Below are 144,179 nucleotides of genomic sequence, written 5' to 3'. Positions count from 1 at the left end.
TGGGGCCAACTCTCCCAAGTGCTAGGCCTGATCTTTCCTTGCAGCAGTTGGTGAGCAGAGGCAGTCTTCCAAGGCTGTGGAAGGTTGGAGCCAGCTCTCCTGTGCCCACACCATTGGGGCCAGGTATCACAGGAGGGGATTGGAAATACAGCTCTCCTGCTGAGCCAGGCCACTGGGGTCAGCTCTCCAATAACCCTCGTGATAACACAATCCATGGACATCTACACAGAAAGCCGCTACAGTCGGGCCACAGACCCAGACAAGGCCCTCTGGAGGCAGCATAGGCATGGATATCACATGGCCCCAGGTAGAAGCCTAGGATACTCATATCAGCCTATCCCTCACCACTCTACATCTTCAGCTCTACTTCTTTCCATAGTACAGAAACCACCCCCCTTCTTCTTTACCATTTTTCCACCACATACCTGTTCATTGAAGTGAGGCCATGGCTGTCTTCCTGCCTGCCAAGGCTGCAGGGCACTGGGTAGGCCTCCCTGGTTCAGTTTTTTGAGATAAAGTCTTCAATTGCCCAGAATGTCCTTGAAATTGTTATATTTGAGGTGGGCCATGCATTCCTGATCTTCATGTCTCTACTTCCCCAGTGCTGGGGATTACAAGTGTGCACTACCATTCTTGGAATTTTTTTCAGTAGTTTTTAAGAATTAAAGAAATGAATCCTTTGTAAGATGTTCCCCACTATTTTACAAATAGTACCAGGTAAAATGACATTTAATTCCTTCCATCTTCCATCAGTATCAATGATAAATAAATCAAGATTGAAAAAAAGGAAATATCAGTTCAATTTCTGATACTCTACAAATACAGCCTGCAAATCAAGAGTGTAGCATGAATCTTAAATAGTCTTATTAATAAAATCAAACCTGAGGCCAGTTATTGGGGTGAATGCTGGAAGATCAGAAAAGCAGAGCAAGACACAGCTACCTCAACTCATCAGTTCCTCCTCTGATTCTGTTTTCTCAGACGGGAAGCCTCTGTGTTCTCATCTGAATGGGTCTCAGCTGAATTGCTGCTCAAAACCCTAAAAGCTTAACCAGGCTTCCTGGTTTTTATGCCTTATATACCTTTCTGCTTTCTGCCATCACTTCGTGGGATTAGAGGCATGAGTCACCATGCCTGGCTGTTTCCAGTGTGGCTTTAAACTCAGAGATCTGGATGGATCTTTGCCTCCCAAGTGATAGGATTAAAGGTGTGTGTGCCACCATTTTCTGGCCTCTATATCTAGTGGCTGTTCTGTTCTCTGACCCCAGATAAGTTTATTAGGGTGCACAATAATATTTTGGGGAATACAATACCACCACACAATAGTTTATTATACACAGCTTGCAATTCCGGTACTTCAGCTGGTTCTTTCACTGTAGACTTTTCTGCCTTTCTGTTGTTAAGCAATACATTTTAGTTGTTTATAAATTACTCACTCTATGTATTTCATTATAGCAGTAGTAATAAACCAAGCAGTGTTTTCCAGGATTATAACATTTATGAACATGTAATACTACAAATTTATAACAATGTACATGAGAAAAAGACACTGAGAATATAATTAAAAATATGAAGATATAGGTAAATGCAAGTACATGAGGAAAAGACACCAAGAATATGGTTAAAAATATGAGGATATAGGTAAATGCAATTAAGCCTCCTTATCAAAGTTGAAAGTTTTCAATAATTTTCATAATGTAAAGATAATGAATAAGAATGATCAAGTAGAATAACTTCACACATCATTAATGAGGACATTATCAAATAACTCCAGAACAATCTAGCTATGTTATTTCCATATGTACCTATGCTTACTTAAACATCAATTTTCTATGTATACAATTTATATTCCATGGCACAAGATTTGAAAGATAGGGAAGAGTACACAAAGAATATACATTTCTAGTTTGCTTTCACTTTGTGAACTCAGTCAGAGGTCTCCTGTCTTGCAGACACAGCCTTTTGCCAATAAAAGATGTATTCCACTTTGTTTCTTTCTTTGAGCTCTTATAGTGAGACTCAGCAAATTTTTCTGTGAGGATCTGATAGTAAATATTTTATTCACTATTTCAGAAGCCCTACATACCATATAGATAAATGAGTGTAGTTGTGTTCCAATAAAGCCTTATTTACTAGAACAGGTGATACTCCAGATTTAGCCCACAGGCTATAGTTTAATATCTTGTTTGGAGAATATTTTTTCCTATCAATATTAATATCAAAATGCACTTTATCCCTTTAAAATAGTGTTATTTGTTCCGTTCCTGTACTCATAAGCTATTTATGTTTTCCCCCAGCACACAGTGCTGCAGATGAAGCAGAACACAGGAGAAACATTATCCTGGATATTTCAATCAAGCTTCAGCTTCCACCAGAGACCTGCTGCAGAAACACCAGTCACGAGATCTCTGGACTCTATGGGGGCTATTCAAATGATTGGAATACAGGGCTTTGTTTTGGAAATGAATCTGCAGTCACATTTCCTCCCCGAATGGTTCAAGTTCCATCTGTGTGTCTGGTTCCTACACACTGAAGAAAACGCCTCCAGGCACCAAACTGCTTCCACATGACATCTCTGGTGGCCCTAAATATACTGATACCTTCCTCTCTCCCCCTTTTTTCCCACTTTGCTTTGTTGATCAGGGTAAGACTATTATGAATAACACCTATAAGTTTCTCTTTCAAACAGAATCCTACAAACCTATGGAATCAAAATCTCTGAAAAGGTTACCCAGCATCTCAGGATTTCTATTTCTGTGAGGAGACATTGTGACCACAGCAACTCATATAAAGGAAAACATTCAATTGGGGCTGGACTACAGTTCAGAGGTTTAGTCTATTATCATCAGGGCAGGTGATATGCAGGCAGATTTGGTGCTGGCGAAGGAGCTGAGAGTTCTACATGTTGATCGCCAGACAACAGAAAGTGAACTGTATTCCATCCTGGGTGTAGTTTGAACAAAGGAGACCTCAAAGCCTGCCCTCACAGTGACACACTTCCTCCAACAAAGCCATACCTCCCAATAGGACCACTCTTTATGGGGGCCATTCTCTTTTTCAAAGCACCACAGCAAGTCAATTGTACTTTAATAACATCTCCAGGATATTTTTTATGCACACAAAAATTTTAGAAACACTGTTTCTATTTGTTCTGTGTGATTTCAAAACTCTCACAAACTCTCTGGAACCCAGCAGAATAAAGTTTCATTTGCAGTGAATCATGATCCCTGTAGGTTAGAGGCTTCTTGAGCTACTTCCTGATTCATGCATGCATCTACATTCATTTGATCCCTGAGACATTGATATTTGATCCCCATGAAAAGACAGTGAGTGGTGGAGCAAGGATTTAAGGTTAATCTTAAATAAAACATGCTTTGGTTTTGCCTACATGCCATGGTCAAGAACTGAGCCACATAGGTGTTAATCCAATTGCCAGGGCACCTGCAAAGCAGAGAGGAACTCCAGGGTTGCATGAGCATCAACATGAAGTTTCTGCCACCCATTGACTAGCTTTCACTTGAATCATTTTATGACTTGAGGTTGCAGCAAATGTGTCATCTCTTCCTGCAAGTCTGATGCTGACATTCTTGCTCTTTGCTCCCCCCAGGAATGTTTAAAGTTTAATTCCAACTAAAATAATTGGCATTTTATTTTGAAAAGTAGCCTTAACAAATTGCTTTTCTGCTGCATTTAACAATATTAACCTCTAGAATTTCCATGCTTACATTATGAAGCTGGAATGTATACCCTAATTTAAATTAGAATTCTTTGAGAATTTGTTCACATTGTGATGGCATTGTTTATTACAAATTTAAACTCTATTTTTAGTGTAATTTACCGAGGGACTTCCCTGTCTCTGTTTTTCATAAGGGCTTCATTTATTTATTAAGATATTTATTGTCCCTAAGATTGTGTCTTTTTTTTCCCCTAGAGTATTTTAGAGGGTATTGTGATTAAGAATATGTTCCCATTTGTTTTTGTCATAATTCATCTTTTGAGGTTCTTGAGTTCCTGGCAGCTTTAGAAGGCCTTCCATACACTAACATCCCGAAAACATCCTGTGCTGTACAGCAGCAATAATTGAAGAAGAAGAAAAAGTATGTGATTCCAGAACTTCTTCTGGTGGATACTGGCTAGCAAATAAACCCAAGCAGAGAAGAACATTCTTTAAAATGAGTCATAATGGCTAGTTTTACAATGGGCTAAAAGACAAAAGTGATGGCATTGACATGGGAGCTCTTCAATAAGCCACCTTGCAATTTGTGGGAGTTGGCCGCAGGAACACTTGTGAGAAATAGGCTCCTTTAGTTCTGTCATTCTGGGCAAAGGATGGTTATTTGATTCAATCTTATAGCTAGAATGACTCACTGCTGTTTCTGCTGAACCTGTGCCTCGAAAATAGGGTACATTAAGGAGAACCTTGGTTGTCAGAAAAACCCACCTATTAGTCACCCTCACTTGTGTGCCTTATGTTTTATATACTGTATTGAATTCACAGTGAGATGAAACCTGTACTAAGTCACTCACAGTCTCTTTCCTACTGCCACTGTGGCCTGAGATCCCACATTGAAGACGTGTAATCCTGAAGACATGTAATTCTACATCCTCTCTGGTGGCACATTTTCCTGCTGTATCTATAGGTGGAAAAATATGTCATGGCAAATCATTTGTCCTGTTCTGTCTCTGTTCTATTGACCAGAATCTCATTTCAGTTTGTTTCTCCAAAATAGACTGGTAAGGGAATCAATCATCCCTAATCCTTCCTTGTGTGTGCACAAGCTCTTCCTGACCAGGATCACTGTGGACCTATGGCCCTCCCAACCCTGAGGAGATGGAAGTGGACTGTGAAATTTGATTGCAATATATATATATATATATATATATATATATATATATATATATATATATATATATATATTTAAGTAATAAACTAATTTCTAGGATTGTCCTCCAGAGTTTTCTTTTCAATTAAAGATATCAGCCAGAACTAGTGGCTGAGGTATATAATTCCAGCTACTCCAGAGGCTAAGATTAGAAGAATAAAAGTTCAAGGCCAGCCTGTGCTACAGAGCAAGTTCAAAGCTAACCTGGGCAACTGAGTGAGACCACCCATTGAAATTCGAAAAACGAAAAAGAAGGCTTGTATATATTTCAGTGTAGAGTACTTGCCTAACAGGTACAAGGTCCTAGGTTCAATCCCCAGTATCACAAAATAGATTTTAAATATCAGTAGCATTAAAGGATGTTTAGCACTGAAACAAGGAATTGAACTGTATTTAATCGCAGCAGTGCAACTAAATCTTTAATTGTAAGATGATAGAAGTTATGTACCTACCTGTTAATTACTCCATGAGAGACAATGTATCATCTCCTCTCTTTCAATCTGTAGAGGAAGTAATTAATGTAAATTAACATTTACAGTGCTTCTTTATTAATAAAGCATCATCCAAATGGCTTATATGACTACTGAAGGATCCATCTTGAACATCACATTTTAGAGCACAGGATCTGCTCACCTCCCTCAGGGCTGCCTGGAGTGAACTTATTAACAGTTTCCATACCTCATCCCAGGCAAAGACTGAGTCTCAGATTGTCTGATTGCAGAATGGCTGCCTTTTCCCTGTAGGGCAATGACTAGGAAAAACGAATGTTTCCATGACAGGTGAAGGTGTTGGGACTCTCATAGAACAGGACGTATGAATTATGAAATCAGTGGAGGTGTGGGCACCAGGTGCCTGCTTTCTCCAAATTTAATATATTCTTCTCTCACAGTGGTGTTATTGTCTAAGAACTAAATGCTCCCAGGACATCTGAGAGACAGTTGGTCTCCTGTTGTCTTAGAGGGGGTGAGCAATGAAATAATTACTTGTGGGGGTGTGGTTGAATATAATTTGCAAGCTCAGTTTGCATTAGAAATTGAGAAGAGCAAGGGAATTAGATGTACAGAGGGGCTGCATTAAAAACAAAACAAAACAAACACCAGAAACTGAAAATACACATTTAAGCCAGATGTGCTACACATTGCCTACTGTACATCATAGCTGAATGTAGCAAACCTGAAACATGCTCAGAACACTTGCATTTGCCAATGATTAGGCAAAAAAACAAAATAAAACCAAAAAAACCCTATTAAACTAATGTAAAACCTGTTTCATAATACAGTGCTAATATCACATGTAGTTTACTGAAATATTTGTATCCAGAAAACCACTGACACCATAGTGTACTATAGATAATGGGTTTAGAAGACAGCCTGAACTCCTGGAAGCCTCAGCTTGCTGGTGCTGTTTACTGCCAAGAAGAGTGTCTTACTTTTCTTATTGTCTCTGGGGAGTGAGGTGGGGAGGGGCAACTTCACATGGAAAGGATGCTTTCTGCTGAATGTGTATTACTCTGAAAGTATCATAAGAATCTGCTTATATTTCTGTAGTTAGAGTTTTCCTGCCTGGCCCAGTCAGGACAAATCTCTCTTACCCGCCAGTCCCACAGTCGCTTAGACTCAACCAAGAAAGCATACAGAAACTTACATTGTTTAGAAACTGTATGGCTGTGGCAGGCTTCTTGTTATCGACTTCTTCTATCTTAAATTAACCCATTTCTGTTAGTCTATACTTTGTCACATGGCTTGTGGCTTACCAGTGTCTTTACATGTTCCTTTTTATGACCGCGGCTGGCGGTGTCTCTCTCCAGCCTTCTACTTTCCAGAATTTTTTTCTCTCTTGTCCCGCCTATACTTCCTGCCTGGCCACTGGCCAATCAGAACTTTATTTACACAGAGCGATATCCACAGCACTTCCCCTTTTCTTTTTTCTTTTTTTTTTACATAGTAAAATTACACATATCAAAACAATTATCAAGCAAGAATTACAGTTATAATATTAAAGAAGATATCCTATCTATCATATTTATGAGTCTAAGGTTTTATATCTAACTTATCTTTTATTATAATTGAGGAAATTATAACAATCTAGCCTTCAACCACATCAAAGGCCTCAGAAGGATATAATATTATATTACCTGAGAACCGGGAGAAGGATGTGAGCATTTTTTGGGAGTCTTGCAGGGTAGACAGAGACAGCTGGCAGCCTGGACAGTCACCTAATGTTCCTTTGTAAAGTTGGGGCATCTGTCTTCAGCCCACAGGGCTAGAGTCTCTCGGTCACTTCTCTCAGTGTCCTATAGAATGTCTGTCAGTTTCCTCTGCGAAGCAGGAACCTGAAGGACCATTTTGTCAATCAAAGTGTAATGGTCACCTTCCTATGGGTCCTGCATCTCCAGTCGATCAAGCAGTCCAGGCAAGAACAGTTTCTTGCCCAAATGGCTATTTTTGCCAAGGTGAAGGTAAGATATGAAGTGTCTTTAATGCCCATCCTCCTCTCTGAAGTAAATTGGTGCTGCCAGGAGCAGACATGTCTCACTGTCCAGAAAGTTTAAATTTTAAAAATATTTTAAATGCCATATTCTGTAGGTATTTGAAGTATTTGAAGATTACCTATCTATCTGAAATATCTCTATGTATACCTAGAAGACTTAACTACCATGGCTATGAGTATGATTATCACAGATGACTAATTATCAATCTATTTTTAATTATCTATTACAATTTAAAATGAGCTATATAAACATAATACCCTAAACAAGAGTAGAAATATACACACAGTATAACAATATTAACTTAAAGTTTGTATTGATAGACCAAAATCCATACCAATGTAAAACATTTTAAACAAGTTGTTGCTCTTTAGAAGTAAGTTCCCTAATCTACCCTTTCATCCTATTACATCTATATCATATCCCCTTTTCTTCTTTAGAAAGAAAACTCATTTATAATCAACCTGTTTTAAATAAAAATATTGTTTTTTTTTTTTTTTTTTTTTTTTTTTTGTCCCACACTAGAGGGCTCTTCTGATTTGGGACACAAGAATCTCTCAACCTTTTCTTTTAAAAATGTGTTTGGGTTTAGAGAAGGAGTGAGCCAATTCCATCTCCAAAGCCAGCTGGGAATTTGGGCATAGTTTTTCTTATTACTTTCTGCTGGAGGGGGGTGCTGTATCTTATGGGGACATAAAGAAAATTTTAGGATTATGGAATAGTCCATGAGGGTAAACCTCTGAGCCAATCAGAACTTTATTTACACAGAGCGATATCCACAGCATATTTCCTAGGAAAAAGGTTGAGGCAAGCAATCACTTGAAGTGGATAAACTTCTTTCCTACAATGATCTATATTTTGTATTTTTCTTTTGGTCTTTTGAGATATGATTTTTCTATGCAACAGCTCTGGTTGTCCTGGAATTTACTCTGTAGACCAGGCTGGCCTTGAACTCACAGAGATCTGCCTGCCTCTGCCTCCCGAGTGCTGGGATCACAGGCATGAGCCACCACAGCCTGGCTTGTTTTGTATTTTTCAGCTAGTTTTCAATATTTTCTATTCTAAAGTTTAATCAGTTAGAGAAGGGAGGGTGGAAAGAAGAGAAGAAGAGGCACACATACAATATTCTTTTCCTTGAGAGCCCAGGCGGGGGATTTAATCCCCCATCTCTAGGTTCCGTGGAAACTGTCCCCAGGGTGGCATGGCTTTGGAGTTCTAAGGAGCAGTGAACACGTGCCTTAGGCACTAGCTTCTTGGTTTGCTGTCTCACGCAGATTATCTCACTTTCTTGGCTTAGCCACGCATTTGGAAACATTTATTGGGACAGCTCCTGTATTTTGGCTTTTTTACTGGAGGAATTTTCTGAATATCTAGCCAGCACCATACTAGAAGTAGAGTGAATAATTTGTTCACTTTCAATAATTGTATTCAAATATACATAAGAATAAGTGCGCTAATTGTAAATTCTTCTCTGCAGATCTCAGACTGACCACTGCTGTGAGCAGCACTGGACCCCGAGAAAGAGCCTGTTAGGTACCACAAAAGCCTCAACATTCCTCAGTACAAAAAAGCCAGGGAAAGCCACACTATGGGGACTGCCAATGAGAAATCAACATTTCCGGTGGGTCTGTCCTTTACAGGACGAAATAAGTGAGTTCCCTCTGTGTGTCTGGCTCTTCACACAATGGGTTAGGTTTGTGACTTCCTTACATGTTAGGTTTTCCATTTTGTTCCTTCTCATTTCTGGGTAGAATTGCTCTCCTCCCTCCCCCACCACTCCCCCTTCCTCATGCCACCCCCGCCCCCCTTCGGTGGACATTTGTTTGGTTCTATTTTGCAGACTTCACAAGAAGTCACATCTGAGTATTCTTGGACATGTACAGATTTAAGTGTACAGATCTGTGAGTATAATGCCTTTGCCTTCTTGGAGGAAGTATCACTGAAGGTGGGCTTTGAGGTTTCAAAAACCCAAGCCAGGCCCAATGTTGCTCTTTCTGCCTATGGATCAGTTCCTGTTCCAATGCCTTTCTGTATGCTGCCATGCTCCCCCTATGATGATAACAGACTGGATCTCTGAAATTGTAAGCTAGCCCCCAATTAAATGCTTTCTCAGAGCAGCCTTGGTCACATGTCTCTTCACAACAAGACACACCTTGTACATGGGTAACTTGATATTTGGGGAAACAAATAATAGGCAAAGTAGGTGAGTTTTCTCCATTTTTAGCTTATAATGGTAAGATACTTTAAAGAAATAAAGATTGTGATACAGAATTCCGTGGCAGAGTAAGTTCTTGAAACAAAATTAATTAGCAGCTTTCTGCACATGCTTTGTTGCTTAGCTCCTCAAATACCTAATATGCTGCAAATGCGCAAAGTGGAACAAAAAGAAGTAATACTTCATCTACTAGACTGGCTTATCTGAATATGAATATTGCTTTCCTTAGTAAAGTCTTGTAACTTCTCACTCTCTAGCTTTAAGTTGCATCAGTAACATTTTAAAGGTCCCATGGCATGTTGGATTGCTGTCATATGTTGCCTTACAATTCTATATAGAAAGTAAAATAACTCCTCAACATAGCATATATTAATTTTATCTTTATGTATGTGCATGTGTATGTGTATGTGTGTGTGTGTGTGTGTGTGTGTGTGTGTGTGTGTCTTTGTGGTGTGCCTTTGTGTGTTCATTTATAGGGTAGAGATCAGCATAGGTGTCTTCCTCAGTTGCTTTCCTCTCTCTTTCTTTCTCTCCCTTGTAATTAGACTTTTCCTGCCTGGCTCACAGTCATGACAAATCTCTCCTACCTGCCAGTTCCATAGCCGCTCAGACCCAACCAAGTAAACACACAGAAACTTATATTGCTTACAAACTGTATGGCCATGGCAGACTTCTTGCTATCTAGTTTTTATATCTTAAATTAACCCATTTTTATTAATCTATACTTTGTCATGTGGCTCGTGGCTTACCAGTACCTCTCATCTTTCTTGTCATGGCGGCGGCTGGCTGGTGGTGTCTCCCTGCCACAGCTTTCACTTCCCAGAATTCTCCTCCTTGTCCCGCCTACCCTATCCTTCCTGCCTGGCTACTGGCCAATCAGCACTTTATTTTAACCAATCAGAGCAACACATTTGACATACAGAACATCCCACAGCACCCCCTATCTCCCTCCATCCCTCCTTCTCTTCCTTCCTTCCTTCCTTCCTTCCTTCCTTCCTTCCTTCCTTCCTCCCTCTCTTCCTTCCTTCCTTCCTTCCTCCCTCTCTTCCTTTCTTTCTTTCTTTCTTTCTTTCTTTCTTTCTTTCTTTCTTTCTTTCTTTCTTTATCTTTAGTTGAACCTGGTGCTCATGACTTATCTAGATTGGCTGGCCAGTGAGCTCCTGGGATCTGCCTCTCTCTCCCACCTGGTCTGCCGACATGGGTTACTAGTGAGGGACATCACACCTGGACTTTCACAGGAGTGCTGGGGATATAAATGCAGGGCCTTGTGTTTGTGTAGCAGACACTCCACCTGCTGAGTCATTTCCCAAGCTCTGTATTCACTTTCTTAACATATCTGTGAAAGAAAAATAAGTCTTCCTGTATATGTTATTTAGTTCCTCTGAACAGTACCATATAGAAAGATGAAAGGGGATTGGAGTTCGTGAGACAAAGAGTTGGAGGGGAGGTCAATCAAAAGGTTCTAAGAAACCTACTACCCTATAAACTAATTAAAATATATTAAAAAAAAACTTTGTATGAAAGTACCCTACTAAGGTGCATGATATCAATCCTAGAAGCCATAAGTAATTAAAAAGAAATCCCAGTGCCAGACAGGGGTAGGATGTATGTATGTGGGAGAGACAGTTCCCTGGGGGTTGTTAATCAAGAAGGCCCCAGATATTGCTATTTTTCTTGGTTGCTCATCTGAGCTGGATGATAAGACCCTACTGCTGAAGACAACACATACCTTGGTTGAAGGACATACAAAAACCAGGGTGGAGCCTGACTGAGAAGTTCTGTCCTTGCTATCTAGCATACACAGTGCTAGGTAGGGTGTTGGGAGAGAAAAGACATCAATACTGTCACCCAGCCCTAATGAGTGACAACACTAACCTGCCAGACAAGAGGCACTTGCTCGCTTTATTATAACATGACTGTCATGGGGATTTAAAACCTTCTCCACAGGATAGAATTCATGTTCAGTACTGTAAACCCAGTCAAAAACCAACTGATCGAGAGGTCATAGGCCCTAGAGGGAAACTTATGATTGTCTTTCCAAACTGGCATGGCATCAACCTATCTTCTACATATTTATGCTTATATCCGTAGACATGTGCTGCTCTCAGCATTGATCCGTCCAGTTTCTCTTAACATAGACCAACACTGGACACTGGTGCTCATTGCTGCTCCAGTTGTGAATAAATTGAGTGCTCAGCCTCATACAGGACATTTACATCATGTGAAAATAGGAGGAACAGATTTTATGTGGTCTTGTAATGAAGAAGTCAGATGTGGCCTCTTTCTTGTGTGAAGTTTGTTAAAAGTGGAAGTTTGACCAATTTACGACTAAGCCTCCTAAATACTCGAACCTCTTCTAATTCTGTCTCATTTTAAAACAATTAAGTTTCATCTTGGAATCTGGAAATTTTTTGTTTTTAATTATTTAAATGGTATTTTTTTTTTTTTTACAGATTACATAAGCACAAGATAGAAGAATTTTAATCCAAATGGAGATCACAGAAACTCATACAGAGATAAGGAAGCAAATGTAAATTAGTCAAGTATTAGTTCCTGGAATCCTAAAGCTTGGTTTTTATCTACCTGTAGTCCAGTCTCTTGCCATGCACAGCAATCCCACAGCTCATAAATGCACAGTTTACTCAAGAGACACTGGAATTTGCGTAAAGAGTTATGTTTCCTCTAACAGTCTTACTGGTGGGCCAAGTGCCTAAGTGCAAAGGAATTAATGCAGGGACCAGTGAGCAGGAGCTTTTTTTTTTTTTTCCTAGATCTTGCTATGTGCATTTCTACACCCCAGCAGAGAGTTAAGTAGGTGCAAAACAAATCCTACAATATAATGTGACATTTTACAGAAAAATGTGCATTCTGTCCATGGATTTAGATTCCCACATGCATAGAAAAGGAAAATGGAAGGAAAGAAAAAGGGAAGGAATGAAGGAAGAAAGGGAGGGAGGGGGAGAAAGGAAGGGAGGAAGGAAAGAAAGGGTAGTGGAAGGAAGAGGAGATGAAGGGAGAGAGAGTAAGGTCACACGTTTCTAATCTGACACAACTCACAATTTCATAGGATTGAATTTGCTCCTCTGGTATGATGTTGGTATTATTTACAGTGAAGTAGTGAGTGGATGGTAAGTCTCTGTTATCAAACCAGCTCAAGACCACTCATCAGCTCATAGCAAAGGATAAAAACTACTACTTACGGCATCTGTTGGAGGGAGAGTCAGTATAGTTTGTGCACGCTGCCTTTTGAAGCTGCCTGTATCCCAGGGGATGGTACTGCAGCCTTGTGCATGCAGCCAGCACTCAGAGAAGTCAGTGCATTTAACAAGAGCAACCACACCAAGCAAAAGAGCATGCGAAGTTAGGAGAGGAAAGTTGCATTAGTCTGTAGGGAAGAATTGAAAAGGCAGTAGATTTGATCAAATATATATGTAGAGAGTGTGTATGTATGAAATTAAACAATAAAGAGTCTAAGAAAAAATATTCAATTTTTAATTTTTTTTGAAAATATTCAATTTTTAAAAAAGGACTCTGCAAGCTTTTCTTCACTTTGTCAATAAAACATTTATAGGGAAAAACAAGCCACCACAACAAAAACCACTTTCCAAATTATAAACTCATTGATATATTCTGGTTCCAGTTAATGAGAAAAATAAACAGAAGAAATCAAAGTAAGTATACATATTCCATAGATTAGACTTAAGAACTTTAGATGGTATTCGTAAAGCAGTACTTGGAGGATTCTGAAAGTCAAGCAGATTGAGCAAACTGAGTACAGATGAAAATTCCAAGAAAGCCCGCTGTTCTTCGGGCTTACTCTTATCTTTTATGTCTCCTGCTTAGACATCCCTATGCTGTGGAGACAGAGGACTCTTGGGTCAGAGGATCTGGAAGGAGATGCCCAGCCCAGCCTTCTGTTTCTTGACTGCACCCTAAGGACATTTTAGACATGCAAGTTCAGCCCTCTGACAGGCAAAATCGATGGTGAACTATGAGTAGGAGAGGTGATGGAGGGTGTGTACCTTCCTCATGCTTTTTTCTCCTGCCAAACAGGTTCCAATGAAATTGAGATACCCATCTCTTAGGGGGTTAGAATACACTTTACAGTATTTGCAGAAATCTCAGTAGCACTGTCAAGGGCCAAATAAATGCTTATATCCTTTGATGTAATGATTAACTTATAGGCTTTTTCCCAATGAAAAATGAGAAAAACAAAAATAAATTTATTGGAATTTTACTGTATCGTTAAAATAATTTAATTGTATGATCAAGTGGTTTGTGTTGAAAACAAATATGTCAACTTAAATTGTGTCAAAAATTCATGAAATATTTATGAAAATTAGAGAAGAGGCTAAAATCCATATAAAATTGTACCACATATGAAAAAATTGCTTTCAAATTGTATTTAAAATATTAATAAAGTGATTGAGCAATGAAAGTGCTTTTCAGATTTTTTTGTGTTTTATATTTTACAGCATGAGTGACTGGTATTTTTTAAAAGTTTATCATGGCTTCTCTTTTATTTAGAGTATAATATTTGGGTTAAAAGCAACTTTTAATGAAGAATATTGATATACATTGGCAAAAGCATTATAAATATCTTTAACCCTTAAAACAAAATAATGAATCAATATGCAGTCATGCTGATCTCTTTGGCATAAAAATCAAAATTCCTGATGTTTTCCATGGCTAAGATTTGGGAATATTTTCCAAGTAAACAGATAAAGCAAGTCTGTTTTCTGCTCCTGAAATACTAACTCTCTTTTCTTGTTCTTTTTTAATTTAGGTGAGCAGCTTCTTTGATATAAAGCAGGATGGTAAAGTTGTCGGGGTAGACATCAGCAAATCGTCTGCATACCTAAACTCTCCGGACTATGATTTTCTTAATTTCACAGAGCCGTGCACTCAAGTCTTCTGGATGAGGGTGGCACAGGAAGTGAGTGACAAGAAGGTGCCTTGCCCGTTCCAGTCAAGTTCCCCAGTATGACGGGAGAATGAGCTGGGATGTTAAGGATACACACAACACCCTGAAGTTCAATTAATTTCATCAAGCACTGCTTGCCTGCTCAGTGCCAGGCATTGACCAAGTCCTTGAATTCAGGGAGTGGATAAAACGTGTGGTTATTTAGAAGTGGTGACTACAATAGAGAAAATATTCGACGTGTTGAAAGCTCTGACAAAGGAGCAAATTAATTGATAAGGAAACATCCGTTACCAGGGAGGCATCTCTTACAAGGATTTGGGGAAGGTCAAAGGCAGCAACAACATGGTGCCCTTGGGTTATCCCTGAAGCACTAGGAGAGGAAGGGTCAGATGAAGACGTTGGAATCATGACAAACCTCCGGTTATTTGGGAGAGACGCCATTGCCATTTCATTGGTTATGGAAATCACTCAGAGTAGAGACAAGAAAGATCTTCATGGCATTCCTGCAAAACGATGTGCATTTAAAGAACTAATCTCTTCCTCAGGCTCTAATGGCTGCAGAACTCTTAATAAGTCTGAATCCTGTTTGGGACATCACAGTTTAATTTAGCGTCTTCCCCTGCCCAGTCCTGCTGAATGTACCCCAGAATAAGCCACGAAGACCATCTGAGGAGCCTCTTGTACTCTAATATCAGAATTTTAGCATCTCATGTTTCAAAGAACAACTTGGTAATTTAGATGTACAGAGTTTATTCACTAAATGAGAGAAGTAAGACAGCGTCCAATTTTCTAGTTTGAAGCAGTAGTCAAAGGTGGTTGCCATTAATTTAGGTACAACACTGTGTTTAGTGTTCAAAGACATCAAATTGCAAATTTTAGGTCTGAGACTTAATCAATGTAACTAATCATAATTAAATGAAAAGTGGAAACTGTATGATCATCACCCTAAGTTCAGAAAAAACTGGTTAAATCTGAGATCCATGTTTGGGTCTTTGCATAATATGGATCTTCTTTATGCTACAGGCAAAAGTCTCTTAAAAAAAATCCCAACCAGCATTATGTTTAATGGGGTAAGGCTGATTGCTTATTGTTTAAGATCAGAAACAAATTGATATCCACTCTTGTCATTTCTATTTCATATTATATCAGAAGGTCTAGATTACGGATTAAGGCAAGAAAATAAGTGAATTTCAGTTGCTCAAATTGATAAGAAAGGAGTAAAATGATCTTTGTTTGCAACATCATGATGATCTATATAGGAAATACCATGGATTTAAAAAACAACGGAATGTGTTAAGCTATGATGCAAGAAGGGTGGTCACTATTCAAACTTAACTGCATTTGTGAATGCTAGCAATAAATGAGAAGAGGCAGCATGAATGGTATACACAGCACTCAGTAAGACACATTTATGGGAACCCTATACATTGGAAATCATATAATCATGCCAAGAGTAAATGAGCATCCCTAAATAGGGACACATGGTGTTCACAGGTGTGGTAACTCAAACAATTATAGGGATGTCATCTGCCACCTAAGAGACTTACTAATTTAAAGTGATCCAGTCAATATCCAAGTAGACAGTTTTGGAAATTGTTAAGCTTATTCTAAATATGCATGAGAAATTTAAAGACAATGCCAAAAGAAAAAAAATGAGAAAAACAGTGTCTGCTTTTAAAAAATTTCTAAAGCTATCTAATTTTAAGGTTTATTATAAAGTAATCAAGAAAATATAGCTTCAATATGAAACAGACAAGTCGATGAGGCAGAATTGAGAGGCAAATATATTTCCACACATACAGACAGTGGGATTTTGCAAGATGTGCAAAAGCAACCCAATGGAGAAATGGCAGCTTTTCTACCAAATTATGCTGAGCAATGGGAACTTCATATACAAAATCATTAAAGTAGACATATTATTTCCCCATAGATACAAATTTAAGTGAAAATGATCCACAGGAGACAACTACAATGTGCATTTAAAGAACTAATCTCTTCCTCAGCCTCTAATGGCTGCAGAACTCTTAATAAGTCTGAATCCTGTTTGGGACATCACAGTTTAATTTAGCATCTTCCCCTCCCCAATCCTACTGAATTTGCCCCAGAATAAGCCACGAGAGACCATCAAAGGAGCCTCTTGCCCTCTAATATCAGAATTTTAGCATCCATTGTCTCAAAGAAAAAAAATCTAAAATAGCAAATAATTGGAAAAAGGCCGTATTTGACAAACCCAGAAAGACAGAAGGTTGGGTGACTCTGCTGATATGCACAGATACCATATTATTCTGGCAACTCAAACAAGATTAGAGCTACACAACTTTACAAAAAGCAAATAGCTACTGATGGCTTTCTAAACCATCTAAGAATCATCTCCCAGGTACTCACTATTCTCTTTTAAGACAGTTAAAGTTCATCCCAATAGTCTAAAAATGGTTTCTTTGAGGTCCAATTAAAGCACTGTTAGGCTCAGAGAGCTTTGAACATGCCTCTCTGCTACACCTGAGTTTGTAGAGACAGTTGAAGCGTTTGTGGCCTGGATGGCATTTCCTCTCTACACAAGTGTGCTTGGCCCATCAGAATCTCTGCCATCTGCCCAATAATGTATTCATAAATGTATGAAATAAAATTATAAAAAATTGCCATTTCTTCTACACAGCCTGAAGAAGTCCATTGAGTTGTATAGACTTGGGATCTGGTTAATTTTGGGTATGATGTTTTTATTTATTTGCAAGATATTTTAATAGTAAAGTTAATAAAATTTTTAAAAAAGACAGCAGGAGGAGCAGAAAGCAGTTGCTCAATAAGGGGGATTGTGGCAGTGTCTGTTGACACCACTTGAAATTCGTTTGTTGTGGCTTCGTGTGCTCAGAAGTACTGTTGCTGCTCCTTAGACACCATAGCCACCCCAGTCTCCAAATCATAGAATATAACCTGTCGCCTAATGCCTTCCAGAAACGACATAATCCATGGTTAGGAACCACTGGATAGTGGGGCAGTGTAGAATTAGTATTTATTCTATAGAGCCATAAAGTCATAATTTGACCTTTGAAATAATATATTCCCATTACATTGATACAGTATTAACTGAATATAAAACAAGAAAGTTGAAGCAGATAATTGTGAGTATCCCCTCAAGTCTAAAATGACACAAAGACCACTGTGAGCTATATTTTAGTGGCAGTGTGCTTGGCCAGTATGCAGGAGCTATCTTGTTGCAGGGAAAATAAAGATGCAGACCAAGCCTGAGGACCTAAGTTTGGTCCCCAAGTCTTACATGATTGAAAGAGAGAACCAGTTCCTGCAAGTTTTCTTCTGACCCCAAACTGGCATACCATGGCACATCCATGCCTGCACAGGGAACATTAATAAATAAATAAGTAAATAATATAAATACAAGTTCCATTTCTCAAGGGATGTTGGCTAGCATCATTTCTTGTTGCTGTAAGCCTTTATCCATAGCTCATTCTTTGCTGCCTGGTTTGTATGGATACTGCACAGGATGCTGGGGACACAGATGCATGTAAAACCTTATCACCCATTCAAATGGTTTGCCAGACTTTCTGGGCCCATGACATAAGTGACAGTAGAGACATTTTGGAGCCAGAAGAAAATGTTCTCAATTCCTAAATTTCCCCCAACATCCTGTATTTATCCATAAGCAATGTCTGGCACTTTATACCTGCCAATGTCACTTCCAGATGTCTGTGTTCTAAAATTCTTTCCAAGTTCTATAACTATGAAAATGTATCATGATAAATGTTTGGGTTGTACTCAAAGTAAATGCTATTGGAATTCAAAGGAAGAAACAGAAACAGCCGTGAAGAACAACAGTAAGTGCCCACACAAGTGAGCTGAGCCTCTGAGTGTGGGGGAACAAGGCTGTGAACTGTCAGCTAAAGCCATTCTCTTACCAGGTAGGGGAAACCACAACCTTCCAACCTGGACCCAGTGTTGGTCCCTGATGAGGTGAAACCAACTTTTATCCTGTCACCATGACAACTAGTCTGTCTCCAATCATTCCTGCTACTTGTTTGGTCTGAAAATAATCATCACTCTGGAATTGAATAATAAGCTTCTGGAAGTAAATTCCTCTTTTCGTTGAGTTGCTCGAGATTGTTGACTTTTAACATGTGCTAAGAATTGTATAAATAGAAATTACTTAGGGTGAATAATACTTCATATTCTCTTTAAATTTAGTTTTAAATGTGGCCTTTAGTGACATTTCCATTAAATCACAGCTTCTTGATACACTTTTTTAAAATCTACATTTCTAGTATAATTATTTGCTACTTGGAAGAAAAAAACTCTTTATCCAAAATAAGTTTGTTGAGGTTAATGCTGTTATTATTTATGGACACAGGTGGAACCAAAGGCACCCTCAGCTGGCGTGAAGTAGATTTCTATTTTTTCAAACCGGAGAACAGACTGGGGCTTGCTAGTGGAAGTGCTTTGGTAAATATCATCAATTCTGATGACAGATTATTTTCAATAATCCTGGGCAATTTTGTTACACTGCCATTGTGTTTAGGTGATAGCAAATTAAAATGATTAAATGTCTTTATCTCTTTCCTGCAGCTGTTTTAGCAATCCCATAAAGCGAGTTTATACCGTCAGCTGTGCCTGTCCAGAAATACATAAACACAGGTAGTATAGTCACTTAAGTGCTCCAGTAGCCAGCCGCTGTACAGGCAATCTAATAGTCCATTCCTAAAGAAAATGTTTTCATGTCTGTTTTTCAATTATTTGGGAAATAGATACATTCATTGTGTTGCATGGTGTCAGGGTCAGCTCACCGTATACATTATGGTAAATTACTATAATAGGAGTGCTTGGCATGTCTCATTAGACTGAAAAGGCAAAACAGATTGGATGGAAATAAGGATTCATTCTTCCTTTCTCCAGCATCCATGCCCTGACTACCACCAGGGGATCTTATTAACCTTTCTTCCATTGTAAATGTTTCCAGGGAGTAGAACTGAATTGAACAAGCTGTGAACTCAAACAAGCTTTCTCTCATTCTGCTGGAGACAAATTTCTCTCCTACGCCATTTAAAGGGAATATTTAATTATAAATTTGGACTTAGTTTTGTTTTAAATATACTTACACATGTAGTCTTTTTTCCATTTAGTTATTAACTTTTTTTTTTTCTATTCAGCAATCAGATATCTTGCCCTTGCAAGACCTTTGGTACCAAACTTTGTAATTTTCTTCCACCAGTTTTTCCTGCATTCTTAAAATAAGCATCATGCTTGGCAATAAACAACCAGGAAACAAGCTCATAGGTCTTCTGAAGGTCTACCCTTGCTTAATTACATTGTAGGCTCAGCTTTCTTCCTCTGACATATACCCAGTGTTCAGTGTTTATTCTTCTCTGTGCTAGTTTGTTGGAATTAGCTCTAGTGTTTCTTTCTTTTCCAGTGCATTTACTACACATTCTGATTTTATCATTTATCTCATTTCTTAACATTTGTCTTAATCTATTTTCTGTTACTGTCTCAGAAGAGCTGAGACTGAGTGATGTATAAACAATACACGTTCTTTTTGTCTTACAGTTCTGAAGGATGGGAAATTCAGATTTAATAGCAGTATCTAATGCCATGTCTTGGTGTGGAGGTTAGCAGGGGAGTGTGACTAGCTCATGCAAGAGAGAGATGAAGTCATGGGTGCCTTTGTTATAACAGCCCTCTCTCATAAAAGAACAAGTTACTTTCCATATGAACTAACCAAATCTCCAGCAGGACCCTATGACCTCAGAAAGGTCCAACCTCTTGACATCTTTATATTAGCATTCAAATTTCAGCATGAGTTTGGTCAGGGACAATCCACATCCAGGTCTTGACATCAAACTCTAGCTATCCAAACTACACCAGGTAATGTTTTGTTGTTGTTGTTGTTTGAAACTACGATGTTTCCCATCTGATTGCATGATTTGGATTCAGCTAATTTGGATCTGGCCTTGCTTCCAGCAAACACATTCCTATATCCAGAGGAAAACTCATTAGAATCTGCTGGGTACTCCAACCAGTTCTGTTTGGTGTTTGCAATCATTCAGCTCTGCTTCCTGAAGGAATTGCTCCCAGAGCAGGACACACAACAGATTGTTATTGGGATCTACTGGAACAGCCTTCCTTCTAGCCATTTTACGTAACTATTTCCAAATGACTTTAGATTTGCCATGTAGATCTATGATGCTGAGAGGTGTGAGACGTCCTTCTACACCGTGTCCATTATGATCCAGGACATAGAAGAGCAGAATAGCTGAGACCAAACAGAGTCAAATTTCACCTACAAGTCTTCAGGTAAGTTCATTAATTTGTGTACTTATGAGAGTTTTAAAAACAGATAGATGATCTAGTTAAAGCACTTGCCAAACAGCTGTATATTGAGTTTTAAATATATATTAACAAAAGAAAAACAGAAATGTCAACTTGGTTTAACTATTGATGTGAATTGTGGCTTGGGAAAAACTGTGATATTAGTTTCCTGTGAGGCCTCTATTAACACTTAACCCTGGAGAAAATCTGGATTTAGACTAATCTATGTATGGGAATGAAAGAGAGGGAGGGTAACATGTACTCCTCAGTTCTCACAATTCACAGCAACATGATCGTTAGTGTTTCTTTGCAGATATTGAAAATGTCCTCTTCTACTTTGGTACTTGCAAATAAAAATGAATAAAGCAATACTTTAAAATATTGGAAAATGAATGAGTAAGGTTCCAAAAATCATCATTATGCAAAAACAAATCCTGTGTTCTGTTTTTAATATCAGATGTCTTTTACTGTAGTGAATATAATGCCTTTTATTGTTTAAAGAAAACAAAATATTATTATAGTAATCTTATATCTACTCAATTGCTTTGAAACAGCATTAAAAATAAATGAGACAAAGAATATTGACAATCATTTAAAAGATGAACTATCTTTGGATACTGTTGAAGAAAAGCTATTGCCTTTTGTGTAAAGACATTTCCAATAGATGGGTATATCTACTTCCTATGGGTTTGTAGAGCCAAAATACTATGATCTTGGTTGATATTAATGTTATTTATAAATATGTTGTATGTTCTTATCATTTGGAAATTTGTGGAAAATGAAATTTTTATGTGTATAATTTGGAGTAGGTATCATTGATCTGATTTATCCTGTTTGATTATATTCAGTTAACTCACCTGCAGGATTCCAAAGATGATGAAGTAAATTATGCAGTCCTTACTGTAAAGAGACCTATGGATTGCATCGTTAGGGTCTGGAACCAGAGCAATTATTACCAACTGGACTGAAGTTACATATCCAGACTTCAGTATGGGACTAGGGAGATCTCACAGTGGGTAAAGCCATGAGAACTGGGGTTTAGGTACCTAGAATTTACTTAAATGATGGGTAAGTGTGCTGTAATCTTAACATTTCCAAGTGTGGTGTGGTACTATTCCTGTGGAGACTTAAACAAATATCTCCTTACTCCAAATAGGTAACTGATGCCAGACCAAAGTAAGGGTACAACCAATTCCAACTTGGTGATTCAGTGAGTTTCACTGGGGTTACTACAAAAGTATGGGCAAGAAGTTACTTGTAGTAGCCAAAATGTCTCAGTGGCCAATACATCACTCGAAGCCCATCCCAGCATGGGTGACAGACAGCTCAGGCCAGCTGGAAACCTGGAATTCTATGCATTTCCTTCAGGCAGCTCAACAGGCTGGGGAGTGCTTTTTTGTGGATGTTCAGTTGATCTGAGATCTTCAGGTAAGTCTAGCTAGTTGCTACCTCTTCCAGGCAGCTCAGTTGGTTTGTCTCTCTCAGCAGTCCTTACTACTTGCATATGCTTAGAGAGGGAAGGGCCTACTGATTCTGATCAGTTTCAGGGACTTCTTGAAGCTTTTGACTTGTTTACTTTTTGAACTTAATGAGTTTACTAGCAGGGCAGAATGTTTTAAATCCCTTTAGACTAGCTTCCCTCCAACATAGAATGTTTTATTATGAAGGAAATTGTTACAACCAGGAGGCAGATATAGGGGCCCCTAGACCAAACTGGTTAGTTAGCTAGACTGAATTGTTCAATACTGAGTTTGAGTGAGAGATTCTACTTGTGAATATATATGGTGGAGAGTGATAAAGAATACAGCTGATGTCAATCTTTGGCCTCCATGCACACATATGCAATTGCACACACAAATGCATACATGATTTTATGTTGCACATATCACATACTAAAAGAGAAACCTCAGCTTGAGTTTCTACTAGCCATCAGTAATGATATACTTGGCAAATGACATTTTAAATTTTTCTAACTTTTTATTTATATATGCATTGGGAAAAGGCAAATGCTCTTATAAGGATGTTATCAAATAAAGTAATGTTATTTATAAAAAAAAAAGTGTTTGGTTAAATAAATTACCTACAGTATTTTAATATCTAAGCATGGTCTAAGTACATTCTGAATATATTAGCAGCAGCACAGAAAGTCCCCTTCTGTACTGTTTGGTTGCCATCTGTTTTTTCTTTTCTAATTATTACTGTGCTTATGGTGTTATGTTATACCTTGTGATGTGAAGTTACCAAGAATAATCCTACATACGAGAAGGAGGATATCACGTAGATAGCATGCCTAATAAAATGCCCCAAGAATGTGGCAAGGTAAACCCTGATTTTCAAAATACAACTTGTTCCAGATGGAAACTGTATTTCCAAGAGACAGTGAATTTCAAGATAGCCCCACACCAGCCATGAACTGTGGTAGGAATTCTAGGACAAAATAAAGACTGAGGGATCCAAGAATTCTGACAAAAGTGACATTTTCATTGGTAGTGGAAGCTTGAAGCTCCAGCTCCCATCACAACTCTTCCTTCCACTGTCTCTGAGGAAGTGATGGATTCAGCATGAGGACCCTCTGACAAGGCTACTAGAACATGGAAAGAAAGCTGTTTTTAATTCTCTCAGTGGACCTGCTTTTGCCTACTTGTCTGTTTACTCATCCATCAGCTCATTCATTCCATTTCTATTAACTACCAAGAATGTTGATGGATTTAAGAAATACCAAAATATATAAGAAAAAAAACTTAGATGTTATTCCCCAAATTTATAGATTGAAGGAGAAAGATACTGAAAATTGTTTTTATACTTGATAAGTGAAATGAAAAGGCGAATGGAGGGTGATGTGGATGCATGCAGAAGGGGATATATAAGCCAACAAAGGAAGGAGAGAAGTAAATGGAAAGTATATCACCAAATAAAATATTTATAGAAGTTGGGTTGAGTGGATTGAAATAGAGATGACTCGAGTATTAAGATAATATTCTAAGACTAGAGTAAAACTGAAATGTATAATCCAACAAGCAAAACTCACAATACAACTGAAAATGTTGTCAGAAAAGCAATGGGGTTAAAGGTTTTGTTGAAAAGATTTGAATCCTATGACTGCTGATGGAGAGCTACAAAAAGATTTTAAAGGTGTTCTTAAAAATGGAGCACACAACTTAAAAGGTTCTGTTAATTAAGAGTCAGTTCATAGACTAGAGATGGATGGAAATAAGAGAAACTATAGCTTAGTTAGAAGCCACTGATGCATCTGAAAATGATGCTGCTAGATGAGGGTGGGGTCCTCTAGTTTATTGCTCACAGATCCTAGAATGTGATCACCTGGGAACAATGACTTATTTAGTCAACTGTTTTTGTTCACAGTCATACTGTGGCAACCTCTGTGTCAAAGGTGATGGAGTGAAATACTATGTTCATTCGGTGAGAACAAATTTACTCAAATCCTCAATAACAGGTGAACAACCCTGCTATGATTAGGTTATACTATCATTTAGAATAGCATTACTATTATTTTTCATAGTTCCAAGTTTTTATATGCAATGGTGCCTAGCTATTTTTTCCAGTTTATAACTTAACCTATATTTCCAATGAGCAAATTGATACAAGGCATTAAAGAAGGTGATTAAGTTTACTGAGGCTTGTCTCAGTGAATAAAATATGAATTGGTCTGAATCACTTCTGAGTTTATAAATTTAAGGAACTGCCAAAACCAACCAAAAAATCTGATAAAAAACTCACTCACACCAGGTACAGAGAGAGAGAGAGAGAGAGAGAGAGAGAGAGAGAGAGAGAGAGAGAGAAAGGGGGCTAGAAAACAAGATTGAACAGAAAGGAAATGAAGCACTTCCTTTTGGATTAAATTGTCATGTTTTATGTTCTCGAAATAAAGACAGTAAATATTTAGCAGGGAGAGCTATTGTTTATTATGTGATTTCAAGTAACAAGAGACCTCAAAATCAAGCTTTTAACACTTGACAATGAAAACTAGAGATAATATCATAACTGGGTAAAATCAGACCCATCTAGTTGGGATGCAATTAAATAACATTGAATGCATGGTTGGGAGTTCTGTATTCAACATATTTCTGCTCATTACTGAATCTGTAGAGGTAGGTATATTTTCTTGTGTGCTTGTCAATTCATTAAAAAATCATAAATGTCTATCTCACAGATTGGTATGAGTATTAACAAACAGTAAGTGCCAACATCTATCCAGCTTCACTGAAAAGAAAGGGCTCTATTGGGAGGTTAATATGAAAATCATGAGGCATGCTGAGTCAGGTGTTGTAGGCAAATGATGTCATGCACCTAACATCATGAGCGAAAGGAAGAATAAATACCTGCATTCAATCTGTAGTAAAGAGTGATGTACTACTCTATGGTCACTTTTGCATGGATGAGATGTATATTAAAGCAGTTAAATACATACAATACACCAAGAAGGACTCAGATATTTCTGGATTAAAAGAAGGAATGAAGATACAGCATACCTACCAAGATAGCAGATCCTTCTTTCCATGGGCTTCATTTGTGGAAAAGAGAGAAACCTCCTCTATGGAGGATCCTCTTTATTAGAACACAGGACTTCAATAGGGAGGCGAATATTATCCCAGATAATGTTATATAGTTTTAATGTCAAAGAATTTCATAAAGGAGAAAAGGAAAAAATAACGAAAAATCCTCATATTCAACTGAAATTTCTTCTCTGAGATCAGTGAGATTTGCAGTAGAACACTTCAGATCAGTGACAGTGGAGAGAAAAATGGGAGGTTCCTCAGCATGGGCAACTAAGGTCTCATAAATTATTAAAAATGGTGTATCCTCTTCCGACTCTTTTCTATAACTGTCTGTAAGTTACTGATTCCATAATATTCTTCTTAATTCATCAGAAGCAACATGATTATTAATTGCAATAAACTCCATTTTGGTGCCGGGCCAGTGCTAAGAACTATGACCTAATATATGTTTTCATTGAACAATACAGCAGTCACTTAAACAGATTGTCTCATTTTAGAATGTTTATCCTGAATAGTCCACTGAGCAAATAACATCATAGTCACTAACATACTTGGTTAGCACATAGGGATGGAGTCTGAGTTTTCAAATTGGATTTTCTGTTTTCAGTAATATTCAATGATATTTAGACCTGGATTTGAGCATCCTGTTCTAAATATTGTCTAGCTAAGTAAGCATCTATATTAATTTTTACCTTTAATATTGAAAAGTTTGTGTAGAAAATTAGTCAGGGAACACCTTCCTCATGTTACCATGCAGGAGTGAAGTATGATGGGAATGTCTGTCTTCAAAGTTGACTGTTTGTTAAAATATTTTATGCTGAGTCCACTCAAAAGTTCTAGCTTATTACACATGGAAAAGGAGCTTGAGTATAAAGACTTGATAAATGTCTAGGTAGTCAAATATGTTGAGGAGTTTGAGAGCCACTGTGCGTGCTGATGTATGTAAATGGGGAACGCTAGCACAGGGACGATGCCCCCTTTTCTTCTCCTATCCTCTTCACTTTTCCTTTTTCCCTTTTCTTCCTTTCTGGAGACATTTAGCATAATTGTTGTGTGCCTATTAGATGCCAGCCAATGTGGTAGGCAGTAAAATTAAATGATAAACAAAAGAGTTCCTAGGTATGAGTTGACAGTTAAGTGTGGGCTCCAGGCTTTGACTCTGGTTACACCTGCTCACATGTAAAGTCAGCAACAGGAATGCTCTTTCAGTGGTTGACATACAGTCCTCTGTACGTCATGCCATGCCTCATGCTATGCTCTTTCTAAAGGGCTCATGCTATGTTGTGTGTGACTGTAATGAACTTGCTTTCACACATCTTGTTTCTCCCATTTTCATTGACTTCCAATTACCTCTTGGCTTCAGTTCAATCCTCACTGCCTAGGCTTGCATGAAACTTATTCTCCTTATGTTTCATGTGGTGTGTTCTCATGTACTTGTTTTCCAGTGAGAGAGAAATCTGCAGCTAAGAGCTCATCATTGTAGTCCTTAGTAGTTACTTAACACAGTGTTTATTGAATAAATGAAATAATTATGTGAACCTTTCCTTGTAATGTGTTGCTTCATAAAAAACAAAACAAAACAAAACAAACCCCTAAAACTTAACTGCTTAAAGCAGTCAATTTTTTGTGACCTCTTATGATTCCTAAGGTTCACTGGCCTAAGCTTCCTTCTGAAAACTCCAGTTGGTTGGAATATTCAAGATGGCTTCTCAGGTTTGGAGTTTTGGTGGAGAAAAGCTGAAGGCTGTTTCGGTTGGCACTGAGGGGCTGCTCAGACCTCTCCTCCTCCATAGCCTCAGATTCATTTACTTCATGGCCTCTTTACCTGGTTTCTTTCTAGTATCACCACCCACTCCATCATTCAGCACTAAGGTCTTTTTCTTTTGGTGTTCTAGGGTAGTGGAATTTGTACCCCATGATATGATGGCAGGGATGCATACCTCTAGCTTTTCATAAAGATATTTCTTATTCTGTTTCTATTAATGGAACTGGAGGTGGTTTTTTTTTTTTTTTGCTGTTTGTATTTTCTTTTTAAAATTCTGTATTCCTCACATAGTTTATTTTTGCTGGCACACTCCCTTTCATTTGAACACAATTTCTTGAATGTTTCAAAATTACCACAAAGTATCCCCATATCTGTTTTGTGAAGATGATCCAGTGGTTAGGAGGTTGTACTCTTGTATCTACCTTTCTAATATAATTCACTCCACTTTATTTGGAGTTGATGTCTCTACATGCCACAAAAGTATTAGTGGATAGTTGCATGGCTGTCAAAATGAGGGAATTCACATTGATATATATTTAACATTTTTTAGTTGTCTGTACCATCCTCCACATTGAAAGCAAGCTTCACTTCATGCCAGGCATTCTGGGGTTGTACTTCTGTACACTCATACATTCTGAAACTTGCTTTCCAATGCTTCTCTTTGATGACATTGGTGCATTTGGAGAGTACCTGCTTGACAGTTTTGTAGAGTGACTGTCAGTTTGGGTTTGACTGACTTCATGTTAATCAATCTGGACAGGAATCCAACCAAAGTCCTATGTTTTCCATTCCTCCCATCCCTGATGACATTAGCTCTGTTTGATTAGGGTTTTTGCATTGTACATATGTTATTTCTTTTGTTTTCATAAATATTTTATGTAATTAATGTTCTGAGACTGCACAACTAAGCTTTTATTATTTTGTTTTTACTCTTTAACATTCCTGATGTTTTTGGCCTGAACGAATTTTTACTGTGGTGTTTGCCAAATGGAAGCTCCTCTTTGCTTTTCACTCCAAATGTACCAGTTTGCATATTAGGATGACCATGTCAGACAGGAAGACAGGAACAGGCCAAAGAGGTCTTGTTGTCATGGTTATACGTGACACATTCTTGAATAAAACTTTCGACTGACACTTTATGTTTTACTTGGCTGATTTTATATATATATATGTATATATGTATATATATATGTATATATGTATGTGTGTGTGTGATATATATACATGTGTGTGTGTGTGTAACCTTATGATATATATGTGTATATATATATATATATATATATAATTATAGTGCTTAATATTTTATATACATTATGCCTCAATATTCAAGCAGAGCCCCAGGGAAAAATCAAATAAGAAACTTCTGAGATCTGATCTGCCAGGTCACAGAGTGTTGCTTTATACATTGCATTAGACTTCCAAAAATGTATGCTACTCCGCATCAAACCACACAACCAATATAGGATTCATTAATATCACAGATTCATAACTGCTGATTATAATATTAAGTGGCACTAAACATTAAATTATCTTCAGATGAAAGAATTAAAACTCATGTTTCTTAAAAAGTCTTTTGCTAAACAGGAGCATCTTTTTCTGAAAGATATTTTTCTCTTACGTTACATTTATATTCTGAAATTATGTTTTGGAGTTTGAAATGCAACTTTATTCTAAATGAAAGGAATGAAATTACAGAAACAAGAGTTTGCTGCAGAATACGGGATGTAACTTTGCAGCACTCTTAGTTTTGAAGAAACAACTGCACCCCAGACAGCTAAATCTTCCAGTCCCAAACTGAAGGTGTGTTTCATAACTGCCAGCTTCACCCTAAAAACCTTTTCCTTCAGCATCTCAGACATGGAGTATGAGTCAGCTTAACTAAGCAGTAAGGGGAAGCACAGGCCATCCTGCTCACACCACAGGTCAGTTGCCTGCACATCTAGGCTTCTGATATCTTCAGAGCTTCACTTTCCTACAGGTCGTCCTCCTCATCTGGGAGGGCAGTGGTCTGTGCCACCTCCAAGTCACGCTCGTATTGCACTGCCAACACTGGGTCCATGACCACCTCAGGTGGGGCTAGGGCTGGCATGGCAACAAACTCCAAGTTAGGGTCTCCAGTGAGTCTTTTAGAGAGCCAAAGGAAGGGCTTTTCAAAGTTATAGTTGCTTTTAGCTGAAATGTCATAGTACTGGAGGTTCTTCTTGCGGTGGAAGACAATAGACTTCGCCTTCACTTTCCTGTCCTTAACATCCACTTTGTTGCCGCACAGCACAATGGGAATGTTTTCACACACCCGCACCAGATCTCGATGCCAGTTGGGCACATTCTTGTAAGTTACTCTTGATGTTACATCAAACATTATAATGGCACCTTGGGCTTGGATGTAATAGCCGTCTCGCAAGCCCCCAAACTTCTCTTGACCAGCGGTGTCCCAGACGTTGAACTTGATGGGCCCTCTGCTGGTGTGAAACATCAGGGGGTGTACCTCCACACCAAGGGTGGCCACATACTTCTTTTCAAATTCACCAGTCAAGTGGCGTTTTACAAATGTTGTCTTCCCTGTACCACCATCACCCACGAGGACAAGCTTGAATTGGACTGGAGGCTCTCCCTGCGCGGCCATCGCCTCAATCCTTTCAGAAGTGTCTCTGAACCTGTCCCACTGAGGAAAAATGGGGAAGCACAATTCATAAGCTGACAAATTTTGCATATCATTAGAAAATATTTATGAAACAAACATTTACTTAAAAAGAGGAAGTACTTCTAGATTTAAATAGGCAGTTACCCTCTGACTTCAAAATGTATCTTGACTTACAAGTGTTGACAATCTTAATAACTTAGTTGGTTGTTCTCCATCAGCCTCTTTTTCTTGTGAACTCTGGCCTGGTTTCGCTGCCTTGCCTGCTTGGGGCTGATTCTACAGATGCATCATCGCAGATCTGTGCACTAGACTTCAGGAGAGTTTGCTGGAGAGGGGACCTTTATTTCTTTCTTGAATCACAGAGGGTCCAAGAGAGGGGTGGAGAGGGAGGAGAAGGGAGGGAAGAGGGGAAGTGGGGGAGTAGAGAGGAGAGGGGGAAAGGGAGAGGGGAGAGGGGAGAAACAGAATGTTAGAAGCTCTTACATTCTTCCCCGATGACATCATAATCCATAGAGGAGACAGCAGAGCTTGTCTTGCTTCTGGCACCAGCTGGAAGGCATTTTCACAGAGCAGATTTTGTGTAACATTTTAGCAATATGAAAAAAGATCAGTAATTCTTTCCTGTAGACTTGGGATGAAAGACCCCCTACAATAGCTTTAGCTTGACTGCTGTAACGCCATTTTGCAAGGCTTAAACATAAAGAACAGGATATCTGCGGTTCAGGGGAAGAAGGCCAAACAGGAGTTCATAACTATAGTCGGCCACCCAGCCTTGGGAGAGAAACCGTTGAGTCAAAACAGGATATTTATGGTGGGCCACCTGGCCTTGGGGAATAGACAGTTGGGCTAGGAAAACACCACTATGCCCTAGACAAGGCCAAGTCAGCCGCACACATCCAAATTCTGAGAATTAAGCATATGTCCCCAAGTTCACCTTGGCCTTATTTGAATCAACCAATGGGAACCCTGTAACTATGCTTCTTGCTTCTGTAACTGCGCTTCTGCCCCTGGGATCCTATAAAAAATCCCCCTTCCCCTAGGAAGGCGCGCAAGCCCTCCGAGAGACTTGTCACCCCAGGTACCTGTGTATTCAAATAAACCCTCTTGCTGTTTGCATCTGATGGATGGTTTCGATGTGTTCCTTGGGTTCGGGGTCTCTCCTGAAGGAAGATCCCCCCCGGGAATCTTTCAGGGACTGTTTGGGCTGGAATCCCCAATGACCTACCTGAACATACCACCTTTCTAACAAAATGTTTCCTGTCTTAGCCAGAGATCGCTATACTCTGACTGGCTGGACATGTTCAGGCTTTCCTATTCACTCCTCCAAAGCCATCCCATTGCATATGATCTACATTGTGTATTTGGTGGATCTACAAAATACCATTCCTGAGATGGAATGTAGAGCTATGCTCTCTGGCTACCCTACCAGGGCAGGAGAGCTACAGCAATCTCCGTGGTTCAACTCAATTTCTGTCAGTTTTACTCATTCCAGCTTCCACCAGGGTCCTAATTGATTCCTTTTGCACACATCTTCCCAATCAGCCCTTTCACTAAACTGTCTAGAAAAGCTCACCATTAAGAAACAGACTTGGTGTGAGTGGCCCTATGTTGTCTTCTTCCTGTGAAGCCCATGGTACAAGTCTCTAGTGAACTATGGTGCAGGTTCCTGATCATCACCCTGGATCCTCGTATGCTTTTCTGTCCCTTGTGAAGCAGATGGTGCTTATTTATTGAATCATGCAAAATAGTCTTCAGAATATTATTCAAAGAGAAATTTCAGGGAATGGAATTCAGGTGATATTTAATATTTATTTTTTAAAAAGTTATTTGCCACCCACTTGACTTTAAACTTGGCAAAACTTTTAAAGGCAGAAACATGTTTTCACTCAAATGCAAATTGAATAAAATGCTTTTGGAATATGTGGTTGGCAGATAGAACAGGAACACTCGTGAGGCTCTTTAGAGATAATCTTCTTTGGATAAATGGTTAAATACTGGGTGGATATCCCAGGGAAGGGCTAGCCTCATTTGTTTTACTGGTGCTGCTTCATTTAAGCAAAATGTCTTTTTATATCTCATGCAATTAGGTAATGAACTAGAAGAATAGCTGAAAGGAAAAAGAAGATTAGAGAGTCATTCCAGTAAAGTTGGGAAGGATGGATATTTAGCATATTCTAAGATTCATTAGTCTTAAAGTCTATTACTATAAGATGCAGAATTGTAGTCATGTAAATTCATTTATTATACTTAAATAAATCAAGAAAGGATTGTTTTTAAAACTGCCAGATGTTCTGAGTTTCTCTTGTGGCGATATAAATCTTTAGCTACAGGAAACATATGTGAAGAGCACACACTTGTTTGAGGAAGCCACTGACAGTTCAACAGGGAAGTACTGGGAGTAATGCCTCAGCAGACAAAAAGGCTGCCAATTCTGTTTAGAAATCATAACCCAGCTCCCTAAGCAATACCATATATTGTTATAAGTAGGTGCATTGTGAGTTGCATGCATAAAGACCCTGTAGATGTTAACTGACACCTTGAGGAGAAGATGCTCATTTCCTGAATAAAATTGGATACTTTTGCTGCACACATTTATACTTAAAGTTTGCTGGAATATCTGTAACAGCATTTTTATTTTTGCTGGTATGATGAGTTAAGGGACCCTGGGTTAAGAGCCAGGATCTCATTCTGAAGTCTAAGCTGACCTAGAACTTATGACATAGCCCAGGCTGGCCTTGAATTTGTAGTAATCCTCTGCATTGGCCTCCTGAGCACTTGAGATCACAGGTGCTAGCCACTGTGTGTGTGTCTGTGTGAGTGACTGCCACATGTGTGTAGGTGTCCAAGGAAGCCAGCATAGTATATATGATCCGCTGAATTGGCGTTCTAGACAGTTCCTAACCACTTAGTACGAATGCTGTAAAGTGCACTGCAGTCCTCTGGCAGGGCACTGAGTACTTCTGAGACTAAGCAATTTCTATAGCTTCAAAAGTTGATTCTTTTTTAATCCTAAGATTAAAATTTGAGAATTTTACACAATATAGTTTGACTCTATTCTGCACCCCCACTCCTCTCTTTAACTTCTCCCAGATCTACCCCCTCTCCCTGTTCCACCCTTTCTAGTTTCTTCTTCTTTCCCCTACCCATTCATATAACCCTCTCAGTCCAACTTGTACTGCCCACATACTCTTGAGTGTGGGGTCATCCTCTACAGCATATTCACCATAAAAGACACTGCTACCTCCTTAAAGAGAACTGACTCTCCCTACCTCAAGAAGCTACCAGCTGTCAGTCTTGGCCATGTCAGGGTGGGGCCCTATAAGCTCCTTCCTCTTTCACAATGGACTGTTGGTTGGCTTAATTTTGTGCAGGCAACCACAGCTGCTGAGAGTTCTTAAGTGCAGTGGTCCTATCAAGTGCAGAAGACATTTGTTATACTCCGATCCTACCCAACCTCTGCTCTTAAAATTTGTGACCCCCTTCTTGTGATAGTCCTGGAGCCTTTTTGTTGGGGAATGATGTAGGTAGATGGGTAGATGTTTCATCTGTGTCTGAGAACCACACTGACCGTTACTTCATGCAGGAAGTATGAGGGTTAATGTTAAAAGAACTATTTATTAAAGGATTATATTGGAGAGAACAACTCACAAAGGCGGGATAAAGCAGATTCAGCCCCAGAGTCCTGGAAGGCTGAGAACTGGTCCCACACTGCTTCACAATGCCTAATTTGGTCCCCATTAACCAAGAGCATGAGAGAGAAGAGGCCCGTGTATGTGCTCCCCATGCTAGCCAAGGGGCCGCTTGGGACTGGTACCCCACAGCCATAGGTGGAATGCATACCCACTACAGTTAGTCTCTGCAAAAAGCTGGTTTCTTAATGGAAGGAGAAACAAGACCTGGTGTAATTCAGTGGTGTAGTGTGTGGGTGTCATGTATAAACCCTTGAGCTAATCCCCAGCACTGCAAGTAACGGTGATGGCAATAATAATTATTTTATAAAAGAAATGTGTGAGCAACTCAGAAAAGCTCTGCAAAGACTGTTCTGGTTTGTTCTCTATTGCTATGTAAACACCATGACCAAAAGCAACTTTTTGGGGAAAGGGCTTATTTCACTTTACAGCTTATAGTCCATCACTGAAGGAAGTCAGTCAGGGCAGGCACTCAAAGGAGGAATTTAGAGGCAGGAGCTGAAGCAGAAGCCATAGAGGAGCACTGCTTACTCACGTCCTTCCCATGGCTTGCTCAGCCTGCTTTTTAAAAGAACCTAGGACCACCTATTCAGAAAAGGCACTGTCCTCTGTGGGCTAGATCTTTTCATATACCCCACAGAAGGACAACACCCACACAGCTCACTGAATGTAGAGAGGTCAAGCTGGTGCTTACATGGAGACTTCCCCACTACATTCTAGTCTCTTTGGCATGGGGAGTTACTCTGCAGGTTACAGAATGAGAAACCTGAACACCAAACCAGCCTCAAAACCTTCCATCTACCACCTACAATCTGTGCTACCAGCAAGATGTACTGGAATTTGTGGGAATGGCCAACCAAAGTCAGGTTTAACTTGAGGCTCACACCAGGAGAGGGAGCACATGCCCTACACTGCCTGGATGGCCAGGAACTGGACAGTGGACAGTTGAGATCTAAGGTATAACCAAACACAACTGGGCAAAAATAACTAATAACCAAATAAATAAAATAAAATAATCAAAATGACTCCTAATGATATTCTGCTATATTTGCAGATCAGTGCCTTGCCCAGGTTTTCTCAGGCAACAGATGGGAGTTGATACAGAGACCTGCAGCCAGAACGGTATGGAGAGAAAGCTTAAATTGGAGGTCTCCATCAGGTCCCTCTCCTTGGAGCTCAAGGAACCCCACAGAAGAAGGGGAGGAAAGATTATAGGAATCAGAGGTAAGGAAGGACCCCAGAAGAACATGGACCACTGAATCTACTGAGCAGAGCTCACATGGGCTCATAGAGACTGAAGAGGCAAGGGTCTTCACCAGGTCTTCTGCAGATACTCAATGGCTGTTAGCTTGGCGCTGTTATGGGACTCCTAACAGTGGGATTGGGTGTGTTTCTGACTCTTTTCCCTGCTCTTGGGACTCTTTTCTTCCTATTGGGTTGACTTGATCCAGGCTTTGGTGACAAGAGCTAGATTCTCTAGATGGGGTCAAATGATAGATACATTCAATCAAATGAGGAATAAAATTTATTTATTTAATTCCCCCCACAAAAAGATTTAAGGTGGTGGGTAAAGTAACTATAAAAATTGAGGGCATGTGAAGTTATTCCTAGTTGAATCACTTAATTATAAAATAAACCAAAAGAATAAATTTTATAAAAAAAAATGAAACTCAGTATTGTAGTTTGAATTTTCCTGCCTGGCCCAGTCAGGACAAATCTCTCTTACCCGCCAGTCCCACAGTCGCTCAGATCCAACCAAGAAAGCACACAGAAACTTACATTATTTACAAACAGTATGGCTGTGGCAGGCTTCTTGTTATCTACTTTTTCTATCTTAAATTAACCCATTTCTGCTTATCTATACTTTGCCACATGGCTTGTGGCTTACCAGTGTCTTTACATGTTGCTTCTCATGGCGGCGGCTGGCGGTGTCTCCCCAGCCTTCTACTTTCCAGAATTCTCTTCTCTCTTGTCCCGCCTATACTTCCTGCCTGGCCACTGGCCAATCAGAACTTTATTTACACAGAGCGATATCCACAGCACTTCCCCTTTTCTTTTTTTTTTTAAGGAAGGTTTTAACTTTTACATAGTACAATTACATATAACAAAACAATTATCAAGCAAGAATTACAGTTACAATATTAAAGAAGATATCCTATCTATCTTATATTTATGAGCCTAAGGTTTTATATCTAACGTATCTTTTATCATAACTGAGGAAATTATAACTATCTAGTCTTCAACCACATCAAAGACCTCAGAAGGATATAATATTACCTGAGAACCAGGAGAAGGATGCAAGCAACTTTCGGGAGTCTTGCAGGGTAGACAGAGACAGCTGGCAGCCTGGACAGTCACCTAATGTTCCTTTGTAAAGTTGGGCATTTCTCTTAAGCCCACAGGGCTAGAGTCTCTCGGTCACTTCTCTCAGTGTCCTGTAGAATGTCTGGCAGTTTCCTCTGTGAAGCAGGAACCAGAAGGACCATTTTGTCAATCAAAGTTTAGTGGTCACCTTTCTATGGATCCTGCACGTCCAGTCAATCAAGCAGTCCAGGCAAGAACAGTTTCTTGCCCAAATGGCTATTTTTGCCAAGGTGAAGATAAACTCCATATGAAGTGTCTTTAATGCCCATCCTCCTCTCTGAAGTAAATTGGTGCTGCCAGGAGCAGACATGTCTCACTGTCCAGAAAGTCTAAATTTAAAAAATATTTTAAATGCCATATTCTGTAGACTTTTGAAATGTTTGAAGATTACCTGTCTATCTGAAATATCTCTGTGTATACATAGAAGACTTAACTAACATGGCTATGAGTATGATTATTATAGATGACCAGCTATTAATCTAATATTAATTATCCATTACAATTTTAAATGAGCTGTACAAACATAATACCTTAAACAAGAGTAGAAATATACATACAGTATAACAAAATTAACTTTAAGTTTGTATCAATAGACTAAAATCTATACCAATGTAAAACATTTTAAATGAGTTGTTGCTCTTTACAAGTAAGTTCATTAATCTACCCTTTCATCCTATGATATCTATATCATATCCCCTTTTTATCTTTAGAAAGAGATTGCATTTATAATCAACCTGTTTTAAATAAAATATTGGTTTTTTTCTGTCCCACACCAGAGGGCTCTTCTGATTTGGGACACAAGAATCTCTTAACCTTTTCTTTTAGCAATATGTCTGGGTTTAGAGAAGGAGTGAGTCAATTTCATCTCCAAAGCCAGCTTGATAATTTTGGGAATGTGGGCGTAGTTTTTCTTACTACTTCCTGCTGGAGAGGGGCGCTGTATCTTATGGGGACATAAAGAAAATTTTGGGATTATGGAGTAGTCCACTAGGGTGAACCTCTGAGCCAGTTGCCTTGAAACCATTTTGGATGTCAGATCATCTGGGCCATGGTGTCATCGGAGACCTTTCAGGTGGTCTTGGCTGATCAAACCTGATGTATCTTAATCTGGAACAAATCCATAGCCTCTGGCTTTCTGTGGAAACAAAAGCAGAGACTCTTTCCAAAGCAACATGTCCTTATATCCAAATTTTGAAGTCAAGGTACCTTTAAAATTTGCATACTTGTTTAACTCAACAGCTTTTACGATCAAATCTTTTTCTGCCGTTAAAAATCCCAAAGACAACATAAACCAGATTCTCTGTGTAATATCCATCTTTGTAAGACTGAAACGCTGCTGTGGCTGCTGGCTCCGCCCACCTCTGCTTCCCAACATGGCAGCGGTACAGTTTACTGCCAGCTCTGGGTCTGGAGCCATGTATATCATCAACTATCAGAAGCAGTTCTATTAAAGCAGCGCATAACCCAGAAATCTTTTTTTTTTTTTTCAACTAGCAAAGGCTAAATCCACCATGCAGCAGAGTAAAGTGTCGCTTATAGATTCCTCATTCCTGCCACACTGCAGGTCAGACACACATGCCAGGAACCTGCCATAGTAGCTTAAACCGGCAGGCAGCCGCTAACTTGAGAGATACAACTAGGAAGCTGTTTTTAGCTCCATTTAGAATCTTTTTTCTCAGATTTTAGGTGGAAACTCTTGCCAACATGTTGGACGCCATTTGTAGTTTGAATTTTCCTGCCTGGCCCAGTCAGGACAAATCTCTCTTACCCGCCAGTCCCACAGTCGCTCAGATCCAACCAAGAAAGCACACAGAAACTTACCTTGTTTACAAACAGTATGGCTGTGGCAGGCTTCTTGTTATCTACTTTTTCTATCTTAAATTAACCCATTTCTGCTTATATACTTTGCCACATGGCTTGTGGCTTACCAGTGTCTTTACATGTTGCTTCTCATGGCGGCGGCTGGCGGTGTCTCCCCAGCCTTCTACTTCCCAGAATTCTCTTCTCTCTTGTCCTGCCTATACTTCCTGCCTGGCCACTGGCCAATCAGAACTTTATTTACACAGAGCGATATCCACAGCACAGTATAATCGAACCCTCTATAGAAATTTATTCCATTTCCTAAACTAGTTAATAGTCTTTTAGAAAATCAGCTAATTGCATAATGTTTAAAGACATGTCATTTTGAGGACCATACTATATCTATATTTCATGTCATCTATTAATGATGTAAGATCTTTCCATGTTATGAATGTGATTTCAAAGGCTACAGTAATTCCATTAAAGGACACACAATTTATTTTGATATCCTACTAATAGAAAATTTCCAATACTTTTCTAATATAATCAATGTTGCTATAAATACTAATCCATAAATAACTTATGCACATACATATATTTACTTAAAATAAATGAATACATATGTTGATATATATTGCTTAAGTTAGCTGTAGTCTGCTATTTAAAGGGCAACCATCTTTTACTTTTCATATACTTCTATTTCTACTTCATAAAATGCATCCTAGTTATTGGTCGGGTCTCTGGGAGCCCTTATGAGCCAAAGTTAGCTGAGTCTGTGGGCTTTCTTGTCATGCCCCTTTGTCTGCTCTGGCTCCTACAATCCTCCCTCCCCCCTCTTTCACAGGATTTCCCAAGCAGGATGTAAAACAAAAACAAAATGAATAAATATAAAACAATGCATCCTTGTCTATTTTTTTTTTAAATTTAAGCCTGTATGGTAGCTATTCTTTTCAAATTGATGCAATTCTTCCCAGAAGGAGGAGAAAGGATCATACCTTGAATTCTATTAGAAAATTAGACTGTGCCAAGTCTTCAACAATAATGACCATGATCTTGTTACTCTATGGCCCCTTGTGTGGCAAGGTTGTATGAAGCATAATCAAGGGTTGGGCAATAACTCTGGGACTAGACTCTGAGATTGGCTTTAGTAACAGTAGTATTACCAACCTTCACGTTACTTGACGTTCACTGAAGCTCTTCATTGCATATCTAGGTACCATTTTTAAATAAAGAACAAGCATTTTTAGAAGCAAAAAATTATTGACAAGTGCTGGCAATAATAAATATGTTATGTAAAATAAATCTTAGGAAGGAAACCATGAAACTATTAATTTTTCTTACCTACCACATCTTCAAGATCTTAGAAGGCTCAGAAATGAAAATGTCTACAATAGCGAGGTAGTCCATTGGAAAAGGACTTTCCACATGAAATCAGGCTTACAGAGAAGGAAGATTACATTTCTCAAGTACTATTACTTGATAATAGCACTTGACTATTACTGTTACTACTTGAAATGCATTTGTGAAGTAAGGTTGCCTAGATAAGTAACAGTAAACTGTGAGACCATTTCATCAGCAAAATGAGTAAGATCATTGTTTGTGCCTTATGGATTTGCCATGTTGATGTGTGAAGATGCCTGTTATGTGCTTTCTACACTGCTCAGCACAACCATTTGCTAGGTATGGTCCATTGAGGAAACTGGGTGACTCTCCCGGCAGCCAGCTGTCTCTGTCATTTCTATTATTTTGGAAGTTGTTTGCTCTGCACTTTCTGTTCACTCAGGTAATATTTTATCCTTCTTGGGTCTCTGATGAGAGTTGAAGATTAGATAATTATATTGTTCTTTGTTACCAAATTCAGAGAAGAAACTTAAAAAAGAGATGTAAAGTTTATAAAGGTTGAGAGACATAAAACCTTAAGTTTTTTGTCTAAGAAAATGTTTTAAGGTCTAAAAAGACATTTTTAGGTTGATAATACAAGTTATGATAGAAAGAGGTTTTGGTGCAAAACTCTGGACTCACCAATATAGGATAGATGATAGAGTATTTTCTCTGAGTTTGCCAACTACAAATGGACTGGACATTGTGAATGTAATTCTCACCTGGTGTTTTTCCTTATTATGTATAGTTTTACTATGTTAGAGTTAAGAACTTCCCTTCCTATTTAGAGAAAAAGGGGGAAATGTTGCAAGATATTTGATCTGAATGTGACACTCCTAGACTGTGTTAATAAAGTTAACTTTGAATTAGGGGGTAAAGCAAACAACTAGCCAACCAGAGTTAGCCACAGATAAGACAGAGATACAGATAGAGAAGACAAGAAGGAGAAGGAGCGACTTAGACTTTGCATGTTCTCTTCAATCTGTGATGTATGGAGAGAAGAGGCACTGGCTGGGTCTCAGGTAAGAAATGGAAGATTTTTCTCCCAATATCTGACTCTTGAGTTTTATTTATTTATTTATTTATTTATTTATTTATTTAGTAATAGAACAATTTTGCAAAAAGCAGCAACAAATTGTAATTTAAACTTGGGTGTTGGACTGACATTTTCTTTAAAATTAATTTCTCACATTAGAAAAATTGACATTTTATGTATAAACAAAAATTCAGAATTTCAAGGAAAAATTAATATTTTAGAAAACTTGCATTTCCACAGTTTAGCATGAAAATAGGTGATCTTTATTGTGTGCTGGTTAGTTAAAACTATTAACTTGATGCAACCTAGAAACTTCTAGGGAGAGAGTCGTGAGGAATTGACTAGATCAGGTTGGCCTGTGGGCATATTTGTGGGGTACTTACTTGGTAATTAATGTAGGGTGACTTAGGTAACTATGGACAGCATTATTCCCTAGGCAGAAGATCCTGAATAATAAAGGATAAAGGGAAGGTAAAAAGCAGCAGGAAGGCTGTGTTAGTACATTTGTTTCTCTTTGTTCTTGGCAGAAGATGTTCTGTGGGTAGGTATTAAGTTCATTTCTTTTTTACCTTCTCAGTAGTTGTGGACTGTGATGGTTTGAATGATAATGGTTACCATAAGTTCATGTGTTTGAATATTTGGTCCCTAGTTGGTGGAACTGTTTGTAGAAGGATTAGGAGGTGTGGCCTTGTTGGAGCAGGTGTGTCATTGAGAGTGGACTTTGAGGTTTCAAAAGCCCATGCCAGGCCCAGTGTTTCTCCCCTCCCCAACTCCATGCCTTAGTTAAGTTGTTCTTAGTTATATTGTTCCAGCATAAAGCCTGCTTGCCTGTTTCCATGCTCACCAGAATATTGGTAATAAATTTACCCTCTAAAACTGTAAACAAGGCCCCAATTAAATTGCCTTGATAATGGTATCCTTACAGCAACGGAAAAATAACTAAGACTTGGACTTTAACCTGGAATTGTAAGCCCAATATGTTCCTTCCTCCTCTAAGATGACGTTTGGTCACAGTAACTTTTCACATCAAGAGAAGTGAAACTAGATCCAATGAAATGATTTAGATTTCACACATAATCCAATAAACTAATATTTCTGTGGAGGTGTCTGGGACCTCCACTGCAGCAGAGTTATGATCTACAGGCTGGAAGGTAATTTTATTCAACACTACTAAGCAGTGGATGTTGGTTCCAATTTTGGAAGTCTGACCCTGAGTAGTTTATTTTACACATATTTAAGCACAGCACAAATTGGTGAAAGCTTTCCTGGTGATAATTAAATCTTGTGTACATAATACATAAATCTTGAGGAACAAAGTAAGGTAAATAGAGATTGGGCATGACTGCATGAAACTCTTTGTAAAGTACATCTGAAATCTTTCAAAAGGTGGGTTCTTTAGATTGACAAGTTCATTATAAGGGTCTTGGGAATGATATGGCGTATACTTGGCTGTACAGATAGTGCAAAAGTCACTAGGTTGTTAACTATGTTGACTCCCAGTCTTCTGGGCAGATAAGAGATAATACATTCCTTCCCTTGAAGAAACAACCCTGTGTGTTTAACAACCCAAGTTCCTCTAATATTTATCTGTGAAGACAAGGGCCTCTGTAACACCTATAATTTTTCAATTGATCAAAATCATACTCTAATGAAAATGTTATTCAAAGTACAGGGGAGACGAAGATGTTTTAAAATAACAGAATATGAAAAGTTCATGAATTTGGCTTCAGTTTCAATTTTTCTTAATAACTTTAAAAAGTTATCATTTACTAAGTTTGTATATACTACCAAAAAGAATCTTCACAATTATATGAATGTTTTAAAAATTATTCCTCTTTTCTACATACACATTTGAGTGAAGCTTGGTTTCCTTTACATACTAAAAACACGATGCAGTATATTGAACATGGATATTGATGCCATTGTCTAGATTTCCTATTATATTTGATATAGAAGATATTCTCAAATATAATGTCACTATATAACTAAATACTTACTTCAAAAAGTTAGCTATTTTTCATAAAATATATCACAAAGGGTAAGTTTTTTTAAATACCTATTCATTTTATTTGACCCGTATGTATGTGAGCCTGTATGAGCTTATGTGCTCCACATGTATACAGGTACCCACAGAGGCCAGAAGAGGATATCATGCCTATTGAAACTAGAGTTACAGTTGAGCCACCCATTATGGATTCTGGAAGTCAAACCTGGGGCCTCTACAAGATCAGTGCGTGTTCTTAACCACTAAGTCATCTCTCCATCCCTTAAAGGATAAGCTTTTAATGGATTTTGTTCAGACATTTAAAAATAAATCTGCTCATAAATATAGCAATTCCATTCATAAATTACAGTTTTAATATTAAATGAAGTAGTATCAGTAGCTGCAATTGACATAAAAGCTTTTTAAGGTCCTTGATATTTCCTGAGCAGGAGTTACTGGGAAAGTAATTGAGGACTGAAGTTCTAGTTCAGAGGCATTTTTAAACCTTTTTGTCAGCGACTGTTGTCTATCAAGGACCATGCGGCTTATAGTTTTTAGATAATAGCTTTCAGCCATATGGGGCTCAACTGAACATACACTCAAACACAGGGATGATTAATTTTAGAGATGAAAGTTTACAGTGTTCTTTAAATTAAAGTACTTCAGCTGTCCTAGCTCTATTGTTCACACCAGTATGTCCTGCTTTTTGATGAGCTAGGATGGAAATGTAGTTTATTTTGGATACAGTAAAAGCCTTTAAACTCCTCTTTTTTTTTTTTTTTTTTTTTTTTTGCACATACAAAATAGAAACTTTTAGGAGACATTCAGAAACAACCACGGTTATGCCAGAATACTCTTAGATAATTATATACTACATAAATCAATACACATTTACAGGGAACTAGACACAGGCATGCCCACAAAAATGTTGAGAATACTGAAGATGTGGCATGTGACTTTGGATCCTGAGTTGAGTGTTAATGGAGCAATAGATATTAATAAAAAGTTGTGGGGTTGAGGATTTAGCTCAGTGGTAGAGTGCTTGCCTCCAAGCGCAAGGCCCTGGGTTCGATCCTCAGCTCAAAAAAAAAGTTGTGAATATATTGGTATTTTCCTGTATATCTCTTTCAGTATATTTTAAAGCAAGTATAACATTTCTAAATTCTTTTAATGAACAAGATGTTTTGAGTGGAGATGGTTTTTGAAAGGCCACATAAAGTCAGAGCACAAATGCACTAGTGCACTGTACCAGTTCTGAGTTTTGATACTGAGCAAAGCACCTAGATTAGAATCCAAATACTAAGTTAAATTATTATGCATGTAATATTATGAGCACATAGTAGGTACTCAACAAGTAGAAGTTCTTTCCTTCTAATGAAATTTGATGATGAATAAGTTTCCTTCCTAGTGTAAGGTATTATTTATATAATCACTTTCCATTCTAGAAAAGGAACAAATAAACCAATCCTCATATATCTGCAAATATTGTATAGATAGAAAATTAATTCAATTTTCCCTTTGCAATATTTCTTCATGTAGAAAAGTATTTTTCTCCTATGGATGAAAGTAAATGTCATATACTAATCTCTGTAAACTTTAGTGATCTCTTTAAATAGATAAATTGCATTTTAACTGACTCTAGTTAAATGTCCTTGACTTTTGATATACCCTTTAAACTGATATGAAATCATACCAATCTCAGAGAACAAGATAAGAATAAATAAGATACAATAAAACAGACAAAGTTTAATGAAATGGTATTTTATTTTATTTATACAACCCATAATTTACAATTTGGAATATAGGTTAAAAGACACAGGCATTTCAGGGTGGGGATTTCATTAAAATTAATACAAATGAAACAAAATTAGATGGGGAAATTATGTTTGTTATTAATGCCTACTTTTTATCTCTCTTCTGATGGGGCTATTTGCAATCTTAAAACATACTGGACTAGGGATGTATGTTTTAAACTGTACCATGTCACCATAGCTGACTAGTACTTTAGGTGTGTGAGTGAATGTGTATGTGTTGTAAGAGTCCCCTCCCATTGTAGACATAAACAATGTCTACCTACTCTTCCTAAGGTTCCTCAAACAATCGAAGTGTGACTTTACCATGTTTACACTGTGCAACTAATAGGTTTATTGGGCTTAGTTACGTAGCACAGATGAGGATTTCCTGTCAAGAGTGAGAGTGTCCCCAAAGCAGCTGCGTTTGAAGGTGTGTACCAGCACAGATGATGGCTTCTCCATGGCCAGATAGATGGAGCCCCCTACCCTTGTTAGCCTTCCCAGCCTGTATTCTGGCAGCTTCTACTTCCTGAGACCCACTAAGTCACAAGCATTTAGGGAGGAATTACATACAAATGACCTGAAAACTCATATGAGGATAAAAAAACAACCCTTTCCATTCTTTCTTTCTATGAGGAAATGTCAGCAACCCAGAGCCAGATGGTGAAGGACTCTATACATAGACACTAGTGATGTCATTAAGATGGTAGCTGCTTGACTTGAAGGACACATTTTTTAACTGTATGTGGGTATGTTCATGTTGCCATGTGTGAAATGTGTAACTATGCATGTAGAGACCAGAGGACTCCATCAGTGCCTTCAATTATTTTAACTGTTCTCTACCTTACTTATTTAGACAGGGTCTATTGATGAACCCAAAGCTCACTGATTTGGCTAGCCAGGCTGTCCAGCAAGCCTGAACTATCTCCACCTCCCCAGCATAAGACTACAGGCTTATGTTGCCCAAACCAGCATTTTACATGGGTTCTTGGAATCCAAATTTTGGCCTTTGTATTTGTGTACAAATATATTACTTACTTAGATATTTTTCCTAACCCTAAACTAGTACTTTTGATTACCAAGTAATAAAGCTATCTATATGTCTCAGATAATTATTTTCAAGTCTTCTACATAAGGCAGCTCACATACATGATTCCTACAATAGGAACAAACACATGAGACTAGGCTGATGATTATTCTCTATGCTCAACAATGTGCCTTTAATAAAGTGTGTCATACGTATAAGAGCTATTAGGAATGCAGAAGTAACCCTATGGAACCCATAACCAGGGATGGCTGGGAGTCCCAAACCATAGGCTTTAAGATGAACCAGTGTTAGAGCTCATAGATGAATACTTCCAAAAACTATGTAGTCAATATTTTGAAGTAATTAGTAAAATGGAGTCATAATGAAACAAAAAGAAGTCTTTTAAATCTCAATAAGAGAGTAAATTATAAAATAAATGAAATAGAAAAATATAAAATGTAAATAAAGAAAATTTAAATTTGAAAATTGCCACAATGCTTGACAAATTACAATCTTGAAAGACTGACTGCTCCTGCTTATGAATTGAGATGGAGTTTAGTTTCTTTTCTAGAAAGTTAAAAGAAATACATTACATGAGGTTTTGGAGATAATTATTCTGGATGTGGCCAACTGAGAAACAGGAAGCAAATGAGATTTGGGTGCCTTACAGTCTGCCTGCAGAGGAGGCAGAAGAAGGGGATTTGCAAGATTAGGGGAGCATTTGGTTAGAACTTTTTTTTTTGGTTCCAGATCTTTGAGAAAGGACCTGTGTGGAGACAGAGTGACAGAGGTGTGCAGAAGGTCCACTTAGGTTCTCAACTGACCATGACCCATCATTTACACATGATGTTAGAAAAAGAAAACTGTAAACCAGGAGGAGTAATGTCTGAAAGCTCTGGAGGTCCTCAACTGCGTCACTTATTAATTATACTGGAGACACTTCCAAATACACAAGACAACTCAGAGTGCTGTGGAGCTGGAAGTGAGGCCGTCAGCACTTGATTATAGTACCCTCTCGCAAGGCTTCCAGGCTCACAAACTAGTCCAGACTGAGAAAAAGTTTGCAAATGTCTTAATTTCATTCACAATTATTGTGTAATCAAGGATAACATTGTAGTAGATGGATTAATAAATATTATATAAAATACCCAGAACATGGTATGGTGTGGTATAGAAAGCTAAAAATAATATAGTCTACTTCATACCATCAGGATGGCCACTATAAAAAAAATCCCAGAGGATAACAGGTTCCTGTGAAGAAGTGGAGACATGGAAGTCCTATGTTGGGAGGTCACTGTTGTTGGGATGTCAAATAATGCAACTGTTACAGAAAACAGAGAAGTTCCACAAAAGATTTAATACAGAATAGTTTGATGATTCATTAATTCCATTTCTTGGTATTTGCCCCAAAGGAAGAAAATCAAGATCTGAAAAAGTTTTATACACTCATACTCTTAGCAACATTGTTCACATAGCAAATGGCAGAAGAAACCCCTGTGCCCATTGTTCAATAATGGTTAGATAAATGTGGTGTGTACATCTAACAGAATGTTATAACACCTTAAAAAAAGGAAAGAAAACCTGAGGGATGTTACAATAGAGATGAATCTTCAGGGAATTATTCAAAGTGAAATAAAATATCATAAGAAAACAAGTATTGTCTGATTGCACAAGATACCTAGAATAGCTAAATTCATAGAAACAGAAAGTCCCCTGGCAGCTGCCAGGAGCTGTGGAGAAAACAGAAGAGGGCTCTTTGACTGGTACAGTGCCTCTGTTTTGTAAGAAGAAAGGAATTCTGGAGAATAGTTAAACATAGTGTACTTGATACTGCTGAATTGTGTACAGGGAAAATGGTAAATTGTATAGTAGGTTTACTATACAATATAGTAGGTTTACTTTTCATTTAAAAATTATTTTGAAAGAAAAAGATTTACTTTTAAGTGTGTGTGTGTGTGTGTGTGTGTGTGTGTGTGTGTGTATGCATGTAAGTGTGCCCATGTGCAAATGAATGCAAATGCCCATATAGAGAAATTGAATCCTTTAAAAATGGAGTTACAGGCAATTGTTAGTTCCATGAAGTGGATGATGGGAACTGAATTCAAGTCCTTCATCCAAGCAGTATGTGCTCTTAGTAACTGAGCCATCTCTCCAACCATCTCAAAAGGATTCAGTTTAAATATTAAGGCTTAATATTTCTTAGTATTAAGACAAAAGAAAGAAAATAAAAGACAATATAACAAGAAAACTATGACTAAATAAATTGTTGGGTCCACATAAAAATTGCTTGTTATACATTATTTACCTAAATGACACAAAGAAAACCTGAAGACCCAAATAGCTCCAAATTTATTAGAAAAATGTCACAGAACAAAGGAGGCAGGATTGGGAGCCTTCCTGATGGTGAGCCCCTGCTCTTCGCTGCCTCCACTGTTTTACTAGAGTCTCTGAACCTGGCTTCATTGTTGCAAGTGTGTGCATAAAGATACCATTAGCAGGAGGAGAGTTGAAAGAAAATATTTCAATTTACTTCATGAATTACATATTTCATAATCTTAAAATTATAATCAGATGGAACGAATTAAAACACATAATGTAGCCAGAAGAATTTATCAGTAATGTCTCAATTTTGATCTTTGAAGATTATGGAATATTTTATGTACATTTTAGTTTTGTGAAATTGAATTTCCTGCTTGTTAAAATAATTCTTATTTATTTTATTGAAACTTTGTTTGTGGTTGAGAGCTAGTGCATTTTTTTAAAAGTTACTGTCATTACAGGAAAATATAACCCAAGGATTTTCACATTTCGACAAGTACAGGTGGGAGGTTTTGACAAAGTTTTATTTTTACGTTTCTTACAAGGTAGTAATAAATTGGATTCATACCAGAGGAAAATATAAAGCCTCAAACAGAAGGATGATAAATGTATCATGGTGACCACAGCAGTGTATGTCAATAAAAAGCATTAAATATAAACAGATAGCCAGTTCTCAAGATCAGGATAGATTTTTTTAAAAACAAATTCTCTCTCTCTCTCTCTCTCTCTCTCTCTCTCTCTCTCTCTCTCTCCCTACACACACACACACACACACACACACACACACACACACACACACACACACAGAGAATCCAGAAAATGTAAAAACCTAACATTTCCCAGACCAGTAGTCCATTTCCCCTCATATTAAATGTTTGTTATCCTCTTTCACCCCAGAAAAGGGAAGTGTTGGGCCTTCTCTAGCCATACTCAGAACACATTTGTTTCCATAGCTATGTTCTGTAACCAGAGTCCAGAAGTTGCTGCTGTGTCTGTGTACTGCTTCTGAGCCCTATCACAGTTATTTCTTACAGATAGGCAGAAGCAGAGGGACACATAAACATCTTAGCACCAATAGAGAAGACACCAGATGACACCTCAGTGGTCACCAGAAGGATGATATTTGAACCCGAATAAAAACCCAGACCCTCCGTCCAGCGGGCAGTAGTGGCGTACACATTTAATCCCAGCACTCGGGAGACAGAGGCCAGCCTGGTCTACCAAGTGAGTTCCAGGAAAGGCGCAAAGCTACATAGAGAAACCCTGTCTCGAAAACAAACAAACAAACAAACAAACAAACAACCCAGACCCCTTATAATGTGTGGCATCCCCAGATCTGGAGGGCCACTTCTTTGCTCAGGAAGACTGCAATGCTTTACTCTGAGACGTTTTCCTGTCTTTTAATTACTTGACTGATAGAGAAACAAAACGCAACAAAATACAACTACCTGCTAGCCAGTATCAGCACTAAGTCATCATACATATTAAATCTCTTTAAAATAAATTAAATACTTCAAGAAACTAATTTCATTTATGCAACTTTATTTTAACATCATCAGTTACATGGAACAGATAAGCAATTTTCATTCAGCTGTGCCTGCCTCTTCCCTACGTTGGCACTATTGAGTACCAAAGGCATAATGACTCTGTCCTGGGTTGGGTATAGGGAATAACACACATATCCGAAGTCTCTAGCATTTCAGTATATTCACCAAGTAACTAGCCTTTGTCTTGTTTCACAGTGAATACTGAAGAGACCTGCAGTCTGGGAACCTGGGTTAATTGGAGGGATGACATTGTCTTATGCTTAGTGTGGGTTTGAGATCTGATGAAAGCATGGATGTATATTTTCCATAGGGAAGAGGTATAGAACATCCTGTTCTTTCCTCTTTGTGAGCTCTCCAATTAGCACTGCAGAAATTGTTCTAGTCTACATGTCTGGATCAGTTCAGTGAAGCTTTTAGATGGTGGGTAACTGAGGCCACTTTAAAGGATTCCCTATGACAAGTCTGCACAAACAAAATGCTGAAATTTGAGGCCTCTTCTTTCAAGATGGAAAATAAAGCAAATGTGTACATCCTGACAACTCACAGTAAACATAGGAGATGTGTGCACATTCTTACCACTCCACTAAATACAGGACTGGAGATGTTTGCTAGACCAGTCTGGAATGGGAGAAAGAAGCCATGTGAAGTAGAAAGGGAAAAAATGATCTCTTTCCACATGGAAAACACTGAGACTCCACCAAATAAAGTCTAAAGCGAAAGAAAACAAAATAAAGTGTCAGAACTAATGATTTAAGTCAATAATGTGACAGAATAAAAAATCCAACATGCAAAAAAAAAAATCAGTGTTTTTTTCTGTACACTAGCAGCAGACAGACACCCCAGAGGGTATTTTCAAACTTGCATCTGTATTATCATGGAAAGGATCAACTTATCACAAAGAGATGAAAACTTTGTATATTGAGAACTACACAGTAGCAATGACAGACATTAAGGAAGATACAAGCAAATGAAAAGATGTTCCAAGTGCTTGGACCAAAAGCTGAGTGTGGTCAGTGTATCCACACTACCCAGAGCCAACTTCACACTGAGTGCTATCCCTACCAAAACCCAACGGTATATTTTGCAGGGAAAACCCTGATCTCAGAGAAGCAGGAAGTGCCAGGCCCTTGAGGAGAGCAGGGCCATTCCATCTGTTTCACTTTGACCTCAATAAAACCTAGTATCTCACAAAGAGAATCAATAAGTTCTTATTGTAGCAGTCAGAGTTGTGGACCAGGGGATTTGTTCTTGTTTGCCCTGAGAGGTCACCTTTGTCTTGTGGAAGAAGATGCAAGGTCTGGGGCCTGATCACAGGCAGAATTATTGCTGATTTCCTAGAATAAGAAATATATGTAAAGATTTGGGAGGTGAGCTAAAGTGAATTTCAGGACAAATGAAATTTCATTTGGCTAAATTGGGGACCCAAGAGATCAACATAGGCCAGGTCTTAAAATTGGCTATAAAGGCTGGAATTTATCTTAAATGCTATGGAAATTGAAAGAAATTATCAGGCCAATAATCTAGCATATACTTTGAGTGTAATATGGAGAACAGTTTGGGTTGTGATGATGTAAAGCAGAGGGGAAGAGAACATGATGGTGTTCCTATAGTGTGGGGTGTAGTTTGGTCCCACCAAACCCCTGAAGTCCTGCAGTCCACTTATAAAATAAACACACAGACATTCATATTATTTAAACTGCTTGGCCATTAGCTCAGGCCTACCATTGTCTAGCTCTTACTCTTGTATTTAGCCCATTTCTGCTTAATCTATACTTTGCCATGTGGCTTGTGGCTTACCGGTGTCTTTACATGTTTCTTGTCATGGCGGCGGCTGGCAGTCTCTCCTTCCCCAGCCTTCCACCTCCCAGAATTCTCTTCTCTCTTGTCCCGCCTATACTTCCTGCCTGGCTACTGGCCAAACAGCATTTTATTTATATAGAGAGATATCCACAGCAGTGGGGTATAGACTGGGCCAATCATATTCCAAACAATCAGCTCAACCTCTCATACATGCGGATGACAGCTACTTTCCAAAGGAATAACTTAGTACTTCTGTTACAAAGGCAACTCATTGTATTCTGCCCTGAAAACTTATTTTTCCAGAAACTTTAAAAAAGGTCTGTAATCCCCTTGACCAAAACTGAAACTTTGTCTAGTAAACATATCTGTAATACTATGTATTTCTTTGCTTATTTTTCTAACTCAGTACTATGAGATGTTTGTAGAAACTTGATAGTCTCTAAACATTTTTCTATATTTATCTGAAGTATTTACATTTGTATGATTATATTTATATTTATATGATTATGTATTTCTTTGCTTATTTTTCTAACTCAGTACTATGAGATGTTTGTAGAAACTTGATAGTCTCTAAACATTTTTCTATATTTATCTGAAGTATTTACATTTGTATGATTATATTTATATTTATATGATTAGTGTAAGCCCTAAACAATATAGTAGAGCTATGAAAATGACTTGTAATAAAAAGTATTTTAAACTAAAAGTGACAAAGAAATTATTTGGCAAAGTTAAATTATTCATTGATGGGGAGTATTATAAAGTGCAAGATACTTTTCAGAGAACAAGTGTTATGTGATTATTATCTCCTTGGATTGGTAGGATCAATTTTAATCTTTTACTACTTTTTAAAATCATTATTTCTTTTAAACTAAACATTAAAGATTGAAAAACAGCTGGTCAAATCAATAGCATCCTCTAGGGAGTATTTGAGTGTTAATTATAAGAAAATAATTTTAATTTATCATGATGGTAAATCATAGAATCATAGTAAAAGTATATAGTAGGAAAACAAATTTTTAATAATTCTGTTGGCAGCTCATATGTCAGATATAAAAAAGAGAAATGAGATGTGCCTTTGTAAATGACAAAAATTTATCAGAATGAACTTTGTGAAATGCTTTCCCAATTCAATCTTATCCTGCTCAGCATACCACTGTTTCATTTTTGTGTTTATAGCAGGGTGAGTCAGCATTTTAAAATTCACTGAGGCACAGTCTAAGGCCAATCAGAAGCAAAGCATTGGCCACTTCACTATGGTAAAGGCAAACTGGCGTTTGGTAAATAGATCCCTGGAGTTGCGATGTGTGGGAACTAGCTCTTTTGGGAACTGGGTAGTTCTGAACCTGTGCACACAGGTGCTTTTCCTATCTTTTCCCCATTAAAATATGTTGAGATAAATAGGAAGGTTCTAAGAGTAGGGAGGAAGATACACCTTACCTTACCCCTGAACTGCATCTGAGATCTTTGAGTTTGAGATGGTGTATTATAAACACCTAATTGAGAAACAGCTGGTTACTCTCATGATTTTAACACTAGGTTTCTGTTTAATACCCAATCAGACCTAAAATAAATATCTTTTTATTTTATTTATAAATATTTAATAACTAATTTAAAATTTTCTAATATAATTTTTTCTCATAATTTTCATAACATATTCTTTTAAAGAATATGTAAGTATTTTATAAAATATTTACAAGTAAGCTGTGGAAAAATGGAGAATGATTGTCATTTGCAGGTGAAATCCACAGAGAAGAGACATTGAGATGATTAAGTGAGATCACATGAGCCATACATCTCATTTTTAAAGTAGGAAACAAAACATTGTACTGAGCCACTAAACTGGAATCACGTAGGCCTGCTGAGTTTGTGTTCTGTAATTTTTACATGAATTTGTATCCTGTTTTTTATTGTAACTGTTTCACCTGATGTTTAAGGCAATGACCCATAGCTTTAGAAAGATTCTTGTTTTGTTTATGTGTATGTGGGTGAATTTACACATGCCTGGTTTGGTTCCCAGTGGAGGCTACAAAAGGGTGTCAGAGCCCCTGATCTGGGGTGTCAGGCAGTTGTGAGCCACATGAAATGGGTGCTGAGAATTGAATTCTGGACTTCTAGAAGAATAGCAAGTGCTTTAAACTGTGAAAGTATGCTCTAGTTAAAATAAATGAATAAAATGTATCAGTTGGAGAGCCAACACAAGGGTATTTTAGATAACTTAACACTACTATGGGTGACTTTATGGGACCCCATTTTGCTGTCAGGAAAACCTCGTGATACTTTTTATAATCTACACTCGAAAAGAAAAAGTCATTTGTTTAATGTGTCCCATTCGCAGTGGTCAAAGGTCAAATTAGAGGTCCTTAATTCTTCTGTGTTGACCTTACTTTGAATATTCCACCTTCTTATCAAAGACCCCCCAGGATGCACAAAGGCTTATGCAAATTCAGATATTACTAAGATGTATCTGCATAAACTTGGACAGCTAATGCAGAATACGTCTCTACTACACTGGTTAAAATAAAGGCGGACTGAGAAAATCTACACCACACTAGAATTCGTTTTTACCTACAGCACAGCATTAAATGGATAATGATCTGGCACTGGAAAACCTTAGCTGCTGTGAGTCACATGCTAGAACACAGGAGAGCTGAGTTTTCTTATGATTACGCAGGCATACACTAACTTTTATATAGTGTGGTATTTTCAGGTCCGCATGCCATCAAAGAAGGCATATATGCTAGGCATACGACAGACTTGTTCAGACTGATAGAAGTACACTTATACTTTTTATATTGTTTGTAAATTATTATTATAACCCCAGGATATGGGGTTATAGTCAAATAGCAAAACAGTATCAACAGAAGCAGGCCTGAAGGACATTTTTTCCACATGAAGACCTTAGGACTTACTTCCACATCAAAGGTCAGAAATATGACCTTCTTTTACCAGCTTCCAAGAAAGAAAAGACAATATTATAAGCCAGTCCCACATATCTTCAATGTACAATGTACAGTGAACAAGTCTAGCCAGGTCCCAGGGGTATCTTGATTTTTCTTTCTAGAATTCTCAGTAGGACATTATGAGCATCTCAGGCAACAATATGACATGGTGAGCTCTGCCAAGGTGAAGAAAAAACTGACCTCACCAGGCTGGAAAGGTCATGTTTCCCTGCATCAATGGCAGATTGGTGCTGTGGACTTGCATAACTGATTATGGAAGTCTACTATCTGTTGTTCCAGCCCTGACTTCAGGCTGCTCATGGTGAGGGGCAGGACTCACCTCATGAAATGCACTGTTCTTTCTTTCTGAATTTGAAAATTGTCTTTCAGACCATCAACACTTACCTTTTCTTTAAAATGTGGCTAATTATAAAAAAAAAACAAAAAACAAAAAACAACTATGCTTTTCTATGTCAACTCTTTACTCAAAGGAATAGAATGAAAAGTAAAAATAATGTAGTTTAATGTAAACTCACAGCAACAGTGTGGCAGTGGCCTGTCCTACTGTGTCCAATGCATTGGCCTTAAATGTTTCCAAGTTTGCTAGATGTTTTTATTTTCCTTCTCATTATTCCCCAAGCAATATAGTACAGAGTTTACTTAAAAATAATTTACATTTTAGAGTTATTATAATAATTTTAGGGGTAGTTTAAACATACCATAGGAGTTCACAGGTTACATGCAAGGCAAATACACTTCTGTGAATGGGACTTTATTGTTAGTGTGTGTTAATATCTCTATAGGATCCTAAAACGACAACACATGTACAAATGTATGGGGTAAGACATAGGATCTGAGATCAGTAACTTACAATAAGAGAATGAAACAGAAAACTGAATGAAGAACATCATTTTATTGTTCTACCTGGTATGTATTTTTTATTAGTTTTTACAGTGAAACCATAATATCTTAGAATTCTTATTCATAGTTATCTAAAAACAACAAAAAAGTTAATTTTGCTACCAAAATTTACAATTATATAATACATAAAATTAAAATAAAAGACTAATAATTCAATTGAGGCAGATCCAAGTCCCTCCCCTCCTGCATCAAGACTGTGCAAGGTGTCCCACCATAGGTAATGTCCAAAAAGCCAGCTTATGCATCAGTGATAGATCCTGATCCCACTGCCAGGGGACCTCTTGAACAGACCAAACTGCAAACTGTCTCACTTATGCAGAGGGCCTAGTCCAGTCCCCTGGAGGCCCCACAGCTGTTGGTCTAAAGTTTATGAGTTCCCACTAGCTTGGTTCAGTTGTCTCTGTAGATTTCCCCATCATGATCTTGATGTCTCTTGCTCATAGAATCTCTCTTCCCTGTCTTTGACTGGACTCTTGGAGCTCAGCCTGGTGCTTGGCTGTGGATCTCTGTATCTGCTTTCATCAGTTACTGGATGAAAGCTCTATGGTGACTGTTAGGGTATTCACTGAACTGATTACCAGGGTAGACCAGCTCAGGCACCCACTCCATTATTGCTAGTAGTCTAATATGGGATCATCCTTGCAATAATCACGATGTCTTAATTTCTCTATAATCAGTATAAATCCCTGTAATATCACACTTGTGTATTCTTCCACTTTTCCTTCCTTTTTTCTTTCTTTTTTGATACTTTCATATATTTACTCATAAAAAACTATAATTCTCTTTTCCTTGTTTATTAAGAATTTTTTTATTAATTTTACATATCAGTCATAGATCTCTCCTCTTCCCTCCTCCCACTCCAGACAACTATACAGCAGTTCTTCACACTGCCAAATAAAACTACCACCACATGGTACTATCATACATTACAAAAGTTAATTATATCTAGGTATTTATTACATTGCATCTTCCACTTGGGTGGTTGATTGATTCCTGTGATTACCTCTGTTGCAGCTTATATTTCTTTCTTCATCACCCTTACTCCAATTTTTGGATAAATTTTAACTTCCCTGTGAAAATTTACAAAACCAGAGGACCTCCACATATAGGATGAGCAACATCTGACTGCATACTGTGCCTTCTTGTCTACTATCAGGCTGCATATTAGTTGTTTTTATCCAAGACCCATCAAAATGTGGTTTATTCCATGCCCCTCCCCTCCTCTCTTTGTGTGTGTGTGTGTGTGTGTGTGTGTGTGTGTGTGCGCGCGCGTGTGCACGTGCTTACCTGCATGTTTAGAGGCCAGAAGTCAAGTGTGTTCCTATCATACTTACCCTTATTTTTTGCTTACCCTTATTTTTTGAGACATGGTCTTTTATTGGACCTAAAGCTTGACAAATTGACTCAGAGAACCAATTGTTTTCTGCCCACTTCCAGTGGTGAGAGGTAGTCGTTGATCATTTCGTTCAAGTTTTATATGGTAAATGAAGATCCAAATTCAGTCTTCCTGCTTGCCCAGTCCACATTCCATTATCTATACATCCTTGAAACTTCTATACATCCTTTTCTGTATGGCTCTATTACATTTGCATGTTACTAATTATCCAGTTTTACTTAATATTTATAAAATTTTCCATATTAAATACAAATCTACTTGGTTTTACAACTTCCTTTTTTTTTTCTTTCAGAGCTGAGGACTGAACTCAGGGCCTTGTGCTCGCTAGGCAAGCGCTCTACCACTGAGCTAAATCCCCAACCCTGGTTTTACAACTTTTATTAATCATTTCCATAAATATTTCCTATGCATTTCAATATGTTAATCATATACTCTCTCATAACTAATACTAATAATACTAAATATCCAACATTTTATCTAAATATTTTTGTCTGCATAAACAGGCTTCATTATAGTGCAAAACACAAGATTAGTTTTTTTTTTTATTTATTTATTGCTTTAATATTGCCCGATCCATCAGGAATGTCTAAAATTTTTAATTATTTCCTCTTGTCTCTAGACAATGTCTTCACATGCATTCAACAATGCAACAGTTTCTTGGTTTTCCTCTTACTACTAGATGCTCCTTTGTCTCCTCTGCATGTTATAGACCTCTTCCCCAATTACTTAATACTAGGGCACCAACAGCTTTTTTAAAAGTCTTTTTATGTTTTCTCTTCTATTTCTACTACATAGATGATACTATTCAATTATATGGCTTTAAATTCTTATACCCCATATCAGTAAGAAGCTAATTTATATCTTTGGTTCACCCCATTCTCCCAAACTTCAATTTTTTAAAAGATGTGTTATTTATTTATCTTATGTATATGAGTGCTCTATCTGCATGAACACCTTTATGCCAGAGAGGAAAGCATCAGATCCTATTATAGATGGTTGCTTGTCGCCATGCGGATGCTGGGAATTGAACTCAGTACCTCTGGTAGAGCAGCCAGTGTTCTTAACCACTGAGCCATCTCTCCAGCCCCCAAACTTCAAATTTATGTAAGTAGATGTCTATTCAATATCTTCAATTGGATGTCTAATAAGTACCCCACTTATTATACCCCACTTATACTGCATCATTTCACATAACTTTTTCATTATTTTTTATGGTGTATATTTGGATGTGCTTGTGCAGATGCTGAAGGTTGATGTCTTCTATGTCCACTTCTCTTTTTAGATAGCCTCTCAGTGAACCTGGAGTTCTCTGGTGGGACAGACTGTCTAGTTAGCAGGGGATATTTCTGTTGCCTCTCAGTACTGGTATTACAGGTTATGACACCATGCCTGAATTTTTATGTGGGTCCTATGGATTCAAAATTCTAGTCCTCATGCTTGGACTGTGAGCACTTTACCCACTGATCCATTTTCCCAGACCCCATGCATAAGATTAATTAGGCTCAAGGTTAAGTGATAAGAAATAGATTTGTTCTGCTAATTCTAATTTACCTTTTTTTTTTCAGAAGATTAGAATAATCAATAACAACACAGATTCTTCCAGAAGAAACAACTGCTCATCTTATAATCCCCCTTTCTCTTATCCTTATTCCATAAATGTAACTAACAAAGTAAGAACAAATTTGGCTATTGGTGACTGCTATGTTGTAACAACATTTTTTTTTATAAAAAATATATTTATTTATTTATTATTTTTTTCATTTTACATATCAATCCCAGTTCCCCCTCCCTCCCCTTCTCCACCTCCTCACCTCCCTCACACTCTATGCCCATCTTTGAGATAAGAGTTTTGTTGCACCAAAAATGCTTAATTCTCCTGAATCATGGGAATGGGCTGAGCCTCCGTTTTTCCATACAAGTAGTATGCACAGAAATCTAAGTTTGATTACTAGTTGGATCTAGTTAGCCTATCTTCTGTGGCATTCATTCCACACTCAATCCTAAGCAATCCTTTAGTTACAGGCCTATAGTTAAACTTTCCTTGTACCACCTGCTCCCAAATAATGACACAGAGATTTATTATTAATTATGAAAACTAGAATTTAGCTTAGGCTTGTTCCCAACAAGCTCCTAAAACTTAGGTTAACTCGTTTATATGAATCTACATTCTGCCAAGTGGCTCATTCCCTCTGTTCAGTACCCTGTGTCTGGCTGGCAAATCTTGCCTCTCTTCTTCCCAGAGTTCCTCTCTCTGCTTGGAAGCCTATCCTCCCCTGCCTAGCTATTGGCTATTTATTAAACCAATCAGACGATGCCTTGACAGAGACACATTTTCAAACTGTACAAAGAGATTATCCTTTTTTTTTTTTTTTTGAGAGGAAGATCGAACCCAGGGCCTTGCACTTGCTAGGCAAGTGCTCTACCACTGAGCTAAATCCCCAACCCTGTAATCCCCGCATTCAGGAAGCAGAGGAAGGGTAGATCTCTGTGAGTTCGAGGCCAGCCTGGTCTACAGAGCTAGTCCAGGGCAGACTCCAAAGCTACAGATAAACCCTGTCTTGAAAGATTAAAAAAAAAAAAACAAAAAAACAAAAAGATTATCATTCAACAATAGCCTACCTTTCCCAGACATCTTGTCATCAAAATAGATCCTGATATTCACAAAACTGTCTGTTTCAAGTTTATTGCCTGTAATTGAGGTTTTTTTTTTTTTTTTAATCTAAACCTCAAAAGTATTAACTGTGATGATGGACATCATTGTTTAAGTAGATTTATTGTGCTTATTCAAAATTTATTTTTATTAGGTATTTACCATTTTTCTAGTAAAACTTTATGGTCTAAAACAGCGATAGATAGATAGATAGATAGATAGATAGACAGATAGATTTTATTTCTCACAAAAAGGACAAAATTTTTTTCTCTAAATTATTTGTGGCAGGAGATTATCTTGAAAGAAAAACCATGCCTTGAAGGCTGAAATCATGTTGAACTTCCTAAGAACTAGCATGGAACAGTTGGGAATGACAATTGTGTACAAAGTAAGAGACATTGAAGGAGGTTTCTTTAGCAGCTACTCTAGATGCTTGGAATGAACATGACCTTTAAGGCATCTCTGTGTGACTTTGGTGACTCTCCCTTTGTATGTCACTGTGGATTACTTTCGTTTCATTTTCCTTTGGTACATCTGTTAGTTTTCAATTTGCTGCTTGAAGTAGAAATATATTTGAAGTAAAGAAGCATGTAGATAACAGTGGACATGAACTTTAATTTAGATGAATATTCAGTACATTGAAAATGCAAATCCTCTCCTGATACTGAAATTATGAATTATATTTAATTTCTTCAGACTCTTCTGGGTCATTCAAGTTTCTGAAGTCAGCATATTTAATTTGTAGAATAAAACAAGTACAAAAAGCAATCACTAATGAAAGATAATTAACTGGGAGGATTAATCCAACTCGGGAAAGCTCTTTGGATATAGAAACATCCCATAATTTTGAATGCAAACAGAAAGTTAACTTAAAGTTCATTTTCATCAATTCCCATAGAGAGGGTTTTGATGTTGTTAAAGTTAGGATATATAGACTGCATCCATTTTGTATGTTTTCTTTATTGGTATCCACATAGAATGTTGCCAAAAAGGCCTGCTGGGGTTTATTGTATATGTTAATAGTTACATGTGAAAACAAACAAACAGGAAAGAGACTTTAAGTCTAGGACTGCTTAGTGATTATAAAGATACTGGGAAGATGACATTGGAGAGTATTGTTTAATGGAAAGAGCACCCAAATAAGAAAATGAATGTAAAACCTAACATATGCTTTGAATATATCTACTTCCAAGAATAATGAAAACCTATTACAAGGTGATAGGCTTGTTTTACATGTGCATGTGTCTGTGTGTATACTGTTCTCTAATAGTCAATTTGACTTAACAATGAGTGTAAGGATTATTTCTCCATATGTCCTTCTTCCCGCCTGCTCATAAACTGTTGGTGGGTTCACTGGGGGGCTTGTGTGTAATTTTTTGATGCTATCAGCCAGCTTTCTGGGTAATTGATTATGTACTTAACGATACCAAACATGTTCAGTTCCATTAAATGCAATGTCATTCTTTTCCTAAGGGCAGGCCAGTGTACTTCAGTGTCAATAAAGGCTGTTGTTAAAGAAGGAAAAAACAGAAACAAAATGCTTTGTCTATCACCTTTTCCGTTAGTATGACATACAAATCATAAAATAAAAATCAAATAATTTAGAGTGTAGGGAAAGCTTTTCAAATTTCATCAGTAAGTTCATTGATCATAAGAGAAACAAACAAACAGACAAACAGAATCCCAGAAGCACATTGTCATATATGTAAGAAATAAAGAATTAAGGAAAATATACTACCAAGACATTTGAAAATAGTAAATAACTGTAGAAGGATGAGATTATCTATGAAAGAAGAACAAAACATGTGATACAAATGATTAATAAGCATATTTTTAATTAAAATGTTTTATTTATCTGTATGGGTATTTTATCTGCATGTATGTCTGGACACCACTTGCTTGTCTGATATCTGGTACCCACAGAGGAGGGTATCAGATCCCTTGAATTGAAATTATAGACAGCTGTGTACATCCATGTGGGTTGGGAATTGAACCCTGGTTCTCTGGAAGAGCAGTCAGTGCTCTTAACCACTGAGCCATCTCCCCAGCTCTAACAAGGGCAATTAAAAAGAGGAACTTGGAAGCATTTAATTTTTACTTCGAATACTTTCATGATTGTAGTAAATCATTTACAATGGTGTATATTTTAAAGCTGTGTTTCTATCATTCTTTCCATTTTGTGTGATTACTGTTTTTTATTAATAATTTACGATGTCAGAAAACAAATCTATTGAGATATATGCTCTTGCTTTATGCTTTGGGTGTGATTCCTAAAGGACAATGCTTCAGGTGAGTATTTTGCTGGGAATCATTTCTTATAGCTTATATTTTTCAGAAAACCAGTTTTCTAAGAAGATAGACGGAATGTTTATTCCTTCCAGCTTAAAACTTCAATCATCCTTTTAATTTTATAGCAATACCCTAGGATATAAGAAAGTTGGTTTAACATTCAAAAGAATATGAACATAATCCCCACGTTTGTTTCCCAGCTGCTGCCCCTCCTGCTTAGACCGACCACATACTGTTCTGTTTGTAGTCAGCTGGCTACAGTCCCGTAAATCCAACTGGTTTCTGTGTGAAAAGGAATGGCAGTGGGAAGAGAAGACCATGACTGGCAGGTATGCCCTATGATGTGGCTTCTGTTGAGGTTTGTGTATCAGGTTATGAGTGTGCGTGCACATGTGTGTGTGTATGTGTGTGTGTGAGTGTGTGTGAGTGAGTGTGTGTGTGAGTGTGAGTGTGTGAGTGTGTATGAGTGAGTGTGTGTGTGAGTGAGTGTGTGTGTGAGTGAGTGTGTGTGTATGTGTGTGAGTGTGAGTGTGTGTGTGAGTGTGTGTGAGTGTGAGTGAGTGGGTAAAACATTGTGGATGAGTTAGGATGGAGAATGGATTAGAGGAAAAAGATCAAAGCATGATTAGGGAAAAGTGTAAAACTTCTTTTTTAGCTTTTATGTAGTGGTAACAGGATACAGAGAATTGCTCACATCTGAAAAATATCATTTACAACCCTCATATTTTAAAGTTATGGTAGCCATACTGCAATATTTTAAGAGAGATACTATATCTCACCTGAGAGAGTGAAAGGAAAGATGGGCCTTCTTTTCGATCTGTCTTTCTTCACCCAGTATGTTTTCAAATATTATTAACAAGCAGACAGTAGGAGTATTTCATTCCGTCTTATGATCAAATCAATATCCATAGGTGAATATACCACATTTTTCTTGCCATACATAGACTCATTAATAAACTTTTAAGTTATTTTTCACTTTGTGGATATTACAATGGTAGTATAAATTCTTTGGTTGAAGTTATGTGAAAATTTACTTCCATCCCTTTCCAGCATGTATTCAGAAATGTTGCAGATGGGTCATATAGGAACTCTATTTGAGTTTGCGAGGTGTACTTAGACAGTTTTCCAAGACAGTTGTTATATCTGTCCCAATTAGTAAGTATGGTTCCAGTTTCTCCCCATCATCACCAGTAGTGTTGTAAGGTCTAGTGTTCCATGAAGAGAGTCTACTCTTCACAAGGGGTTTTGGTTCTTTATTTTTCCCAGTGACAAACCTATTGAAAGTTTTGTTCTAATGAGTGGGCCTTAAGTCCAATTAACCTGTTCATGGTCACCAATATGTGAGTGCCACCTATTATACCTTTGTGGGCATCTTGCCACACTGGTCATTGCTTGTGGCTCACAGTGCTGCTTCTGGCTAGTACTACTATTTGCCTACTTCTCTTGGCAGGCTGTATCATGTTTTCTGGTTCCATGGAAGCTAAATTGTAGTAAGCAGGCTTTAAGGTTAGAGTCAGCTCTGATAATCCAAGTCCAGTGTCCTAAGTATGCTTTAGTTTTCATCAGTAATGGTGACCTTCAACCCCTGAGAGGAAACCAAGGCCAATAACAGTAGTCCATTGTCTCAGAAATCACTTAGATTACACTGACCAACCATTGAAGAAGAGATTTCTTGTGCCTGGTACTGAGGTTCTTTCTTGTGGGAAGCACTATCAGCCCAAGTGGCATAATTTCATTTAAGACACACACACACACACACACACACACACACACACACACACACACAATATATGCATGCATACACACACAAACATACACACACCTGCATGCACATATTCACATACACACATATACACAAATACGCACACACACATATACACATACACACATACACACACAAATTCACCCACACATGCATGTGCACAAACATACACACATGCACATACATATCCACATACGCACAAACATGCACATACACATACACTCAGACAATGTATAATTTTAGATAGAATAATGTGATTCTTTGAGGTTTCACCCAGCAACTTTGGTGTGAATTATCTCTCCTTCCTCCTTCTCCTACTTATTGACCATTCTCCCACCTCCCCCAGTTGAAGCCCCTTCCTTATTTTCTCAAGTCCAGCTTCATACCACCTGTCTCCTGCTAATTACACCTCAAGCTCCCACATGGTCCATTTATACTTTCCTGGTTTCTGTGCTTATCCAGGTTGTATACTCAGGAAATTTGCAAGTGAATAGATGGACCTAGAAAACATCATACTGAGTGAGGTAAGTCAGATTGAGAAAGACAAGTGCTATATGTTTTCTCTCATCAGAGCTTTTTAGGTCCTAAGCTTTGCAATTTCAAGTACATTTTCATTTCTATTTAGTTCAGATTTTACACATCTTCTTGAATTTATTTTGTCATTTTTCATTGATATGGAATATTCCTTTACACTGTGTAAATTTTTGTCACTGTGATTGGTTTAATAAAGAAGCTGACTGGCCAATAACTGGACAAGTTAAGGTTAGGCAGGAGCATCACACGAAGGACACTGGGAAGGAGAAGGGTGGAGTAAGGGGGGCCACCAGCCAGACACAGAGGAAACAGGACATGCAAGATGAAAGAGAGGTAATGCAACATGGCAGAATGTAGATGAATAGAAATGGGTTCAGTTGTAAGAGCCAGCTAGTAATAAACCTGAGCTACCAGTCAAGCATTTATAATTAATATTAAGTCTCTGAGTAGTTATTTGGGAGTGGCAGCCAAGACACAGAGAAACTCCAGCTACACATCAATTTGGAAATCTAGGTTATGGAACATACATCAGCTGTCCACGGAATCACATCATCTGTACGTCATTCCTACAAGAGTGGCTTCTGCTTCACTCCTGCTTGAAGAACTGAGTCTTCTCTATGGTTTTCTTATCATTTTGCTCAGGTGTCTATTTTGGTGACACTTGCAAATAAAGTTTTGATTTAGGATTCTTGCTTATTTTTTTTTTTTACCATTTATTTGTTTATTCTATATTTATATTTATTTTCTTTTTCTTTTCCACTTTCAGTTCAATATCATCTTTATAGTTTCCTGTGATAGTTTGTGAAGTGATTGGAGAGATACTTCTTTTTTTCAAGACAGAGTTTCTCCATGTAGTTTTGGTTCCTATCCTAGATCTCACTCTAGACCAGGCTGACCTTGAACTCAAAGAGTTCTGGGATTAAAGGTGTGCACTACCACTGGCCAGTGAGAGATACTTTCTTTTAATAGAAGGATTTAGAGCTATAAATTTATTTCTTATTCCTAATTTCCCTAAATTTAATAACTGCAACACTGTTCATATTTCATTTCATTCCCAAGGCTTATTTTCCCTTTCTGATTTCTACTGCATGTTCATTGCTGGGCTGGAAATCTGGCTCATCAGATTGAAGCAAGGGCTGCTCTACCAGAGGATACAAGTTGGCTTCTAACTATCCAAGTCCAGAAGGAGCTGTGCTTCTGGTCTCCATAGGCACCCCAAAATCTTCACACTCATACCTGCAACACATACATAACAAAAATAATAAGATAAATAAATAAATAAAATAGTTTTTCCTTTGAATTTCTATCAGTTGTTGCTTCCTGTATGTGGAGCTTTACTATTAGTGAAGAGATACATGTTTATAACTGATGTATAGATTTATGATGATTTGCCTGTAACAAATAAAAGCAGTAGACACTGAAGAATAATAGCAAGAAACTAAAAGTCTAAATTGTCCCCTATATGGGCCTTCTTACTTCCTCATTTGAGTCTGCCATCTCTTTTATTCTTCTCCAAAGGCATAATCTCCCTCAACTGTGTAGTGTGAAAGATGAACTTAGTTTTCCTTCTATGAGATAATTAAGTCATAGAGTTTTGTACAATTATTAACAGAGCTTAAAGTTTCGTGAAAACATCCAACAGTACACTATATCTTTAAACCTCTCAATATGTTCACATTGGAAACCTTAAAATCACCTCCAGAAGACTTCTTAGAGGATGATCATCTGTCAGGACAGATTCACAGTTCAGTGTTAGGATTAAAGCCCTCTGTTAGACTGCTTCACCTTCTTCTGAATCATAACAGCAAAAAATTCAGAATGTGATTTTATTTTTAACTTATTTTACTATACTTGTTTTTATAACATGAGATCCCTTTCAAAATTCAAAGTACAACTGAGTGCTTAAGAAAAATGTTTGTATTAAATTTGATTGTTGACCTTTCTCAATGACATTAAAAGGAGTGGAAAGACTTTATACCAAAATCATGGCTCTTATTTATGTTTTTCACTTATTTTTGAGACAGGGTCTCACTATGTAGTATTGGAACTCAGTAAGTAAACCAGGCTGGCTTGAAACTCACAGAGATCTGTCTCCCTCTGCCTCCTCAGTGGCGGAATTAAAGGTGTATCACCACACTACTTATTTTTTGATGGCTTGAGATTGCTGACTTAATGGATATAAACAGTATATTGGAGTTAATGAAAAGAATTAATTTAAAAGGCATTTTAAAAAAGAAAAATATCAATGAAGTATTCAATATTAAGTGGCAAACATTCATATCAACATATTATGCATGACTCAGTTTTGGAAAAAGCAAAAACTATTCCTATGCAACACGTATAGTATGTGTGGGTATTTATGTATCTACACATCCCTGTACACACACACACACACACACACACACACACACAGACACACATATAAATATACATGCATGTGCATATATGTATGCATATATAATTATATATATTTATAATAAATAAAACTAACCACAAACATTTCTTTTAGAAAGATAGTAAGTTTGGTATAATTTGGATGATTTTATAATTTATTTTTGTGTGTGTGTGTGTGTGTGTGTGTGTGTGTGTGTGTGTGTGATTTATGTATTTTTAAATGCTTTGTATTCCTGATGGGAAAAAATACAAGAGATACTCTTTTGTCTATATTTTAATACATAATAAAAACATAAAAGACTTTATTATGGCATTTATTTTAAAATTTAGTTTGTAGTCCACTTTCTAAGGGGAAGAATTGTACTTAAAACAGATACTAAATCTTATTGGAACCTTCTTACACTGTGTATGGCAATGTAAGTACATAGAAACTTTTAGGAAACAATTCAGCATTATATACTAAACAACTGAACATGATTAGCTATTACATTTCCTTTGGGAATATAAATAGTAGATTGAAAATTATAGTCAGTTGACAAGGATTTCTAGTTTTCAAATTAAAGATTAGGTACCAAATTCTCAATCATACACAGTATTGTTAAGTATAACCAAGCACAATCACTCTAAATTCCTCAAAATGGGTAGATGCTCAAATAACTGTAATTAATTCCCACATCTCACTAATCCAGTATTTATTAACACGGGAAAGTGATTATAGCAAAGTTATTTTTAACAGAATTTAAAATTTTATAAACTATTATTATTTTAATTTTAAGTAATAAACTCATATGAAGGAAAATCTGAGAAACTATAATAAATTATTATCTTTTATTGCTGATTTGTGAGTTTATACATTTAAAGTAACCTTTGTAATAAGATAATTGTCTTTAATTACAGAAAACTGATGGTGTTCAGAATTTTCAAATATATATTTAAAATAAAATGTAATTACATAATTTTTCCCTTTTTCTTTCTACCTTTTTTCTACCTTCCCCATCCCATTCATGCACTGTCCCCACTTCTCCTTTTCAAGTTCATGGCCTCTTTTATTTAATTGCTAATGTTACATATATGTATAAAAGAATAAACACATAAATCCACCTGCTGCGTTCATTTAGTTTTGCATATATATATATATATATATATATGTATATGTATGTATATGTATACATATATATATGATTTCAAGGTGGCAGGAGCCTCATCCCTGGGGACAATTAATTCTCTGCAGTCCTTAGTGCCTATAGTTCTTTGCCAAGGGTGGTGACCTGTCAAATTTTTTTCCATTCCATGACAGTCTGTCTGTTGATGTTATACTTCTTTACGTTTTATTTAGGCAGCTATATTGTTGAGGTAGCATGGGTATAGTTTTCCTTGACTTCTAGCAGACAGTGTCTCACAGTCGACTTCCGATTGTCTTGCTCTTACAATCTTTCTGTTGCCTTGTCGTGGAGTTCCCTGGGCCTAATTTTCAGCAGTTGTGCTGTAGATGTATCTACTGAGTCTAGACATAGCACAACCAGTTGTTCTCTGCATTTTGAGCAGTTATAGACTTTTATTTTTGTAGTAGTCTCCGTCTATTGTGAAGACTACACCTCTCTGTGATTATAAGGATAAATATTTAGAATGCTGCTAGTTATTATGCTAGTTTAGTAAAGTTGCAGGTCTTAGGTTCTCCTCTAAGACCCAAGACTTCAGGAGCCTTGGGAAGTTGGGTAAGTTTCCAGTGACAAGCATAATTTTCTCCCCTGCTAAAAATTTTATTCAAAATCAGAAAATAATACTCTAAGGGGAAATTATATTTCTTATATTATTTAATTTTGAACCATAAAGATAAACATTTTCATGTTTTTATATGTCTTGATTTTATGCTGTCCAAAAAGACCTTAAAGATAAATAATATTTACTCATTAAGATGCTGCATGCTATGACTAATAATATTTATGTAGAAAATACTCTTTGACTCCTTAGCATAGAGGAGTTTTTCTCATTATCCAGAGAAGAAAAAAACAGTAAACTTCTCACTTTGTACAGCTACTGTGTCAATGCAGCACATTTTTCTATCAAAGAATGCACCATGCTGTGATCATGCATAATCCCTGCAAATGTTCCTAAAGCAAAAAGCTTTATTGTGTCCACCAATAAAATGAGGGAGAAGGGTGAGTTTTGATGAGTGAGGAGAGAGGAAAGCACTATGTCAAGGGACCAGCAGTTTCAGAATTTCAAGGCATGAAGAGAAATGCCACAATAGGTCTTGGGAGGTGAATCTCACATCAATTTACATTCCTGGGTGTCACTTATATGTTCTTATTATTTGTATCTTTACACATGAATTACTTTACATTCACTTATATAATCAGAAGCTATTTCATGATACTGATTAACAACTGCCTTGAATGAGATAATGTTCCTAATTCTAAGCAATACAAACATGCACAAGCTCCAAAGATGTGTACAGTGAAGAACTTATTATTACAATGTCCAAAATGGATTTCAAGCAATTACAGTCAAAAGCTAAAAGCCAGTTTTAATATGCGTGACTCCCTTTGTTACCAGACAAAACTCAGACTTTAAACACTGTGAATATGCTCCTTACCACCAATTAGATCTTGTTCTTCCTCCTACTGTTACATATGCATCCTGGCATCCAGATATAAACAGATTAGTGGTCTCAGACCAATAGCAGGATAAAACGAGGGAGAAAGGCAGGTTTTGATGAGTGATGACAGAGTAAAGCATTGTGTCAAGGGACCATCAGTTTCAGAATTTCAAGAGCATAAATTTCGTGGGATGTGTGGGCAGCAAGTGATTCCCACTTCTTCACACATCCACTATACTAGATTTTGTGCTAGAATGCCCATCTAGGACAAGAGCTCGACCAAGAGAGTGGACTTTAGGGGATTTTCTGACTTAACAGAGTCCCCATCTGACGGATCCGGTAGTGTAGTGACATTTCTTTCACAATATTAATTGTATGTTATCATTATATTGATGATTCTTTTACTAGCTGACAGGGAAATGAATAGAAATGATTATTTTATAAAAATTCTTGCTAGGTCCTGAATATAAGGTCAAATTATATCAGTAATCAATTATAACACTAATGTGCAGTGGACAGAGAAGCAAAAAAAAAAAAATCGCTGATTTTTATATACTATCAGTGTTTTTGCAAACTGCTATTTTATTTTATTTTATCTTTTTCCAGTGACTATCACCATAATGGGTAGCTTCTCCTTGTCCACTGCCATCTCACCTGGCAAGCTTGATGTCCCATTTTTTTTTTTTTTTTTTTTTTTTTTTCATTGCTCTCTGTTTTCTTATAGCAAAAATGTTGCAGAAAAGTAAGTTAATTCCATTTGCTGTGCTTCTTTCTTCACAATAGGATATTCTAGGTTTTGAGGGCTTAACTGTGTAAAATGTCTCTTCCTTGTCCTTTTTTGAACCTAAACATGTGACTTTGTTTTTTTTTTTTTTTTTTTTTGTTGTTTGTTTTTTTTGTTTTTGTTTTTTTTGCAAGAACAACCCAGAGAATACTTTTCTACCTCTTTAGAGTTGCTCTGTGAGAAAATTGCTTGCTTTTTTCTAGCCTTGGCCCACTTTACAGCCTAGTGGTAAAGGGGTAGGCATCCACTCCCAGATGGAGGCTGAAGTTAGTTTGCATGTCTGGTTGCTCATTCTGTCTCCCTAAGCTGATGCAAGGAAAATGTGGCAGAGATGAGGGTTTAAGGGACAGAATGAATAATATGCTCCAAATCCTTGTTGAGCTGTTTCTTAAAGTGCTTGTTTTGTGACTTAGCTGTAGAAGGGAAGAAATCCATCAGTTTATGGAAGAAAATCTTCAAACTTCTGTGCATGAGAAATACCATAAGGTGAAGATAAGGAATCCAATTCAGCATGTCAGCTACATCACTGGGCAGGATTGCTATGATCCAAGAGCACTGTAAACATAGGGATACACACTTGACAGTTGAAGCTATGTTTCTCTGAATGTGTTTCAGGTATCAGTTCTCTGAGATGCGAAGATGCTATGCTCCCAGGCACACACCTATAATGAATCTAATTAGTGGAGAGGCAGGTGCAAATTCAACAATGTTTGGGCTGTTTCAAAGATAAAAGAATTATTCCCCATTATGTTGATGTTTATTTTCAAAGTGGTATGCTGAAAAAGGGCATATATAAACTAAACTGTCAAAGGCAGTGAGCTATTTTCAGCCTTATTTCAATGATGAAGTTTATTTCTAGGTAAAAATAAGGAATTTTAGATGGCATAACAGAAGTAAGCTGCCCCATTGTGCCCTTGAAGATCACTCCAAAACACAGTAAACATGTGAGATATGTATTTCTTAAAAGATACACTGGAATATCAGACCATATTCCTAGAAAAGATACCAGGGAAAATAGACTCTTAATTATTATTTTTTGGCCTATGGCAATTGGGCTAAAGAAGTTTAGGGTCTAATTATCTGCATAGATCATGATGTGACAATTTTAAGCAGATAGCTGAAACTGTTATATGGAAGAGAATGTGTGTGTGTGTGTGTGTGTGTGTGTGTGTGTGTGTGTGTGTGTATTATGGCATACAGTCATATATAGCATGAGAATTATATTTGGCAAGTAAAATAATACATATTTTCTAATTTTTTTACTAAGTTTCTCATTGAGTACACTTAGCTGCAAGAGAGGCTAGAAAAGGAGGCTTAGATGAAGAGGTCTGGCTTTCCATGATTGTGTCAGTTAGTACATTCACCACGGTCTGGGCGACAGCTGAAGAACTGCTCATAGTTGTAGTTCCTTCATCTTGTTTTTACCCAATGCCTTGCCTTTCTTTAAGTGCCTAGTGAGATCTCCAAAGCAAAGGATTTGTCTTAGTAAAAAATGCTCATCTGAGCCAATGTCAAATCATGTGGACAATTAGAAAATGAGTGACTAAACAAGGGAAACACATCTAGATCCTCCCCAGTGTCCTAGATGCTTGCTAAGAAAGCTTTTATATTGCACAGGAGACTCTCCTGCACAGTCTACAACAGATGATGTTTCTCCCCCAAAGTTTGTTCTCTGAATTTGAAATTTATCAGGAACCGATTCTCACCCAGCCTGTCCAGTAATCCAGGCATGGTCTATACAGACAAGCCAATTTGAACCCCAGACTTACCCACCTGGATCATTCTGACCTTTCTCTTCTTGGTGCTTTGCTACTTGCTGGATTGTCATCTAGTGGACTCTGAATAGTTTAAGGTGAGAATTGACATTATGCCTAACATTTATTGTAGGGATCACACAAAGCAAGTGCTTATTTAATAACATTCCAAAGTCAGGTGATCATGTGGCTGTGTGGTTTGTTCAGAAACCAAGACACATGTGAATTCTTCAAAAGAGTTTATCTTCCTTCCAGAAGACATAGCAACAATTGGAGATCCACTTCTTAAAAAAATCAAATCTTTATTTTTGTGACAACTGCAATATATTCCTTGCAAAGATTTTAAACTTAGGTCATTATCAATCAATGTTTTTCTCCTTTGAGATAATAGAATTTATGTTGCTAAAATTGGTACCTTTGTTTTGAGTCACATTTCATGAATGCTTAAGTGTCTTTATTTTGATTTTTTTCATGCTTACTTATAGAGTTTTCATCCTTTTGTATTATCAAAGTCTAAGCAACAAATTTTAAAAAGAGAAATGCCTCAGGGGCAGTTGTTACAGCAATTATCAATTATATTTGGCTTCATTTAATTGTTTGCAAAATTAGCTTTTAAAGTACCATTTAATTCAGTTTCCAATCTTCTCAAGAAGGTAATTAATGAGCTAACTATAATTACATGTGAATGATAAAGCACAAGGAACTTTTAAATTAAATCTGTATTGAACTTATGCTGTATTCTGTTATCTTGTACTCCAGGTACTCCAGGGTTTCAACACATTAAAAGACCAGCATACTCCTCCTTAAGCCTTGTGTTATGTAGCAATACTCCAGTTAAAATATTCTTATTTGAGGAAGGCTCCTTAAGGATTAGGAGGCTTTAAGTCAAAACATTTTTCCTAGACAGGTACAAGAGACTTTTGTACTCAACTCAGAAGTCTCAAGAAGACCCTGAAACTAACAAGATACAGAGGCCCCTTCTCTGATTGTGTTACTTGTTCCTTGAGGTGAGGGGTACTTGGCAAGGGAGCATCCAAATTTTTTCTGTGGCACAAACAAAGGTTTGGACACCCGAGAAAGGCAGAGGAAGAAAATGTGAAAGGAGCAATAGTTGTCGGTGTTAAGACTTTGAAAGTAACAATTGCAAAAAGCCACAATCTCTAGATTTGTGGATCTCAAAAGCTACTGTTCTTGCCAATGTAGATGTGACATCTAGGAAGAGAAGGCTACAGACATGGAGGAAAGAAAGAGAAAAGAGAATGAAAAAGACAGACTTTGTTAGTGTAGACAAACAGCTCTTATTGGGATGACAAGAGTCCCAGAGTTGGCCCTTTTGCATGGAAGGGGATAGGCTCTAGGTCCAGTGTTTTATATGATCCCAGGACCCTCCCCTTTCCAGACTTTTTCCCCCTTCTTTCTAGTTGGTCCCTACCAGAATATTTTCCTTTAATCAGGTTGTTTTTTTTTCCCCTGCCTGTTGGTAACAATTTGTAACTTTTGCAATCTTGGGACTGGCGTTGGAGCATGCAAGACACTTTCTTGACCAGCATTAAGTTCCCCTGATTCAACTTCAGTTGGATTATGGACTTGGAGGTCCTGTTTTTCCCATGGTCCTCTGCTAGAGGCTCCTTTGCACACTTCTTGTCACGTGACTCTGTCAATATCAAAACACTTGCAGTTTCCCTGTATTGTCTTGTCCTGGCATTACCAACTTCACAGACTGAGTGGCTTCAATGAAGGTACTTTCTTTTGTACAGCTCTGGACACCTGAAGTCCATTGTAAAAGTATTGTCTTGGAAGTTCCGGTGAGGTTTTTCTTCTTGGCTGTTGATGGCTGCCTTCTTGTGATATCGTTTCTTGGCTTTTCCTAGGTGCTCTCATGAAGACAAGGTACTTCTTCCTCTAACAAAAACACCCTGTTGGACTATATTAGGGCCCTTAATTTATGATCCCACTTAAACGTTGTTATATTAGGACACAGTCCCATATTTCATCATAGCAGCCATTAGAGTTTCAATTTATACATTTGAGCAAACACTTTACTGCCTATCACGTTGTTGTGTCTATTTCCCCTTCTGCACTGAAATTCTCACTAGGAAGAGCCAAGCCATTTTTTAAATGTATTCCTGTGTGTGCATGTCTATGTGTGGCTGCATATGTGTGAATGTGTTTGTTCATCATCCTCAGGAATGTTGTCCACGTCCATCTCTTTTAAGATAGAGTCTCTCATAAGCCTGGGACTTGCCATGTAAGCTAGACTGGCTGGTGAGTGGACCCTATGGCTCCTTTACTCTCTGTACTACCAGCCCTAAACAAGGCATCATGCCTGGGATTTTTACGTGGATCCTGGGAACTGAATTCAGCTTTTCTTGCTTTCTAGGCAAGCAGGACAAACTGAACTATCTCCCTAGCACTTCTATATCCTCATTTCTCTTGAGGACTGATCTGTGTCAGACAAGCACTGAGGTACCCTTCCCGGCTTCAATCTCACGGACCCTGTTTACATTAGAGAAAACCTTTCCCAGCAGCACAGAAGCAGCACTTGGATAAAGAATTATTAAAAGGTAGGTTACCCAGGACTGGAAATCCTGGGGTCATCTCTGAATCAAGGGTTATGAGACATGTCATCACACAGAGGAGCAAGTGTACCACCTCTGATGGTGAAAATCACATCATCTCTCCAGTTGATTGTGCACATCACATCATGCCTCTAACCATCTGTGCAAACTTATTGATCATGAAGATCACGTCATCTCTCTAAAATTAGTCTCCCTGGAAAGCAAGCCTAAGAGCTTATGTTCTGATTTTATGACCCTGCAGGTGATGGTGTTAGGGCAGCTTGCCTGTGTTTCTTTCTTTAGCACTCTGTCTGTACTGTCTTTTATTACTATGTACTGTCAGCAGTGACAATTTCCTAAAAGTTTAAAATAGCGAAACTGTACAGAGGTGGAAAAAAAAATACAAAGCTTAATTCTCCCCCTCTAAGAAGCCCCACGGTGTGAAATTCCCAGGTACTTCAGATCTTCTCAGGACCTGTAATGTGCCCCTGTACCTTCTTTGGATGGTAGAAACTCACACCTATGGAGCTATATTTCAAGAGGAGATGACAGACATTTGTGAGAGTTTAGTGTTTTTACCGTCTCTTTTGTCATTTAAGGGCTCCTCCAAAAGTGGCACTCAGCACGGTGGTGCTGACTTCTGCGCTGGAAATGTCTGATCTCTTGCCTTCACTCTGAATGACTACTCCATCCCTCCAGGGGGTCATCCTGCTCTGTTCCTTAGCACCACCCTGGCTTTTCTCTTACGTGTTGCCACCACCCTTCAGTGCCCACCAAGCCCTGTCAATAGTTTCTCTTGAGTTTACACAGCCACCTCTGCTATCTTGACTGCCTGCAGGAATTAAAAAAAAAAAAAAAAAAAAGCTTCTGCCCCCATTCTCGTTCCTCAGCTGATGGACTTGGTCCTTATTCCTGCTAAAACAAAATTCTTCAGCTTTTCAAACAAACGAAGTTTGCACCGTTTAGAAAGTGTCGCAGCATGCGGTTGTACATTTCTGTGAGCTCCTTTAGGGTCACGGGCCTTTAAAAACCATTTCGGTGTATTCCAAGACAGTAGCTACAAGAGAGATAATTATGTTTAACCCCAATGTAGAGAGAAACGTTCCTCCTACTCAACTGGATGTATCTTTTGAGGCCCATAATTGGTTGCCCTGGTTCACAGTAACAAGTTCCATCTTAAAATTTGTCTTTTAGTCATAGTTTCATCAGCCCAGCACAGCAGGAGACAACAAATGACACACAGTGTCCCCTAACATGTAGTGACCTCGTTTATTCTTCATAAAAGCACAATTAAGTCGGCAGCAGCACCCAACTCTGCAGATGACAAATCGAGTCCAGGGAATCCCTGTAACTGTGCACAGCTCACAGAAATAACAAGGAGCATGCGTCTCTTCTGTAGGAAATGTTTTAATTTTTATAGGTTTTGGTATGTTGTGTAGAAACATATTGTAGACAAAACAAAAGCTTAGTGTCTAGTAGAATTAGATTCACATTTTATTTCGTTCACGTACTACATGCATACCCTCAGTCCAAGTTCTCATTCTTTACCCTTCAGTTTCCATTCTGCCAGTAAGAAAGCAAAATGTTCTGTGATGGGTATGTTATGACATCTGACACAAGGAGTCACCCAAAGTGGCTCTCTGGATGTCTGCATTGAGAAGGATGCTGCTCTCTTCTTATTGGGACAGCACTGCCATAGGTATTTGCTGACCTTACACTAGTACATACCAGAACTCGAGATCTAAGATAATTCCTTTCTGCTGCTTCTAGGTTTTTAAAATGCAACTAGTATACACAGAATGCAACTCAGCATCCATGATTCTTCTATGTGGCAAATGTTTGGGTGCTTTATGAACTCAGATAAACTACTGGGTTTTAAGAGTTCCATGTTGAAGGCTACCATGAAGAAAGAGGGACAAAAAGGCATAAGGGTAGCATGGATTGGAAAATATTCTCATAAAACTGCAAAATTCCAAGTCTAGTATTTCATATCAGAGTGAAAGTTAGTACTTTCAAGGAAATTAAATGGTTGAATGTCAGCAACAGTGGGGCAGAAACTAACAGGTAGGAATTCATTTGTCCCCCAACCCCCAATATCCTCGTATGTGGAAAATTTAATGTTCTCTCTTTCACCTGGCTTATTTCTCCTAGCTGCCTGTCATATCCCAAAGTACTGACAAAATGTACGCTAATGTTTTCATAGACAGAAATCAAGGTGTGTGTGTTGGGGGGAGTTGTAATTTGTCTGCAAGTCTAGACTGGGGCTGTAAGTGTCTCAACTCTCTGCAGTCCTGTGTGGTGAGCTTCATTTCAGTGTTCTACCAGTCAGCCTCTAACCACAAGTGTCAAGAGAGGATGCTGACCAGTATAGACGGAGCTGCAATCCAAACTCCTTCAGAAGCATCCTCACTCAAATAACAGATTTCCACCAAAGGATCCAACATCAATTGAATGGTTTGCTCAGCTTCTGGATTAACCAGCTGTCTGTCATCACAACAAAATACTTGACAATTCACTTACACAGAAGAAATGCTTGACTCACAGTTTTAGAGTCCCAGTGTGTGAGTAGTAAGACCCATAGGTGTTAGTTCTTGTGTAAGGGTGTCAGATATCAATACCAGATATTTATGTGGCATAGAAAACAACCACATCAACAGGAAACAACAGAGAGAGACTAGATAGGCTTGGATCCCAAAACCCACCTCAGGCACCTGACAAAGGGATTTCCCACCAAGCCTCACCTCCTGAAGATTTCTCAGCCTCACAAAACTGTCACTTTATAAAATAGGCACTTAATACATAGGCTTCTGGGGTCCTGAGTGTGGAAGGGGCACTTGTCCAGACCATAGCAGCTTCAAATTCTCAAGTGTGAATTTTTCAAGTGATATTAGAGTTTGTGTTTACAGACAGAGATGAGTAGGTCACATTCTGAGCCCTACCCTAATAATGGGGGATACATTCTGTCCTTCAGACTAGTGTTTTCTACCTAAAAGCCTTTAACATGAATGGAGGCTCAATCTGGCCAGAGATGCAAACGTGGATAAGTCGTCTCTCACCGGCTCTGGGAGGAACAAGAAAAGAGGGAAGTCAAACTTCAGCTTCTCATCTAGGAGCTTTATGAAACAAGTTGTCTTTGAAGGCAGGGAATGAAGTGTTCCAGTACACACGTGTGTACATCCCATATACATGTTAGGTAGCAGATCTTACCTGAATTTTGGTATGTTTATTATTTGAACATTGGCAAACTATTTTCATTTGGCTGTTTAACTTGGTGATAATGATTATGATCCCTATTTTAATCTATACTACTCATGGAAATAGACCCAATGATTCCTTCAAAGCCTATTCTAATTATGAGAATGACTATATTTTCAAAGAATGTGTTTTATCAGTGTGTTTACATTTTTCTTCAGCTAAATAATGAATATCTTTGAAAAATTCTGTTTTTCCATTATCTTGTCTAAATAATGCCAGTATTCCATCAAGTTCTTGAAAAACAAAATACTCCAGACTTCTAAAACATTTGTCTCTGATAGAGTTTCAATCTCAGCCTATTGTGGCTGCACGCCGCATGATCATGACATGGAGGTACTAATATTGTCATTTTGAAAATATTTGATTACACATGAGGAATATTGATTAGCATTATGCCATCTTTAAAGCCACTCTGATTCCCTTTGAGGCTCTAATATAATTACAATAATTGAAAATTTTCACATATCAAATATTAATGCACAGGAATGGTGTTTTTTGGTCTACAGTTAAGGGCAATTCATTAAATAACAACAGCAACACACACACAATGAGGAGTTGCTATAAATTTAGTGACTTACATAAAATAATAATTATCTCATGATTTCTTTGAGACAGTATACACCATAGCTCAGCTACTTATTTGCCTAAAGTCACACAAGGTCTGAAGCAAGGTGGTGGCAAGCCAAAGGTTTGTATTTCTGGAGGCTCTGAGTTGGAATCTGTTCCTGTGATTATCCAAGGTTGTTGATAGAGTTTAGTTGCATGATTAGCACTGACTGAACAGGATTCAGTGGAAGGAAAAGTGGGTTGACAACTCAGCTTCCTTTCTGACTTTCCTCTACTTTTTGAGATTACTCACATTTCCTGGAAGTAATTCTTTTGAAAGTGAACAATAGCAGTTGAAATTCCTCTCATTCTTTGAATCCTCCTGACATCCCCCTTCATTTCATCTCTTTTACTTTTTCTTTTGCTGGTTCTCTGTCTTTAGTTTTCTGCCTATGTGCCTATTCTGACACACCAGGAAACCCAAGATAATGTTCCCTTTAAAGGTCAACTGACTAGGAGCCTCATTCTTCTCTGTAAAGCCTGTTAAGCAATATCTAGCTTTGCGTTGAATTGAATGATTCAAGGATCAGAATCCAAGGGAACACCAGGAGTCTATCCACCACACTGCTCATCTTCTCTCTGTCATTTTCAAAGCTGTTTTCAACAGGTAGTTTGACCATAACATCTAAACGACACCACGGGAAGAAGTGATTTTCTCTACCTTACATTTTACTGTCACTGTCATTGATCAGTACATATCTTAGAAACCTTTATAAATTTATTTACCACAAACATACTGATAATATAATTGTCACAATGAACACATTCTTCTATTTATTTCTTAGTCACAGCAGTGAGATATCCATTTAAAATGAGATGTTTTTCAAAAATTAAAAGATAATGAGTAAGTAATAGGAACACAGTTTGCTGTAGAGTGAGGTCTGACAGGCGCAGACTTACTGTTATCAAAGGTTTTAAAGTAGGTTTTTCTCAAAGTGGACCTAAGGACATCTGGGGAATGACAGAAGGGAGCTGGGAGTCACTGGATCAGGTTTTTGGCATGTTCTCACGTATGTTCCAGATTTTAACTGTTTCATATGACAGCTGTTTCCTTGGAAATATGAGGGTGGGTCCAGAATTTAAAAGGATCGTTGTCCCAATTTTCCTGAAAGTATTAAAAAATTTGTTTGAAAATATAGGTGTTCATCATGAGTGATCAAAATCCACTCTTAGTGAGTCACATTGTGATTTGTCATTGCTCAAAACTTACCTTTGAGAATAGAAGCTAGCAATGATGAACAAGGAATTCATGAAAGGAGAGGTGGCTCCTGAGCACCCCCGCCTCTCTCTCTCACATACACGCACACACACACACACACATTGAAATGCTAGGTCCATAGAAATGAGAAATTTTTTTGAGAAGTCAACAATATAAGACAAACATAATTTATGAGAGTTTAATAATTATTGATGTGTACTGGCTTAGAGGAACGCATGGCAGAAGTATTCACACATATAATCACCATGCATTTTTATAGGTTATTAGCTTTTGTAACAAAGATATAAAATGACATTGCTAGGTTCAGTCACTTTTAAACTATAAGTTTAGTTTAATATTATTCCATATGCTAACATTCACTTATATAATTCACTTGATTCAGAACAATCATCTTCATCAGTCATTGAGATGAACCTTGAATTTGGTAACAGCACAGAAAATAGATACTAAGCATGTATATATGTGTTCATTTATGTGTGTGTTTGTATATATGTTGGAATTTATCATTTAATATCAAGATTAATTTATATCTAACATTTATTTATTCTTTGAGAATTTCATACAATGTGTTTTGAGCATATTAATTCGTCCATCCATTTGTCCCAGATGTATACTCCCTCCTCTCCTTTTTCCCCACCCATCAGGTCCAATTTGTGCTGTAGATGTATACTCTTGGGTGTGTAGCCTCCTACTAAACTAGGATTGACACACCAGGGACAAAGTTTTCAAAGAAAACTGAGTCTTCCTCTCCCAGAAGATATCCATGTGTGTTATATACATTTATGTGCCATACACATGATGTACTTATATGTGTATTATAATGTATGATTTTATAGTATATATAAATATATACATGCGTGTGTGCCTACACACACACACACACACACACACACACACACACACACACACACACTTACACATATGTAGGTGAAATTTTCCTGTCCCACAGCCACTCTCAAATAAACACACTGAGACTTACATTAATTATAAATGCTTGGCCAATAGCTCAGGTTTATTACTAACTAGCTTTTACATTTTAAGTTAACCCATATTCCTGATTTACACTTTGCCACCTGGCGGTACCTTTATTAATATGGCACATTCATCTCATGTTCCCTGTGCATCTGGCTGGCAAATTCAGACTCTGACCTCCTTCCTCCTAGCATTCTCCTAGTCTGGCATTCCTGCCTAACCTGATCTTATTCAGATATTGTCCATCAGCTTCTTTATTAAACCAAATCACAGCAACATATATTCACACAGTGTAAAGGAAAATTCCACAGCGCGCGCGCGCGCACACACACACACACACACACACACACACACACACACACACAGCATGAAGTGAATCAGAAATGGGAATAGGAAAAAGTAGAGGTAATGAGGGAATTGAATACATAAAAATCAAATAAGTACCTTTCCTTTAAAGGTAAAAATATCATCACCAGACCAGTTCACCTAAATTTTAGATACTAAATAAAATTAATGTGATTAGATACTCTTCTTCCCCTTTAATTTTTATTGTCTCTTTGTTTTCTGGTTTTCCTTAAATAGAAGAAAGACTTTTAAAATATTCATCTTAGACCTTACATGTTTGATTATAGATAAAAATGAAAAGAACAGACATGACCTTAAATTGTTTTCACTGAGAACTTATTTCCACTGATTTTTGAGCAAATGTAAAATTATGGATGTTCCCGTCACTGAGACTGGGGCATTTGGAGACAGTAAATGGAAGAGGCCACTATGGTCTCATTGCACAACTTGTAAATGTCTTCCCACTTCTGAGTTTTATAAGTGTATCCAGATTATATGTATAGTGTATGAATAGAATTCCAATAAAAATGATGTGGATCAATGCAAAGGTTAGATCTATCTGAACTGGCATCAAAGACCATTCCACTGATGGCATGATTAAGAAAATAAGAACACTCAGTTCAAGCAAGTTGCCGAATTTCATTGACAGCTCCCATTAATTCACAGGATAGAGTCGGTTTATTTCCATAAGCTTCAATATTGATGGTTGGAGATGCTTTGTGGGCAGCTGAAGAACAGGATAAATACATGAGCAACCATACATCTTTCCATTCTAAGTTAATTACTTTTCTCTCCATTGTGACAAACTGTCTGACAGATGCTACTTAAGGGAACAAGGCTTCATTTTGGTTTTCTGTTTAAGCAGATTCAGTACATCATTGTGGGGAAGGTGTGATGGGGGGCAGTTCCAAGGCAGCATGAGCAATAGGCCTCCAGTCACCAGTCACTTGGTGTCCCCAGTAAGAAAGCAGAGAATTTAATTCTGGTTTTGTTTGCTTTTAACTTCTTATTTAGTCTAGCCTATCATATGGTGTCACCCACATGGTCTTTCCTCCTTAGTTAAACACTCCTAGAGACATCCTTGTAGACACACCACAGCTGTGTTTCCACAGTGATTCTGAATCCAATAATGTTGGCAATAATCAGTGACCTTTGAAATATGACCTGTATTAGGTTATGCAGAAATGGAGATTATACAATAGTAATGCAAGAGTTGCTAAAACTTTTTTTTCTATTGAATAAAATTAGTACACATTTCACCAGCTACCTAGCTGCTAGATGGCAGAAAATAAGTTCTTGTTGAAGCTAAAGAGCGAGTAATGCAAACTTCCTCCATCAAGAGTATACACACAAAGAACACCTCCCCACACATGCACCGAACAATGAAATGTTACAAATGATTTCCTTTTGTTGTTGTTGTTGTTGTTGTTTTGCTTTTTCTCTGAGACTTGTGGATAAAAATGGAGATGAGGCCAGAGAAGTAGCAGGAGAGCCCAGAAATGACATCATCCTTTTTCCTCAGAAAAAGAGGTTATATCACTAAATAAAATGCACATAGGAGTGTAATAGGAGAAAACAGAGTTTTCTCTTTTGTTATGTCACTCAAATTTAGACTGTATTACCAACAGATATTTCCAAATACCTTATCACCACCTAATCCAGAAAAAAAATCATTTAAAAGTAGTATTTACTATAATTTTCAACACTTTTAAATGAATAATTCACAATAACATCAGCTCTAAAATCATAGTACTAATATAATTATGAACAGCTGTGAGAGGAGACAAGCTTTCTGATTTAGTTAAGCCTTTTAACTGGTTAAATTTCCTTGTAACTTGATGCTTGTGATTGTTAATCATAGTTGTAAATTTGATTGGATCTTGAGTGACTAAGGGACCAGCCTCTGTGAGGAATTGACTGCAAGAATGAACTGAGAGGAAAAGACACCCCAAGCCCAGAGAGGGATGCATATTCTGCTGGCACAGATATGAAGAGGTGTGAGGGAAACAGAGGGATGCTTTTACCTACCTTTACTAGTAACTGTCAATGCAGATAGCCTGTGGCTACCACTACTGTCTACATCTTTCTCTGACATTAGAAGCCAGCTTCTTGTCTTCAATGCAAAGACCAGCAAGTGTCCGAGAATTCTCTAGTCCTTCACTGCTAGACTGGAGCAGCCAAGACATTCAGCCTCTGACTGGATAAGAAGATATCTTGTTCTCAGAATCTTCAGGGTGCAGACAGCCCTTTTTGGTCTACCTAGCCTATACCATGAATACCAATCCAATAACTCTTTACACACACACACACACACACACACACACACACACACACACACACAAAAATCAGTTTTCTTCTATGACTAATAAAATGCTCCTTATAAATGAAAGGAGAAGAAATTTTAGTAGTAAATTAAACACATTTTATTTCAACTTTTCTGTCTCTATTCCAGTATGTTAACACTGAACCAACTAATTAATGTATTTTAAGCAAGTCTCTATAAAATACCAGAAATATAGTGCCTAGGCTGGCATGGCCAGACCCTCATAAGGGAATAAGCTCTATGAATAGTATTTTTTTTTTTCTGAAACAGGGTTTCTCTGTGTAGCTTTGTGCCTTTCCTTGAATTCAATTGGTAGCCCAGGCTGGCCTTGAACTCACAGAGATCCGCCTGGCTGCCTCTCAAGTGCTGGGATTAAAGGTGTTCGCCACCTCTGCCCAGCAAATCAATAGTATCTATGTTAACTACTTCAATTATAGTGCAAATAAGCAGGACTTATTGAAAATACAAGGTACCTTGTGTTCACTCACATTTCTAGTTCTGCATTACAAACCATATTTAATCAAGTGCTAGTGCTGGTTAGTTTTATTGTCAGCTCTATGTAACTTAGAGTTCCCTGGGGATATGGAACCTCAGCTGAAGAATTGCTTCATCAGAGTGGCTTGTGATCATGAGTATGGGAACATTTCATTGATGATTTCTAATTGACTTAGGATATATGCCAGCCAACTGTGGAAGTATCTTCCTAGGAAGGTGGGTCTGGGCTGTGTAACGGAAGAAAGTCAGATGAGTATGAGCCAGTGAAAAAGCAAGCAAGCTTGTGAACAGCATTCACCTGTGATCCCTGCCTCCAGGTTCCTGCCTTTAGTCCCTGCCCTGATTTCTTCCCTTGATGATTGATTGTAACCTGAGCACTAAATAAACTCTCTCCTAAATTACTTTTAGCAAGAGCGTTGAGGATTATGTAAGTGTCTGGAACATTGAACTAGCAAAACTTTTGAGTGTTCATAATTTATAGGAATCTTTAGTTGCTGGTCAGCTGAGGCTGAAACTTCAGCTATCACTAGTAAGAGTTCCATATTGCTGAGGTGAAATCATCTGGGAATATTTCCTCAGGCTCAGCATACAGCAGTTGTGAACCAAGGGGCCAGGGTTACACTGAAGTTGCAGTAGAACTTGGCAACTTGTGAGAGTCTCCCCTCTGGTCCTAGTTTTGAAGGCATGAGAAATGGGAGATGGAGGAGTCATGGAGAGTGCCTGAGACCTTGAATTGTGTGGCAGGGTAGGAGTCCTTAAGAAAGACTAGAGAAGCAGCTGGTAAAAGTGCAGCCTCCTCTGCAGTGGAGACCCCAGGATATGGGAAATATCAAGACCATGGCAGGTCTGGCAAGGACACTAGCAGGTGTAGAATGAAAACTGGCCTGAGTCTAAGAGAGAAGCTGTATGTGCTGTGAATGGCAGGGCTGTAAAAGTAAAGCCGTGAAGCATTTTGGAGCACAGGAGATCATGAGTGAGTCCCAGACACTTAACATTGAGCTACTGGATTTAATTTACATTGCTAGATATTAGAATTTTGTTTGATCTGATTGTTTTTATGCCCTGCTTCTTTCCTTTTGAAATATATGAAAGTATTTAATGTGCTTTTGGAGTTTGTGAATTCTATTTTATAAAAATGAAGTTTTTCAATCTTCAATGATAATAAAATTTTATCAATAACTTGATTATCATATAATTTGAAACATCATGCATCTAGAGTGTGATTCATAACTTTTTAGACCTCAATGCATGTGTATAAAATACAATAATCCCTTAATTATTTATATTTTAGTGTCAGTCCAATACAGATTGATGTCCCCTGCTTTGATATGCATTTGTCTTGTTACTTTGGTCAGTAAACACAATGCCTTCATGACTCTTTGTGGCTCATTTTAATTTACTGGGTTGATTCAGATTGAAATAACAGAGTATTCCTTAAGATTCAGCTCAGAAAGAGCAGGGTTATTTGGCACACATCACAGGAAGACCAGAGGTAATAAGGTGCAGGCATGTGAGCAGAGTGCTTTGATGTCCTGGCTACATTCCCATACCTTTTCCCTACCCCGGTGCTTTCTATTGTATCCTTTCCAAATAGCAGCTGTGCATTTTGTCGTTATTTCTAGCTTCTGGGGAAAAGACAAGGATGAATGAATGAACGAAATGAATGACTCTGCCTTCCTTTTTTTTTTTTTTTAAGATGGATTGATTCTATAACAAATTCCACATACAGTAGTTGTGTCATAAGGACACATAGCTCCCATAGCTCCATGTAACTGTAAGGATAATATGAGCTCTTAAACTGCCTGGGACCAGCCTCAGCAGTTTCGGGGGGCTGAAGGATGAGATACCTGGAAGGCGCAATAACAACTCAGAGACAATGTTCGTGCAAGCTGACAGGTCACTTTGGGCTTCTGCAGTTGCTAAGTTTCTTTTGCTTCCCTGGTTTCTCTTGGCTTCTCTTAGTTTCTCTTAGTTTTTCTTAATTTCTCTTAGCTTCTCTAACTTATTTTACTTTGGCTTCTGCTTTTGCCCTGGTAACCTCAGTCTTTTATTATCATAAGTAAAGGGGGAACAGAAAGGAAGAGAAATCACCCAATACAAAAGTTCTCATGATTCCAAAAATGATTCTTAGAAAATCACCAATATATTCTTCATCATCTTTTACTAAATACAAGAACTATCCCAGACTTAACACCAAAGCAAGCATAATCTATTTTTATTGTTAATGATTATACAATCTTTTGAGCACTTGACCCAAAGGCTAGCAACATGCAATTTCGCAAAAAAGATAAAAGTAAGAACAGTGGTCAATGTACCAGACAGTCATTTCCTTCTCACATAGTCTGCTCCAACCTCAAGACCCCTGTAGCTGCCTAAGTTCCTCCTCAGCCCTCTGCAAACACCAAGCCCCATGACTGGTGGGCTACAATGACCTCAGAAATCTGTCCCTGCAAGTCAGCAACTTTTGTCCTTCTATGGCCAACAATTCCAAGGAAAACCTAATCTAATTTATAGAGCTTCTGTAAAAGGAAGCTCACCTTTCTTGGGAGCTCTTTTCAATCTAGGAACCCAATAAAGCTTGTAGCAATCACTCCATCAATTGTCACATTATCTCCACACTCCTTCAGGAGGAATAAAACGTATCTGAATTAAAGTTGCTATCTCCCTTTCTTGGTGGAGGCCACTATTTTCCTCCTATTCTAGGTTCCCACACTTCCTGTTTCTCATCCCATCTATATGTTACTCCATCCATAGTCTTCAGCTAATACCCTTAGGGTCTCAAGTTTTACACAATGTCCTTGGAATATCCTCAGAAACTGAATTATTCATCATGGCCAGTTTAAGTCCAGTGTGTTGATACACATCATACCATGTGCTATAGTTGACCACACATTCGGTACAGTTTATCCAAGCCTGAAAAGCTTCCCCAGGCTGCGGGTTCTTTTCCATGAACTGCATAACTGCCTTAACTCCAGCCTGGGTGATCATCTCTGTATAATTTCCTGTGAAATTTACTTCACTCCTTTCCTGAATCACAGAAATCACCTTTGATCTAGGAACACAGAACATGAAGATCAGATAGAAGAAAAAGACTAGTATTACAAGAAATATTTATATGGAGGAGGCATGACATGTGCACACTATAAAGGATGACCTTGGGACACGTAGGCATTTCTGCCTTGGACCTCTAGAGGCAAGCTAAGCAGAAGATCTGGAGGGGAACACATGGAGGGTTGATGGTCCACAATCTCGGGTCCCCTTTTCTCCAATCTCTGCTGGCAGCACGTCAGTCATCTTATATGCTGTCCCCGGCATTAAACCTCTTGTCCCAGTAAAACTCCAGTTAAAAAATAAGGAATATGTAATAGACAAGAAGTATCTGGCAAGTCAAATGGCCTGAGAATTAGGTGATATGATGGAGCAAAGTCTGGACCAGCATTCTGTGCAGAGTGAGCCTCCAGTACAGTAAGCTGCTTTTGCTATCTATTCATTTATTGTTCTACATTTCAAAGTGCCATATATCTAATAAAAGTGTCAATATTAAATATTATATTATTAATATCAAATAATTATAAAATAATTCTGGATATTGTCTGAGGCCTGGGGGAGTTTACACTCCCCCACACCTGGTTGAAATGTGATCAGTGAAACTTGAGTGGCATGTATTACTTTTGTGTGGCAACTGTAAGCCGATGTGCCATTTGCCATGTTCTACTTCTCTTTCTTGGCAGCCTGGTATCATTTCTGAGAAAGAAGTCATTGAGTCTGTGTCCTGGACAAAGGATACTGTGAAGCAGCAGCACCAGCAATTTCACACCAAATGCCCCGAGACCATGAGAGTGAAATAGCTTGTGTATTAAGCCATTCTTGTGTGTGTGTGTGTGTGTGTGTGTGTGTGTGTGTGTGTGTAGTGTGTTGGGGGGAGGGGGCTGCTGGTTCCTTCAACTATCACAGAGCATAGCTGGCCTATTCTGGCTGACACATATGATTCATAAAGTTCATTTTAACTGAACAGGTCTTGCTTTTACTATGACTTTTATGTGAGTTTATGGTGAGCAAGAGGTTAATTATCCACCTAGTGTCACACAGCTAGTGAGCAGCAGAATACAGATTTTCACTCCGATTTTACGTGTTCACAGGTCATGTGGTGAGTACTCCTAGTTGACATTAGTATAGTAATTGACATGAAAAAGATGTCTTTAGTGTGTGAATTATCTTTCCACTTCCTTTTAAGAGACTCTCATCAGTCCTGACTTAATATTTCATTTCCTTGTGGAAATTTTTATGATGATAAAGACATTTCATACTGAATAGTAAGAGAAAAATGATGAAATATAGGACAGCTTAGGATTTATTATTGTTTTAACTTTGTTCAAACCATTTCTATATTGTTTTTACCTAAACATTAATGTTTCCACTTACTTGTTTTTCTTTTTCTAGTTTTATGTGTATATGTCAGCATATGTTCTGTGTGTCGGGTGGCACACATGTATGTGGATGTGTGTTCACTCTTGGGTACATATGCATGTGAAAGCCTGATATTCATGTTGGGAATCATCTTTGGTTACTCTCCTACTGTATTTGTTTTGGCAGGGCCTCTCAGTCAAACACAGACCTTGCTGTTGTTCATCTCAGTCATCTTGCTTTGGAGATGCACTGTCTCTGTCTTCAGGGTGGGAGTGTAGGCAGTTAGCTGCCTGTTCTAGATTTCTTTTCTCTTTCTGCGATCAAAGAGTGACAGAAATGATTTGTTTTTCTAACAGGTTATAGTCTGTAGTGGATAGGCATCCCAGCATTGGCCTGGAAGTTCCAACCCCCACTGAGGCTTCGGTAATGGTCACACCCACAAGGCGGGGCAGAGGAGGAAGCGGAAGACGAAGGATGGGGAAGGACTCGCTCTCTTGGTTCCGGGACGCGGGACGCGAGAGGTGGACCGAGCAGAGTTCTCCAATGAACGCCTCCGGACTACCCTATACCTTTGCCAGACTCTGCGACCTACCCCTTCATTTGTAAGTTACCCCACAAAATAAACTTCCCTTTTAACTACGTGGAATGGCCTTAATAATTTCACCAATAATAGTCCATCATCAAAAGAAGCCAGGGCAGGAGCTCAGGCAAGAACCTGGAGTGAGGAACTGAAGCAGAAATCATTGACAAACACTTCCAGTGTTATGGAAATAGATCCTCAACTGTGATTCCCTGTGTCTAGGTTTGTGCTGAGTTTATGAAAACCAATCTGCACACTGCCACTCTCACCTGGTGTTAGTAGAGATTCTGGCAACTTGGTCCTCATGCTTCTGCTGCAAGTGTTTCAACTGCTGAGCCAAATGCCCAGCTCTTCCACTTCTTAATGTTATTCCACAAGTTCACAAGGAACTTTATGTATAGCACATTAATAATTATAGCACATAAATTATTTTGCATTTATTCATTTCAATTTTTAAGATTTTCAAAAGCAATAACCAGCCCAAATCAAACCATTAGAAGTAAGAAAATATCAAAGTTCTGTATATTATATTTGATTCAAGAAATAGCATCTAGTTTCAGTCCAGAATCAGTGTGAATATACTCAGTGCCTCCTTCGAAAAAATAATTGTGGTGATTTATTTTGTTGTATCTATGAAAGATCACTGCTTTGAACAACATATCCCAAGGGGAAAAGGGTAGTAAATAGTGCTTAGAGTCTTTCAAGTGTCAAGAATTATCAAAGGTAGAGACTATATGGACAAAAATATGAACTTGCTGAAGATGTCAGAGTAGGTAAAATATGTCAGTAAACAACATAATATGAAAGATCAGAGGGGAATGTACTGAAGAAAAAACATTCATTTAGGCTTGGCTGTGTCGTCAGAGGCTATATGCAAAAGGAGGAATGAAGCAGAATTTCTAGAGTGTGTGCAGATCAAATATGTGAATGAAGGATATTTAGGAAGTTATCATAGGCCATGGACAGAGCATTATTATCATGAACAGGAAAGTGTAAGAAGCTGGTTTTAGCTGGACCTTAACTTTCTAGCAAAGCAATAATTAGTGATGAAGTCTGAGAGCAAGACTTCAGCTGAATCAGATGTTCAGATTAGAAAATATAGATTTTATAGGTTGCTACATGCGAGCAGGTTCAATTTGTATTAGAGATTCATGTTTTTGTACAATGTTCCACTGGACAGATCTATCTTTCATAAAGCTTTCTAGTACATTATATTATTGTTGAACACTTAGTGAGCAGGGACTAAATTCTGAAGTCTGAAGTCTGTTGCAGTCACTATGGTGGGTTCTTGTGGAAAATAGAAACAATGGCTAGAAGAAGGAGGAAACTTGGGTTAGAAACATTTATAAAAAACACAACCATGATATTTGGGCTATTTGTCTAGGTAATAGAGTGAAGAAATAATAAAGGTGGATCCCAGACTTTGGACTTAGGAAACAGGTTTAGGCTTTATGTTGGTCAACTACTCCCAGGCATGAGGCCTGTCTTACTGGTGGCTAATATATGTAGTGATACTCCATTGGATAAACTGATTTTTCCTTTACCAGTGGGTGTCAATTTCAGCTAGCTTCTTGTTAGGGGTGGGGGCTATGTTGACTTACCCCTCTCAGTGCTGGTACAAGCTCTCGCTTGAACTTGTGCAGGCCTTGAACATGCTCCGACAGTCTCCGAGTTCATTTGTGCATCCACCCTGCTGTATCTGGAAAGTACCTTTTCCCTGGACTCATCTATCCATACTTCACATTCTTACAGGAAAAATTCATGGGATACAGGTCTGATTATAAAAGTCTGAACCCAACATTTGCATAGACATTGAAGTTAGCAGTAGAATTCTTTCTTTCAAGTAAAGTCACCAGTACAGTGTATAGAATAAGACAAACTTGGGGACATGCCTGTCAAGTAACAGTGAAGAGATGAAAGAGGAACTGGGCACAGTTAAACTAGGGAAGAACCCCGGCAGGACAGACTCAGCTAATCTCAGAAGGACACAGACCAGTATGAGAGCTCTGCAGTGGGAAGGGCTCTACAAGAGGAAATGGGAAGGAATTGGAAAGGTAAAGAACCGTGCATGCATCAAAATACAAACACTAAGAGTAGGAGCATATTTAATGCAGTGAGTGGAGAGAAACCTGGTCGGGGTTGGTGGGAAGGAAGAGAAACGAAGGAATAGATAACTTCTCTAACAGAATGATATTGTAGGAAATGAGGAAAAGCAGTGCAGAGTAATTGGAACGTTAGACAGGTGTTAAAGTGTGCGTTATTACTTTAAGTAGGGGAGAACTGAGTTTGTATGTGCCTGAAGAAAGTCTGAGCAGTGTGGCTATAGCTGACCCAGCAAGAGCTTAATTGCTCCAGAGGAATGGAGTGTGAACCTTGGGTAAAGGATATGGGAAGAAGTAGAAGAGGTAGAAAGTATAGTAAAGGAAGTAAGTTTGCTATCAGGACATTTAAGAAGGAAACGTTATTAGACTCAGGTATTCCATTTATAGAAGAAAAGAGATTAATGTACACATATTATTGGGAAGTATAATAGACAATTTAAGTTAGGTCCTTAAACTATAAAAAATCTGGGGATGCATATGAGAGAAAGTCCTCTTGATGTTAGTTTAGGCAAAACTTCACAGGTGCAGCTCCCAAAGCTCCGACCTTAAAACTTGACTTAAATGAAAACTTGACTTAAATGAAATCTTCTGTTCTACGAAAGGCTCAGTAAGAAAACACGTAGACAGAGTGAGAGAACATATTTTAAGATGACATATTTTCTGTAGAACTTGCATTTTGAATATGAAGACCTCTCAAAACTCAGGAATAAGAAGACAAATAGCCAATAGAAAAAAGCAGAACATTGGGGCACACACTTTACAACACAGATTCACTCTAGCTTATAAGCACACGTAAAGATTCTCAATAGCACAGTGTTAATATATTGCAAATTAAAAACACAAAGACCGCAAATACAGAGGATCTAAAAGTAAAAATGACTGGCCATGCCATTTTGTGGTAGGAATGTAGAGCAATTGTCAGTCAGGGGGTGGACATGTCAAATGATACAATTTTGGAAAATAGCTGAGCAATTTCTTTAAAAGTTGAACGTATATCTGTTATACAATCTATTACTTCTGATCCTAGATAATTACCCAAGGAAAATAGAACACATGTTCACAAGAGACTGATAAATAAACATCCATGGAAGCTGCTTTTGTAAAAGCGCCAAGAAGCAACCCACCTGCCTTAGCAATTTTCCCTTTTGTGGCAGAATATTTGATAAGAAGCAATTTAACAAAGAAAATATGTATTCTGGCTTCCAGTTTTAGGGGATGTATTCCTCCATAGAGTGGAAGTCATGGGAGCAGAGAAGAAACTAGCTGGTCACATTGCATTGGCTCTCAGGAAGCAGAGTGAACCGGAAATGGAATGACACCATGGAACCTCAAATATTTAACCATGCCCTGCAGCAATGCTCCATCTCCAAAAGTTCCCAACCTTCAAACAGTATCACCTTCTAGGGAAAGTGCTCCATCACAGAGGATATTTCACATTTAAATCACAACACAACTTAAATGTGCAGGATGGATTAAATGAACAAATTAATAAACGGTGAGACACCATTTAGTGGATGTGACTCAGCAATGAAGACTGATTAACTGGTCCAGCAGTGACACAAAGGGGTCCTAAGTAAATTACACTAAATGAAAGAAGCTAGATCTTAACCAGTGAATTTATGGAAAATTCCAGAAATTGCAATCTAGTGACAGAAAGTAGGACAGAGGTTATTCTGCCCAATAGTGTGCTAGATCTGCTCCCCTAGAATGCTGCTGCTTGATAGCTCAAATAACAGAAAATTATTTTCTCACAGATCTGGAAGCTCAAAGCCTGAAATTAGCAATAGCAGAGCTGATTTCATCCCCAGGCATTTCCCCTGGCTTGCTGATGGCTGTCTTCTCACTTTGTTTCCCATGTGGCTTTTATAGTGTGTAAGGACACTCCTGATGTCTCCTTGCACATCTAATATTCCTCTTAAAGGGATTGGGCAGGTCAGACTCACCCTAATGGCTTCACTGTTATTTAATCGCCTCTTTAAAAGCTACCTCAAATTCATAGTTCACATTTTGGAAACTGGAGATCAGTACTTCAATATATGAATTTAGGAGCAAAATCAAATCCGTAACTTTTGGGAATAGGGAGGACAGAGACAGGTGATGTGGGCATAGAAGAAATCTATGACAATGACAGACATGTTTATCTGCTTCTATTAGGATGATGGTTTATAGGAGTACACATATGTTGGAATGACCTCAGGAACTGTATGGGATACATCTAATTTATTATGTATCAATTACAGCTCATTGAAATAGCCAAGTATGTTAGAAGAGTTGCCTATTGGCCTCTGGTAAAAATCCTTGCTGTACCATGATAGTAAATCATATTAGGAAAACTTGAATGTAACAAGAAACATTCCAAACAAGTGACAGTCCATTTGGGAATAATGTTTGTGGGCAAGTGTTTTTCAGTAAAATATACAAATCAGTGTATGTTGAAATAAATGGTCATATTATGCGGTTAACAGGTGTATAAAAGAAAATACATGTGATTTTATTAGTTATACACATTTGAATGTTTATTTTGTGCCTAGTCAGTGAAAATAATCAATGGACTGAGTTTTAAGAGAGAGAAGTTGAAAGTACAGAGTTGAGTTCTGATGTTCAGAGATCCTAATGTGCAAGCACCATAGGTCCAAAACCTTATTTAAGTGTGTATTCAATTGCAGAGACACAGAGCTTCCTAAAGCAGTTCAGTCCAATTTGGGGACATGTAAATTTTTCACTGTAACAAAAGGGAAAAAAAGAGCAAGAATCAATGAAAATAAACTTACTGTAGATGCTACCAATGGGGCCAAAATATTGCTGATGATAATAGAGATAATCAGGCAGGGAGGCATTGCAGACAACCCTCTTTTTCCATACTGCTATGATCCCCAAACAGCACATGAAGCCACAGATGTTAGTGATGACTCGGTAGGCTGACCTCACATACACACTCCCATGATAAAGCTTCATTTATGACTTAGGAAGACTAAGAGAGTAATAGCAAAGTTGATAAAATATATAACTGTGGCAACCTGTGGTCCTTGAACACAATCATTGCAGTAGCATATGGCTGGATCTGAGAGCAGATGTAGCTAAGTAACTGACACACAGCTAGGTGACATTGCACAGATACTCTGAACAAATCGTTGATTCACCTCTTTACTAACTAGAATGTGATGGCCTGAAATCTTATCACACTGCACAGAACAGCATTTAATTGGGGAATTTTCACTGAGTAGTTTAGGAATGTGCTTGATTAGGAATAACAGAAACTGGAGAGTGATACTATCTGTTGATAATGTGGTACTTTGGAATTGTGGGTTGACATTCTCTCTGTTAGGCAGGTCACACTGTTAAGACATACTGCTTAGTGACCTACATGCTATTATTGTGTATTAACAGCAAAATAGGATGAAATATTCTTAAGGGGACTGATTTATTTTATAAACAATTTTGTGTGTGACTATTTTCCACAGAAACAAAAGAGGAAAAACAGAACATATTTATTGGTAGACAACATTGACTTGTCAAATCATTAAGAGAGGCGACACAGGGATCCTTCTTTGCCTTCTCCACATTGCTCGAGTCTCCTACTCCTCCTCAGGAGACACTGTGTGAGGTCAACACTAGATGGTATTGTGCTCCTTCCATTCCACTGCATTTGAGGGAGAGGCAGGCACTCTCTGCCTCTGCAGTCCGTGTGCTGTATGTGTTTTAATGGGAGACCAGCACTGGTGAGAAAAAAAAAAAAAACAACCTGAAAAACAAAAAACTTCTGTTTATGAAATATGTTTAGGAAGACGTGAGCACAAGCAATCTCTTTTCCAGTTTTAAGCCTAAGCAACTGAGTTTGTGATTAGCATGGTGTGTGCTCTCAGATCCCAAGATTGTATTTTACATTTTGCAAGTAAAATTTTCTTCAGAACATAAGGCAAAAGTAAGAAAAGAATGTGTGCACTATGTTAATGTTCCACTTCAATTGTTTCAAATTTATTTGTTTTATGTTTATGAATGCCTTGCCTGCATGCATGTATATGCATCATGTACATGTATTGTGCCTGCCAAAGTTAGAAGAAGGCATTGGATCCCCTGAACCTGGAATGACAGTTGGTTGTGAGCTTTCATGTTGGTCTTCTGTGCAGCAGCAAGTGCTCTTCCCATCACTTGAGCCACTGGTGTTTATTTATTTAAAAATCCCTCAGAAATAGATTTTAATTTGAAAAATATACAACACAGAAGACAAATTGCCTATTCTTCCTCTTTTAAAATTTTAATTAGCTCTTCAAACCAGAATTTTGCTTTTCAGAAGGAGTATCTAGTATTTAAGAATAATGCTGAGTATTAGTCTTTGAATTCAAGACTGGCAGTGATTTTGTTCCAGACTACACTGTGAGTGATAATAACGTGTTGCAGACAGATTAAATCAGGCAGTTAAGGACACCAGAGAGTCTGAGCTCCAGTCAGTTCACGTGTCTTCCTGATCTGGAAACCTCTTCTCTTTCCTTCAACTTCACAAAATACCTGCTCATATTTCCAGGACTGGAAAATACCAATTTCTCTGTCATATCACTGAGATCTTGCTAAGTTGAGTGTCTTGTGCTCATATTTGTAAAAGACATTTCCTCCAGCACCGTGGCTGCCCATTCTGTGTGGTTACTCTGATAAACATCTGTCTTCCCCACTGAGGGCTGAAGGTTGTAGAGCAGAGGGCACCTTGTCCATTCTGATTCATTGTCCTTAAGTAATGCTAAATGTTTGAAATTTGACATTTGTCTTTAAAAGATACATAGAAAAGGAATCTTGAATCAAGCTCATGCTACCATTCTGGGAATAAACAAGGGTAGAAAAATAACCTTCCATTCTACATTTGCAGGTATACAGTTTCATTTTTTATTTTTTTAGTGATGAAGGAACTGTGGTTTATTTCCATAGTCTTCCGCATATTCCAGCAGTAAGACCAGGTTAGGCTTTCTTCAAGAATCCTATGTACTTCTGCATCGAACAGTTTGTTCTTTTCTGAACAGGTCTTCCTCTCAAGCAATTACAAGTTGTTATTTTCCAAGTGTTGCTAGAACAAGTTATAGGATAGACAGTTAGAGAACTAATTAAGCTTTGGGTGTAAATTAGTTCAGGCAGTCAAAGTCTGAAAGGAAAAGGGAGAATTGCGCCACCATTTTTCAATGAACATAAACGATGCTGACAATTGTCCTAATTGGCTGGGAGAGTTCAGGGGAAGAAGGTGCGGGAAAATGAGACCAAGTCCACAGATTGCTGCTTTGAACAACCACAGACACTGATCTTTTGGGAAAAATATGAATTTAAAGTTAGCACTTGAGTTTAATGTGGCTAGAATGTAGGTCATTAAAGTTTCAATGAAATTTTGTAAAACAAAGTGAAGATTTGGGTATTTTTCTCACACATACTTTGCTCACACTACACAAATACATCACTATGAAAAATAGTTGTAAATGACAAATAAATGGACACTGAGTTTGGGCAACTGGACTATAGTTTGTTAATATTAAGTTATAAGTAAATGTGTGCATTATTTTAGCAAATCTCGAACAAAAGGAATAGGTGTTGTGGAATAGAATCTTTGTTTAACTATGTAAAGATGTGTTGCTGTTTCACCTTACCTGCCTAAGGTACCTGATTGGTCTAATAAAGAGATGAAGAAAGGGGAGCCAGCAAGCCATCCAGCAAGGTACCCAGCCAGCCAAACACAGGAGAAGCAGGAAAGTAGGCCATATAGAATGGAAGAAGGGTAAAAAGCCCAGAGGCAAAATGTAGATGAAGAGAAACAGGTTAATTTTAAGTTATAAGAGAGAGTGGGACAAGCCTAAACTGAGATCGAGCATTCATAACTAATAGTAATTCTCCATGTTATGATTTAGGGACTGGCAGTCCAAGAAAGCCTGCTACAAATAGGTGTTGAATATGTTGCTATGTACTGAATTTTAGTGAGCAAAGTGACTGAATTTAAATACATGTGGTATGTTGTACATCTATTTGAAAAGCAAGAAAAACTTCTAAAACTTTCCAGATTGGATTAGCATATTTATGTCTTTCTGAATTTTATCAGGCACTCTCATTATAACAGGATGCATGCTCAGTCTAAAGATTTCCCATCAGTAAAACTTAGGCTCCTTGAAATCACAGCTTGCTTATAATTCATCTTTACTTCAAAACTTAAAAAGAAAACAACCATTTTAATATCAAAATTCTTATACATACATATATATACATACCTTATTCCAGAAAAATATAATAGTCTTAGCATTCATTCACTGAAGAGAATATGACCAAAAAAAGCTGTAAATTCTTCAAACAAATTGTATGTAATTGATTATAATATCTGAAATAATTGGAAACAAAGCAGAATAATTGCCTGAAAGATATTACTCACTTAGTTTATAAATATTTGCTGCAATTATGGATTATGATGGGTAGCAAAACTCTATAGTTCCTTAGGGATGGATCAGACAATCAGACCTACTCTCTCTCATCATAATTTTGAGTACACTGTTCTCTACCGTATGATGGTAGGGGAGTCCTTTTGTATGAAATGACATACAATATTTCTATCATGAGAAAAACCATGATATATATGTACATATTATTATCTAACCAAAAGAGGAGTAAACAGATCTGAAGCTATGTAGATAAAAGAATATTTCTAATAATAATGATTGCAATATTAGAAACAATTGCTAGCACGATGACTATAGAGAATCAAATATGAAAGCTGCAGTGTTAAATAAGAATAAATGCAGAGCTAAGAACCTGGTTGAAAGGGACAGAGCAAATACAATAATTAAAATGTAACAAATCATGTTTGGATGGTCTGATGGCTATTTTTGGTTGTCAACTATATTCTGGATGGACTACAGTCAAGAAAGGACGGAAGAAGTGTGAGAGACATTTTTGCTAGGTTTGTAGTGGGTGCATCCACTTCTAGTCCAGACTTTTGAGGTGGGAAATCATACACCTTTGTTCCAAATCAAAGGTTCTGTTTCAAGATCTGAATCTTGAGACAAAAAGACATGCCTTTAATCTGGACCATACCTTCTGCTGCAAGTCTATATAGACCTAGAATAAGGAAGCTTTTGCTTGTTTGCTATGGCTTTGCTAGTGCATCCATTCCTGTCACTGGTATCAGAGCCTACCCCTTCAAGACTCCAGCATATACTGAGATCAGCTGAGTCATCTAGTCTTGTGGAGTGTGCAACTACTAGATTCTTGGACTTTCCATTCACAGCCAGGGATTATTGGATTAGCTGGACTGCAGCCTATAAGTCACACCAATATATTCCTTTTATATATAAATATACACAAATTTGTTCTATAAGTTCTGTTGTTACTCTAGAGAGCTCTTACAGATACAGGTGATGAAGGAGATCATAGCAGCAGCAGCAGAAAGATAAGAAGAAGAAGAAGAAGAAGAAGAAGAAGAAGAAGAAGAAGAAGAAGAAGAAGAAGAAGAAGAAGAAGCAGCACCACCACCACCACCACCTCAAAAACAAAACAAAACAGAAAAACAATTGTTTATAGTATTGGTAGATTTATAGAAGAACATTCAATTATGCCATGTACCTAATCTTGCATTGTAGAGAGTTGGAAAGTTGTGATCTACAGCTGTGATAACCACAAAATGATTCATGGCTTCTTTTACCCATCATCTGGCTGGATTTATTTTGCTCTATCAGAGGAAATGCATCTGAAATAGGCAATGGGGAGCTTCCTCTGTGTTTATGGTCACACCTTTGTGTACTAAGGAACCATGGACAATACTAACAGTTTCAGAAGTTTATGGCTTTGGGTCCAGAGAACTAGTCTGTGGTTTTAATCTTTAGAGCACAGAGAGCTGTCTATCTTAAGTGCTCAGATCACAGGTCAAAGTTCTGGGCCTTGCCAGTGGCCTTGTCCTGAGTGATCAGTGACTCAGGATTTATAACAAAAAAAAAAGACATTGATGGCTATTGTTACGGTTCTCAAGTCTTGAATGTCAAGACTCACAGCTTCTGATAGTGTTTTAATGGTGTTGGATGTTCTTGGACCTTCGATATTGGGATGCTGGGTTTATAGCTTTATGCAACTTCAATGAGTATCAGTTAGCAGTCTTTCACAGTTAAGCTTTCACAGCTTCCTTCTCTTATAATTTTTAGCTTTCTGTGTTCACTTACCTTCTACTACTATCCTTCATCATCTCAACTGTTTTGATCTCTGTTGGTAGCCATGTGGCCTAGTTTTGGATCAGTATGTGAATGTCCAACAGGTCTCTGAGAGGCAAAGCCAATGGAGATGGTATTTCACTTAACAAGAACCAGTGGATCTTAGGACAACACAGAATGCTGTCCTGCACACTCTCTTCTCTCTCATAATATTCATGATTCTCTTGGCAGCTTATAGTCCCACTTTGTCAGTCATGCATGGGACAGATGTGATCATTCTGGAAAACTCTTTTTTTCTCCAATATTTTCCCCTAAAATTCTTTAGGAACTGATGCTTTTCAGGTTTTTTTATCTGGAAATGTAAGTTGTCACTCCAGACCCTGGGAACTGTTCTGTTCAGTGCTGACAGGGTTAGAGGCAATAAAAATTAATGCACAGTTGAAGAAGTACAAGCTAACTGTATACAGGCAGCTTATGACAGATCACTCTCATTTCTGTAAATATGCTTTGATAAGTTTTGAACAATATTGTTGTTCTTGAGAATGTGGGCTTATATTTATCATCTTTTAGCTTTGTAAGGACAGGATGTGCCTGGCTCAATATTTAGCCAAGCTAACAAAATGCTGAGTATTGTATTTGGTTTTAAAGTTATTTTGATGTAAAAGTTGGGAAAAATATTTGTTTATTTTTTTGGAGGTTAATCCTGGAAGGTGGGAAAAACATGCTTGCTTTTGAAGCATAAAAAAATATGGCTTGAGCTATTCAGGTTGGCCATTTGTGTGCAACTCATCTGGTGGGCAGATAATTTTTCTTCTGCCAAAGCCCGTTTGCTGACTCAGAACCTGAACACCAGCTACAGCAGAACCGCAACAGATTTCCATGTTTTCTGCTGTCAGTCACTCTTTGGAGCTCTTCATCCTCCTTCTCCTGACTACTGCTTTTTCTGCTGCTACCATTGTCAACATCACTGCTGTAGATTCTGCAGTTGCTATAGCTCCCAAGGATATAGCCGTCGCCTTGGCCGCCACCTTGATCATCAGCTCGTCTTCTAGTCAGCTGACTTTCCACACGATAAAGATCACAAGCAGGCAAGAAGAGACCCCCTGATAGAAACTTGTTATTGAGTCTAGCATGACAGCAGCAGGGGATGATTGAGGAAGTGAACTGGATATCTGGTTATATAGTCAGAAATGGGTGTGGCCAATGAGTGTGACCAGCAATGGTCTTATTGTAATGCATTAGATGCAGCATCACTTCTAGAGCTAGTTCTAGTAATCATAGTCTGTTCATGGCAACTAAACAGACTTTTCATCCATTGTACAATCACCAGCTTTCTTCGGAGCCATCTGGCCCAGGTGAGAAGAGGTACAGATGAGGACTGTCTAGAGTTTTTAGAGGTTTGTTTTGGAGTTCTGTCTTTGAAGATAGACTATCTGGAGTGGTTTGTATAGGAGCATGCCCTCTTGAAATGGAAGCTGTGGCTGAAGTTGTGGTGTTCCTTGCAACTAGAGTGTCAGCCCTTAGGGAATCCACAGAGTCATCAAAGCATTATGACTGCCATGGTTACAGTCCAATTGATCACAAAAAGAGCTTAACAGCTTTGTGCTGAGCCAGCTTAATATAAGGGGAGGGTGTGAAGACAAAGGGTAAAATTGGCTCGGTCCCTGCCTTAATTACTTTCCTTTTTGCTTTGATAATGTACCCTCGACAAAAGCAAATTCATAGTTTGAAGTCCAGTCTATCATGGTGAGGAAGTCAAGGCAGGAGAACCTGGAAGGACCTAGTGGAATCCTATCCAAACTCATAAAGAAGATAACAATAAGTCCTTGTGCTCAGATCACTTTCTTCTTTTTACAGTCCTGGATTCCATCCAAGGAAAATATACTAGTCAAGTAGGTCAGTTTTCTCATCTCAATTAACCTAATCAATAAAATTCCTCATAGTTATGCCTAGATGCTCAACTCATATGTGATTCTCCTTTTCAACTAGTTGACAACTAAAATTAACATTACAGTCTTCAATAGCTTAGCTATGTTTACAAGGAAGTAACACCAAAAGCCTGCCAGTAGCCATACTTTAATAGTGCTTAAGTCATAGTGAAATATTCTGTGAGAACTGGGTCAATCTGTTTGACTCATATTTACCTGTGAGTGGAGTAGGAGCTGAACACTGTTGCTTAAAGGTTAAAATCATCTTAGTTCATCTGAGATGTGCAATTCCTTTCTTAACTGTGTGAATATTGTGGAAAGATAAATATTTAAGTATAGAGTCAATACGACAAAGTCAGTATTAATATGACATAAATTTTAATTTGTATCTTTTAAAATGTCTGCAGAGATTTTAGCATATAAACTGCAATTAAAAAGTTAAAATGTAATTGATACTAAATTTTTTAAGTTGGAAAAAATGAGATGAATATATGACTAATTTACTCAGAAGGACGAACATGTTATGTACTCACTCATAGTAGGATACTAGATGTAAAACAAAGATGACTAGACTGCTACACAGCTGCAGGGAGGCTACCTAGAAAACAGGACCCTAGGAAAGACACAGGGATTGACCAATGACAGGGAAATGGATGAGATCTACATGAACAACCTGGATGACAGTGGGAGTAACAAAGGGCAAGATTTGAGGGAAAGAAAGCTTAGGGGAGCAGGAGATTCCAGCTGGATCAAGAACAGAAAGGGAGAACAAGGAATAACAGACCATGATAAATGATGACCACATGAGAACAAGAATAGGCAGAGTGCTAGAGATGTCCCCAGAAATCAACAATGATACATCCTCTGTAGACTGCTGGCAATGGTCCAGAGAAAGCCTGATCTGACCTAGTCTGGTGATCAGATGGCCAAACACCCTAACGGTCATGCTGGAACTCTCATCCATTAACTGATGGAAGTGGATGCAGAGGTCCTCAGCCAGGCCCCAGGTGGAGCTCCAGGAGTCCAATTGTAGAGAAGGAGGAGGGACTGTAAGAGTGTGAATTGTTGAGACCAAGATTGGAGAGGCACAGGGACAAATAGCCAAACAAATTGAAGCACATGAATTATGAACCAAAGGCTGTGGAGCCCCCAGCTGGATCAGGCTCTCTGGATAAGTGAGACAAGTGAATAGCTTGATCTGTTTGGGAGGCACCCAGGCAGTGGTGCCCAGACCTGTCCTTAGTGCATGAGCTGGCTGTTTGGAACCTGGGGCATATACAGGGACACTTTGCTCAGTCTGGAAGGAGGGTACTGGACCTGCCTGTACTGAATCCACCAGGCTGAGCTGAATCCCCAGGGGAGTCTTTGCCCTGGAGGAGATGGGTATGGAGGGGAGGGGATGGGGGAAGGTGGGGGCAGGGAAGGAGGGGGGAGGACAGGGGAACCCATAGCTGATGTGTAAAATTAAAACACAGATATAATTAATAAAAAAGGAAAAAAAAAAAACAAAAAACAATTATTACAGCAACTTAAGTATCTAAAATAGTAAACACTAAAAACAAGTTAAAATGTAATTGGTAGTAAATTTTTTATGTTGGAAAAAATGAGATGAATTTATGACTAATTTTATAAATTATATTCATATTTAAACTAAATCAATTTCTGCAAGTTTAAATTACTAATGTACAATATTTGTTTAAGTTCTTAAAGTATTATGCTTCTTTAGGGTTATTTTATTTTAGGTACTTGAAGTACTTGAAATATAGGTAAAATAATTTAGAGAAATAACTAGTATTTTAACAATGAAGCATTTTTTCAGGAGTAAAAGAGTGCTAAAATCGAATGAAGTTATTGTTTAAAAAGGGACACTTGTTATTAAAGAAGACGAGATAGTTACGTATAAAATAATTAAAATGGAAAGAAAATAAGATTTTTAGATTAAACTGTTATGATAGAGAGTCTGTGATAAAGTAACCATCAATTTTACAACAAAGAATTCTACTCTCCTTCAAATAAGGCTCTCACTGGCCTCTAAGAACAGCAGGTTGTTTGAACTTTTCTATCTGGAGCAGCCACATTTGTGATGTAAATAGTGATGAACATTTGCTCATCTTTTCGAAGTGCTAAGCATGTAAAAAAAGGATTCTTATTCAGTGTTTACAGTGGTATTATGAAGAAAGTACTGATTTTACCTTTCCTATTTATATTGCAGAAACAGTTTATGTAGTTTAAGTTTCTGATGAACATCACACAGGTAGAATGTGGAAAAATTAAACAGGAAATCAGGGATCATAGAGCTTGGAAAATGCCTAAAACTTCTCACATCTTTCCTAGAAAGCATTTGGGAAAGTATTGGGGTGGAATTGGATTGAAGTTTTAGAAATAATAGCAAAGAAAACCATTTCTTCTCAGAAAAATCTAAGAGGGGAAAAATCGATAAGCTTGAGGTTTAAAATATGAAAAATTTTATATATCCACAGAATGTTGCTTCACTCATCTATCTGTCTGTCTACCTATCTGTCATTCTATCCATCTGCCCATCTATCTATCTATCTATCTATCTATCTATCTATCTATCTATCTATCCATCTATTTATCATCTATCAATCATCTATAATCTATCTGTATGTATGCTGATCTTAATACAACATTTGAAAACAAGGTGCTATCTCACTAGTTTATATAAAACTAAAGTCCTGAGTGCAATATACTCACATTTACAGTATTTATGTTGTTTTTGTATGTGGTACTTTATATAAGTGGTAATGTTTTAATATTCATTTTGACATTAACAAAAAACATATTAGGATAGACAAATTATTTGTAGAGTTTACTCTAAATATTTCCAATAAAGGATTTAATAAACTGCAAGCGAGAATGACATATTACACCAAATATGGATGAATAGCCTATTTCTTTTAAACTCAAAACCAACATGAATCGTATAGTCTATGTATATATGTCTATGTTTATATGTGTATGTATTTGAAACAATGTTATCTTCTATACCCTCTACTGGCCTCAAGTTCACTATGTAGACTGACAGACCTCAAACTTATAAGGATCCATCTGCCTCTGTCTCCCAAGTTCTAGGATTATAGATGTATACCACCACACTCAGCCAACATCAATTTTAAAAACAAATTTAAATATGACATCAGTAAGAGCAGATTATGACAATCACTTTGCTCTCTCCATTTCACTTCTAAGACCCCATCTATACAAATAAAGAAATGTTATAATTGCTTGGCTTACATGTGAATATGAAAACTGATAGGTAAGTTTGTATGTTCTAACACAATTATCTTTAAAATAGATTTGTAAGCAGTATACAAAGGAAGAAAAACTGTATAGTTCTATGAATAAAGGTGATAAATAGCCATTGTGTGGTTCCTTTGAGCTAGAATAAGAATTTTCAAGTCATCCATCAACAAGTGTTTATTGAGTGTCCAGAGTTTTCTTACAAATGTTAGAAAGAAAAGTCAATAATGTCACCTAGCCCACTATTGTGGCAGTATGAAGAAAAAAGCTCTCAGGATATATACTTTTGTTATATGGATTTTTAACAAGAAAGTTGCTATTTCTTTCCAAAGATCAATTTCACTTAAAAACTCTCCAAAGTGAGCACCTGTATTTGTCCATAGCCACAATGGTTTCTATTAAAAATAATTGAACCTGAATATATATTTTTCTTTGCAGAAAATGAGAAAGAGAAAATTAATTGTGAATATTATATAATGTAAGTGGACAAATTTGTTGAAGTCTATCCAGAATGTTCTAAGCAGGAATAGTTTATCAACAATGTATCTGCCTTTTCATGGCAAAATATTGCTAGAAAATTTATGTAAATTTGATCATGAGATAGATTTCATGTTACAAGAGCAATTTCAAATAGAGGTTATGTTTTGACAAATAATGCATTCCGTAGATAGAGCTAAAACATAAAATTCTCCAGATTGCAGCATGGAACATTTCAGCAGAAAAGACAGAATTGCAATTTTCTGTAGTGTGTACATGTTCCATTTTTTTGACAAGAAACTGTCTCATAAAATGTTAGATGTATTTCAAAAGAAGTATAATGTGAACTCAAATCTTCATAACCTTTAATTAATTAGTTAATTGTGTGTGTGTGTGTGTGTGTGTGTGTGTGTGTGTGTGTGTGTGTGTGTTTGCTGGAGGCCAGAAAACAGTGTTGGATCCCCTAGAGCTGGAGTTACAGGTGGTTGTCAGCTGTTACATATGGGTGCTAGGAACAGAATTTTACTCATTTGTAAGAGCAGTATGTGCTCTGAACTGCTGAGCTGCCTCTCCAGCTCCCTGAAATCCTCAAATCTGAACCTATTGCCTTTTGTATTATGACCACAAGATATAAATATGTTGAAAATAATAACTTAATAGTCTGAAATCAATGTACACTCAGTTTTCAAGATCTATAATAGACTGAAGAGCTAACCAAGTCTTACTTGGGTACATGGTACATATACATGGCTTTCACTATGTCTAGTGTGCTTATTTTAAATTTGTGAATCCTGTAGGAGATGTGAGATTCCTTTTCACTCACACTCACTGTCATTTGGAAGGATATGTAACATACTGATTACATCAACAATAAACATTTTCTACAAAAGCATTTAGTCGTTTTGTTTTCTGGTATGCTGTGGGGCTGAAATGAGCCTGTGACATTTACAATTTGTATTTGTGCCATTCCCCAAGCTGTGGCCATAAACTTTTCCCTTTCCAATCCTTCACCTCCTCCCATTGCACTCATGTCCAGCTCATCAAGGGTTGAATGAGTCCCCTTTCCACTGTACTGTACTGACTCACTTCCACAACACTTCCTCTCAGTTCTGGGACCTTCCTAATGATGACATTTTACCTTCACTTCATCTTTGTCTGGGATTGGTTACTTTGCTTCACATATCCATTCTGGTGAATTACATATCCTAAATATTTTCAGCATCAAAGTTTCAGGTCCTTGATCAGATTTCAAACAAAATCTGAAAAAAAAAAAAAGAGGAACACAGGTTAAATAATCTGAGGATGAGTGCAGACCTTGCTGAGATCAATTCAAACAAAGCAGCAGGAGCTACAAGCAATTATCAGCCGGGCATTTATGGTATTAAATCATTATTTAAATAATGGGTGCTAAATAAGAAATGGTCATGCAGTGCTTGTGAATGACAAGGAGGCTGTATGAGGATGGAGGGTTTTGAGCCTATGCTTGCGTTCCAGATAAAGAGCAGGGTTATTGACCTTGAAGAGAAGGAAAGAGTCACAGGCAGATGTCAGCACCCAACAGATAGGGCATGCTTTATTTACCAGGACTCAGCACTAGGCAGGAAGCCACCAGCAGGCATCAGCAGCCACTCAGGCTCAAGACAGCACTTCTAGGCATACATAGGTGGGCATATACACATATGCCCACTGGCACACAGGTGCCCAGGCCTAGAGACAGATACACACAGGAGGGCTGGTGACGGTGAAAGTGAAGGGTTAGAGTAAGGCCCATGACCTGAAGGCCGTATTATTGCAGATTCACACAAAAGAGGCACTTTGTCAAAGAAGGGTTATATGCCACTGTTTACTTCGGGCTCCCTGCAATCCAGTGCTAGTCATTTTGTGTCAAGTCTCTCTCTCTCTCTCTCTCTCTCTCTCTCTCTCTCTCTCTCTCTCTCTCTCTCTCTCTCTCGTGTGTGTGTGTGTGTGTGTGTGTGTGTGTGTGTGTGCATGTGATGAAGTCTACACATACACTAGCCTTCTGTTCCCAGCAAGTGGAAGTTGCTTGAACACAGGCCCAGGCGCTGTTGAGAAGGAGCCAAAATGAAGGTGCGTAACTCTTGGTTATTTAAGACTGCCACATTATTAATCTGGAAACACTTGTTTTAGAAGAACAGTCTGAAATAGAGGATAGAGACAGAGAAATATCTGCTGTCAGGCATTTTGCATAATTTATTGTTGAAGATAGTTTTGGCACTTCTGTATGTACTGTTTTACCTGCTATTATCTTTTATAAATGATAGATTATGAAAGAAATGACCTAACATTGCATTTAGGGAATACAATAATTCAGCAGGAAAATTACAATTCTGACACATTATGCCACATGAAAACAATACCTCAAACAGATTAAATAGGCTTGGGATGTGATTTCTTTTATCTTTGCTTTAATACACTGAACAAAGTATTTTATTAGGGGAAAAAATCTCAAGTAATCAATATTTTATAAGTGCTACAGACATGTGAAATATATGTGATATATTTTTTCAGTTGAAATTCTCATTGTACATAAAAACTAGCTTCATATAATTTGTGCTATACGAGGGAGAAATGAGATTAACTCCAATGTTTCTAGCTCTACTAACTACAGAATCATATTAATCCTGTAAAGTTTGAGTTGTGTGTGTGTGTGTGTGTGTGTGTGTGTGTGTGTGTGTGTGTGTGTTATGATGCCTTTGGGTACACATGCATGTGTTTTTGTGTCAAATTTCATGTTGCTTCCTCTGTGATTAAACATTTTTATTAGACTTTTATATGTGAGTTATTTAATATTGTAATATATTCTTGACAATTTTGAAGCAATGTGATTAAAAAACTGGGGCTCTGTCTGCATAGTTAATTTTGTCTGTGCTGTTTACATCAAATTTGACAGGGGACAGACTGTTCTTTCTATTGTGTCTAAATGTGAGCTTGATGATGGTTTACTTGGCACTGATGCTCGTTCATCTTAGGTTCAATGTTAACCAAAATCTTGACCACGTTGTGAGCTGTGCATAAATCTTGGTTCCAAGCTGTTCAAGGTTATTTAAGTCCTTTTGAAGTTCTCTTTTCTGTGACAGCACACTCACTAGGTTGCTTACAAGTCGGGGGGAAAATCGTTATTTTATACAAAGGATTTAAGGTAGGGTACTTAAAAAAAAAATACTTGCCACACAAACCAGCAACAGTGAGGCTGTCTTCGTTTTTTTATTTCTGTTGCTGTGATAAAGTACCACGATGAAAAGAAACTGAGGAAAGGTTTTGTTTCAGCTGACACTTCTACATTAGAGTCCGTGGCTGTAGGGAAGTAACTGAGACAGCCAATCACTGCACATCACAGTTAGAACAGAAGGATGGCTGTTGCCTTCATCACTTGCGGTTTTTCTTTCTTGCTTGCTTTTCTCTTTTCGGTTTTCTCAAGACAGGGTTTCTCTGTGTAGTTTTGCTGCTGTCCTGGATCTCACTCTGTAGCCCAGGTTGTCGTTGAACTCACAGAGATCCACCTGGCTCTGCCTCCTGAGTGCTGGGATTAACGACGTGTGCCACCACTGCCCGGCTTTGTGCTTTTACTCTTAAGCTTTCTTCATGCTCATACAGTTGAGGGCTGGCCTATGAAATGAAGCTGTTCACAGTGGATTGGGCCTTCCCAATTTCAAGATAACGGTTATGGCAATCGCCCATAAGCTTGTTCACAGGCCAATCCAGCGAAGACAATCCCTCAGTGAGACTCTTTCCAAGGAGCTCAGTCTGTTGGCTAGACAGTATGTAATACTTCCAGTTGTGCTTTTCCCTTTGGATCGCTTTGGCTGTTCACGGTGTTTTGTGGTTCCATAGTAATTCTTTGATATCCCCCCCCCCCCCCCCGCCAGTCTAGTTCTGTGAGGAATGACGTCAAAATTTTGATGGAGATTGCATTGAATTTGTAAATTATGTTTGATAATATAGCCTTTTACATTAATCCTTCCTACCCAGGATTCTGGGATGTCTTTTCATTGGCTAATATTTTTTTCTCTCAAAAAGTATTCACTAATTTTCATTTGTGAGTGTGTGTGAACTCCTGAATGTGTGTTTGTGTACCACATGCATGCCTAGTGTCTGCAGAAGCAAAAAAGGGGCGTCAGATAACCTGGAAGTGGAAATAGAGGTGTTTGTGAGCCTCTATGTGGGTGGACACTGACTCAGATCCTCTGCAAGAGTAGCAAGTGCCATCTTTCCAACTCCTTTAGTGGCTTCTTTCATTTTCTTTTGCAATGTCATGAAGGTTTTATTGTAAGTGGCTTCCAATTAAGTACCTAGTTTTGTTGTTGTTTGTTTGTTTTCCTAATTTCTCTTTCTGCAAGTTCATTGTTACAATATTTAAAGGTTACTGAATTTTGAATTTGACTTTTTTTCTTACAACTTTACATAATATGTTTATTGAAACCTAAGCGTTTTTTCTGGTAGCACCTGCAAGGTCATTTAAGTATAGAATCCTGTCATGTGCAAAAAGGGATAGTTTAACTTCTTACTTGCCTATTCTACCCTTTCATATATTTCTCTTGTCTTATTGCTACAGCTAGGACTTCAAGTATTATAGTGAGTAAGAGCAATATTATTCAGTCTTAGTAACAATCCTGTGACAGTTGGACATGGAAGTACAAATAAATGTTCACCACTGCTGTTCTGCAAAGATGCCCATGTGTTAATGGCTTGGACCCTCTGCTGTGGAGTTAGTGAGAAGTGGTAAGATGTGGTAGAAGTGGGGTCTTGGGGATGGAAGTTTCATTTCTAGGCATTTCCACTTTCTTTCCTTGCTCTTTTCACTGTGGCTGTGAACTGGGTATTTCTTTTCTTTCTGTCTGTCTTTTTTTGTTTGTTTGTTTGTTTTGAGACAGGGTTTCTCTGTGTAGTTTTGGTTCCTGTCCTGGATCTCATGCTACAGACCAGGCTGGTCTCAAACTCACAGAGATCCACCTGGCTCTGCCTCCCTAGTGCCAGGATTAAAGGCGTGTGCCACTACTGGCCTGTTCAGTGAGCTGGGTATTTCTACTGTCAGGCTTCTACCAGGATGAACTGCTGTGTGCCACAGGCTTTGAGGCAACATGGCCACTATGACCAAAAAATTTGAGCCAAAATTGTCTTCTTTATAAACTTTTTATTTTTTATTTTTCTGTAATAATAACAGACAACTGTCTAGTATTACACTAAATTTACCAATAGCTACTATCAATCTGTAAATAAAGATATGACTTTTGATAGAAGAAAATAACAACTAGAAAGTAAAGTGTTACACTAATCCCATAAAAGTAATGAATAGTTTGGTTCTATAAGTTTGGCAGTGATGGAAATAGGTAGCTTTAAGTGCACATTGTATAACTTGTGTATATGTGAGTGGGTATGCTAGAGGCAGGGATTGGTCTTAGAGTGCTAGAAGGTAGAATACAGACTTTTGAGTCCAATTGAATTCAGAAGTGAAATCTAGAGAAAAGATAAAGTTAAAGTGGATGAAGGTTACAATTTTAAATGTTTAGAAGAGCATTTCTTTTACTGTATGTAATTTTCACAGAATAAGTTTTTCTCTGAGTATCTTATAATCATTGTCTATTGATTTAACAATTTTCTTTAAGAGAGAATGGATGTTCATGTGACAGAATAGCTCTTCAGTCTGTGTCATACAATAAAGGACAGTGGCAATGGGCTCCCATCGACGTTGAAATGGAAGTAAAAATCAGGATGTTTAGTCTATCAGTGGGAGAAATTGTTATGTCTGAGACATGGCAGGGATAGATAAGGCAAGGGGCTGTATCAACGGGTGTTCTCATTTTATTTTTAAGAACAAATTCAGTCAAAATAAAAGAATTAAACAATGTATTTAAAGCAAGGTAGAGCATTGAACATTTAAAAACAGTAAGTGAATGTCAACATTTTATTGTAAAATGAAGATGAGACAGAAAACAAGAAAACAGACATTTCCAAATGGCTCATTTTCAATTGAAACCATCTGATTACCAGGTTAAAACAAAACAAAGCAATAAAAAGAATCCTATACATCTTTACTGTTCAAGATATAAGATCAGTGAACTTCGCTTAGTTACTTGACCATTTCTACATGCAACATTGACAAGACATTGATCTTTTTATGTGTAATGTGTGTTTAGGACTGATAACTAAGTCAGAGATGGAGAAAAAGCTTCTCTGGTTGAAGGAAGATTCTTTTCATGCTTTGCTTTACTTTATCTATCTTCTAATGTCCCATAAGTTCTGAATAGCTCTGCTATGGAATCACTGCATTTATTCCTGCTAGCCTTGTTTGCTGACTTATAAATCATGAAGGGAAGTCTAAAAAAGTAAATATATTGATGAGTTTATGCTTTGCTTCATTAGTCTTTGTAAAATTTGATCATTTTTGTGTGCTTTGCTTCTAAAATTGGAAACATGATTTATTATTTAGTTGTCTAATTTTCAATGTAATTTTGTATATGTATTTATTTTATAGATATCTCAAATATTTATCTCATGTTATTGATTTTAAGTTTTAATGAAATTTTTACTTAATTACTGATAACTTTGTCTTTCATAACTTTACAACCACATGCTGCCTACCTTTTCAGTATTGAAATCTTAATTTTACTGTCCTGTAACCATTTTAGCACAAAAGCTTAAGTAGGTCTAAATATTAGTTATTAGGATATTCATATGGAATGGAGCATAACAATGACCATTTCTCATTTCTTGTCAGTAAGAACCCTCCTACAGTTACTAGATCAGGTTTATAAGATAAATAGCAGCTTAACCACAGGTTCAAATCTATGAAGGAGTTGACTCTTGCTGTGTACATGCTCTAGGTTGAAAATAAAGTGAAAAATACATTTTTCCTTTCTTAGTAGAAACCAAAAAAACTTTCAGTGACAACAAGGTTTCAATGGTAACTTTCAAAGAGATATTACAATTTACATGGATCAAATCCATTATCCCATGTTATTTACTGTATACTCCTGTAGTGTCACCGTAAAATTGGAAACCATTCTACACTCGCAGATGGATGTTGAGTATCTTGATCTCCTAGGGTGTAAGCTCAATGAGAGTGGAACTCAGTTGTCTTTCCACCTTAATATCTCTCAGATGTCTATTGTGTGCCTTTTGCCATGAAAATGCTCACAACACACTTACATAGTGGAAGCACGTACAGGTTTAGTGTACACAGAACGTTTGACCCACACAGACGTCCGTATTTATAATCTGTTCTCTGAAACCCCTGATCTTCAGCATGGAATGAGAGGATTAGATAATGGGACCTTAACACAATGCTCAACTGTTTGATCTTGAGAAGTGGAGGGAGCTTTCCGAATTTAAGGATCTCTCTATTGAATGGGGGGGGCATTTGTTTCCCCTTCCTTTACTTTTACTTCCATCAGATCTTTAAGGATTTTCTCCAGTGACTTTTGATCATTCATTCATTCTCTGGCCCCCAACACTTTGCAGCTCCACTTCCCCTTCCCTTCCCACCCAATATTATATCATTTTTTCACACCATTGAAGCAAATTTCATTGTTAGATATGTGGTTTTTCCACTGGAGCATGGTAGACCTATCAGTGACTATGTTCTTAGAGAAAATTCATCTTTCCAACTTATACAGGTATCCATAGCTACCACCATTCAGATAGGACACACATTAGAATACTGAATCTTTATATTTTAAAAGTTAATTCTCTTAGGGGTGTCTCACCTAAATTAGTTTGTAAAAGAATTTGAAATTACATTTACTGAGTCCTTTTATATGCCGTTTAGGTTTACTGGTATGATAAATGTCTTTGTTCATAGACCAATGGCAGAATTTCTCTTTAAATCTATTGTTGTGTATCTCTCAGTGCTTTGCTTTCTACACCTTTGAGGATGACCTGTGGTACTTAGGAATCTAAAGGAAAATGATTTATTTGTGGTTGCATTCCTGATTGCATTTGTAAATTGTACCTGTAATTCCTATCTTTTGTGAACCAAGGCTTTATCCTTTATTGTCTTTTCTTTTATCTTTCACCTGCCTTTCCGTCACTATTTTAGTTTGTGTCTATTTATGGCCATTGAATATGGCTATGCTTCAGATGCCTGATTTACTGTTGAGATGTAATCATTTACAAATGAACCAGATAGTCCCACCATCCCGTTTCTCCACCCTCACTTTGGCACATAGCTGCAGCTTTCCCCCTTGAAGCATAGTCTATTTTTCTGAGATTCTGTTATGAATTTGTCCAGGTGACAACTTAATTAACAAAACTGAGATGCTCCATAAGGAGGTCAAGGAATAATAAGAATGATTTGTAGAATTTCAGAAAAAATATAAATTAATGAATTGCTAGTCCACTTTTAGAAAATGTGATCTCCTTACTCATTACATTGTAATTCTTTTCTGTCACCATTTTAAACCCAGAAGACGATACATATGAAATCATTAGCAAAGAAAGGAAAGCAGGTATATATAACATGAGGCATTTTTCTTTAAATAATTTATATTGTCAAGAACTTGGAAAATAATACAACATAGAATGAAGACAATAAGAAATGTACTCACCTTTAGTTCCAATTATCTACAGATTATTGTACTGAGCATTTTACATTACCAGTGGTTTAAACTGTCTTCATTTTATAGAAAATAAAGCCAAGATTAAGAGGTGTGAAATAACATGCCAATATCAAACAGTATTTGCATGGCAGAGTATACACTGAGGCCTAAACAATCTACTCAAAATATAGTCTCTGATTCTAATCAGGTCGATTTACTGAATTTGAACCTCAGATATTATGGAGGAGAGTTGTTTTCCTCAAAGTACACCAATTTCATTGCTAATCTTAATTTTAAAAAGGCCCAAAAGAACATTGAGAAAAGTGTAGGCAGTTTAACAAGCCATGATGACACTTAAAAATTACAATATATCTGCTTTCTACTCTGCCATGCTATCTCTTTAGGCCATGTGGTATTACATAATAATGGTAATTGTTGATAAATGAAACATATACAATTAATAAAAACTGTCACTGACAGTCCATGTAGTTGCCTCAGTTAATATCTACTATGCAGCATGATAAAGTCTCATATCTCCTAAGTTTGACCACAAAGCTCATTTGCTGAGTCAAAGGACATATTGCTCACATGACATGACATTTCAGACAATTTGCTTCTGCACTCAATAAGGAAAATCTTACCTCATTCCTGGAAATATCAAAAGAGAATGCAATATAGAAGAATGCAGAATTTTGTCTGATTTTTTATTTTACTAATGCTGAAATTTGCACACATGAAAGATAAAAAAGTTGAAATACTACTAAAAAGCCTACAAATCTTAGTAGGTTCTCTTGCCTGTATCAGGTCTGGATCTATATTCAGATCTAGAGAATATATATTCAGAATAAAGTATATAAAATTCTATATCCTAAATAGCACAGCCTGTAATAATAGAAATTATCCACAACTATCCACCTGTCTTGGGTGATCTTCAGTGCCATAACACAAAATGGCTAACCAAGAAACAAATAAAAGTTACTGAAAAGAAATATGAGTGGATTCCTCCTGATTTAGATAAGTTGGAAATATTGCTATCTTGGAATATATGGAACTGTGGAAGATATAAATGAGTAGAAATTGAAATACCAGAAAATTTATTATCATCTCATTGTATGAAAGTGTGTGTTATTTTCTTTATTAGATGAACACTTCATATGTAATAGTGTATACATAATATATAAACATTCTTTGTTGTAAAATATAGTTGTATATATAATATGTCTGTGAATACACCACTTTAACGAAACCATGCTGTTTGGTCAATATATTATAGTTTTCTTAATTTTTAATTAATTTTTTCCTTTCTTAAAAAAATTATTCTCCTCTTATACAATATATCCCAAGCTCAGATTAACCTCCCTCTACTCCTCCTGGTCCCCCTCCATTTCCCCTTTTCCCCAGATCCACTGTTCCTGTTTCCCTTCAGAAAAGAGCAGACCTCCCAGGAATATCAACCAAACTCAGCATAACAAAATGCAATAAGACTAGGTACAAACACTCATATCAAGGCAACCCACTAAGAAAAAAATCTTAAGAGCAGACAAAAGAGTCAGAGATACCCCCTACTTCCACTCTTAGGAGTCCCAAATAAACTCCAAGTTAAACAACAGTAACGTTTATGTGGAGGACCTACTGCAGATCCAGGCAGGCTCTGTGATTGCTGCTTCTATCTCTGTGAACCCCAACAAGCCCTGCTTAGTTGATTCTGTGGGCTGTGCTCTCTTGGTATCCTAGATCTCTATGGATCCTATAATCTTTCCATCCCCTCTTCTGTGGGGTTCTCCAGCTCTGCCTAATGTTTGGCTGTGGGTTTGCCTCTGCTCCCATTAGCTACTGGAGGAATCCTCTCTGATGATGATTGGGCTAGACACTGATCTATGAGCATAACAGAATATCATTAGCATTGATTTCATTGACTTTCTTTTTTCTTTGCCAGTTGTGTTTGATTCTACCATAGGTCTCTGAGCCATCTAACTTCCAGTTCATAGCCATCCAGGCAGTATCAGGTATGGACTCTCTCTCATGGCATTGGCCTTAAGTTAGACCAGTCATTTGTTGACTGCTCTCACAAGATCTGAGCCACCATCGCTCTAACACACCTTGCAGGCAGGACAGGTTGTATGTTGAAGTTTTAGTAGCTGGACTGATGTCCCAATCCCACCACAGGAAGCCTTGACTGATTACAGAAGATGGCCAGTTCAGGATTCATACACTCCATTAGTAGAAATCCTCCTTAAGGTCACCCTCATAGGTTCCAGGAAGTTTTCACTGCACTAGGTTTCCACATTTCTTCCAAATAACCCCCCATTTCGTCATCCCTCTCCATACTCTCCCTCCATTACTCCTTCCCAACCTGATCTCCACTGTTTCCATCCCCACCTGTTCCAAGTCCACCAGTAAAATCTATTCTATTTCTTCTTTCCAGGGAGATCCATGCATTGCTCTAGAACCCTCCTTGTTATTCAGTCTCTCTGGGCCTGTGGATTATAGCATGATTATCCTTTATTCAACAGTTAGCACCCACTTATAAGTGAGTACATATCATGTTTGTCTTTCCGTGTCCAGGTTGACTTGCTCAGGATTATTTTTTCTAGTTTCATCCATTTGCCTGTAAATTTAATGATGCCATTTTTAACATCTGAGTAACACTTCATTGTGTAAATATACATTTTCTTTATCCATTCTTCAGTTGAAGGATGTATAGGTTGTTCCCAGTTTCTGGCTATTATGAATGAAGCCACAATGAACATGATTGAGAAAATATTCTTGTGATAGGTTGGAGCATCCTTTGGGTGTATGCCTAAGAATGGTACAGATGGGTCTTGAGGTAGATGGATTTCCAATTTTCTGAGGAACTGCCATATTGATTTCCATAGTGCTATAAAAGTTTGCACTTCCACCAGCAATAAAGGAGTGTCCACCTTGCTCCACATCCTTACCAGCATGAGCTGTTACTTGTACTATTAATCTTAGCCATTCTCATGGCTAAGATTTTTATGGCTGAGATGGAATCTCAAGGTAGTTTTGATTTGCATATCCCTGGTGGCTAAGAGTGCTGAATCTCAGCCATTTGAGATTTTTCTGTCTAAATCTGTACCTCATTTTTAAACTGGGTTATTTGGTTGGTTGATGTCTAGTTTCTTGAGTTCCTTATATATTTTGAATATTAACCCTCTATCAGATATGGAGTTGGTGAAATATTTTCCCATTCTGAAGACTGTTGTTTTCAGAAGCTTTTTAGTTCACAGGGTTCCATTTATTAATTGTTGATCTTAGTGTCTGATCTTTTGGTGTTCAGTTTAGAAAGTTGTCTCTTGTGTCAATTATGTAGGGCTTATTTTTGGTCCCTACTTTCTCTTCTATAGTTAGTTCTATTGTGTCTGATTTAATGACGAAGTCTTTGATCCACTTGGAGTTGAGTTTTATGCAGGGTAATAAATATGAATCTATGTGCATTCATCTACTTGTAGACACCCAATTAGATCAATACCATTTGTTAAAGATGCTTTTGTTTTTCCATTGTGTATTTCTGTCTTCTTTATAAAAAATCAGGTGTCTCTAGGTATGTAAATTTATGTCTGGGTCTTCATTTTGATTCCTTTAATCAACCTATCTGTTTTTATGCCAATTACATGCTTTTTTTTTTAAAAAAAAAATTACTATAGCTCTGTAATATAGCTTGAAATCAGGGATGGCAATACCTCTGGAAATTCTTTTATTGTTAAGGTTTGATTTAGCTATTCTGGATTTTTTGTTTTTAACATATGAAATTGAGTATTTTACTTTCAAGGTTTGTAAATAATTGTGTTGAAATTTTGATGTGGATTACATTCAATCTGTAGATTGCTTTTGGTAGGATGGCCATTTTTACTATATTAATCATACTGATCCATGAGTATGGGATATATTTCCATGTTTTGATATCTTCAATTTCTTTCTTCAAATACTTGAAGATTTGTCATGCAAGTCTTTTACTTGCTTAGTTAATTTTCTCAAGAAATTATATATATGTATATATTACTGTGGCTATTGTAAAAGGTGTTTTTTCCCCTGATTTCTTTCTTGGTCCATTTGTCATTTGTATGTAGGAGGGCCACTAGTATTTTTGAGTTAATTTTGTATCCAGTCACTTTGATCAAAATGTTTATCAGTTGTAGGAGTTCCCTGTGGAAGTTGCTTGTGTATACTATCATATCATCTGCAAATAGCAATACTTTGACTTCTTCCTTTCCAATTTGTATCCCATTAATCTTCCTCAGTTGTCTTATTGCTCTAGCTAGAACATCAAGTAGTCTATATTGAATAGATAGGGAGAGAGTGGACAGCCTGTCTTGTTCCTGATTTTAGTGGATTGCTTTGAACTTCTCTCCATTTCATTTGGTGTTGGCTGTTGGCTTATGGTATATTGATTGCACTTATTGTGTTTAGGTATGTCCCTTGTAATCACAGCACTTGGGAGGCAGAAGAAGACAGATCTCTGAGTTCTATACCACCCTGGTTAACAAGTAAGTTCTAGGATAGACAGGACTACACAGAGAAATCCTGTCTCATCAAAAACAAAAAGAAAGTAAGTCCAAAACCCAATTTATACCTTGATTTCTCTTCAGATTGTGTAAATCTTTCACCTTTTAAAATTATTTTAATTGTTGTTTATGTCAGTGTTTTTAATGTATGTCTGTTCATCATGTGCATGGCTGGTGCCCACAGAGGTCAACATGGGTTAGTTCTCCTGTGACTGGAGTTACGGAAGGTTGTGAGTTGCCATAAAAGTGCTAAGAATCAAACTCAGATCCTCTGGAAGAGTTTCCATGATCTTAACTGCCAGGCCATCTACTTTTCATGTTTAAACCAAGAGTGTTAAATTTATGTAGAATAAACATATTGGCAAGTAAATATTTGTCATATTTTGGAAACCTTGGGCACCTGTGACTATAATTATTCTTCATACACATGTTATACTGGAACTTTCACTTAATTATCATGTTTGAAAAGGCAGCATTTGAGATCCAGCGTAGACATCATTAGACAAATTTACATGTGGTACTACTGTCAAGAATGTGGTCATTATTTTTCCTTCTGAATATAGGAACATTGCCACATGGCCTCATTAGAAAATCTCATCATAGCATTTTGGTTGACAACTGAACTATTTATGTTTTAAAATTTTCCTATCAGAATACCCCAGTAGATAGCAAATTCCATGTGCTTATGAACAGTTTTTTACTGAGACAGATAACAAGGAAATGTAACATTTTAAAAAGTTTTTATAAGAAAGGCCACATGTAACTAACTATTGAGCTCCCTCTCTGTTATGGAAAAAAAAAACCCAGAGTGAAAGTAAGAAATGGATACTTTGAAACATAGAGAATTAGAACAATTACTAATTAGGAAGGGCAGATTATAGAAATTCCAGCAAGCCAGTCTCAGTGACTAGTTACTTCAACATCCTCTTCAATTTAAAATGTATTAACTCTTACTGGCTGTATTACTTCTGGGATAGAAATGTAAATAAATAACCTCTGAATTTTAAGAAAGGCCAATATCTATTAGTTTTGAAAGTGACTCTCTAACGCTGTAGTTAAAATAACTATTAACACAATTTGCCTTCCAGCACATTAATTCTGAGGTGTGGGAGGAGGCTAAAATAGTGGGCTAGAAGTCAAGCTTATCTATTAGGCTGTGGTGAGGCCAATCTGCTTTTTTTTCTTTTGTCATTTAAACGCTCTGAAAATACTCTTTATACCAAAAGATGTGTGCACAGAGTTATGGCTGTGCTGTCTTTGTCCCAAGGGACACTCTGTGTCATTCAGAATCCTGATGATAGCCCTGTGTATTTTCCATAATCCTCAAATTCAAAGCCATTTTCAAAGTAGTATTTTACATCTAAGATTAATGGAGAGTATCATGCCGTTATGCTTGTTGGATTCATTACACATTCATGACTTTTAATCACAGTCTGGCCTTTGATGTGCAGCTTCCTGTGTCAATCTGTTAATTACCCCTGTCTCTTTCCCCACGTTAGCTTTTCCATATTTTGATGACTAAGCACAGTGTTCCTACACATTATACATTTGTGGAAGTAGGGATGCTTTTGAAAGCCATGCCACCTTTTCCATGGTATGTTTTATGGGAAAAAAATGATATTATGGGCTTCAAGTACCTTTTGTCCTCTTTTCCCCCAGTGACTAACCTTTAACTGCACACTATCTCTCCCTTCTTGAGTGTATGTGTGAACCATGGAGGCAGAATCCCAGTCCACTGATTCGCCAGTCACATGTGCTCTTGGCCTAGCCTAGTCAGGCGCCATATGACATCTGTCAGACATTGCTTTTGTTCCCTCTGTTAGGAAATGTCTGCTCACCAGGCAGCCCTGCCTCTCCTGGGCACAAGTGTCACAACCACTTGTGCACTACTGAATCGGCCAGGTGTCAGCCCAATCGTTGGGCATTTATGCTGCTTTCATAGCTGCCAAGGCCTCCTGGCACTGCCTGCCAGGCACCACACTGGACCATCTGGCGCTGTGACTTCTGCTTTCTCTTTCCATGAGCTTCTGGGAAGGAGCACCCTCCATTGCATCCTTTAATATAATATTTTGACAAAGAGGATGAAATGACCCACTTTCTTACTGTAATTTCCTGAAATCTGATCCTTTCTTAACCAAGGTTTTGTTTTGGCACAGGATTGAGATATGAGTTCTTGGGATTCAGAGATGGTTTGGAGCACATAGTAAAACTTACAGGAATTACTGATATGAGGAATGCTGTGGCAAAAGAGCAACTAAATCACTTCAGTGCTTGTTTGGGGTCAGGGTCCCTTAGCAGATCCTGAGGCAGACTAAGTCATTTATTAAGTGTTCCAGAAAGCAAATAATAAGGAGGTGCAGAAAACATAACCAGGAAGCAATGACCTAGCTTCCAGTCTGATCTACAAGGAGCTATGATGTATAAACTATATCTTGGACTTTCTTCTCAGGGGAACAGAATGTTAAAAATAATTATGCTGATTTACAAAATTAAAAAAAAAAGACTTGTATGACTTTATGATACATCTGTTGTTGATCTTGTTTTAAGATAGACTGACCCTAAATATATTGCTTACTCTGGTCTTGAACTCTATCTTCCTGCCTCACCTTCCAGGTTTCTGGAAGGTGTTGAACCAGCAGGTCTAACTGTGTTTCATGTTTGGATGTGTGTATTCTTTGTCAGATGGCAGAATGTAGCTAACCACCATGTGTACTCCGTGGTACTCTCTGGAATGAGTGGCTGCCCTTGGATGGAATTTGCTTAAGAATGTTCAGTTTTCTAAGTAGCCTTGTGAGGACATTCACTGAGGGGGGGGAGCGTCACAGACACTCATTAGTCAGGGGAGGGCCCGTAAAAGTGAGTAGTGAGAAATTAAGTACAGGAGGGGGGATCTTGGTGGAGTACTGACTGGTCCACAGCACCCTCATATACAGGTCCTACCTTTGTAGACACACTTGCCTCCAACTCTGATTATCTCCCTGTGCTGGGGATGCTGTGAATGTGCTGCTCTGATTGATTGATAAATAAAATTCTGATTGGCTAGTAGTGAGGCAGAAAGTAAGTATAGACAGGACAAAGAGAGAGGAGAATGCTGGGAAGTGAAAGGCTGGGTCAGGTGAGGCCACCACCACCTCAAGGAAAAGCAACATGTAAGGTACTGGTAAGCCACAATTCACATGGCAAGGTATAGATTCATAGAAATGGCTTAATTTAAGATATAAAAACTAGATAGCAAGAAGCTTGAGCCATAAATAATATAAGTGTCTGGTGTTTATTTGAGTTTGAGTGGCTGCCAGCCTGGGCAGGACTGGAGATAACTCCTGCTACATCCCTGTTTCAGCTTCAAGAATGCTGGAATTGCTTATGCTTTCCATCATGCCGGCCATAATCTCTCTCTTTTTTTTTTTTTAACAACTTAGAACAAATATTCCTGGCTCCAGCGGGTGTGTGTGTGTGTGTGTGTGTGTGTGTGTGTGTGTGTGTGTGTGAAACAATCCTCTCAATAATTGCTTTGCCGTCATTGTCTGAAGAGCATATGCTATGAATCCTCAGAGTCTGCTCATCAACTTTTATTTTGTAACATTGCACACCTGTGTGTTGGTAGATACATACATTATCACCACATTGTATGTGTCCTTTTATAATTAACTCATTTTGTTCACCTTTAAATTTGTATTATTAATTTTTGTGCTTGCTGAGTCAGGAGTAGCACAACAGGTGTCCTGCTCTGACACGTCCTCCTTTATTACTTTATGACAGATAGAATCCTTTACTTAACCTGGAGCTGGGCAAGTTGGAAATAAGCCTCAATGAAACTCCTTTCTCTGCTCCCCACAGCAGACAGGCTGTATGCACATTTATGATGATGTCTCACTTCTTATGTGAGTTCTGGGGACTTGAAGCTGGTTCATCATACTGTACAGCAAGTCCTCTCACCACTAAGCCAATTTTGCAGCCTTCGTTAGCATTTTAAAATGAGAATATTAATTTTAAAGTATTATTTTTTTTTGGAGATTATAACATAATTATATAATTTATCCCTTCTCTTTCCTTCTTTAAATCTTTCCAAATACTCCTCTTTTCTCTTTTTCGAATCCCTGGACTCTTTTTTGAAATTTTTGTTATTATCAGTCATGATAATGTTACATGCATGTGTATTTTCAGGGCTGACCACTTGGTATTTGATAACCAGTTGTGTTTTTCCATGGGAATAACTATTTCTCTCATTCTGAACATTCCTTGGTTGCCTGCAGTTCTCAGTGTAAGTGTTGAGGCCTGGTGTGCTTTCTCACATACGCACTGGGCATGCCTATTGTTGTTGGCCTTGTTGAGCTCATGTTTAGGCAGTTGTGGCGTGAGAATTTATTGCTGTAACTTTTGACTTTCTTAGGAGACAATCTTACAGCAATGTCCCTCTTCCTCTGACTTTTAAAACCTTTCTTCCCCTCTTTCAAAATGATTTCTGAGCCTTAGGTGCAGAAATAGTTTTATAGATGTATCTGTTAGAGTTGGGCACCACAGCTCTACATTTTGATCAGTAGTGGTTTTTTGTAATGGTCTCTCTCTGTTGCAAAGAGAAGTTTCTTTTATCAGGGCTGAGGACAACACTTATCTGTAGCAGTAAGGACAAATACCAAATATCAATTTTAAAACAATTTGTTTTTTATTTTATAATTTAATTTAATTTTACCTATCAGCCATGGATTCCCCTGTCCTCCCCCCTCCCCCACTTCCACCCCAGTCCACCCCTCATTCCCATCTCCTCCAGGGCAAAGACTCCCCTGGGGATTCAGCTCAACCTGGTAGATTCAGTCCAGGCAGGTCCAGTCCCCTCCTCCCAGGCTGAGCAAAGTGTCCCTGCATAAGCCCCAGGTTCCAAACAGCCAGCTCATGCACTAAGGACAGGTCCGGGCACCACTGCCTGGATGCCTCCCAAACAGTTCAAGTTAATCAGCTGTCTCACTTATCCAGAGAGCCTGATCCAGGTGGGGGCTCCTCAGCTATTGGTTTATAGTTCATGTGTTTCTATTAGTTTGGCTATTTGTCCCTGTGATTTTTCCAATCTTGGTCTCAACAATTCTGGCTCATACAATCCCTCCTCTTGCTCACCAATTGGACTCCTGGAGCTCTACCTGGGGCCTGGCCATGGATCTTTGCATCTGCTTCCCTCAGTCATTGAATGAGATTTCTAGCAGGATAGTTAGGGTGCTTGGTTATCCGATCACCAGAGTAGGTTAAAACAATTTGTTAATTGGTGTTTCTGAAGCAGCATCCTCAAGATATGGGAAGTTATAATTTGTACTAAATTTATATACTCGTTTGATTGTTAAAAAAAAACTGAATTTCACTTTGTGTGAGTCATTATAACATTAAAGGTGAAGAAGATCATTATAAAAAGGAGTTAGTTGTGAGCTTGCAAAGGCTATTAGGCCAGTTATTAAAACATACAGAAATATTTTAAGAATTAGCATTAGTCATAGTTATTTTATTCCTTTTCTATATTTTCTACTTTTAGTACAAATGTTAAAATTATAGTCCGTAAGTTAAAAATTGGATAAACATTAAATAAAAATACTCCTAGAACTTACAGGTATCTATAGTTAAACAATCTGTGTTTAGACAATCTGTGGGTAAAAAAGATATGATTTTAGGCCAAACCCAAATTTAAATTATTCTTTATAAAGTTCTATTTTCTAAAATCATAATTTTGGGCCAGACAAAATGATTTTTGATATGTAAAATGTTGAAACTTTTCACATGTGCCATAGAAGATACAGTCTCAGATTAACCTGATAACATTTAAGCTAAGGCTTTTCTCTTACAGGTATGAATAGGCACAAATTGGCATTGTGGTATTCTGAACTCTATATGAATTGGAGAAAAAGGAATTGCTTTATCACCCAAATTTTGAATTGCTTGTATTTTGTAAACATCTCTCAGTCAGGTTTGCTTGAGGCTGTCATCTGCATCCCATGACAAAGGAATCTTTTTATGGCCAGTAATATTCCAACTTTTTTTCACTTTATGATGTTTTTCTTAATCTTCCCTGTCTCAGACTTTTATAATCCATAAATCTATTAAAGAATAAATGATAGGAGACAAGGAAGAAATTTAGTTGACACCGTTCATTGAATGGCCAAAATTAAACAATAACCCAATATCCAGGGTGGGTCTTTGTTTTGCAACAAATAAAATATTTGTTAAATGATAAAATCCACCTTGAGTAGTTATGACATCACAGATGAGAAGGCTGTGTTTCACGGAGGACAGGTCTTTGCCCGTGAACATAGCTGAGTCACAGATTCTGATTTCATGTCAATACTCAGAGCTCACAATAGCCACGTGGTACAAACTTTATTGAAGGTAGTTCAAGCTATGAAGAGGATCTTTTTTCTCTCTACTTTCCCAACCACATCAGCAATGCTGACCCAGGTAGAAGAGTTGAATAGACATCTTTCATTTCAGAATCTTTCTGCTTTCTGATCTACCCAAACAAAGCTATACTGCTGGTGAGTATTTAAAACCAGGCATGTTAAGGATGATCTTGAGAATATATATTCACACACACACACACACACACACACACACACACACACACACGATTTATAAACATACAATACTTGAATACTGAATACACATTTGCTTGCATAGAAATCACAACCATAACTCTTATGATTAATATGGCTATGAATCAATCACTTTACTTCAGTTTTCTCATCTGTGTCATGGGGATAACCACAATACCCACTTCCCAGCACTGTTTAAATAATTAAATGAATCAGAGAAAGAATTGTGTCTGACTTACACTATATGCTCTCAATACTTGTTTGGTACTATTGATACTAATCTAATAGAGGGAAATAATGATTAGATAATGCACATATTCATTGTTTCTTGTAGGGAAGTCATAGGCATTAACCATACTACATTATACAGTCTTACAGGAGAACTGTACCTATGTAATAGCTCTCAAGGCCTTTGGAAAGCTTCTTGGTTGCCTTCAAGAACAATAAAGAGAAGAGCTGAGAAATCTATAAAACAAATGTATTAACTCAGCAAAGTTTACCAGAGAATTACCTAAGGTAAAGAGCATCTAAGAAGCACACTCAGCACTGGAGATCACCAAGAGTGTGTACTTCTGGTGAGGCCACGAACAAGCATAAAGACCAGAGAATGTTGGTCTGTTATTTCTACCTGTCTTTGGGGTATGTGAATAAAAACTAATGAAATTTCAAGGGCAATGCATTTGGCATTTAATTTCTTTGCTCTTAAAAATAATGAACATAATAATAATAACTCATTCAATCTCCAACTCTGAAAAATCACTTCACTTTCATATTTACCATTCAGTGCTTTACAATAATGACTGCTTTCTTCCTAGCTCTATTTCTTGAAGATATGAGAAAAAAGTCTGAAAGCATTAAAACTAAACCATCAGTAATTTGTAATTTGAAAGAAACATTTTAGTTGGATGGTAGCCTTAGTATTCACATTGAAGATTGAAGAAACAATGAGGCTTTTCTGTCCTCATTCTTTCAGGTTTGGGTTTACATTATGCTGCTTGTTGTGTTTCCTGGTCGTATTCTTCATCTAGCCTTTCCCTGTAAGTTAGAATTCACCCCTACCTCCTTAACAAAGAATAATGAACTTCAATGATCATCTTAGTTATTTTTTTCTATTTCTGTGATTAAACATCTGACAAAGCAATTTAGGAAAGAGAGGCTTTATTTGGCTCACATGCTTCATCATAGTGAGAAAATCTTAGTGGTAGGAACTAGTTACATCGCTGTCACAGTCAGGAAGTGATAAAGATGAGTGTTTTAGCTCAGCATGCTTTCTGCTTTGGATTTAGGATGGGATGCTAGTCCATGGAATGATGCAACTGACACTCAGGTGGGTCTTTCTTCCTCAAATGATCTAGACAATCCTTTATTGGCATGACCAGATGTCTACCTGCAGGTGATTCCAGGTACAGTAACACTGACCATATAAATCATTACAGTTGTCCATGATATTGTTATTACTCCTTAAATTATTATAATGTATTCAGAGAGTCATCTATCTCTGTTTTGAGTTTAAATTGTTTAAATTTGGATAACTTTTAAGTCAGTGTCTTCATTCTTGGTTTCTTTGGAGGACTAATGTAAGCTTTTCCAAGAAATTCAGTTTTTGTATTTGTTTGTTAATAAATTCCTTCAACTAAGTCCCTATTGCTGAAGACACAGGACCCAGGGTATCCAACATGGACCTGATCTGAAAACCTCCTTCCTCAGAACTAGCTTTCATGGAACCAGAAGGTACAATGTAATCCTCTATAGGAGGGAAGCAATCAGTAGTCTTACCTAGATAAGACTTCTATGAACTACAAGAACTATCATGAAATGATAACCCTAAATGTGCAATAGTGGCACACAGATTTTAGTAGTAACCAACAGCTCTCTAATTAGACTCAAGGCCTGATCAAATAGAGAAATCATGTCTGGTACTGGAAACATACTCAACTACCCAGGGCTAGTGAGGTCATGGATCTTAGAGGATAGGCTACAACTGCCACTTTATAATCTCTAACTTCATGCTAAATGATCCTTATACCTACAGAAAAGTTATAGCTCTTACTCTTCAGCAAAGAAACATTTTTTTTTTCAACAGAAGGAGACCATTACAAGAAATCACAATGGATCAAAATCCAGACAAGTGGTCATGAGGTGCTAAGCCACAAGTATTATATCTACAACACAGCTCCTGCTTCCTAGGCCCATGGAACATCATGGAAGAAGTGGCAGGGTATGGTGGTGTATGTGAGCCCCTTTTTCCTCATGGTACACTGGCCACCAGCCCATGAGGACCAAGGGGCAGAAACAGTGAAGAATGCTTTGTACATGGCCTGCCAACACGGTAGAGACAGCTCTCTGGGAGAAAGCTTCAGTGAGTCAGTTCAACTTTATTCCAGAGTACAGGGAATATGCAGGATGGGGGACAGTAGCTGAGGGATCACCTAACTTACATTAAACAGCACACTCCTATCATAAAGCTCCTGGTACAAGTCTTAGTTATCATATGTGGAAGCTCCTAGCACAATGTCTAATTACCACATGGGCAGCATGGGGGAAGCTTCTGCAGGGAACTGTGTCAAGGGTTATATTAGAAATAAGCCAGGCATCTGGGCCTAGAGACAGTCTCCAAATAAGGTCAGGTAGAGAATAGGCTGTTTTCCCCCAGGGGGAAGGGAGTCCTCCATATTGTTGATCTCTGAAAGAGCTGCCAGGCCATGGTAGACTGCAACCTCAACCAGCTGGGCCTCCCAGCATCTCCTCCTGTTTTATTTTAAAATGGAGAGGAGTCATCATAAGCCTTGAGGAACTTGTCATCTGTGTCAGAAGGGTCCAGGACCTGGCTGGTGGCAATTTTAGCAATGGTGGTGATCTGTCACCAGGCGAACTGAATAAAGCAGGGGGCAAGCATAAAAATAAAACAGCAAAATTAGAGGACTGATACAGGGTAGGAACCAGGAAAACAAGGGGTTATTGAACCAGCTAAGTTGTTCCAAGAGCTGAAATCTCAAAAGCACATCTTTGTGGAGGATTCTGAGGGTGTTAACATTAGTTTTAACAACATTTTTTTTTTTTTTGATTTGTTTACATAGGAGCAACATTCTTTCCCGAATACCAAGCAAGTTTATCATGTGCAGTGTATTTTGTTGGTTTTTTGAGTGCAACCTCAGCAAGAGAGTTGATCTGTTGCTGGAGGAATTTCAGGCTGTCGTTTGTGGATGTCATCACCTCATCAAGCTTGTCTCTAAAGTCTCAGGCGAGATGAGGCACCTGAAGGATGGCAGCCATGGCAGTCTGGGCAGACCCAAGGGAGACAGCGAGTCCTAGCTCTACGAGCCAGGGGATGAATGTCTCTCGCTTTTGTCTGGTCTATAGAGGTAGTGGTACCTCTTTCTCCTCATATAGATAGAATAATCACAACAGGGAGTAATCACAACAGGGGTGCAAAATCCTGCCTGGGGGGTGACTATACAGGGGCTTATCTTTCCTTTATACAAAGACAGAAGAGGAGGAATAATGCTTTGTCAACCTGGAAAGAGTAATATGAGTGAGACATTGGTAATGAGTAGGCTTGTCCCCACTAGAAGTGCAAACTGGGTATTTTGAACAGCTGGTCAAAAGGAGACTATCTGACAAGAAAGACCCAGTGAAATTTTTTGTGTTCTTGGGGTAAAGGAACTGTTATGGGCAAAAGAAGCAGTTAGAGGCATTGGGGTGGGCAGTGAAAAGGAGAAAGTCAAAAACATATTGTGTCTCCTGTTAAAGAATATTTTTATTCACTAGCGTGGACTGGGAGGTTTGCACCAACTGTTGAGAAATATGCATATCAGCAGAGGAATATCCTGCATAACTGGTGGGATATAGTTTTTCCATGACACCTGTTCTTCATCTTTCATCCCAGGGGTTATCTATAATAATAGTGAGATGGTCATTTAAGCTTTGAAACAGGGTATTTCTATGGGAAATATTTCAGGACTAGTAAAAACATCCTTTGTTGGGGCCATCCATAGACCTAATCTTCTGGTTTTTGCCTTCATAGCTTTCCTGGGAAAAAAATGTCAGTGGTGGTGGGTGTTGGGTTGAGAATATATATGGAGAGAGAGAGAGAGAGAGAGAGAGAGAGAGAGAGAGAGAGAGAGAGATATTTTCAAGACAGGGTGTCTCTGTGTAGTTTTTGTGCCTGTCTGTAGACCAGGCTGGTCTCAAACTCACAGAGATCTGCCTGGCTCTGCCTCCAGACTGCTGGGATTAAAGGCGTATGCCACCAGGAGTTTGACATTTTTAAAACAATTCCTTGGCCCTGGGGATTGTAAGGAATCTCTGTATGGTGGACAGTCTCCCATTGTGAGCAGAAGGCCTTGAACTGGGAACTAGTAAATGTGGGAACATTTTTAGTTTTTAAAATTTTTGGGTGGGGCATGTGAGCCTTAACCTGTAACAAGTAGGGACTGAGGGATACTTGGGAGAACCTGGCAGCTAGGTCCACCTTTAATGTGGTGAAATTGTGTTCCCCAATATATTGTGTACCCTAATAAATGTATATGGAGTCAGAGAATAGAACAGCCACTAGATAGACATAGAGGCCAGAAAATGGTGACTCACACACCTCTTTAATCCTAGCATTCTGGAATGTTGGCACACACACACTTTTAATCCTAGCCTTCTGGAGGCAGAGATCCATCTGGATCTCTGTGAGTTCAAAGACACACTGGAAACAGGCAGGCATGGTGACACATGCCTTTAATCCCAGGAAATGGTGGCAAGAAGCAGAAAGGTATATAAGGCATGAGGAATAGGAACTAGAGCTTGGTTAAGCTCAGGCTTTTGAACAGCAGTTCAGCTAAGATCCATTCAGATGAGGACACAAAGGCTGAGGAAACAGGATTTGCTGGGGAGTTGTGAGGTGAGGTTAACTGTGGCCTCTTTTGTCTCTCTGATCTTTCAGTGTTCACCCCAATACCTGGCTCCGGGTTTGTTTGTATTAATAAACCCTTTCAAGATTTGTGCGACAGATATGTTAAATAGGCAATTCAGCCTTTTGTCCCAGGTTTGAAATAGATGTGTGTGTGTGTGTGTGTGTGTGTGTGTGTGTGTGTGTGTATGGGACAGAAGGTAAAATTAAAAATTAAATTTTATTAAAATTTTAAATATTGACCAAGATGGAATTTGGTTAGGACCACCATCTGCTGTGTGGCCTTGAGACATGTGTTGTTGGAGCTTATATGGAAAAAACCCATAGGGACAATATCATTTTATGAGGCTTTTTAAAAAAAGAAATATATTTCTATATATTTAAGGACCATTTGGAGAAACTCCTAGAATCCATAAGAAGGTACCTCGTCCTTGGGTAGGTGTTATCTTTTGCAAACTACAATTCCCAGAGACTCCGGAAGTTACCCAGTCTTTGGACAGGTGGGGCTTTTAGGTTAACTTTGGGTCTAACATTCTGCACTTAAGTTGTGCCTTGGGTCAAATATTTGACTTTATGATGGGTACTGGTTTAGAATATGATCTAATAAGTGTTAGTTTAGTGGTACTCAGATCAAAATAATCATTTAGTTGTATCAGTGATGTAAGAGCCAACAGTAATTAACAGAAACAGAAGGGCCAAAGGCCCTTTGTTTTGCATAAAGCAGGCCAAGTGTCAGACCATATTGTAGAACCCTTTTAATTAATGAATCTGTCTGTTGATAAATCTGAGACCATTTTTGTATGTCAATTGTCATTATAGGTATTTATTTTGTCTTCTGTATCAGGGAGTTTTCTTTGACTTAGCCTTTTGTAGCAACTATTATGGGGGCAGGGATTATGTATTTTCTTTTGTAGGTGCATCCAGCTAAACTGGGCCATAGGCAGCTGTCAGGGCCCAGGAAGGCAGAAAGGCTAGTCAAAGGCTGGGTACTGGGGCATTTACCAGAAGCATCTGATTAGCTGCTCCAGGTGAAAGGACAGGGAGAAATCACATCAGTTGGACTGGTTAACATCAGCTTTTAGCAAGTCCAGAGCTTAGCAGCATAGTTTGTAGGTGGTCCCTAGATGGTAAGAGTCAGCCAAGTGGAAATCTGTTAAGATATAGACTAGGGACAGAAGGTAAAATTCAGAAACGTAAGAAAAACCTTACATTTGGAACCCTATTTTGTTTGATCTATTGACAGGTGGATCCAAGCCTTATGACTCTGATTTCTATAAGCTTATATGAATTTCAGTTGCCAAAGGATATACAAGTTTTAGATATATATTAGCATTACTGTTATATTGAAATCCACACTGTAGAAAAGGCAGTAGCTGGTATCTGTAAAACAGATGAAGTGCACTTATGTCTTTGAGTCCTAGCAAAAGCTATAACTTTGGATTAAAAAGCATGAACATTTGAAAGCCATATATAGATTGGACAAAGATATCTTTAGTCCAATGAGAGGCACTTTTAAGTCTATATTTAGCAGACTAACAAAGGAAACCTAAAATCTTGAGCTTGTGACTAAATAATAAGTAGTCAGTGTTTTACCAGAGCTAGATTAGTAGCTTGCCAGAACTTCATTGGTTAATGTTAAGTTCTGAACTTTTGAAATCTTAGTGTAAAAATAGCATAGAAGAGAAAGAAATCTGAAACATTTTTATATACCTTAAGCCATCTTTATAACTTTACAAAGTGTATCCATCCATATAAACCACAACCCAGGTTTTGATGTCCTCAGACTTTAATAACTTGTATTTGCATACCTTAATAACTTGTATTTACATACATAATTCACTTTTTTTTTGGTTTTTTGAGACAGAGTCTCTCTGTGTAGCTTTGTGCCTTTCTTGGAACTCGCTTTGGAGACCAGGCTGGCCTCGAACTCACACAAATCCGTCTGCCTCTGCCTCCCGAGTGCTGGGCTTAAAGGCATGCGCCACCACTGCCTGGCCACTTTTTACCATAAATAAGCTTTTACATCCTCAGATCTTCATTACTTCTATTTATACACCTTAAAACATGTTCTTAGACCCTAAAAAAGTTTTAAGTTCCACACAGCTTAAGGTCACCTTTTTATGCGTGATCATTTCTAACAAGAAACAGGTGGTTGATTACCAAGAGCAGTCATTATAAAAGGGTGATTCTTTAAATGAAGGAATAGTAAAAAAATACACTGAAATCTGTTTTGTTAGTTTGTCCATTTTCTGACCCTGGTAATAAGGTAAATTGTGTCTAGATGTAGTAATAACTAGAAAAGTAAGGCCTGTGGCCTGAATTTTACACAAAGGGAGAATTGAGAAGGAAGCAGAAGCTTTGGGAAAAGAAATGGGTGTTTGTTGCTGTTAAAACTACTTATTTATCAAGATTGTATTATAATAAAACCTTTTATGAACTTAAGATGCTTTATAGCCCTAAAAATATTAAATACTTTCAAAAGCTTTTGTTTAAAATATGTCTAGCATTTTTACAATTTAAATGTGAAATTTTAAATTTTTTTCTTAAAAAGCTTTAATATCTTTCAAAAATAAGGTACCCTTTTTTATTTTAAGAGGGGGGAAAAACAGGGCACAACCATAATCCACACAAGGCAAAAACAAGTTCTAATAGTGTAGGGTTTTCAATATTTAATACTGAGGTTAATTTATAGACCTTGTAGACAAAAATTACCACACAAAAATCTATCCCAATATAAAATATCTGGGAGATCTATTGTTGTCTCCTTGGTAGACCCACTCCAGTGGTTATCTTTAATAATATGGTGGTGAAGTCACATGGAACCCATCTTCTCCACCCCTAGCAAAGGTGGTGACCAGCTATGTGCCTATCTAGAGAAAGCAGCAATGGTGCTTATATCCCTAAACTGGATCCTGTTGCATTTTTTGTTTTTAAGATTACCTGTGTATAGATTTTCATCTATCAACCATATGTTACTAGTTTCAAGTTCACTTTTTAAATAGATTTAACAGATTTTTAACAAAATTCAATAAAGTGAACTTACAAATCTTGAGGTATAGAATATTTACATAAACCAAGTCTAATTCTTGAGCTGTTTTGCTTTGCTCTCTGTCAAATCAACCTGACACAGGTATAGAAGAAGCTTTTAAACAGGATAGAATCTAGAGAAAGCGAGAGCTTGAACTCAACTCTAGAGACAGCTTTTTAATAAAATATAACAAGAAAAAATTCTAAACTTTTATTAACTTGAATCCAATGCCCAGAGAGCTCAGAGGTATATTTTGAGGTCTGGCCATAGGGACAGCCATGTGGTGACTGGCTGGTGGCTATAGAGATAAAATATTTTACCTCTTTTTATATCATGTCATACATAAACAACATTTGTGGACTTACCAGAATGCACAAACAAACAAACAAAAAAAACCTTTTTAATGACACATGCAGACACAATTTGCTCGAGGAAAAGGAAAACAAACAAATAAACAAACAAAAAAAAACCGTCCATGGGAAAGACATTTTGTTATAAATGACATAGATTTTTGAGCCATGTCTGATGGGCAAGTTATAAATCGAGATAAGCGTTCACAGCATATTCTTAAAATACAGAGAAGAGATTTTTTGTAGGTCTTTCCAGTAGGCAGGACAGTAGCTTCTGAGGGAGCAGGGAGGGAAGCGGAAGAGTTGTCCATGTGGGTACAGCAGGCTGCAGGAATCAGACAAGCACACAAGTGCACACATGGAGAGTGAAAGCAGTACAGAGAAAAGCAGCCGCTGCAGGACTGCAGGTGTGACTGAGAGACAGTGTATAACAGGCTAGAGTGGAGGGAGCCTTTGGGAGAGCGAGTAAATAGAAACAGGCAGGTTTTGGAAATGAGTAAAGAGCAGAGAATTCTCTCTCATTCTGCAACTTCTCACTAGGTTAAAAATTAGTTTGTTACATGTTGATTAACAGGGAAGGACTCCATGGGTACCACTGGGTTCCTGGGTCATTGCTGCTGAGAGAACTGGGGACAATTGTTTTCGGTGTCTCTGAGATTACAGAGCTGCTCAAAAGCCATAGTGGGAGGACCTTCAGCCAATGTCAGAGTTGCCTTGACCCAGAGGAGGTTTCAGTTGTCCTGGAACAGTATCTGGACCCACTCAAAGGCACAAACCAAAAGGAAAGCAAAAGAGAGACAAGAGAGAAAGGAGACCTCTGATCCTCAAGTGGGGACTAGCAGGAAAAAAATGCTGCTACCCTTTGGGGATAGGATGCTCACCAAATCCTGTATGTTCCAGAAGTCCTTGTTCATGGCACTAGCTGTGGGATCCCCTTTTCCCTCAGTGCTCAATGGGGACAAAAGGGTAGAAACAGTGACAGAAAGCTTTGTATATGGCCATTGAACACAGCAGAGATAGCTCTCCAGGGGGCAGCTTCATTGAGTCAGCTCAACTACATTCCAGAGTATAGGGGATTTATAGGATTGGGGACAGTAGCTGAGAAAGCACCTAATTTACAACATACTCCTATCAGAAAGCTCCTAGTAACAATCTTAGTTATCATATATGGAAGCTCTTGGTACAATGTCTAAATTACCATATGGGGAGCAGGAGGAAAGTTCCTGCAGGGAACTCTGTCAAGGGTTATATTAGAGAAAAGTCAGCCTTCTGGGCCTAGAGACAGTCTCCAGATAAGATCAAGTAGAGAATGTGGTGCTTTCCGGTAGCAGGAAGGAGTCTTCTCCATTGCTGAGCTCAGAAAAAACTGCCAAGCCATGATAGTCTGCAACCTTCAACCAGCTGGGCCTCCCAGCATTGGGGGTGAGGTTATAAGAGTGAGAGAACCAGAAAATCTTTCGTAATATTGTATCTCCTAGAAATGTCAGGGAAGCTATATCTATGGAATCTCAACAAAATGGCTGATTTAACAAGACCTGAACAAGTCAATAGATATGATTACATGGAAGGGGGAAAACTCATTGGGCACCCAAGCCCAGACCAAGTACTACAGACAACCAAGGAATTTTGAGAGCTAGAGAAATCGTCTTTCCTAAGGAAGATTCCCCAATTAGACATCCAATATTGAGTGAACCATCCTGAAAATATACTCATACAAGAAACATTATACAGACAGAGTATAGGGACTTGTATTTACATGCTTAAGAATATACATATATAAATGTGTATGAATATACATATATAAATATGTAGGAGCACTTAAAGAAAAAGAAGCTATTTGTCTAAGAGAAAGCAAGGGGGTGGGACACATGGGTGGAAAGGAATAAAGGAAAAGATAAAATTATGTGATTATACTTTGACTTCAAAAAACAAAAAAATTAAAAAAGAAACTCATTTAAATAAAACTTTTAAAAGAGATGGCTATTTTTATTTGTCCTTGTACCTTTCTGAGTGAAACAGCATTGATGATGAAAGTAGGTACTGGGAAGGTCTGGGTTTAATGTTAAATCAATGAATTTTTGAACTTCTTATAGAAGGCAAGAACAGATACTTTATTTTCCTATTTAAATTATTAAACATAAGTTTATTAATGTCAAGTATAAATTTCTCATGTGTAGTCATAAGTTTTTCTCTGGTCCTGCCTGGCCCTGCAGTTAGGAGAAATCTCTCACAGCTGCTTATAAAATAATCACTCAGAGGCTTATATTAATTATAACTGCTCAGCCATTAGTTCAGGCTTATTACTGACTAACTCTTACACTTAAATTAACCCATAATTCTTATCTATGACTTGGTACATTTTCCTAGTTCTGTCTTGTCATCTTGCTTCCTCTGTATCTGGCTGGTGACTCCTGGCTCAGCCTTCCTCTTTCCAGCATTTTTCTAGTGTGCTTGCCCCACCTATACTTCCTGTGAGACTACTGGCCAATAAGCATTTTATGTATCAACCAATCAGAGCAACATATATTCACAGTGTACAGAAAGACATCCCACAGCACTCAGGAATTGGAACTCTTCCATCCTTGTTTATAAGGGGTTACATGGGAATCTGTTTTCTCCATATTCCATGTCTTCAACACATTCTCAGAGTATAATTTATTATCCTTCTCCTATGATTTATATTAGTTTTTCTGGAATAATTTATAACTATAGCCAATCCATCACTGAAAAAAAAAAAAGATAGTTCTGTTAAATGGGCATTGAGCCCTCTAAAGTCAAGCTTCTACATTTCTGCTTCTGCTTTAGATATTTATTGATGAAACTGGAAATGACTTCACACTTGTTAAGCCTCAAAGTGATGCTGTGCTTGATATGACAAAGAATTATGTAAGATAGAATCTCAGGAAAAAGATTGCCTTGATAAATAAATTGTATAATTTAAGAAGAAAGTTCTAAATGTTATGTATTCATTTGACTCTGGTAATGAGAACCATGTTCAAAATTGATCATGGTAGCTTTTGCCTATAGTCCCAAGTACTCAGTAGGCCGAAGCAAAAGGATTTCTATGATTTCAAAGATAGCCTTGGCTATAGAGTGAGACCCTATCTTGGAAATCCTAAAAGGAATAAAGGAAGTAAAGAAAAATATCAAATGTTTAAATGGCAAACAAGTTCTAGATGCTTTTGCATCTCTCTGCTCCCTAAACTCCTAACTCTAAGCCAGTGGAATCATTATCAGTGTCTTTCTTTTGGAAATGATGAAACTGAAGAAGGGATAGGACAAAGTGAATGTGTGTGTACTGGTTCTTGAGGGATAAGGACAATGTCCTAGTTTCAATTCTGTTGCTGTGATAAAATAACCTGATAAAATCCATTTTAAGGGAGAAAGGCTTTATTTGACCTACAGTTTTAGGTAATAGTCCATAGAGTTAAGAACACAGAGGGAATGCATGAATGAATAACAACTGCTCAGCTCCCTTTCTATACTCTAATACAATTCAAGACCCAAGCCAAAGGAATGAAGTCACCCATTTTCACCCTGGGTTTCCCCACATTAATTAATACAATGAAATCTGACTCCTACAGACATGCACAGAGGATGAGCTGTTGTATGATATTTTATTTTATTTTTTTCTGACAAATGAAGCTTTCCTAGAGATCAGAGAGTACAGCGAGCCATTAGTAGGTCACAGAGGCCAGGCAGTGGTGGCACATACATTTAATTCCAGCACTTGGGAGGAGAAAGCAGAAAGATTAGTAATTCAAGGTCACCCTGGGCTACATGAGATTGAACCAGTCTAAAAGAGAAACAGAGCCAGGTGGTGGTGGATCACACCTTTGATCCCAGTACTTGGAATCTCATGCCTTTAATCCCAGCACTAGGGAGGTGGAGACAGGAATATATGGCAGATAGAATCTTGGCCCATTCGGTCTGAGGATTCATAGAGTTAAAAAGTATAATAATGGTTGACTACTCCTCTTCTTTGTTCTTTCAGCTTTCACCCCAACATCTGACTCTGGATTTTATTATTAAGACTAGTAAGATTTGTGCTTCACTAGCGCCCAATGTGGGGCATGAATTTACAAAAAAGCCACTTGCCCATGGCTTTGCAGCAACTGGCATATACTGGAGTTGCCCAAGGAGGCTCCTGCAGGAGTCACTGCCTCACTGGATAAGTTTTCCTTTCTGTTTTTTTCCACAAGCCTTCTGAGTGAATTTGAGATTTTTAGTTGTTGTTGCAGCCTTTTTGCACAATGAGATGACCAAGACAATCATTCACTAGACTCTCAGGTTATTCTAGATTGTGTCTATTTCACAATTACAACTAAGCATCACAGTAAAAAATGTAATAAGATAGATTCAGAGAAATTAGAGAACTAAAGCACCTTTTGAGTAAATAAATGTTAATGAAGTCAAATACTAAAAGGGGACTATTAAATATGATAAAGATAAGTGACTGTTAGGAGATAGAACTGAATAAATAAGTTTTAGAAGAAGAATGAGAGGTGAGGAAATAGAGCAGAGAAAGGTGATGCTAGGGTAAGACACAAACCAAGGTACTACAGAGAGTCTTAGAGTTCTATTGCTGTGAAGGGTCACTATGACTACAACAACTCTTATAAAGGATACCATTTAATTGGGCCTGGCTTACAATTCAGAGGTTTAGTTCATTACCATCATGGCAGGAGGCAAGGCAGCATGTAGGCAGACATGGTGCTAGAGAAGGAGCTAAGAGTTCATATGTCTTGATCCATAGGCAATTGATTGGAAGTGATCTGAGACATTGGTCATAGTTTGAGCATATATAGGAACTCAAAGCCTGCCTCCACAGTGACACACTTCCTTCAACAAGGCCATACCTACTCCAAAAAAGCCACACCACCTAATAGTGCCACTCCCTATGAGCTTATGGGGGCAATTACACTCAAATTACCTCATTCTACTACCTGGACCCATAAGCTTGTAAGAATATCATAACCAAGAATGCATTTAGTCCAGGCTCAAAAGTCCCCATAGTCTGTAACAGCCTCAACAATGTTTAAAACTCAAACTTCAAAGTCCCTGATAAGATCCATGCAATCTCTTAACTGTAATCCCCAATAAAATCAAAATAAAAAACAGATCACATACTTCTAACATATAATGGCATAGGATATATATTACTGTTCCAAAACATAGGGAAGGGAGCATCATGAGGAACTACTGGACCAAAGCAAGACTGAAAACAAGGTGGGAAAACTCTAAACTCTGCATCTCCATGTCTGATGTAAAAACAAAACACTCTTCAGATCTCCAACTCTTTTTCACCCTTGTTGACTGCAACATCTTTCTCTTGGACTAGTTCCACTCCCTGTTAGCAACTTTTCTTGGCAGGTATCCCACAACTCTCAAATCTCTAACATCTTGGGGTCTCCAAGGCAAGCCAGGCTTCAACTTTACAACTTCATGCAATGGCCTCTCTAGACCTCCATTCAGAGACACCCTTGACACATGCTTGGCCTCAATGGTTTTCCTTAGTCTCAGAGGCAAATTCCATAGCTCCTTTCTTCTACCCTTAACTTGAGAACCATGTGGCCAAAGATGCCAAGTTCTAGTGTTTACTGGCACTGGAGCATGTCACCCTTATTCAATTAGATCTTCACTAACTTTCTGTTTTTGATAGTTTCCTTTACTACCTAAGCTTGGCTGTCCTCAAAATGGATCTTTAGACCAGGCTGTCCTCAAACTCAGTGATCCACCATCCTCTGTTTACTAAGTGCTGTGATTAAAGGTATGAACTACCATACCCTACCTTCAGCTTTTCTTTAATTCCTTTCCACAAGTTGGAAACTCAGCTGGGTGGGATCTCATCCTGAAGTCACCACTCTATTTTTTTCATTTCTTAATCTGTTTATCTGCTTGAACACAGGGCTTAGCTCCATTCTACTTCCTGGTGCCCCCTTTCTCCTCAAATTTTACATTTTATATTTTTCCTTTCTCAGCTTGCTCTTAATCAGATCTACAGAGAGAAATAGAAATGGAAGATGAAAGCTGTGTAGTTTGATGAAGTAAGGAACAGAGACAAATTCAAGGGTTCAAACCAGGAGGTGCAGACAAAGCACCTGGAACTGTTGAAGAGCTCAGTATTGTTACAGACCAGAAATTACAGACCAGTACAGATCTTGCTCTGTGCTAGAGCAATAGAAAAGTTGTCCCATATATAGGATTCTATGTATCAAAGATTCCAACTTTTGAAATGAAAATTCTCTTAAAAGGAGAGAGCCCTGATTCAAACACCTCAGTTAAAATGTTCCCCTGCTCCTTAACTGCTTGAAAATAACTGCTTAGAAAAATGTTTTCTCATATTCAGCCAACAAAATGCACAGAAAGGACAATTGTAATACACAGGAGACAAAACATATTTCAAGCTTGCAGTAAAACAGAGAGCATCACCTGCATGGTACTGTTTTGGTGGGCATGAAAATTGGCCAGCAGCAAGTATACTGTAAACCTTATACCTTGGTTCCAGAAAGATACTAAAGCCAAGCAATGTGATGCAGGGTCAGATTCCCAGAAAAAGGCACCGCGAGGACATCATCTAAAGCTGGGAAGGTGAGGTCCATGTTACAATGGAGACCCCAGGTTGTTGCATAAGTCAGGGCCATGGTATTCTGATGAAAAAGGCTTCGAACAAGAACAAGCAGCTTAACAAAGAGGCTGTGTGTGCTGCAGGCAACAGAGCTGGAGAAGCAGAGCTGAGCAAACACTCTAGAACTCAGAAGCTTCAGGCACCTGAAATATAAAGTCAGGGTTTGCTGTGTGCCCTTACTGACTTTGGTCTTACTTTGACACAATATTCCCTTGGTAAGTCCCATTCTTCCATTTTGTAATAGAAATGATTATTCTGCACCAATTGTATGTTGGAAGTATGTAACTTGTTCCTTTATATTATATGGGCTCATAATTAGGAAATTGCCTTGAGTTTAAAAAAAAAAAAACATGCTTTGTACTTTGAACAATATTTAGGTGTTAAAGACTATTATGACTTTTTGAGATTGTGTAAAGTGTTTTTGCATTATTATATGAAAAGGAAACTTTAGGGATCAACAATGAAACGTTATGATTTAATATGATATATTTGGTTATCAAGTTGGTAAAGAGTGAAGTGGTGATGATAAATTTTCATTGTCAACATGGATATATTGAAAATCAGCATGGAAAGACACATATGTGTGTGTTTATGAGTGTGTTTCCAAAAAGGGTTAACTGAAGAGGGAAAATCCTTAATAAAAAATAGAAAAGAAGAAATCCAGTAAGGGCTAGTATTGCTTGCTCTCTGCTTTCTGAACTGGTGCATATTATCTCATGGGCTAGGGTCCAATACTAAACAGAAAAGAGAAAGTACATTGGGCATCAGCATTTTCCTCTCTATTCTCAGATTGCAGATGCAGTCATCAAAAGCCTCAGACCCTTGTTGCCATTATTTCCCTGGAATGGTAGACTATATCCATTCTTAAATGGTGATTCCCCAATAAGTCCTTTTTTAAGTTACTTTTCTTAGGCATTTTGTCATAGTAGCAAGGAAAGAAACCAAAACAACTGAGATATATGGAGTGTACCTCTTTTGTTCAGGGGTCTGTGGTCTGAGTATAGGTAAGGCTAGACATGTGGGTTTTGCATCTACCTTCATTGAAAATTCTAGACCACAAGGCTTTTATAAACTTTCGTCAGTTTGTGACCTTTTGCATATAATTGTCACACATCTCTGTTGAGAGAATTAATTGTTCTTATTGTGTAAGTTCACTGCTGAAGGGGACCTAAAGTTTATCTATGCTTTCTTTTTCTCTTCATCATATGTACATTTTCAATTTGCTAGTTTTAATCTCTTTACTTTCACTATAATAAAAATTTAGCATAAGTGTAGTAGCTCTCATGAATTCTGTGAGTTATTAAAGCAAGAATGTGGCCTCAAGGATGTCCTTACCAAAATTAACATTACATTACTACTGCTTTTTAAAAAGTATTTGTATTTTACTCTTTAATAATTTATTTATTAACTTATGCATGGTTGTGGGATATTTGTACTCTGTGTGAAGATGTGTTGCTATGATTAGTCTAATTAAAAGCTGAGTGGCAAATAGCTAGGCTGGAGGGATAGGTGGAATTTCCAGGGAGAGAAAGGAAGAGGAGGAGGAATCTAGGCATGCAGGAGAAGTCAGGAGACACAAAGAAGAAACAGGAGGTACAAGATAGAAGAGAGGTTAGATAACATAATAGAACATAGATTAACATAAATGGATTAATTTAAATTATAATAGCTAGTTAGGAATAATCCTAAGCTATACTCTGAGCTTTCATAATTAATAAGAAGTCTCCATGTCATTATTAGTGACCTGGTGGCCTAAAGAAAATTCTGACTACATATGGTGTGCAATGTGGAGGCTTGAATATCCACATAGGGCCTGACACAGTGGTCTCTCAGACAGGCTCAGGTAAAAAGGCACAGCTCTTTTAAGAGGCCTTACTGTTCAGCTGAGCACTTGAGCAGCTGATACTGGATACAAACTCCTGTTGCAGCAGACACAACAAATTGCCAGAGCTGAGGTTAGACTCTCATGGAACTGAGGGGGCAGAGGCAGCCTCCAGTGCCACTTTGTGTAGTGGGTAGCTGGTCCAGCTTTGACCTGGAAATACCACCCCCTTTGAGGCTTCAGTAACTGTCGCATCTACAAGTCAGAGCTGAGAGAGGACCCCTGAAGACCTGAGATCTGGATGCGCCAGCTCTCTTGGTTCCTGGACCCTGGATGCTGGAGGGAGACCAAGCAGAGTTCTCTAGAGAACATTGCCAGGCTTTGCTACACCTTTCCCAGACCTTGTTACCTATCTCTTCACTTGTAAGTTAGCCCACAAAATAAACCTCCCTTTTAACTATGTGGAATGGCCTTAATAATTTCACCAATAGCTTTGTGGCAGTAGCGTAGCAGTTTAAGATATGTCTCCCATGGTCAGAAAATGCTGCAAGTGCATGGCTGCAGATGTGTAAAAAGCCAGTTCCCGAAACAAAACAAGAACAAAACAAAACAAAAAACCCAAAAACCTCTAAATAGTTACAATATGTTTTAAAATGTACTTAGGTGCTGAAAAACTAAGAGAAAATGAGTATAGACAGTCATAGAAAAAAATCAATAGTTTAAAAATAATTCTCTTTTAAGAGGGCATAAAAGTAATTTTTAAAAATAAACCATGTAAAGATGGGAAATACATAGGGTGTCTGGATTCATGTAGTGTTTTATTGACTTTAAACATTGTAAATGTTAATGTACAAAAAACATTAGTGACTGAGAAAGATTGGATTATAGAAACTGCTAAATTAAACCAACCTATATATTTTTAGGTTGTCAACTTAAAAATGGAAGTCTCAAAATATGTTGCATTAGGGGAGAGGTTATGCTTTCATTTCCACAGGAAACAAATGTTATCATTCTTTTCAAAATTAATGAAAATCAGTTTTTATTGGAGGAGATCTCCTAAGGATCTTGGCTGCAGAAATGAGGGGAGGAAAAAAAAAGAAAGACTACAGACCAGGTGACATATATGCTGATCCCTCTACTATGGGAACAGCTCTGAGACTGGATGAGACATGATAAATCTTTTTGGCTGCAGAGTCCTCATGACTTATTACTGCATGCCATACTTTCATGTGGATGGCTAGAGAGTGGACTTACAAAGTTAACAGATGTCTTTTACCTGCTGAAACATAAATCAAACAAACAAAAAATCATCATTAACTGACTTGTTTACACTGCAATTCCATTATTGTGTTAATGTAGATCTATCTATCTATCTATCTATCTATCTATCTATCTATCTCTCATCTCATCTATATCTATATCTATATCTATATCACCTATAAAAGTTGATGTATTTTCAGAAAAAAAGGACTAGGAACCAACAAAGACAAGAAACCCAGGTAATCCAGCCTAAAAATTCTGCATCCAGAACAACTCCAAAGCTTTCTTGCTGAGATGGTCCAGTCTTATAGACTATCCACCCAAGACTTCAGATAAGCTATACACTTTCCCATCACACAGAGGCTAAACAAAATGTAATACTGCTAGCTCTCCTAGGACTTGACTATTATCGTAATTTTCTCAGGGGTCCCTAAAGATGCTCTTACCCCAGACAACAGGAAGCAGTCTAGAGAACATAATTCCCACATTCCCAAGAGTTGGAGTGGATGGTTTTTGGTCATTTGGTGTCTTATGGATGTTTGTCATCATTTAGGGGTGGTGGTGGTTACACGTTGCTATTGGTAAAGGATAGGAAAAAAAGGTGAACAAAGAAGATTAGATTTAGGATTCCTTTTCTGATGGGAAAAAGGGAGGATATAAGTATAGAAATGATGGGATAAAAGTGTAGATTGTTGAGTCTACATTCTTTTTCTTTTTTTTTTTACTATTAAGAGATTTTCTATTTGTTTTAGATACCAATTGCAGATTCCCCTCTTTTCCCTCCTCCTGCCCCTGAGCCTTTCACTCTAACCAACCCCCCATTTCCACCTCCTTCAAGGCAAGGTCTCCTGGTGCATTCAGGTGAGGCAGGTCGAAGTTCCTCCTACCTGATCCAAGGCTGTGCAAAGTGTCCCATCATAGGTCCTGGGCTCAAAAAAGCTGGCTCATGCACCAGGCACAGGTCCTGATCCCACTGCCTGGGAGCCCCCTAAACAGTTCAAGCTAAACAACTATATTGCCTATCCAGAGGGCCTAGTTCAGTCCCCTGGGGATTCCTCAATTATTAGTTCACAGTTCATGCATTTGCACTAGTTTAACTGACCATATGTACATTTTCCAATCGTGATCTTGATGTCCTTTGCTCATAGAATCCCTCCTCTCTCTCATCGGTTGGGCTTCTGGAGCTTGGCCTGGCACCTGGCCATGGATCTCTGCATCTGTTTCCATCAGCTTCATCCCAGGGATGCAAGGATGGTTCAACATAAGAAAATCTGTCAATGTAATACATTATATAAACAAACTGAAAGAAAAAAACCACACATGATCATCTCATTAGATGCTGAAAAAGCCTTTGACAAAATCCAACACCCCATCATGATAAAGGTCCTAGAGAGATTAGGAATACAAGGAACATACCTAAACATAATAAAGGCAATTTACAGCAAGCCTATAGCCAACATCAAATTACATGGAGAGAAACTCAAAGCAATTTCACTAAAATCAGGAACAAGACAAGGCTATCCACTTTCCCCGTATTTATTCAATATAGTACTTAAAGTTCTAGCTAGAACAATAACACAACAAAAGGAGTCTACTTTTGAACAATCACTAGTCTCAAATATTTTAGTTGGTATGAATTTTTGTATATTGATACAAATTTGAGGTTATTTTTGTTATACTGTATATATGTTTCTACTCTTGTTTAAGGTCTTGTACCTATGCAGCTCATTTTAAAATGTAACAATGTTTTAGCCCTTGAGCATTATTTAGGACAGTAAAGAAAAACAGGTTAACTCTTGGGCATATACCCAAGGAGTGCTTAACCATACCACAAAGATACATGTTCAACTATGTTCATATCAACATTATTTGTAATAGCCAGAACCCGGAAACAACCTAGATGCCCATCAACTGAAGAATGGATTATGTAAATGTGGTGCATATGCACAATGGAGTACTACTCAGCAGAGAAAAACAATGACAGCATGAAATTTGCAGACAAATGGACAGAACTAGAAAAAATATCATCCTGAGTGCTGTAACCCAAACCCAGGACAAATATGGTATGTACTCACTCATAAGTGGATTCTAGATATAAAACAAAGAACAATCAGACTTCAACCCACAGAACCATAAGGATATATATGGCATGGGGGACTCTAGGATGGCTGTTGCTTATAATAAGATTCAGTTTTACTCAATTACTCAGCAATCCTCAATGAAGCATTACACTATTAAGAGCTGCCAGCTTAAGTCATGCTGGGATCAAGAATAATGGGCCTCAGTGGTTCGTGTTCCTAGAGTTTTGTCCATGCCAATGGATACCCACATGCTCCAGAAGAGAATTTGACATTGCTGCTGCCATTGTTGCTGTTATAACAGTGATGACCACCACTACTACTGTTTCTGGGATTGCCATTTCATAATTGGTTACTACAGCTAGCACAGTGGAGACCTTGGCAGCAAAAGTAGCTACCATAGTTAATTAATCTTTCATTCTATTGGGCATGACAAATTTAAATCAATAGTTATATACATTTTGATTGGCTTTGAAAGTTTAAATTTACAAACTCAAGTTCCATTTCCTTTCAGGATACCATCTTACAAGAACTCCAATTTGAAGTAAGGCTTGTTAAGGAAGGAAATGGCTCAATTGCCTTTTGTCTACTGGCTGTGGGTGGGTTAAAACTTCTGTTGGTCTTTTCTGTGTCAAACACACAGATTCAAAGCCCAGTGCCACTTAGAGATCTTTGGCAACAGTTAACTCTGCAGCTCTCACACTATTGAGCCTGTATGATAATGAGTATTCAGAGATGGGTAATTCCTGGGGGCCACTCACCAACCTAAGACAGAATGCCTATGTGGCCTGGACAGGTGTCTCCATTACAGGTAAGGTGACCTGCTGACGTCCCATGCAACCTAAGTCAGAAGCTCATTTTTTAGTAAAAGGGGGGGACCTGTAGAGCCCTGGCCCCCGTTTTGGGTAACTGTTGCCTTGCTTGCTGACCTTGACTTTTATATCCTCCCTTTGCTAATTCCCTGCAAGATTCCACCCTCCTGAATGCTTAAGGGATGTTCCTTGTCTTTGTATCCAGCATATTGGGCGTTAACAGCTTAGATGCAAGATTGTAAAACATCAGAAGTGGGGGGTGGGGATTTAGCTCAGTGCTTGGCAAGTGCAAAGCCTGGGGTTTAATCAGCTCAAAAAAAAATCAGAAGCAAACTTCTGCCTTCTGGGGTTCTCCCATTGTGCTGTAAGCCTGTATTTAAGACCTCCTCCCTCCTTTAATAAACAGCATTCAGCATTCAAAAAGAAGAAGAAGAAGAAGAAGAAGAAGAAGAAGAAGAAGAAGA

General features: G+C 37.9%; 1 protein-coding gene across 1 annotated transcript; it reads right to left on the bottom strand.

Annotated features, from left to right (window-relative positions):
- Window positions 1–29,079: 29,079 nt before the first annotated feature.
- LOC118578573 (GTP-binding nuclear protein Ran-like) lies at window positions 29,080–29,730 on the bottom strand. The gene has a single exon (XM_036179622.1). The coding sequence runs from the start codon at window positions 29,728–29,730 to the stop codon at window positions 29,080–29,082; it is 651 nt and encodes a 216-aa protein (XP_036035515.1).
- Between the last annotated feature and the right edge of the window lie 114,449 nt (window positions 29,731–144,179).

Source organism: Onychomys torridus, chromosome 2 (genome assembly GCF_903995425.1).
Source record: "Onychomys torridus chromosome 2, mOncTor1.1, whole genome shotgun sequence".
Taxonomy (NCBI): Eukaryota; Metazoa; Chordata; class Mammalia; order Rodentia; family Cricetidae; genus Onychomys; species Onychomys torridus.
Note: the sequence above shows the minus strand (reverse complement) of the source record. Positions and strands in the feature narration are given on the sequence as shown.

Bases quoted from the DNA above. Each gene is read 5' to 3' on its own strand.
- LOC118578573 (XM_036179622.1), bottom strand. From the start codon at position 29,730: ATGGCCGCGCAGGGAGAGCCTCCAGTCCAATTCAAGCTTGTCCTCGTG.